The sequence below is a fragment of the Rattus rattus genome, chromosome 13, assembly GCF_011064425.1.
Source record: "Rattus rattus isolate New Zealand chromosome 13, Rrattus_CSIRO_v1, whole genome shotgun sequence".
Lineage (NCBI taxonomy): Eukaryota > Metazoa > Chordata > Mammalia > Rodentia > Muridae > Rattus > Rattus rattus.
In genome coordinates, this window is record NC_046166.1 from 63,156,314 (window position 1) to 63,297,242 (window position 140,929).

Below are 140,929 nucleotides of genomic sequence, written 5' to 3' on the forward strand. Positions count from 1 at the left end.
AAAAGGCAGCCAAGGCAGGCGGGCTGCTAAACTAGCTGCTGACTTGACAGCGCCAGCAAATGCCTAAAAACAAAAAGGCAGTGATTCTTGGAGTCTTGCCCACTGTGCACCCTAAAAATACCACAAATAAAAACTCGAAACTGGATCTTCTTGGCCACGTGGTTCTGTTGTGGTTCTCTCAGGGGAAACAAGCAGAGGCGATGCTAGATGAAGCGGAAGGTGGCTTTAGATAGCAACACAAGCCTGGCCGGGGGTGGCGGCCTAAAGCATCCTTAGAATGAGGACGTCTTTCAGCTTGACTTAAACCGTCATGAAAAATATGGGAGGAAGGGATTGGACATTAATAAGAGAAAATGTGGAGGAGAGGGTAGCTAGAGAGAAGGAAAAAAACCTGCAGAGTGGGAGGCTGAAAGAAAGGCCGAAAATAACCCACAGGGGGATAGCAGGACTTGAGGCTGTGCTAGCCTCGTTCTGGTGTGGAAACTCTGAGTTTCAGATGAAGGGACTGAAAGAATGCGACAGTAGCATTCCATGGGGCAATGCTCTCATCGGGGTAACTAGTTCGAAACACCAAACAGTTGTGAAACTCATGAAAACATTGAAGCTTTGGGGTCGTGAAACCGCATCCGTTCACCTTGAGACAGAGACGATATAGATGGGTTAGTACAATATCTACAACCATTTCTCTCCCCTGCTGAAGAGCCTTCCTACTGCAATCCCCACTCATCCCAGACACCCAGACTCAACCTACTTTGGAAAACTCATCAACCCCACTGAGAGTCTCTTCATAGGTTAGCCCTCCCTGATCCTCCTCCCAAGCTTCCGCACCCGTCCTGTCTCGTCTACCCTCCTAGTCACGTGAGGTTGGCTGTCATGCATGTGCTTGCCTTGGGCCTATCCTTTCAGCACCAGCTCCCAGGATTACTCAAAAGGGAACTCATTCTTCATTTTCAAAAGCTTTCATGGGGGGCTGGAGAGATGGCTCAGCGGTTAAGAGCTCCGACTGCTCTTCCAGAGGTCCTGAGTTCAATTCCCAGCAACCACATGGTGGCTCACAGCCATCTGTAATGAGGTCTGGTGTGTCTGAAGACAGCTACAGTGTATTCATATACATAAAATAAATAAATAAATAAATAAATAAATAAATAAATCTTTAAAAAAAAAGCTTTCGTGGGAATATTAGGGACAAGGCAACGTCACAGAGCCTAATTAGTGCTCAAAGAAACTAAACACATGCAAATGGTCACAGGCCAAGAGGAATGATGAAGTGGTAGTTTCCGGTTTCGTCGGAGACTCAGTCGTGTCATGCCAAGTCTGACTTGTGAGAGGATGTTTTGCTGAAGCAGACACCTGAGAGAGGACACGTGATGTTTGGAAAGAGTACAGATATCTTCCTCCTGCATTGGTTAGCCTTGCACCTCTTTGCTGACCTTTGCTAGGCCTTGCTGGGCCTGGTCTTCGCTGACAACACTCTTGCTTTGGTTCACCTTGCTTTCTTCCTTGACCTTTTCTTGTCATAACTTCATAGGGAGAAATGCTCTGTGATGGTTTGAATATGCTTGGCTCAGGGAATAGTCTTGTTGGAGTAGGTGTGGCCTTTCTGGAGTGGGTGTGTCACCATGGACATGGGCCTTAAAACCCTCATCCTAGCTGCCTGGAAGCCAGTCTTCTCCTAGCTCCCATGGAGCAAGAGGTAGAACCCTCAGATCCTGCAGACCCATGTCTGGCTGGATGCTGCCATGCTCCCACCTTGATTATAATGGACTGAATCTCTGAACCTGTAGGCCAGCCCCAATTAAATGTCTTTATAAGAGTTGCCTTGGTCATGGTGTCTGTTCACAGCAGTAAAAGCCTAACTAAAACATGCACCAAATAACTTCTGGTGGTATTCCAGCTACTTCTTGTTGTTTCCTCAGACTCATGTTGATCAGATCAGCAGGGCTTCACAGTTTCTTCTGGATTGAGCCACTGCTACTGGTTCGTGTTTGGTGTTTGGTAGTGGATTGTTGACAACAAAGATTGGAATAGCCCCAAAGACCTATTTCTAACAGGAACACACACACACACACACACACACACACACACACACACACACACACACCCGTTTCCTATTAGCCTTTCTTTTCCCCTACCTCATGTGTATGTTGGGCTAGATGGGAGGTTGAAGCATTAAAGAACCATAATTAAAGTAGGTTTTGAAAAATCTAAGCCTACAGAATGAAAAATTTATTTGCAACAATATAGACAAATATCTTAGCTTCATCCCTTAAATTATTAAAGGATGTTTGAACCATTAGAGAATCAGATGAAACTTTGAACCTTGCACAGGTAGATGGTTTGAGATCATATCAGAGTCATGTTATAATCTCTGCTTGCTGGAGTTACTAGCCGATGAGGTCAAGAAGGAGGTACGACAGGAGACGGCATCTGTAATTTACTTAGCCTCATTCCTAACGTAGTCAAATGAAGAGTGGGTGTGGATGGTTGAGTCTATCTCTAGTAGGAATCCAAACAATGACTACTGCTCTGGTTTGGCTCTTGACCATCCACTTGGTAAAGCCCCATCCTCAGCACAGCATCATTGAGATGCAGCTTTCAGAGGTGGAGTCTAGTGGGAGGCCTTTAAGTCTTAGGGGCGTGAGCTCAAACAAGGAGACACCACATTCATCCCCTTCCCATTTGTGGCTTCCTGGCCATGAGGTGATCAATTTTGCTCTGCAAGTACTTTCTACCACCGTCATTCAGTGCCACACCATGGACCTGAAGTCAATGATTTCTTGGACTATCTAACCTCTAAATAGTCAGCCAAACTAACCACTTTCTGCTTTTTATCCATGTGTGCCTATGTGTATATGTAGTGTATGTGTATACAATTATGTGTGTGTGTGTGTGTGTGTGTGTGTGTGTGTGTGTGTGAAATGCAGGTGTGTATGTGGTACGTCATACCTGTAGAGAGAAGACGACAACTTTTGGGAGTTGATTTTCATCTCCCACTTTGTTTTTGAGTCAGGATCTCTGTTTGTTGCCACAGGATGTGTTACCACATCCTCCAGACCAGCTGGCCGATGAACTTCCTGGTGATTCTCCTGTCTCAGCCTCCCAGCTCTACATAGGAGGCCTTGAATTTCAGATATGTACCACACATCTGGCTTTTCATATAGGTTCTGGAAATCTAAGTCTGGGGTTCGTTAGACTTGCATGGTAAATGCTTTTACCCACTGAACTATCTCTCCAGCCCCCTAAGTTAATGTTTCATGTATTCACTGTGTATCAAGTTCCTCACCCAACTGTACGGATTCACTAAACTGGAATTCCAGACTCCATAGAAGCCAAGAATGTTAGGCCTTCATTTGGAAACAGGATCTCTGCTGATATAATCAAGTTAAGTCAGGATTACTGTGTACCCAAAATCAAATGTTCACTGGGTTTTTTTTTCCAGGAAAGAGAAATCTGAAGACACAAAGGAGACATAGGAAAGAAATGTGTGTGAAGACAGAGCAGAAATAAGAATGGGACTGCCACAAACCAAGAAATTCCAAGGGTGGCTGTGGCAAGATAGACTTCCCACACTCTTAATCACTGCACATTATATAGAACAATGTTGTTGTTGCTGCTGCTGTTTCCAGACTCTACCTTGCCCTGAGAAACTCCATTTTATAAGCAGCTTTTGATTCTATTTTGAGTGCAGGATTTCTTGCACCTGTTGTGCACACACAAAACCTCTGTCTGGCACCACCCACGGGGCACAGACTTAGAAAGAACCTACTCCCACGGTAAAAAAGGAGTCTACCTTTCAAATGCCTATAAACTCATCAAATCGAAACTACCTTAGTCACTGTTCTATTTGCTGTGAAGAGACACTATGACCGAGACAACACTTATAAAAGAAAGCTTCGAATTGGGTGCCTGCTTACTGTTCCAGAGGCTTAGGAGCGTGGCAGCAGGCAGGAGGCCAGGTGCTGGAGAAGTAGCTGAGAGCTGCATCCTGATCTACAACCAGAGAGAGAAACCCCAAAGCCTACCCTGAGTAACGGGTCTTCCAACAAGGCCACACCCACTCCAACAAGGCCACACCCACTCCAACAAGGCCACACCCACTCCAACAAGGCCACACCCACTCCAACATGGCCACACCTCCTGATCTTTTCAAATAATGCCACTCCCCGATGATGACTAAGCATTCAATATATTATCCCATGGGGCCATTCTTATTCAAACTACAACAGGGACCATATGAGCACACAGACATATTAAAATACCAGGAAAACCAGGACTAAGGATGTATTGAATACATCAAACTAAGGAAAGGATGGAAACACCTGAACCCCTTAAACAGATGGACACCTAGCTCTGTGATTGCAATAACCTCCACTGGCCTGGTGTGTGTGTGTGTGTGTGTGTGTGTGTGTGTGTGTGTGTGTGTGTGTGTGTTGAGTCACCGTATGGGCAGAGAACTCCCAAATGTCCTGTCCTACATGCTTCATCCTAACTACAATCCCACTGCTGGCATGGCCGACTGCACTTGCTGTGTATATCTCTTTAGACACGCTCTTCCACATATTTGTCCAGTCCTACCCTTGCCCCCCATGCCCTTCATATCCTACACCTTGTTTCTCTGGCTCACCTCAAATCTGTGTTCCAGCAGTCTGACTTTACAGCAGCATCTCAGCAGATCTCCAACAGAGGTCATTTATCTAGACCCCCAAACTCCACACAGAGATGCTCTTCAGGTCTCTATAAAGCTTCTTTTGAACTCCTTAGATTATGCTACAGCTCCTTAGATTATGTCTCTTTTGTATGACATTCCATAACTTACAGAAGGATAGATAGATAGATAGATAGATAGATAGATAGATAGATAGATAGATAGATAGATAGATAGATAGATAGATAGAGATAGATAGGGATAGAGAGAGAGATAGGGATAGAGATAGATAGATAGATAGATAGATAGATAGATAGATAGATAGATAGATAGATAGATAGATAGAGATAGGGATAGAGAGAGAGATAGGGATAGAGATAGATAGATATAGAGATAGATAGATAGATAGATAGATAGATAGATAGATAGATAGATAGATAGATAGATATGAAGAGATATGTTTACTATGTGATATGTATGTAACAGGTGATCTGAGAGTATTAGCAGTTAAGACTGGAATGGTTTTTTTCAATACCTCGGACAATTTATAGGTAGTTGACTGTAACTGGGGACAGCGGGTCATATGGGATATCAGAACTGCTGAGAGAGCACTACGCTAAAAACACGGATGAACCCATCTGTGTCTTTTCATGATGTCAGAACTTATTGACTAGCAATTGATTGATAAGTTGCAGGACTTTGATTGGCAATAATTTGTCAGATAACCTTGCCTTACGTTGGTGATTGAGGAAGACAAGTAGGAGTTCTTTTACTTTAATCTTAATTATTAATATTAATTCTCTCACTGCATAGCACACAGTAAGTGTTATTACATACGTGGTCACAGAATAAACACTAAGTTGACAAGAATGCACTACAGTTTAAGAGGTTTTGGGTGCAGGTTGATAGAATCAGAACAGTCTCTCAGAGAAAAGAAGAGCATGAAAGACTTCAGTTCTACACAGTATAGAGTAATGTGATAGATATTCGTGGTTGTCAACTCTTTGACTACATCTGGAATCAACTAAAATTCAAGCAACTGGGTACACCTGTGAGGAACTTCTCTTAATTAAATCACTGATGTGGGAAGACTCAGCTTTAATATAGATCTTTTGAGGCAGGAAGGGCCACCTTGAATCTGGGCTATTGCTTCTGCTGGTAGCCTCTATAAAGGACATAGAAGGGGAAGCTCCTGTTCTTTATCTGCTTGCTCTCACTCTCACTGGCGGTTTTATTCCCTTGCTAGCACTAGACCCTATTTCTTTGGGATTAAGGTATATGCTGAAGACTAGCCGAGGCATCCAGCTTTGTGAACTGAACTGCATTCTGGGATTTTTCCATTAGTAGGCAGCCATTGTTAGACTATCTGGATCACAGCCTGTAAGCCATCTAATAAATTCCAGATGGATGGATAGGTAGGGGGAGAGAGAGAGAGAGAGAGAGAGAGAGAGAGAGAGAGAGAGAGAGAGAGAGGTTCATTAGAACAAACAGAATGAATATATTAGAACCAATAAAATCTCCTCGGATATAAAACTATCCATTGGAGCCTAGTAGGCTCACCAGTGGATACTCAACTGAAGTCAATGACTCATCCTCTTGAGCACCCATCAATAACCAATAGTTCTCCGGGGAGGGGTGGGGCCCCATGAGCCTGACGGCTGGCAGGTCCAGTCTTGTGCAATCCCAGTACCTACAATCTGCAGCTGGTGTGAATTTATTATTTCAATGGCTGTGTCATCCTCAGAAGATAGCCTTGTATAACCTTCCTCCCTGTCACCTGGCTCTTATACTCTTTCTTCTTCCTCTTCCGCAGTGTTACCCTGAGCCTTCTGGGAGTGGTATGAATGTTCTGTTTAGGGTTGAGCACTCGTAAGTCACTTATTCTCAGCATCTTGAACAGCCACGAGCCTCTGAATTCACTGCCATTCACTGCAAAGAGAAGCTTCTCTGATGGAGACCGAGAGGTGCATTTGTCTGTAGGTATAGACGTTTAGAAGGCAGTTTGAAGGTAAGCTAGCAAAACAACAGGAAATGAATCCAGATGCATATGGAAAGGTTATAGAGGGGGTTTCTGTATAGAATGGGAAGTTAGCAGGTAAACACTTTCAATCTTCATTTCTCTAGAAACCTAATGCTTCTGTAACAATATTCATCTCTGTGCTTACTATGTGCAATTTACAGCCTAAGAATGTCACTCAGTTACTTGAAAGCCTGTTTAGCAAACACAAGGCCTTGGGTTCAATCTCCAGCACCCCATAAACCCAGCAGTAACCTACACCTGTAATCCCAGCACTTGGGCGGTAGAGGCAGGAAAATCAAAAGTTCAAAGCCACCCTTAACTATATAAGTTGAGACCAGCGTCTAGGATACAGGAGACCCTGGCTCATTATAAGAAATAGATCTCTCAATACTTCTGGTAGGTTGGCAGATTAGAAGCCAGAACACAGAAACTCAGTAACAGAGGGGGAAAAATCATCAAGATAGTGCACAATAAGTTTTTGTTCAGTAGAGGCAAAGGAGATGGGAGGACTGAGAATTACAGCCCAGCAGCAACCCCACTCAAATACAAACCACATAACCAAATTAAGCTGCAATCTTACAAGACTAGAGACCTTCAATCCATACTTGTGGTGGGCGGGAAAATGCCCTCCTCAGGATGCATGCACACTATTGTCTCAAGCCTATAAACATGCTAAGACAGGAAAACGACAGTGTCTACACTCAAGGGGGTAAATGCTTGCAAACCACATGTCTGATGGAAGACTTTTTGTCAAAATACACAAATCCCCAAATTCAGTGAGAGAAAACCCACACTGCTATGGTTTTGGAATGAGCTGTGTTCCTGGAGGGCAGTGGGGGTCTAAGGTAAAGATTTGGTCCTCAAAACATGGGGAAGTGCTATGGGACACTGTGGGATATTCTTAGGTCAGTGGAGATGTGCTCTTAGAGTACACTGTAGGACCTTACCCATTCTCTTCATCTGCTTTCCAGATTAGGAGAGAGTCCCTTAGAACATTGCTTCTCAACCCGTGGATCACGAACCCTTTAGAGGTTGAGCAATCTTTTCACCATGGGGATCACCTAAGACCATCAGAAAACACAGATATTTACACTATGTTTCATAACCGTAGCAAAATTACAATTATCAAGTGGCTACAGAATTAATTTTATAGTTGAGGGTCACCACAACGTGGGGAGCTGTATTAAAGGGTTGTGGGATTAGGAAGGTTGAGGATCACCCACCGCCTTAGGGTGTGCCATCTATGCCAGAGGGGCTGAACCAATGGAGCTACCCAGTCTTGGACTCCAACTTCCAGAACCATGACTAAAATTAACAGCTCTTTCCTTTATAAGAAGTCTGTGTCACATATTTCGGTACACTGACAGAATTCTGACTACTATACGCACACACAACAAACAATGGAACTTATTGATATGTATTCCAACCTAAAGATTCATAAACAAATCTCCAATCTTCTGAGGGAAGGGGCTGGAGAGATAGTTCAGAGCCAACAAGTGCTTAATGTTTCTCCTTAGTCAGGGTGACTATTGCTGTGACACCAGGACCAAAAAGCAAGTTGTGAGGAAAGTGGCTTACACTACATGCAGTAGTCCATCACTGAAGGAAGTCAGGACAGGAACTGAAACAGGGCAGGAATCTGGAGGCAGGAGCTGATGCAGAGGCCATGGCGGGGTGCTGCTTATTGGCTTGCTCATCGTGGCTCGCTCGATCTGCTTCCTAATGCCGTGGCTTTTTAATCATGCTGTAGTGACCCCCCCATCATAAAATTATTTCATTGTTACTTCATATCTGATGTGCAAGATATGTGACCCCCCTGTGGGGGTCTTGGCCCACAGTTTGAGAACCGATGTTTGAGAACGATGTGACTAGCGTGTGTCACACTGACGTAAAACTAACCAGGACAATGATCTTGAAAAGGATCCAAGTTCAGCTCCTAGCACCCACATCAGGTGACTAATAGCCACCTGTAACTCCAGAAACAAGAAGACTTCACACCTCTGGCCATATGCATACATACCATACCGATACACATCATTTAAGATAAAACTAAATCTGAAAACAAACCCATCCAACAGAGCAGGAAGTGTGCCTGCAATCTTGACAGTTGGAAGGCAGAGATGGAGACTGGAGGCTAGCCTGGGCTAAATGAGAGCCTCCCTCCATAATGCAAAATAAAACATACACTGTAGCTTTTAAACATTTGATAGGTGTGCTGTAACCCATATTACCACAGGGGTTAGGTATCCAGTAAGGGACTAGAGGAGAGTGCTGTCCCCAAGGAAGAGAAAATAGTAGAGATACAGAGAGAGATGGGAGTGAGAGGATTAAATGGGGAGGAGGATGGATTAAAGGAGTCAGGAAGGAAACATGGAGGGGGATAATGACCACTAAGAGCTGTTCGCTGGGTCACTCAGACACTACTACTGTAGAAGCTCTTTAAAATACATACATACCTGAAAGAAGTCTAAATAGAGTCACCAAATACTGGGGGAGACAGAGCCCCAACTAGACATCTTTCCCCCACCAACTAAAATATCCAATGCCAGGAATGGGTTACATCTAGTTGGATTGTTGGCCAAAGAAGTCCCATGGAAACTTCCAAACATCTCAGACAAACTGATGGTTTGCTGAAAACAATATTCATAGATCTCATGGAACACAGAGACATGGAGAAACGCCTTTACCCCTACTGACTAATGTTGCTGGTACTGGAATATACCCTGTACACTACCAGAGGAGACAGGCAACACCAACCCAGCTGCAAACCCTGAAATCTACCGTAGTGACCTGAGTCTGTGATGTTTGGTGGTGTGATAGTGGCACAAACGTTGTGGAAGTACCAAACTACTCTCCGATTGGATTTAAGGCACAAGATGGAGCCCATGCCCGACACTGCTCTGGTCACTAAGAACCTGAGACTAGCTAGACCATGGGCTTATGGGGAAAACCAGATGCTAGTGTTCTCCTAAGGGAATGTAGCAATATTACTACATTCATAGGTTACTCCTAATGATCTTCTGCTAGACCCATCAGTGCTTTGATCAGCCATCATCGGAGAACTGACCTAGAAACCCACAACTGGCCAAATACACAGGCAGTGAGAAACTTTGGAACACTCAGTTCTAAATAGAGTGTCCTGATTAAACCCCTCCCCTCAGGGTTCAGGGAGCCATGCAGAAAAGGGGGCAGGAAGATCGTAATAGATGGATGACACCAAGGAAACAGTGTCTTCCAGACACAACAGGATGCACATAAAAAAATACATAGAAACTGTGACAGCATGAACAGGATCTGCACAGGTTCAAAAGAGATGGCTCTGAGTACTGAGAGGGGAAAGTGGACATGAGTTCCCACCCCTAACCAAGAAGCTATCTGCAGCTGATGCTCTCTAGCAAAGGAAAAATTCCGTTTTCACCAATAGAGGCTCATCGGATTTATTAACGCCACTGAAGGGCGGGTCCCATGCTTAGCAATGGATGGCTAACACTAAAACCAACTCAACAGTATTTTTGTAGACTTTTTGTATCATCTTGTTTTATTGATCTTTTGCTTGTATGTTATGGTTTCTGATCTGGTGGGTTTGTGGATTTTGTGTGTGTGTATATCTCTTCTGGATTTGGTGGTGGGTGATATTTGTTCGTTCTCTCACAAGAGATGGGTAGAGAGGTGGAGAAGATTTGGGAGGATTCAGGGGAAGGGAAACCATGATCGGAATATATTGTATGAGTTTTTTCAATAAAAACTATGAAAAGGGGGCCTCCTTTTTTGTCCCATTAGCAAGACAGCAGCAGCAGCAGCAGCAGCAACCTATCAAACTCCCTTTTCTCCTAATGCTGTTTTGTTCTTGTATACTGAATGCCAATCACTTCCCTCATTTTTCTTATTGCCCTGCTTGTATTCCCTTTTTCCTGATATAAAGCTTGTGGGCCAGGGTAAGAGGCGGCAGAAAAACTGGCTGATGTCCTCTCAGATAAGTCTATTAGTTTTCCGGAGACAGAATCAGTTGCTTCAACTGAAGTGTTTTGCAAACCAAACCAAGGTGCTGTGAAAAATGAATCTATGCTAAGTCTACCAAGGATGATGATGAGGAGGAGGATGACAAGGATGACGAGGATGACAATGATGAGGATGACGAGGATGAGGATGAGGATGAGGATGGTGATGATGATGATGAGGATGAGGATGATGCTGCTGATTAGGATGAGGATGATGATGAGGATGATGGTGATGATGATGATGAGGAGGAGGATGATGAGGATGATGGTGATGAGGATGAGGATGATGGTGATGAGGATGAGGATGATGGTGGTGAGGATGATGATGATGAGGATGATGATGGTGATGATGAGGATGATGATGGTGATTAGGATGAGGATGATGACAAGGATGAAGATGATGACAAGGATGAAGATGATGACAACGATGATGATGGTGATGATGATGAGGATGATGAGGATGGTGATAAGGATGGTGATGAGGATGAGGATGATGGTGACGATGATGAGGATGATGATGGTGATGATGAGGATGATGACAGTGATGAGTTGTGTTGAGTAGTCAGTAAGTGCATAAAACACATTAGATCCTAAAAGTGTAAACTGTAATGTGAAGCTCCACGGCTTCTGTCCTGAGTGTCAATTCTAACTGTATAGAAGTTCATTTGTATAGATTTGGGGTCTGGCTAATTTTGGTGTGTGTTGTCTTTATTTGCTAGCCTGTTAATAATAAAGTTTATAAAATTAAAAAGGAAAAACTGTCTTTATAGGATTCTCCCGTAGAAATTCTTTTTAAAAAGTCAACCTCTTTAAAAAAAAAATATATATATATATATATTTGTAGGTTAATGTCTATAGAAGCTTTATTTGCAATACTAAAACTGGAAATGTCCATGTCTATCAATAAATGTGGTGGTTTCAATATACTTCATCCAGGGAGTGGCACTCTTTGGAGGTGTGGCCTTGCTGGAATAGGTGTGGCCATCTTGGAGAAAATGTGTTATTTTGGGGGTGGCTTTCAGACCCTCCTCCTAACTGCTTGGAAGCCCGTCTCCTTCTGTTTGCCTTTGGAACAAGATGCAGAGCTCTCAGCTGCTTCTTCAGCACCATCCCTGCCTGGACACTGCCGTGCTTCCCAACATGATGATAATGAACTGAACCTCAAAACCTCTAAGCCACCCCCAATTTAATATTGTCCTTAATAAGAGCTGCCTTGCTCAAGGTGTCTCTTCACAACAATGGAAACCCTGAGACAGTAAGTGAATGAATAAATGGGGAATGTCAAACAAATGAAATTACAAATGGCACAACAGAGGAATCTCAAAATAATCTATATAATAAGAACGAGACCAAAAACTCTGATTCAATTTAAGGAAAAGTTAAGAAAAATGCAAATTTATTTCCAGTGACAGAAAGGTTAGTGCTGGGCAAAGAGGTCTGCTGAATGGCTAAAAAGGATGACTGTAAAGAATAAGGAAGGTTTTAGAGGCAGTGATAATTATCTTGATTGCACTGATGGTTTAAGGGCATAAACATGATAGAAGTTAGCAAACTGTGTCCACATTAAGTGACTGGGTTTACTATACACCCTTTTCTGGGACAAAGTTATCCACTTTTGAGACAGGGTCTCACTATGTCAACCCAGCTGGCCTGAAACTATTTAAGTAAACTGGGGTGGCCTTGAACTCAGAGATCACCAGGGAGTGGGCCAGCCTCTACCCAACCCCGATGCTGGGATTTTTAAATGCTATTTTTAAAACCCCGAGAAATCAATTGTCAGTGATAATTGATCAAGTATCCGTGATATTAAAAAGTTGTGTTAGAACATCACCACCAGGCGTGGATAGGGATTTTCTGGATGTCTCGCAAAGACAGGGTCAGTAAAGTAGGGAACCAATGAGAGAACTGTAGTAGATCCAGTCTGGTCACCTACGCGGGTATAGTTGATGTACATATGTCTCTGGGATGAAAAAAAGCCAACGGCTCAGAACAAGAATATTATTCTCCTCCCTCCCGCACAAGAGGGTACCAGGGGCCAGACGCATCCCCAGTAGCGCGCTTTGTAGTTGTAAATATAGGTGAACAGTCTGGGTCTAAGGGATTTGGAGAGTGGCGATTGTTTTTGTGGAGGGAGGTGCTGTAGCCCAAAGGAAAACTTGAACGCATAGTCAAGAAGGGAAACACTCCTGTGATCAGAAACCACTTCCCCACAGCTAACAGAATCCGAGTCTCTAACCCCGGAGTCTTTCCAGGAACTCCCGATACACCGATCATATCCATATCCACCTCTTATTCTTCTTCCGCCCGGAAGGGCTTCACCCGCCTACACTAGGAAGACTTCTGTCCCAGCTACCGCGCACCACTCCGCAGCGCGCAGCCGCGGAGGTGTCGCTTTACGGCAGGAGGGGGCGGGGTATAAATGTGTGGCGCAGAATGAGTTTAGGAGAGGCAAGGCTTTTTGCGACAGGACGTAAGTGACGACGAACGTGGTGCGACAGCTGCTGGAGGGCTGAGGAGGCGGGTTTGTGTTAACAGGGCCGAACCAGGATGTCGGGGGGCGCGGGTCCTGGGCTTGGGTAGCTGGAGGCTCTCAGCTACAGCCATGAGTGAAGGGGTTCGGCGAGGGGGAGGTCTTGGGCATCTTTGGGCGGTGGGTGGCTCCGAAGGGCTGGCGGGCTGGAGAGCCGGCTCTAGGCCGGCAATCTGACCTGTGTCTTGCCCGAACTCGCAGAGCGGCGGGTCCTGTCCTCGCCATGAGGCCGCAGCAGGCGCCGGTGTCCGGGAAGGTCTTCATTCAGCGAGACTACAGCAGTGGCACCCGCTGCCAGTTCCAGACCAAGTTCCCCGCGGAGCTGGAGAACAGGGTACGCAGCCTGGATCCCTGCCCCCGCCCCCGGGGAGGGTAGAGTCCCTGGAGCGGGAGGGAGTGTCTCACAGTTCTGGAGATCAGGAGGCCTTCAGATCCATAGCAGAAGATGTACGAAGAAGTTACAGTCTAGTATTTAGAGAAAGACTGCTAAGGCTAGTAATGCTCAGAGTGCAGTGGTCTTATAGAACTTTAGGATGCACGCTTCCCCTCAGTCCACCCAAGAGTGTCCTTAACAGGACACCGACACATAAACGTACACACACTCAAACATACAGACACGGTTATTGACACCTTATTGAGGTGCACACACATACTCAGTTATTGACATCTTGATGAGGTGCTAATTCCTGGAACTCCGGGCTGCCTCATAACCTCTTGTGGTAGCCTATATCCTCAAAAGACAGCGTCATCGTTCTCATGACTGATATTTGTGGTCACTGTGCTGATCATGATGTTCAACTGAAAGGGTTTATTAGTGACGTGCTTGGTAGTCCAGACAGGCCTTCTTGGAACCTGAAAAACGTACATTGGCCGGGACAGGTTGTAGCTGAACCAACTCTGCACTCAGTCATAATCACTGAGAGCTTCCTGTTTGCCTTGCATATCAAAACGGTCACGAGGCACAGGTCCTTTGGACAACCTTGTAAACAAAGACGGGATTTGTTTACCATTCCTTCGGATTTAACAACACCAGAAATCTACGTGTGTGCGTGTGTTCTTGTGCGTTCTTGTGCCTAGCCCGTGTGATTCTTTTGTTCTTTGGCCGTATTAGTCAGATTCTGTTTGCTGTTCATAAGTCAGTTTCTAGAAACTGAGCCAGGAGGATGAGGAATTTTGAGGTAATTAAGCGTGGTGTGGGTGTGGGGCTAAGAAATGCTGGTTGTGGAGTAGGTGGGTGGAGATGAGTGTGTACCAGAGAAATGTGTACCAGCCATTTAAAATCAGATTGGTGGTTTGTAGGCTGGGTGTGTAGCTTAACGCAGAGAGCCTGTTCTTTCCAGGTTGAAGGCCCAGGGATCTATCCCCAGCACTAAATATTTAGTCAAGACTACTCCCAGCTACTAGGGAGTCGAAGGCAGGAAGATTGAATGTTCAAGGCCAGCCTAGGCAGCTTGAAAATGGCACACTGTAAAGTGGCTTGGGAAGGGTGGGAATGCTGGACCTTATTTCAGTGGTAGACCACTTGTCCACCGCTTCCATCCCCAGCACTGACCGTTAGGGCTGAAAAATCACTGATTCATTACCTTGCCCTTAAGTTTGATTTATGCCATAGGCAAGTTAATGGCACAGTTGCCTTTCTCGAACTGCCAATTAAAGATCCAAGAAGCTTTGAAAAGATACTGTATAAATAGTGTGTGGTCGTGGACGCTTATAATCTGGAACCCGAGGGCCAGAGGGAGGAGGATTCTGAGTTGTAAGCCAGTGTGAACTGCATAGCAAGACCATTGTCTCTGGGGCTGCAGAGATGACTCAGGGGTGAGGAGCACTGGCTGCTCTTCCAGAGGTCCTGAGTTCAAGTCCCAGCAACCATATGGTAGCTCACAACCGTCTGTAATGGGATCCGATGCCCTCTTGCCTCAGGGAGAGTGAGGAGGGAGAGGATAGCAGGTTTTGGTTGCCTTGTTTGTGACTTGTCATTTAAAGGCCTCTAATGGTTTATAAGTCAGAGTTCTTTGTTGAGCCAGACACATATATGCGACATCAGGCATTAGCCTTTCATCCTGTGTGGTAGAACCTTTCCTTAATAATCTTAGCTTAAGAAAACCAGATGTAGTCACACATACCTTTACAGGAAATTGATGTTGCTAAATTCTGCCATCCAAAAGTGGTACTTCATTGACTTGATAAACCGCAGAATTGCTTGTGGTACTGACCACTGTGTGGCATGTGCCTTTAACTGTTTTAGTGTCGAGTTAAACACTTGCCGTAAACCACTTGGAAAAGTTTTATGTGTGTGTGTTGATTATACGTTTAAGTTTCCTTGATTTTGTGTGATGAAGTTGAAAGGCCTCTTTATTTCTCTGCTAACCTAGAAAGACTGGTGATTGTGCTGGCCTGCTGGTAGGCCTGGCTTTCATTCTGTGGGAATATCACACTCGCCAATGTGCTAGAGAAAGGAACTAATGCACAAGTGTCTCATATTACATTATACTTAAAAATCCATGCGAGCTGTTTGAGAGCCCCGAATTCTGTCAGCTGAGCAGTCACTCCCCTGCCTGTTAGAGTGTGATGCTTCAACGCCTGAGAGCCTAGCTGCCTCAGTAGTTCTTCAGGTGAACCTGTGTTGTCCTTTTAGCCAACATGTAAATGTTATAGTCACCCTTGGTGGTCTTCTGAGAGGAGAAACTACAAATGGACACAGTAAACACACATTCTACTTATCTGGTCAGCAGAAGTAACCTTTGACTTGGCATTGCACTTTCGATCACTGTGGGCTTCAGCAGTGTGTATTTCAACAACAACAAGACTTCTATCTAAAGACCTTTGGAGAGCTGATGACTGTCTTAATGTGCTTAGACATAGCAGATGTTAAAAACTCCTGAATTTGTTCTTTGGGGATTAAGGCCAGTTGTGTCACTTGGTAACATTAAAATATATATCACAAAGGCAGTTTGTTATGCTAATGCTGTATTTACACAAGTATGATGTGTGGGCCAGCAGGAGTGCAGTGCAGAAGGAGAGCGGTAGAGTAGACTGTAGAGAAGATCAGTAAGGTGGCCACTCCCTGATGCTACCAAGTATCGGTTGCATTTGTTGCACTTCTGCAAGGTGGATGCTTAGGGAGGGATGCATTGCTGCTGGTTATCATGTCATTAGGAATTACAGTCCTGTGGGGCTACTGTCTCTATGTATGTCATGAGCTCAGAACATTATGGAGCCCATAACTGTTAATGTTGTTTGCCCTAACTACTCCCATCTATGCCCCATCCTACATTCTTTTATATTAACTTTTTAAAATCGCATGGACTTCATATGTGCATGCACTAAGGTTGGAGCCCAGGGCTTAGCCCACGCTAAGTGAATGCTTGACCACTGAAAAACCCAGTTTTCTTATAATATGCTTTTAAAACAACTTTATTCCTTTCTTCATTCTTTAAAAGAAATTACTAGCTACAGATTTGTTTATTAACCTGCCCTAGATTTGCCTCCGTTTTGCAAACTGTTAGACTCTGATAACAGTATTTCTAGTCCAAAGGGCAATTTCTAGATCTAGAAGGGCAGTTCTAATCTGGAAGAAATAAGGTAATCCTGATTGGATCTCACTGTTTTGAATTATATTGTATATAAAGATATCTAACAGTGAAAGAGCTTATGAAATCATAACAGTGCAGGTTGTTGAAGTAATAGTAAAGTCAGACTATCAAATGCGCACTGGCTACCTGAGGGGTGAGTTCAGGCATCACTGGACTGTGCTTGTTCTCAGGGTAGGAGCACTATGGCTTCCGTCCTCAGTGACCTTTTTTCCCTTTAAAGGGGGGAAGGAGGGCTGTTTCCAGACAGGGTCTCACTCTGTAGCTCTCACTGTATTGGAATTCACTATGGAGACCTGCCTGGCCTCAAACTCACAAAGATTCCCCTGCCTCTGACTCCCAAGTGCTGGGTTAAAGGTATGCAACCCTGTGCCCAGCTCTCAGTGACCAGTCTTGACCCTATCCTGAAGTAGAGAAAGATGTGGGAAGCTGGCCCTCCTCTCAGTGTCTTGTCCACCTAGCCCTTGTCATGGTAACTAAGGGCAAAGCAATGACGACAACCACTTCTGACCCAAGAGCTTTTAAGAACTCACAGACAGGATCATAAAATACTCTCTACTTTCTGATTTATTTCTTGGATTGGAGATGCGGCTCTGTAGAATGCTTGCCTAGCATGTGTGATGCTCTGGGTCAGGAGGAAGGTGTCAGATGAAATGCTCTACTGTGACTGGGCTTTTAAAATTGTAGGATGAAAGAACTATGAAGTCTGCAAAACTTTGTTAGAAGAAGAAAGTAAAATCAAATTAGTGGGGGTAGAAATAGAACTCAGTTTTTTGTTTTTTATTATGTATGAGTACACTGTAGCTGTCTTCAGACACACCAGAAGAGGGCATTGGATCTCATTACAAATGGTTGTGAGCCACCATGTGGTTGCTGGGATTTGAACTCAGGACCTCTGGAAGAGCAGTCAGTGCTCTTAACCGCCGAACCATCTCTCCAGCCCTAGAACTCAGTTTTTAGAATCCTTGGCTAATGTGCAGGAAACTGTGGGTTCTGTCCCCTACTCCACATAGAATTAGGTGTGACAGTTTATGTCTTTAATCCTCAAAAGATGAAGAAGACAGAAGGATCAGAACATGAAAGTCATCCTGTCTAGCCATATCATGGGTTTGAAGTCAGCCTGGAGTACGTGAGACCCTGTCTCAAGAAAAGAAAAAGACAAAGGCATGGCTAGAGTAAGAAACAGGCTGGCGGCAGCAGAATTGTGCTGCTGTCACTGAGTGCACGAACGTGATCTGAGAGATGGTTGTGAGGCAGTTGCCTTCTCTGGGACGTACATAACCTGTCCTTAACTAAAATATCACCAAGACAAATAGCAAATGCTTTAGTATTAACGTAGAGTAATGGTGTCACAGAGGTCAGGAATGGCTTTACTGTGAAGCACTGTGTCAGTTTGAGATTTTTGCCCTTCCCTATAGTATGAGCATCTAGTAACAAAGTATCTGCTGCAAAAAAGAACCATTGACAGCTCAGCCTAAAATATTCTTTCCTCAGTATTCAAACATACTCTCAATCAGAAATGGTGATGCATACCTTAATCCCAGCATTTGGAAGGCCTAGACATGGAAATCACAAGTATGAGGCCATCCTGGGCTGTGTAGTGAGACCCTCTTTAGAAAAGTAAATGAATAAATATTTTTCCAGGGTCAAAGGAACCTCTTCTTATGTGCCCTTACAATTAAGGGTGTGTGTGTAAAAGCCTGGCTATAGCAGTCTAGGTGCTCAGAGTACAAGTATGTGTGACTAGGAAGAATGGCATTAGCATTGAGTGTAGAGAAGTAGTATTTTGAACCTTCCCAATATCCAGTACCCATAAGATGGGTAAAGTTAAAGTCTCAGCGTTTACATTAGTGACATAGCTCTGGACTTAGTCACAGGAAGAGTTGTTTGCCTTATCTCTTGGGCTTTGTTTGCTTTTTAGACAAGGTCTCATGAGCCCAGGCTGAACGCACACTTACTATATAGCTAATGCCTTAAGTACTTTTCTATTCTGTAAGGAGTCACCATGAAAGCAATTGATTAGGGGCCTTGCAGTTCAGAGGGTGAGTGGACTCCGTGACCAACATGGTAGGGAGCTGGCAGCCGGCAGGCAGGCAGGCAGGCACTGGAGCAATAGCTGAGGGTTTACATTTGATCTGCAAGTTAGAGACAGAAAAAAGCTAACATGAGTGGCCAGAAGCCCACCCCAGTGACACCTTCAATAAGGCTATGCCTTCTAATTGTTAGCAGACAGATCCACAACTGGTGACCAGCATTCAGACATGCTACTGACCCACCTCTGCTCGCACTACTGACCCCCTGCCTCGGCACCCGTGTGCTGGAATCACAGCATTTGTTTCTATGCCTGTTCTGTTGTTTTTTAAATTTGGAATTTTGTCAAGACCACAAGGTCTGTCTGGTAGCAAAGAATGATTTGACCGTCTTCATTTCTAGAACTTATTTTTAAAAATCTTCTCCCCTACAGATTGATAGACAGCAGTTTGAAGAAACAGTTCGAACTCTAAATAACCTTTACGCAGAAGCGGAGAAGCTTGGGGGCCAGTCATACCTTGAAGGCTGTCTGGCCTGTTTAACAGCATACACCATCTTCTTATGCATGGAGACTCATTACGAGAAGGTAAGGCCACATTGTGTTCAGAAAGATCTCTAGACATCATGAGAGAAGATACGTTTATATATTAACAGTTGCTTTAAACTTTAGAAATATTTGTAATAATAATTCAGATTTTGCTATTGCTCTTGTGTCCAGAGCACATAGGAGTAGGTCCTACATGTTTTTGAAATAGGTCAAAATGTGTGTGTCTGCTTGGGGTGACAGCCAGTGTTCCAACTCTACATGCAAAGTTAATGTAGAAAATCTGGATGTCTCCTTGTCTCCAGCTTTTTGAGAATGTTTTTCGCAAAATTTCCATTTTCAATCATAGCCTCCAACTTGAGTTCTTTTCTCCTCTTTCCAGCTGCCTACCAGATATAGAGTTGCTAGTTGTCAACTGGAAATGTTCAGAATGCAAACCCCCATCTCCCCGTCCTGTTCAATAGCCCTCTCTGGCTGAGACACGAAGTGTAAAGGCTGCACTGTTTTCTGTTCCCCTTTGTTACCGGGTCATGGTCTTCTCTGCTGTCGTCTCTGTTGATGCTCCCGTCTTGCTCCTAGACTGCTCAGCGCTGTCCTAACGCCTTTCTCCTTGCTCTTTGCTTTTCCAGCTCACTTTCCACTGTCTTTAGAAAACACAGCCTTACTTCCTCTGCTACTCCTAAGTCATGACCTCCTTCTTCCCCAGTTATGAATGGAACGAGTAAGATCCTCCTGAAGCCGATATCAGGTTGCCTTTCGAGCTCCATCTCCCACGCCTTCCTTCCCGTGTTTCAACAGACAGACTGGATTAGAAGTGTAGCCTTTATCTCTGTGGCAGGAGCCACTCAGAGAGAGCACAGATTCTAAGTAGGCTTGGGTGTGTGGGGAAAGAGCCCGAGAGTGGCAATGGACACGCAAGGTAGGGAGCTCCACAGAAGCCCACGCTGAGACTCCTTGGATTAGGAGTGTGGCAGTTTGGGTGGAAGGAAGGGAAGGACATGCTGATAGTAGAACCAGGATTCAGGGAGGAGTTAACTTTAAGGAGGAGGGGAAGTTGAATTCCCATAGATTGAAAACATAGTCATCCAGTGATGCTCTTAAGGAAGCGTTTCTGCCAGGGATGGTAGCGGTTTATCCTTTGGAGTGACAGCTGTAAGAGGGAATTAGTAATTAGGTACAGACAATTAGTAATTGGCTACAGGATCTTGGGTACATTCATTTCTTGGAGGTCTCTCAATTGTAAAGTAGATCTTGGAATTAATATGTTTCCTCATATATAGTAAATGTTTAATAAACACTTTCTTGAAGTAGTTTTTAAAAATAATCTTATGCATTTATATATTGTATTGCACACAAACATGCCAGGGCACCGGTGGAGCCCAGAGAAGAACCACAGGGACAGGACCTTGTCTTCCACTGTGTCTGACTGAGACAGGCTCTCTCTGTTGTTCACTGCTGCATCGTCCCCGCTAGCTGGCTCTCAAGCTTCCTGTCTCCTGTAAGGTGTGCTGAAGCTCAGCTTCTGTCCCTGCTTCTAAACGAGCTCTGGGCATCTGAGCTCAGGTCACGAGGCTTGCACAGCAAACCGTGTCCCCATCCCCTGTCCTCTAGTTCCTTATGAAAAGGCACGATTAATCAATTAAACACCAGTGTTTTAAACATTAAGATTTCTTATTCTACAAAGGGTAAACTAAATATAAAGTTTACACTTTATTGTGTGGGTTAAATTTCTTGAAATTGTCAATAATCCTTTTAAAACTTGCTTGGACAGTTATGTGCTTTGTTGCTTATAATATGCTATTTATTGTAAGACGATGGTGTTATTTCTCCATTGTTGCTATTAGAATTAGAGAACAATTGAGCTTCTAAGAGGTTTTCCTCACTGCCTGCTTTGTTTACCAACTAGAATGCATCTCTTCTGCCTGTGGGCTGTAATTAGAAGGACACTTGAGTATTTTCTGAAAATGCCAAGATCCTGTTCTCTGCTGAGCCTGGCTCATGCAGTTTTCTAGCAGCCTGTCTACAGAGTCACGTTCCTGTTGTCTATTCTGGAAGTTGGATAATGTTGGATTCTGTACATATTACACTAGTTGAGGTTGTACTGGGTGTTTGGAAATAAGGTGATTTTGTTAAATATTTTGGTTTGTTTGACGCTGATTTAAAGTGTAAGCGTCGGTGAGATGGCTCAGTGGATAGAGGAGCGTACGTGCAGGCCTGGTGACCCGAGTGTGAGCCGTGCATTCTCCAGGATGCAGGAGAGAAGTGACTCCTGTAGTTGTGCTCTGTCCTTCACATACATGCCCTGGCTCAGGCACAAAAATCACACACACATACACATAAAAATAATATAAGCATGAATAAATGTCATCTTAAATTCAGGTGCAGTTTGGAATGGCTGCCCCTATGAACATCTTCTGTTACTAGGAATGAAGCGTCCAGAAGCAACTTGTACTGCCTTCTCCAAAATAGTATACGATTTGGAATTTTCCTTTTAGAGAGGGAGGTAGTCAAGGGAGAGAAGAGAGAGAGAATGAGAATGGCTCACTTGTTTCTGAGCTAATAGCCAGATGCACATAAATGATACTAAAATTTAAACAGAATCTTTGTCCAATTAAGTTATGCTTGAATCACATAATAGGAATGCTCTTTCCTGGATAGTGGCCTGAGGCCAAGGAGGAAAGCTGGTTTAAAAGAACTCACTCTTAAACCAGCTTCCACGCACACACCTCTGTCCCTCTGCTGTTACTCTCTGGGGCTGAGGGAGGCCTGCTCTCCAGTTTCCCGTTCAGGTGATGAGGTAAGGAGATTGGAAAGATGATTGGAAGTCCAGAGCTGAGCCCGTTTGTGGGCCTTCCTCCCACTCATTCACTTAGGGTTATTGACGAACTGAAGACAATGCCCAAGGGGTTTGCTCATAATGACCAGCATAGTTCAGTTCTTAGAGCTGAAAATAACAGCGAACTCACATTGCTTCAGATGATAAGGCTCAAAAAGTTGCCATCTTTACAAATAGTGTTTTTAATTTACTGAAGAACCATGTAGATTGCTCTTTCAATGTCTCTCCTCACCTAAAAAGGAATAAGCCTGAGATTATGTTATCTGCAAAGACAGACTCTAAATCGCATGACACATAAATATTTATTTATGTATTTCCGTTCAGTAAGTAGTAAACTATTCAAACCTCATCGAGCTTTGTATTTTAAGATAGTTTACACTAAAATCTCTCAGTTGTAACGTCTCCCTCCTTTACTGCACTCCTGGTACATCAGCACTCTTAGCCCTGGCGAACGCTCGACCTGCAGCGCCGATTTGCTTGCATACGTTGCTTTCCCTCTCTGTTGTGAGCAAGTTTGTACCTCACCATGTTCTCACAGTGAAGATCTAAAGCTGTACTGGGTAACTTAAAGACTAAATCGCAGTCCTTTAGAGAGGGGCGGGGATGACTTTGAGCTGAGGTCGAGCGTGTAGCTCCTTGACTTTAGAGAGCCGCTCAGACGTATTTCTCACTTTCTCAGAATTGCCCTTATTGAAGCTGAGGATTTGGCTGTTTCTCAAGGTTCCTTTGTGTCCTATCTGGGTTTTGTCTACATTTGTTTTGACTTTTACAAGCTTAATACTACATTCATAATTTGAAGTTCTGTCTAGGAAGTAAGAGCAAACTACAGAGCATCAGTGTATGCAAACGCAGAAATGATTCGAGCCATCTGTGGTCAGAAACCCCACCAGCACTGACGTCTGTGTACTCTACAAAGAAAAGGGGCCTCCAGCAGAGGGACAGAGCTCCCTTTGTCATAGGCCAAGTCATTACTTGGAATGGCTGAAAACACACAAAAGGGAGGAAAGTAGTTCTTAGGCAGGAAGACCGAGAGCAAGCCTCGTATTAGAAGAGTCCATCTCAGCTGCTGGCAGCGTATGAGCAGTAGCAGGAAAACGTGTGTGTGTGTGTGTGTGTGTGTGTGTGTGTGTGTGTGTGTGTGTGTGTGTGTGTGTGTGTGTGTGTGTGTGTGTGTGTAAGTGACTTAGTCCCTGTACAGAACGGAGGTGAGAGGGAAGGGCTGCTGCTCACTGCATGTGTGTGCATTTGCACTGCAGTCTAGCACACACCCACTGTGTCTGCACAGCGGACAGCAGCCAGACAACCCAGACCGTTCTGCCGTGTAGAAACCAGTCTGACTTGCATTCAAAGACAACTCGCTGTCTGAATATTCTGAGATCTAGCTAACGCTTCCGAGAAATCTATAAAAAGCTGTGGTGTTTCCTTCTGACAGGTCTTGAAGAAAGTCTCCAAATATATTCAAGAACAGAATGAGAAGATATATGCTCCCCAAGGCCTCCTCCTAACAGACCCCATTGAGAGAGGACTTCGAGTTGTATCCTTTTAGTCCAGATCAGAAGGTCTTAAATATTTCTAAAAAGAAAACCATGGTGGTACTATTTAGCCTTGGCCTTGGACAAAGAGTATCTCACTTCTGCTCCTCTTATGTGTGCCTTCAGAACTTTCGTGTGGATTCTATACCATAGGCATCCCTTTCCAGCATGATCGTAGTCCGTGTCTTTCTGAACTTCGCATTGCACGGGGCTCTGAACTGTGTCCCTGGCTTCCTTGGTTCTGAGGGCATCTGGTAGAAGTGAAGCCTGAGAGAGTAATGCATCCGAGCTGAAGGAGCTGTGAACACGAAGCCCCTTTGAAGGGTGTGGTGAGGCGTCATCCAAACGAGTTGTGGTCCACAGGGTCACCTGGCAGTTGGTCTGTCACAGCTGCCAGTGTGTCATCTCATCTTGGCAGACTGTCCATAGTCTAGAGGCAGGAGGCCTTGGGAAATTACTAAGAGTGTTTAGTAAATAAAACTGCAAAAGCCACGTTTACTTATTAGTAAGTGAAGCCATGACTGAATGGTTTTAACCTAGTCACACAGTCCTGGCCCTGCGGGTGATAATTTTAGTTAGCAGGTATTTTACTCTGCAGCAGTGATTCTTTGAAGGGTCATGACCCTCTTCCACAAAAACATTTTCATATAATTGAGGGCATTTTTGAGTCCCTCAATCTCTATGAATTCTCAGTTGAATCTCCTACTAGTTACAAATACAAAATACTTCCCGGGGGCTGGAGAGGCGGCTCCTGGTGGGGAGCACTGGCTGCTCCTGCAGAGTTCTATTCCCAACACCTACGTGACACTCACAGCCACAACTCCAGCTCCAGGGGACCTGATGCCCTCCTCTGACCTCTGTGATGGACGACGCACACACTGTGTACGTCCATGCAGACAGAACAGACACAGAAAACAGCGTGCAGAGTTGTTGTAAACCTGGTGTTTTAGAAGCGGCTGTTCTCATCACTGCAGGCAATTTATTAAACTTTCCGCAAGCTGAAAAGGGAGTCTGCACAGACCAAACTGTACTATCTTCTGTATTGTCTGTCTCCTCCACGTGCTACATCCCGGTGTGTTTTCTTGACGGCCATGCTGTTTAGATTGAAATCACCATCTATGAAGACAGAGGTGTGAGCAGTGGGAGATAAACTGTAGACGTGAAGGTGAGTGTGCATCCCATGGTTTATATTACGGTCTTAAGGATCTTAGCACGATGTAAAGAGCGGGTTAAATCATGTCGCATGTTCTATTGATTGTGTAAGCTTGAGCTAATCCCGGGGTCACCTTGTATTTTAAATGTGTATGTAGCTCAAATCTACTTGGTTATAAATTTAATTTTTAGTTTCCCCTGTTATCTCCAGGCTGGTCGTTACTTTGATCCTTAGAGAGGAGTTGACTTGGCTTGCTTTAACACTTTAGATGTGCTCTAGCCCCTTAAATGTTGGGTCTTACATACAGCTGAACCAGCCTAGAGATTTTTGTCTTTGTACCTTGTTTTAAGGAAGCCCGGGGAATTTCAAGAGGTAAAGCTTTGGAAGGAGCGTTACCTGGAGGGTACAACATAAATTTCATTCTTTTGGTCAGAATGTTAATATTCTTGTACAGCCAGGTGATGCCCTTTAATAAATAGAAACAAACTAGTTACTAGTAATAAAAACCTGTAGTCAGATATTGTTCAGTCCATGCCTGTGTTTGTCCAGCTCTTAAAGGACAGAAATGGTACTTCCTGTTCCCATCCATTTCAGTTACACATTCCGTTGCACTTCACAGGTACTTCTGGTACTGATTAACAGGCAGCACAAGACAGACTGTACACAGCACACATATCTTCTAGGGTAAAACTAGCAACCACCGTGTCAGGGCTCCTCGTCTGCTGAGTGCTGTACTGATGGTGTTTGTGGGTCTCATAAGGTCTCCTCTCATGGATGAGCACACTGTGGTGAAAGTAGAGATCAAGGTCACACTGCTAACGAGTATTGAGGGGCTCAAGGCCCCTTGTAGGCCTCAGCGATTGCAGCAGAAGAATATACAGAAAGGACAGATGGTTCCTGTCCTAGTGTTAACCCCTTCCTTCTTTTCAGTGTCCTGTCTCCTGTTCATGTATTGGATCTGATCAATCTCTCAACATTCCAAACGGCAGTGTCTCAGCACTAGTTCTGTGTTGTCTATAGTTCTGAAGCCAGAGGGCTCAATAATGACTAGTATGTGGTTTATTTCCTTTACAACTTCATTTTGAACATGTAGCATGAGTTGTCCATACATTTCTCATGTACAGTTTCCAAACTGATATTTCTCACATGAGCCACTCCACTGAGACCTCTGGTTTTGTTGTGTGCCACTGGAATAAGTTTGTCATTTCTAGCTGCAGTGACACAGCACAGTCCATTTGTCATGACTCAACTTGAAATTTTGAAATGAGAAAGCTTTGTATTCAGAACTTGTAGATAGTTTCATGAATGTGAATATTTTTGTCCAATACAGCATAGTTTTCAGAGTTTTATGTTGCTCACTTCCAGGATCCGCTGTTGGGATGATTATAAACTAGAACTTACTCAGTTTGACCTTTTTAAAAAAGTCTATGAGGTGTCTGTAGGTTGAAGTATTATTAAAGGAAAATTAGCATGAAGTCAGAAACCATGGGGAGGCTGTTAGTAGAGCTTTAAGCAAAAACTGTGTTGCCCTTTTCTAATATTGTGCATCTGTATTAGACACATATGTGTTCTCTAAGGTTTTCTATATTAAAGATGAAATAGGGACTGGAGAGATGACCGCCTGCTCCTCCAGAGGGGGACATGGAGCGATCTCATGCCTGTAGCCCTCTCCTGGGCTCCACAGGCATTGCATACAGGTGGTACACAGATACAGGCAGGCCAAACACTGCTGTGCATAAAATAAAGGCTAAAAAAAGAGAGAGAGATGAAATATAACTGCCGTCACAGTAAATCAGCGGGTGGTAAGAGTAGCTGACATTTGTTAGCACTTGAGTGACAGCCCATTCTAAGTGATCGCAGATCTACCAAACAATCGGGCACCAGCAGAGCTCATCATCTGTAAGAAGTCTCAGAGGGTTGGGTTGGTTTTTAATTTACTTTTTAGCATTCCTTTCTAAAGTGTTTGCTTTTCCCGACTTACAGATCCCACCTCCAGCTGGGACCTTCGTCTATCTACTGGCTGATGGCAGAGTGTCCCTACCTCCTCTCCAGAGCGTTAATCTCTTGTCTCTGCTGCCAGAGCCACGGTGCCACACCTGGAGTGACCGCTCGTCACTCAGCATCCACTTTGTGTCTCCCAATTGTGTAGGACTCTGTGATCTTTGATTTGTTTCCAAGAAAACACAAGGAAGCAATTCACTTTTAAAAATTCAAAGCCATTTAAAAACCAGGCAGTTGGACAGCCCAAGACAAAGTCGTTTTCTTACCTGGCACCAGTCTCACTGGTTCTCCTCGTCCCGCGGGTCAGTTTCCTAGGTGGCTTTATAATTCCACGAGTCGTGTCTTAGCTCAGTTCTTCCCCAGATTAGCAACAGGCTTCGAGGGTGTGTTATGCCTGTGGTCCGGCTAACCTGCTGCCCGGATTCCCCACGCTACCAGCCTTGGTGCTTCAGCTCTAAGACTGACTCCTACCGTTCAGCGTCAGAAGCTCCTTGAGAGAATAATCCCTTACTTGTTCTAGCATTGCAGTCACCATTAGAGCAGTATTTAAAGCAGTTCAGGTTATTTCTTTGAAGGCATTTCTGTCAATGTGCATTACCTCGAAGTGTTGGGGGGGATAGTGTGTGTGTTGCTTGTTCAGTACACAGATCCGTAAGCACAATAAGCCAGACACTCGGCCACCAGATGCTGCCCCAGCTCCGCCCCCCAGCTCCGCCCCCCAGCTCCGCCCCCGTGTGGTGAGCAGGCACCCTAAGCACCTGACTCTAGTTTTGTTACAGATGTAACTTAGGAGAAAAAAGTGGTAGGAATAACACTGTATGTTGCTAATTTGTAACCTACTTATAAACTCTGATTCCTAGCCTCCTCACATACAGTATTCAGGGCACAGAAATCTTTTGATTGACTCAAGTAAGTTTTGGCTTCCATGTAACTTGCAAGTTCCAGTTAACTTTCCCAGCTCTTCTTTATCTCTGTCCTCTCCGTATTGGAATTTCGTGTGTCCTTTCTTTTAGGAGTTTGAGAGCACTGTTTGGAAGAAGTTAAGAGACATAAGGAATGAACAAAGCAGTTACAAGTTGAACTTTTAGAGATATTGTAGGTGCTAATACTGGATTTAATCTTTCAGATTTAATTTGTTTTTGGGCCGTGTAGTGATTCAGTAAACTCCTTAGCTCTGTGTAATAATTTAATTGTTCAACCCTCATTTGTTCCTTTAAAGCCTAGACTAGTCTGTCTGCCTTTTAAACTCCTTGCAATAATGTTGGCAAAATATTAACACATTAGTAAAACTTTTCTTAAATAAACCTCTCTGTGTCTTAGTTGATGTGATTTGATGAAGGAAATGGTCTGACATTTTACTTGGAAGGCAATATTGGAGTAACTGACAAAGTATCTGAGTATTTTATTTTTTACTTAGAGTACGTGTGTGTGTGTGTGTGTGTGTGTGTGTGTGTAAGTGTGTGTTGTACGTGGGTGTACTCATGCCATGGCATGCATGTGATGTCAGAGTCAGTCCTCCCACCACGAGGACACTAGGGATTGAACACAAATCCAACCCAAGGAGACTACCTGCTAGCCATGTTACCCACCCTTACTTAATATGAATAGATAGTTTTCATTAGGAAAGAGTTGTCAGAATTACTACTCTATCTGGAGTCATCTGATGACTTTTTAAAAATAAGGTAGATTTATGGAGAATACAGAATGGGACTGGTGAGGTAGCTCAGTGGATAAGCCTGAGCTGCACCACGCCTGGTCCCTCAGGTCATCCCCCAGACCCACTTGATGGGAGAACCAACTCCCACAAGTTGTAATTTGACCCCTACACATGCACTAGGCAGGTGCATGCACACAATTTTTCTTAAATGCAAAATACTGTGTATTCTGACATTTTACTGTGAGCCTATTCCTTGTAGGAGATTTTCAGAATCTTTCTCTTGAAATAGTCATATGTGTAGTCATACACTCTCCAATGTGCAAAACCTCGAAGAAATGTAAGAGGAACTGGGTGGTGGTGGCATATGCCTTTAATTGCAGTACTTGGGAGGCAGTGGCAGGCGGATTTTTGAGTTTGAAATCAGCCTGGTCTACAGAGTGAGTTCTAGGACAGTAAAGACTACACAGAGAAACCCTGACTTGAAAAACCAAAGAGGAGGAGGAAGAGGAAGAAGAAAGAAAAAGGGAAAAAGGCTTAGAAAGAAAAGAAAAAGAAAGGGAAAGGTAGAAAATATCCAATTCACACAGTGTTTGCCCTTAGCCAAGATGAGGTTTTGGGCTGCCCAGCTCCTGAGATAATCAAGATGGAGTTTTGTGGGCCTGACAAGATAGATGGCTGAGAGTAAAGGCCTTGGCCACCAAGCCTGAGAACATGAACCTGATCCCCAGGACTCACGGTAGAAGACAGCTAAGCTCCAGCAAGTAGTCCTCTGACCATCCCCACTCATGCCCAATAAACAGGCAGTGGTGGACTAGGTCACGGCTAGGTTCCATCTCGACCTCAGCTTCCTCAGTTGGAACCTTTGAAGTCTGCCGATGACCGAAGTGGCCTGTAGGGGACCGGGAGTATAGCTTAGTGCTTGTCTACCATATGTGAGGTCCTAGATTCAATGCCTCCCTGCAACAAAGCTCAGAACTTCATGGACTCGTGAGGTCCTTGTGCCTTAGCTGGGACCAGTGTACAGACACAAACTACCATGTCCAGAATTTAATTACTCACTTACGTGAGCCTGGCAACCTTCTCAGCTTTGTGCTATTACCTTCTGACACGATAGGGAATTCCTAAACCTTCAGATTCTAGCTGGGTATGACTCTAATAGAGCTCTTAACATGTATGAGGCCCAGCACAGAAAAATGATAAAACCTTCAGGTTCCTAAGTCACTTTGCTTTTTAAGAAATTTCTGAAATTGGGTGCGGCTAGGCACGCCTGGGATAGGACCGAGTCCAGTTTAAGAGCAGACTGAGTGAGACGTTGGTGGGGGGCTGTCACTTTAGAGTTGGTTTTGGCTTAAGAGAAAGAGGGGCCCTAAGAAATGATGCATCGACTGCTAGCCTGTGGTTCTTGGCCACACATGTGTTCTCTGACCTCATTTCAGATTAGTTTATAGGCAGGAAGTGAGCAAAGTTCACACGCAGAATGTCTTGGTAACTACTAATCTGGACCCCCAAATGAGCACTGTAAGGAACACTCTGACTGCAAACATGGCAGTCCCTTCCCAGTGAGGGATTAGCGTGTGCAGCTTATCCAATTTTATATAATCCAGTCCCGCTTTCAGGACCTTTGAAGAACCGTATTTGAAAACCACCCCTAGTGGATCCAGTGTGTCAGACAGGCTCTCTGTTCTGAGCTACACTCAAGTCCCCGCGTTTGTAATATGTCCTGGCCCGTGGGAACATCAACGGAGACCCTGGAGAGGGCAGTGGGATGGATGGGACAAGAGGCGCGAGAAATGGAGACAAGACAGTATTCTGATCAAGTCTCATTTAATCAAGCAAAAAGCACTTGCTTATAAGCAGAAAAATCACACAAACACAAACTGGTAGTCAGGGTAACGATAAGCATACGTCACATCAGAAACCAATAGCATAAGTTTTGATTTCCCAAAAACTTCTTACCTACAATAATAAGTTTTCCAATTTCCTGAAGTTTCTAATTAACAATAGAGTGAAACTCATTCTTGTGTAAAAGCAAGCTACCAGGAAGTCTCCAGTATTCTCGGCTGGTGGTAACCCCCACGTATGCTACTTGGACACAAGGGCCCATGAAGTGGAAAACACCGAGCTCAGACAGAGAAAGGCATAAGCAGGCCGGGTGGCCCTGGACAGTAATACGTGGTCTTTCTATTTTCTAGACACTTGAAAATGTCTAGAAAATGCTCCTAGGAAACAAGTTACATGTTGGGTATGATGGCTAATCCCAGTAGAAGCAGCGAATCTGTGTGAGTTCAAGGCCATCCAGGACAGCATAGTTAGACTAAGGGGGGTACAGAGGCTGTACAGCAGAGCACCTTGTATATGTCTATGGAATTGCCATGTCCACAGTGATCACTCCTAGAAATGTTAAAGAAGGAGAGGAAAAGGGAGGAAAGGAAGAGTGTGGGAAAGTAACTTCCCTGGCTTACATGGAAGTGTTCACGGTCAAGCTGAATTACTCACTTCCTGTAAATGCTAGAGACAGACAGACAGACAGACAGACAGACAGACAGACAGACAGACAGACACACACACACACACACACACACACACACACACACACACACACACACACACACACCCGCCCAGGCAAAAAACCCAGGGTGATTTCAGCATTCACAGGACTCCATAGGTCCTGTGAACTAGTAGGACCGGAAGCTCATGCCTGAGCAGTTTCTAGAATTGCAGCTGCTTACAGACGCTACTGTAATATCCCAGACAGCCAACGCTCCTGGCTCCTGTTTCAGAAAATATAACTTCATAACCAACTTCACCCCTCAAAGCTAAAATGACATTTTCATAACTAAAGATAAATACAGTAATTTTGTATCACCCTGGGCTATTCTACAAATGGAATATATCTTATCTGTGCCATGCTCATTTGATAGTAAAATACAAATCTAATGATATGTGGAACAAAATATAATCATCCTATTCTTCACATTTCAAAAGTCAGCCGATTAATTAAAATGTTGACACCATCGGGAGGCAGACGTGGGTGGTACATTATACGTCTGAGGCCAACCTGATCTACATAGCAAGTTTCATGTCAGCCAGAGTTGCATGATGAGATCCTGTATCAATTAAAAAAAATATTTTTTACATCAGTAATAAACTCTAGAAGAGATTTTGTTTAACTTAGTCACGAAGACTGGACCCAGGGTACCACCACCCTGCATCCCCCTCCAAATCTATACAGATTATTTTAATGAAAAAAAAATAGGTATAATGCCAAAAGTCTTCAAGCTACCTCAAGTTCAAATTTCCACAATTTTCCATTAGTCCTGTTATTTCATACTATTTCAAGTAGTAATATGTCAACATGCATACTTTATAGGTATATGAAACTATAAAATTTGCAATATGATTCCATCTCTGAAGCTAACTAGGAAGTTTGATACTTAAAAACGTTAGGGGCCTAGGGGCTGGAGAGATAGCCAATTGGTTTAGAGCACTGGCTCCAAACCAGGGGACTGGAGTTTGGTTGTTAGCACCCATTTGAACAGCTCACCATGTGTAACTCTAGCTCCATCTAGATCTGATGCCTTCTGGCCTCCGCAGGCACCCGCATTCATGTGCAAGCAAACATCCATACATGAAAATAAATAAATCTGTAAAAATAAACTTAAGGGGCTCGATGGGTAAGAGCACTTGTTATGCAATTGTGACCTGAATTCAATTTAAAAAGAAAAAGAAAGAAAGAAAGAAAGAAAGAAAGAAAGAAAGAAAGAAAGAAAGAAAGAAAGAAAGAAAGAAAGAAAAAAGAAAAAAAGCTCGATATTATAACCCCAGTCACGTGGGGAGCAGAGACCAAAAGATCACTGGGGCTTCCGGAGTCTTTTAAGCCTATCTCAAGGGACTAAGGATAGGCACATGTTCCTCACTCCCCCCATACTTGTGAGCATATAGTATATGTGTATATTGCGTTCACATACACTAAAAAGGTAGAATCCTAGATAGACAAGACACTTTCATCACCAAAAAGAACAACTCAAATAAGATTAGAGAACCTTTCTGCACAAAAGAATGTAAAGGAAGGACAATGGAGTGTGTCTCTTAAATATGGTTTCAACATACATTTATGAATCTACGAACTAATAGGGCAAACAGGCGTGGCGACGGAACCAACCCATAGTAAATGTTATAGGAAGGAAGGAACAGGGCCTGTACCGATCCGCCACAAGACGGCGCTGCCGGTTTCCTTGCTGTGTGAGGTGAGCGCCCCCACGTGGCAGTTCCGGGCCAGTGCCACCCGGGACTGCACTCCCAGCCTCCGTCACCGCCTTCCGGAAGTACGCTCTATAGCGTGGAGAGAGCCCGCCCCGCGGTGGGCGGGGCCAAGGGAGCGTGTCCGCTCTTCCCCAAGACTGATTGGTTAGTGCTCTCTCAGCGCGGGGATGTTTCCGGTTGACGCTGTGTTTCGGAAAGGAGCGCGGGAGCTGCTCAGGCAGAGGTCTGGTCGGTGGGTGCGGTCTCCGGAGTTATTTCAGAGAGAGTTCCCGCGCCTACCTCTCCTGTGGTGCGAGCGTGAGGGCTGAGAGAGAACGGAAGAGGAATTCCCGCGCCGTGTACCCGCTTTAAGTGCCTATTGCGAGGTGAGCGTTGGAGTGATCAGGCGACCCGGGTCAGTTATAGCAGCCGACTGGATGGGCCAAGCACTTAACACGATGCACGTTTCACATTTGAACCGAACGGGCACCTGTGCCACTAAGGCACAAAGCTGGTACTGGGGACGAAAAGGAACACTTGCGGTTTAGTATGGTATCTGCTCGGTTCCAGACCCATGCAGTGGGAACGGCTTAGGAGAGAAGCCGACAACTGACCTAATTAATCCTTGAGGGACTAAGCCCAACACTGGAAATTAGTCTTTGATTTTTTCCAGCCCTGGTCAGCGCTCCCCCTCCAGCCCCAATGAACTTTTCCCTAAAAGCCTTTTCTTGCAAGTAAGGGTGAGAAACTTTTCAGGGTGTTGGTTTATTTTCAGGTGTAGGTTCCTGGTTCAGAAACGATGACAGAGGTTCTGGATCTCCATGGACAGGACTCTGATGAGGGTAGTGAGGAGGTGGTCTTAACTCCTGCGGAACTCATTGAAAGGCTGGAGCAGGTAAGCACCCCAAATAAAGCCCATATGTCCCGTGTGTGCAATACCAGGGCTCAGAAAAGATGGGAACTGAAGATTTGTTTCTAAAGAGCAGTGCTTGTAACGTCTGCATAAAAATAGGAAACTAGGGAGCAAGGCATTGTCTAGAAGTCTCGTCTTGTCATTCTTCTAGGATGGCCAGTAAAAGACAACTCCGGGCATATGCAGTAGAATGTTTCACAGAGCAAGGCTCTGCTGTGGTATTTTCAGGACATAAAGATGTGTGTGGTGGAACCATGCACTTCTCTATTGCAGTCTCCTCCTCTGCCCCTCTCCCGCCACTGGAAAATGTCTGCTCTGACAAGAAAATGCCAGCGTCCCTTTTAGTCTTGATAGCAATGGTTATTTCTTACATTGTATTAACTCAGTTTTCTTCTTTCTTCCTCCTCTTCCTCCTCCTCCTTCAATAATGTCTTCTCGTGAACCTCTGGTAGTTTAGGAATTCTGAACATGCTTGAAAGTTTTTTAGTTTGCTTTTGAGACTGGGACTATGTATTGGTGGCCAACCTTGAACTCACAGAGAGTATCTGCCTCTGCGAGTACACTTTAGCTGTCTTCAGACACACCAGAAGAGGGCACTGGATCCCATTTTACAGATGGTTGTGAGCCACCGTGTGGTTGCTGGGATTTGAACTCAGGACCCCTGGAAGAGCAGTCGGTGCTCTTAACCACTGAGCCATCTCTCCAGCCCCTGGCATGTACTCGTGAGTGTTGTTTAGAGGACCGCTGACCATGGGTACCCAGCTACAGCACAGCCCTCTACAGCTAAGGCTCAGGGAGCACGGAAGAAGAGAGCAGAAGGAGCCAGAGGGCCAGGACATCTGCTGCAGGACTGTCTTCTAAGTCTGACAGGGACGCTCTGCCCATGAAAGGGCAGTAATGTGGCTATTTAAACAGGACCCGTAAAATGAATGTCGCGGCTGGAGAAATCTCACAGGGCCCCGCCCCAAAATGAGCTGCAGACAATTAGCTACTGCTGAGGGAAGGAAAATTTCGTCTTCCTCAGAGATGAGCTCCAATACCAAGTGGTCAGCCCTAAAAATGTACAGACGAGCAACACTAAATGAATCTAGCAGGTGTGTTTATGTATTTACATATATATGTAACAATAATTTAAAAGAGGCCATGAATTTGAGGAGTCAGGGGGTATGGTGGGGGGGGGTTAGAGGGAGGAGAGGAGAGGAAGGGGGAAGATGTAATTGTACTTTAGCTAAACTTTAAAAAATAAAAGGTTCATTAGGTATTTCCTACAGTGCAGAGTTTCTCATTTCAGTGACTGCATTTGTTTGGTGGGACTGTATAATCAAACGGATTAACCTCTAAAGGCCAAGGTTCGTGTACTTGCTGGATGGTTTCTTCTGGGGCATCTCTCCTTGGCCTTTGATAGCTGTCTCCAGTGTCTTCACTCGGTCTTCTCTCTTGGCCGCGTCTGTGATAACATTTTGTTTTCTGAAGAGGACGCCAGTCACACTGAATTAGGTCCCATCCTCATGAGCTTGTTTTAGCACCCTCACTTCTTCAAAACATTTGGAGTTGGGATGATGGCATGTGAATTCTGCTTAGATTTTGTGATTCTGGGGATAGAACCAAGGAACTTGCACATACTAGGCAACCACTTTGTTACTGAGTCAGAACCAGCAGTGTGCAGATTTTGCAGAACAAGATTCAGATGATAACAATGAAGAACATAGTAATTCTGTTGGAAGCTGGGAGTATGGCTCAGTGGTAGGGAATTGACCTACTCTGTGCTATGCCCCGAGTTCGTCCCCAGAACCACAAAAAATTATTTATATATTTGTGTCACTGTTAGAGGAGTTTGAAATAGAACTTACTTATATCAAAACTGTTTGTTGTGTCATGATGATTATAATTGGGTAAGCAGAGACTCAGGCAACTCAGGAAGGTTGAGCTTGATTGTTATCTAAGTCTGAAGTAAGCTAGAACTTGAGTCTCCTATAAAGGAAAGGTAAGTATGCTAGGCAGGCAAGGTGCTCACCTCCAAGCGTAACAAACGGAGTTTGATCAGTAGGACTTACATGTTGTCCTCTGACCTCCATGTGTGTGCTGTGTCTCTCTCTCACACACATGCACACTGAGTAGATACAATAGCAACAGCAAAAGAAATTACCTAGAAAGAGAACGTGTTAAGTCAGGTGAGGTAGCTTGTCTTTAGTGCTGGTACTCAGAAGGCAGAAGCGGGCCAGTGGGATCGAGGCCACTCTGGTCTGCGTAGCCAGTTCCAGGCCAGCCAGACTACTACACAGTGAGCCGTCTCACAAGAGGAAGAGGGAAAGAAGGAAGAAAGTTGACGGTGCCAGGATTGGTGAGGAAGTAGGAAGGTGTTCCAGTTGCTGCTCTTAGGTGACAGGTAAGGCTAGCGTGTCGGTGGCAGTACTCAGAACTTACCATAGTGATGAAAGACGTGAAGTAATTGAAATAATCTTCTTCAGCTGAGTGAAAGCCCCTTCCTAACAGGAGACGGAAAGGCTCCCTTACAGCATGAGCTCAGAACACGTGAGACATGTGTAACTGTCGGGGCCCCTGAACTGTCTCTAGTGTTTTTCTCCATTGCAAGTATCATATTTTTCCTGTGTTGCTTTTTAGGCCTGGATGAATGAAAAGTTTGCCCCTGAGCTCCTGGAAAGCAAGTCTGAGATTGTGGAATGTGTCATGGAACAGCTAGAGCACATGGTAAGAGTCTCTGGACTGCAGAGGAAGAAGGCTAGAAGCGTGTGGTCAGCGTGTGCAGAGGAAGAACGCTAGAAGCGTGGTCAGCGAGGTGAAGTGTGGTCTGATACCAAGACATTTTGCTTGGCTCAGCCCAACATTTCTTAAAAAGTAGTTTCCAGCTGTATTAGTCACGGTTCTCTAAAGAAACAACTGAAAGACTGAAGTCTGTGTTCATTACAGTGCTTATACGGTGTGGCCTGGCTAGTCCAACAATAGCTGACTCCCAGTAGAAAGGCCGAGAATCTTACAGTGAGGGGTTCAGTCCAGTAAGATAGACGTCTCGGCTCATGTTCAGTACATGTTGGAATCCCAAAGGTGTGCTCTACTGCTAGGGAAGTAATGCCTTAAGAGCAGGGTAGATGAACTTGCCATCGAGAGTGAGGGCAAGCAGGCAAAATCAAGAGCCTCCTTCTCAACTGTCCTTTTATGTAGGCGGCCCACAGAAGGTGTGGCCCAAATATGAAGGTCAATTTTTCCACTTCAAATGATCTAATCAGAAAAACCCTCACAGGTGTGCTCAGCTGCTTGGGTGTCAGTTGATTCCAGATGTGGGCAAGGTGGCAACCAAAATTGGCCATTGCATCTATGTTTATAAACTACAAGAGTTTCCATCACATTTTTTTACTTAATTTTTATTTTTTGTGTATGAATGTTTTGCCAGCATGGATGTTTCTGTGCTACATGCATGTCTGGTGCCCACAAAACCCAGAAGAGGGGATCAGATTCCCTGGAACTCAGGTTATTGTGTACTAGGCACCAAACCAGAGTCCTCTGCAAAAGCAGAAGCGCTCTCAAATGCCAAGCCTGCTCTCCAGCCCAAGAGTTGCTATAAACACCAGTATGCCAGCTTCCTGTGAACAGTCTGGCCTGTCACTGACTCTGCATGAGAGGGTTTGCCAGAGCAGCTAAGTATCATCCTGTTCACTATGCTGTCCTGTTTCCTACCATCCTTGACAGCTCTTTCTTACATCCCTAACCTGCCCGACCCTTGTTGATGTTAGCTTAGTGTGCTCTGGGCTTAGTTTATTACCTTCAGAGCAATACAGTGCGTGTTACAGCTCCTAGTGGACTGATTGTTGCTTTAGCTTTGTGTTATTCTCCAACACGTGTGTGTGGGTGTGAAGGTCACAACACAACTTTGGCAGTCAGTACTCCTCTTCCACATTGAGACAGGGTCCATTAATTGCTCACTGCAGGCCATGTCAGCCTAGCTGGCCCAGGAGCTTCCAGAATTTTTCCTGTCTCTGCCTTCCTTTGCTACTGCATTTGTGCTGGGGTTACAGACACGCACTACCACTCCTGGCCTTACTGAGGCTCTGGGAACACAAACTCAGGTCATCAGGCCTGCAGTAACAGGCACTGTACCCACGGAGCTATCTACCAAGTCCCCAAACGAGTGTTACGACACCGGTTTATGGACCCTTACACATTTCTGCTGTGTGCTTTATTATATCTCCTTTACAGTTGGAACCCTGGACCCTTGTGGCTGACCGTGTTCAGATTCTATTCAAATAGTTGCCTTTAAAATGGGTAGTTTTGAATTATATACCTGATAGTGTTCTTTATCTCTTAGATCTGCATAATCTTTGGGTTCTCTACTTTGCCAGTGCTTATGGTGTTTAGTATTGGAACATCATGATTTAAATTTCTCTCATAATAGGAAGAAAATCTCAGAAGAGCCAAGAAGGGGGATCTGAAGGTCAGTGTCCACCGAATGGAGATGGAGAGGATCCGCTATGTCCTTAGCAGCTATTTGCGGTGTCGACTCATGAAGGTTTGATGGCCATTGATGCAGTAAAGTCTGGGATACTGAAGAGCATGGGGAGAAATCGAGGGCCTGAAGATTATAGGAGCCCTCAGCGTTGTAGCCAGGGAGTGAGGAGAGAACGTTCTGGGATGTGTAGTGGAAACTATAGGTTAGATAAGCCCAGGAAAATGTAACATGTTTTATATCCAACTTATTTGATGCTCATGGTGCTTGCTGGGGGTAGAGTGAGTCGTGAAGTTGGAGCTCTGTATGAGAGCTGTCTGGCTGGTGAGAGCCAGTTGTAGTTACTTAGAATCTGTCAAGTGGACGATGAAAACTTGCTGCTGTATAGTGCTCTGGCCTCAGCACCCACACTAATAAACACTACAGAAAGAACGCCTGCTGAGCTGGGCATGGTCTCTCATGCCTCCCCTCCAGTATATCTGTGTCCAAGTGTTGTGCCTGCATGTCTGGGGCCCTGGGAATGCACAATACCTTCAGAGTCCAGAAGAGGGCATCGGTTCCCTGGAACTAAAGGTAGAGATGGTTCCAAGCTCTCATGTGGGTGCCGCGAACCAAACCTGGGTCTCCAAAAGAACAGCAAAGACTCAGCCTTTGAACTGTCTCTCCCACCCATTAAATGTGACCTTTAAGTTGGGCCATTATCCTGGACTCTGAATCCTGATCTTGTCACTGAAAATACTAGCTGCCTTGTCATCAGTTCTAACGCACATGCAATAAAAATTTATATCTTATATTAATGAGACTGAGGCAATAAGACTTTTATCAGAAAATTCTCAGATAGACATCTAACCACTGGACAATGTGTTTTTATTAGTTTTGTGGGGCTGTTCATTGGGGACAGGGAGTATCTTGGACAGGTCTTGTTATGTACCCTTGGCTAGTCTTGAACTCACAGCATAGACAGGGATGGCCTCAAACTCAAAAGATTTGCTTGCCTCAGATCATTCCCTGGTGCTGAGATTAAAGGTGTAAGTTACCATACCCGGCTGCTTTTGTGTTTTTATTTATTTTTTGTTGCTGTTGTTGTTTATGAGTTATTGGGATTTATTGTTTGAAGCTTAGTCTGGCTTCAGACTCACTCTGGAGCCAAGGAGGACCCTGAACTTCCCAAGCGTTGGGCTCATAGGCATGCACTCCCTACTGCTTTGCGTAAGGCTGGAGATCAAGCCCGGTGCCTGTGTATGGTAGGCAGGCGCTCTGCCAGCTACACTGGGTCCCCAGTCCACGTTTGTTTAAGACAAAGACAAGCGTTCGCTGTAGTCCACACTGCTGTACTCCACGCTGACCTGAACTCACGATCCTCTGCCCAAGCTTCAGTGGGCATTCTCCTTTTAACTTTTATCAGTGTGCTTGTTGAGCTCAGAGGACAACTGTAGGACTAAGTTCTCTGCATCCACCATGTTGGCTTCAGGGGATCAAATCCAGATCCTCAGGTTTCATGGCAAGAGCCTTAACCTACTGACCCAGCTCCTGAACCAGAGCTGAGATTTGAATTTAAGGCCTCACATATGCTAGGTGGCCTACCATGGATTCATTTCCATCCCTAGACCAATAGTCATCCATGAATAACCCTCCCTGTTCTTGCTATGATTACAGTTTGTCTACAAAGACAAACTGTAGCACAAAGATAGCAGACCTTGCTATTACTAAGACCAGGTCTCTGTGTAGCCAGTGCTGCCTCACACTTGAACTCTGCCTGTTTTCATCTAAGTGCTAGGATTATAGGCGTTTACCACTGTGCCTGACTGTTAGGTAGCTTTAGGAAACAGCATACAAGACAAAAACTTAAAAGAATAGATTTACAGTTTTAAAGGACGGTCAGTGTCCCCGTCCCCGTCCCCGTCCCCGTCCCCGTCCCGTGTCAGTCCGTCTGTGCCGCCCCTGTCCCCCCGTCCCCTTTGCCGGCCGTTGTCAGGTTCGCACTTCCGAAGACTGTTTCCTTTAGGAGGAAGAGCAGCGCTCCACACTGCAGGCCAGTCCTCCCAGGCTGCTGGTGCACGCCTTTCCTGTGTGTAGCATTTAGCATGTGGGTTGGCCTGTGAGTTCGCCTTGGACTTGATGCCGAGCTGCTTTAAGTCTTGCTACTGTTTTCCAAGCTACATGTGTCTCTCTGGAGATACTCTCACGATTTGGTGTCATTTTTGTATCTATATACACATTTTCAGCTTCTGTGTAGGTTTCAGCTCCTGGGAAGATACCCTATACATTAAATATTAAATGATGTCTCCTCTCTTCCTTAGCGTCAGTTACATTTCTGTTCTCTGAATTATTTTACCAAAGCTTTCGTCTTTGAATTGTCTTTCTTTTGGGGATCTTAGAATACATCTTTCTTTGAATTCTTAGAATCTTGCAGTTGGTGAGATTTTTTTTTTTAACCCCTTAGTGCTTGGGGAACTGGACCTTGCACATGCTAGACATGTGCTGTACCACAAAGCTATACTCCTGGCTTCTTGTCAGTTTTATTGTTGCTGTTGTTGTTAGTTTTATGTGTATGGGTGTTTCATTGGCATGGAAGTCTATTCACAGTGTCCGTGTCTGGTGCCCATGGAGATCACAGTGTCGCGTGGGACTCCATGGAAGTGAACTTAGATGGTTTTGTACTATCATGTGGGTACTGGAAATTGAACCCAGTTCCTTTGCAACTGTATAAAATACTCTTAACCACTGAGCGATTTCTGTAGCCCTTTCTTGTCATCCTTTAAACTAGCAACAACTTAATTCAGTAAGTTCCAGGCCAGTGAGAGACAGTGTCTCACAAGTCGGGGTCAGTGGTACCTGAGGAATGAAGTGCAAGGTTGTCTTCTGGCTCATTCACATGTATGTGTTCACATGTGCACATACATAACTGCACCCTACACACATATGCACACATGCACAGGCAAATACACAAAATGAAACTGCGTCTGGGATAGCTCAGTGGCAGAGAACTAGCATATGCAAGACACAGAGATCAGTCCTCAGCACTGCCAAAAGGGAAACAGTGCAAGCATGTGACCCCTGAATGGTAGATTTTCATGATTTTTATTTCCCTTCACAGATAGAGAAGTTTTTCCCTCACATCCTAGAAAAGGAGAAAACACGCCCTGCAGGGGAGCCTTCCAGCCTGTCTCCAGAGGAGTTTGTCTTTGCCAAAGAGTAAGTGATGAGAAAATGGCGAACTGCTTCTGTGCTTGCTTGCAAGCATGGGTCCGTCTACAGTTGTCAGCCACTGACCTTGCTGCTCCTACTTGTGCAGTGCAGCCATGCAGCCATCTAAATTCTTCCTTCCAGGTATATGGATCACACAGAGACCCATTTTAAAAACGTTGCCTTAAAGCACATGCCTCCCAACCTGCAGAAAGTGGACCTCATGAGGGCAGGTAAGCCTAGCTGCCTTTTCCAGATCAAGGTCAGGATCACAGTGTGCACCCCAGACATCTTCAGATACCTGGGAGTCCATTCTCTTCAGTATGGAAAATAGGGAGGCAGAGAAAGAAGTAGAAGAAGGTTCTGGTTAAAAACAAAGTAATCAGAAGTAGATGTCAGGGTTACTGTTTCAGCATTATTCTGTGTCCTGAGAATTGGATTGGACTCACAGCTCTTACTCAGATACAGACCCCTCCCTTTATTCAGTCACACACCATGGGAGGGGAAGGGGGATCGGTGGCATTTTTCTGCCTCAGGAAAGGGCTTTTCAGCTCTGATGTGACGATCAGCCAATTGAGTGTGTGTGAGCTGTCAGTGAAATCCATATCTGTCTGCCACAGCCTGATCTAGTTAAGTCTAATGAGACAAAATTGTCAGACCAAGTCAGACCCTTCTCTAAAGCAGACCCAGCTCGTGTACTGAACTCAGTGTTCCTAGACCACACATAGAGCAGGCCCTGAGAACTTATCCTTGCCCTAACATGGGTGCTATACCAGAGTCCTGTGGTCTGAACACTGACCTGTATTTGAATAGCTCACTGTTGGTAGCTGGAGTTCAAGATGAAGGCACCAGAAGATTTGGTGTCGAGGAAGAACTTGTCTCCCTCCAAGCTTCCTTCTATGTGTCCTACATGACAAAGGGAAGACTAAGCCTCTTTTTAAAGTCACTTATACCCTCTGTGTTTTGGCATCCCCTTATCAGAACACTGGTCAGATTGACAAAGGGCCACTCCTTAATGACCCTTAAACTTAAATACCTTCTTAAAAGCCTTCCTCCATAGTCTTACCCCAAATACTAGAAGGTGTAGCTTGCGTGTGTGAATTTCAAAGGAGTACACTTCAGCCTGTGATGTCTTGGAATAAACCAGACCCATACCCCTGTGGAGAATTCTAAATCAGCAAGTTCACTGAATCTGCCTTGAGAACTGCTGCTGGAGCAGAGCAGCCCTGGAGCCCTCCCCAGCTTGTGACACATAACTGACAGGAGGCAGTGGTATGGAAGGGTGGCGCATTTCTTGGGAAACTGCTTAGTTCCTGCCCCGTACTCCACACTCACCGTGTAACCCAAGCCTTTCTTTATGCAAGGCTGCAGGTATTCGTGCACATTTCTACCTCAGCCTCCAGGAGGCGTCCCAACCTCATTCCTCCTCTTTACACTCTGGCTTTTCTTTAAAGCTCGCATCTGTTGCTTGAGTGCCACAAGTGTGAGTCTTCACCAGCAGCTCCGTTAGGCACCTCATCTGGACAGACGTTAGACTTGCCCGAGTCTTCCCTACTGTGCAGTTGCCCCCACTCGTCTGGCTCACTTTTCAGTTTGGGACCTGTAGTCCTCTGTGCTCTAACACACAGTGACAGAGCCTAGAGACGACCTGCAAGTTTAAATCCTGCATTGCTGGGGCTAGAGAAGCGGCTCCATGATTAAGAGCGCGTTTGCTGCTCTTGTAAAATTCCTGGGTTCAGTTCTGGCAAGGTCAGAACTGTCTATAACCAGTTCAAGGGATCTAACACCCTCTTAAGGGCTCTCTGGACACTGCAAGCAGGCAGTGTACATCATACACGTGAATACCTAAAGAATACTTTCTAATCCTGCACTGTTGTGACCAGTATTATAAAATCTCACTTATCAGATAACAGACATGATACCTCAGAACCTGTGTTAAAGTGGTAGCCAAATTATTTCAGTTTCTAAGTAATTTACCTCCATTGTGTAGACATTGTATCCTCTCCTCATCAAAAGCATGAGGGTGGGTTGAGGACAGTAGCAGAAACCATCAACTTTATTAGTTAACTATTTATAATTTATTACAACTAATAATTGTTCCATTATATGATTAATGCTACCGAACTCTGTGTGTGTGTGTTTGTGTGTGTGTGTGTGTGTGTGTGTGTGTGTGGACAGTAACTGAAACCATTGACTGTTACAGGATAATTGCTCCATTATGTGATTAATGCTACTGAACTCTGTGTGTGTGTGTGTGTGTGTGTGTGTGTGTGTGTGTGTGTGTGTGTGTGTGTGTATGTGTGTGTGTGGACAGTAACTGAAATCATTGACTGTTACAGGATAATTGCTCCATTATGTGATTGATGCTACTGAACTGTGTGTGTGTGTGTGTGTGTGTGGACAGTAACTGAAATCATTGACTGTTACAGGATAATTGCTCCATTATGTGATTAATGCTACTGAACTGTGTGTGTGCGTGTCTGTGGACAGTTATTACAGAACAATTGCTTTATTCTATGATTGACGCTACTAAGCTGTGTGTGTATAAAGGATTCAGTGCTATTCACTGGAGTTCTTGAAATGGGCCCCTTTCATAGTAGGGAGCTGCTGCAGAAGAATCCCCTGGACAGTGTAAGTCTGTCATTTGTGGGATGAGTAGTTTCTGCATCTCAGCATCAAGGCTAGTGGCTTTCGTCAAGCTGAACATGTTAGCTGCTCATGGTTACGTTTTTGTTTTCCTGGCAGTTCCCAAACCAGACCTAGATTCATACGTGTTTCTGAGAGTGAAAGAACGGCAGGAAAACATACTAGTAGAACCAGAAGCTGACGAGCAGAGGTGAGTAGCATGTGTATCTTCCCCATGGAGAATCAGCTAGACGCCATACATCCAACTTTTCGTCCTTTTTCAGAGACTATGTTATTGACTTGGAGGAGGGCTCACAGCACTTGATTCGATACAAAACCATTGCACCTCTTGTTGCTTCTGGAGCAGTTCAGTTGATATAAAACAAAGCAAGCCTGAGAACGTGGACTCACAGACAATAGTGAAACTCCACCTCCTTTTGTGTGAAGTCATGCAACGTGTGGACTGCATGGACACGGAAAAGGAGTCAAGCCAGGACTCCTTTGTTGCCATGCCCTTCTCCTAGATATGTTTAACCAGCACCAACAGATGGGGCCCTGCTCTGTATACTCAGTAAATAAATCAACTGTCAGTGTGTGCCTTTTACTTTTCTGTATTTATGGAGCTCAGGAAAGGTCACGAAGAGGCTTCTCTGCCCTACCCATGATGGCAAGATGGATTGGGCATAACTCGGTAACAGGAGAATTCCATTAGCTTTTCTGGATCATAGGCAGATTAGAGCAACAGTTGTGGTCTTCTTTTATACAGCATTAATGTGTGACCTAATGATTTGGAACCTCGAATATTGAACTTAGATGTCTTTCATGTATAACTGAAAAAGCCACAGCTAAATAAGCCACGGTTAAATGTCGCGTTTCTGGTAGGAGGCTTTGGACAATTCTTAGCTTGGTGTCTAATGAAGGAGATTCTCCCTCTATCTTAGGCAGCTTTGCCCAGCAAGCCTCCAGGCCATCTGGCTTTTGCTGATCCAGCCTGTGATCAAGAGCATCATTATTATTAACTGACCTTGGCACTTTCCAGGAATATGGATAAAATCTGGTGAACAGCTTCACAGGGACACCTGAAGGGAGGATGACAGCTCATGAGTCAGCACTTGGCACTGATGAGAACAGCCTGTGTTTTGCACTCTTTCCTCCCTCCTGTTCTTTTAAAGCTTATTTTGAGACAGGGTCATTCTGCTATCCTGGAGAACTAGGCTGGGTTTGAATTAAAAGATCCATCTGCCTCTGCCTCCCTATAGCTACCATGGCCAGCCAGTCTTTTTGTGATAAGGTAGAGTTTCACTTAATATGATCAGAGAGTAAACCAGTGGAATTTCTTTCACTGCCAAGAGAACCAGTAGATAAAAGCAAGAACAGTTCTCTGATTAGAGCGTTTGACATTGCTCTAGTAAACTACACTCTCCAGAGTAGCTTCATCTCTGCAGTAAACGTGTGTGAGCAGACTGCTAGGCACAGCGGAGAAAGTGTGCCAAGTCCCTTGCAGAGAATTAGGGTGACTCACCAGAGTGGCCAGACTTGTGGTTGTTGCTAGGATTGAGGAACCTAGAGGGGATGGGGACTCCCCAGGAAGATCAATAGTCAACCAACCTGGAGTCTTGGGAGCTTCCAGAGACTGGACCATCAACCAAAATGCACCAGGGGCTGGACCTGGGCACACATGTAGCAGATGTGTAGCTTGGTCTCCATGTGGGTCCAACAACTGCAGCTGGGCTTTACCCTGACTGTTGCTTGCCTGTGGATCCTGTTCCCCTAACTGAGCCAGCTGCCTTGTCTGGCTTCAGTGGCCGAGGATGTACCTAGACCTGGAGTGACTTGGGTGGGTTGATGCCCAGGGAGTACCTGTCCTTTCTCAGAGATGAAGGGGCTGTGAGGGGGGCTTTATTCAGGATGTCAAGTGAATAAATTAATAGGAAATAAAACATGACCAAAATCGGCTTGGGGGTGTTGGGGGGGGGGAGTGTGTATTTCACCTTACACTTACACACCAAAGTTCTTGGTAGAAGTGAGGGCAGGATCTGAGATAGCCTGAAGGCAGGAGCTGAAGCAGAGACTATGGAGGAGTGGTGCTGACTGGCTTGCTCTTCATGGCTTGCTTCATCTTCCCTAAAAACAACCTAGGACCACCTCCCAAGGCTGGCACTGCCTACAGTTGGCTAGGCTCTCCTATATCCATCATTAATCAAGAAAATGCCCCTATAAAGTTGCTTACAGGGGCATATGCTCAACTGAGATTTCCTCTTCTCACAGTATTCTAACTTGTGTCAAGTTGACCCCTTTTCAATTTGATACACTATATACTGCTATTAAACTATAACCTTTATGTTCTTGTTTGTCTCCAAGATAATACCAATATCATAAAACACATCTAACTTTAAAAGTCCTCTAGTCTTAAAATTCAAACACAAGTTCATTCTCATTAAAATATCCAGGGTATCTAAAAATTAGGTTCCTGTAATATTAAAACTGGCTAGCATACTTTTCCCAAGAGGGAAGAACCAGGAACAGGCACAATCAAACCAAATTGAAGGGAAATCTGCGTGCAGTGTCTCACTCGATCTGGTCTCCACAGAGCTTAAGCAGCGCTCAGCCAGCTCCAGTCCACCCTTGCTGCCATCCTTGATAGTCTTCCCACAATCCTGGTGTTTCCAATATGTCTCCACTGCAACTGAAGCTTTATCTTCACCAATGGCCTTTGTGATGGCTATTCCTGCTTGTCGACTGCATCTGGAGCGAACTACAATCCAGAGGTGTGTCCTGTGATCCAGATATTGAGACTGCAGGATACAGGCTTTTGATCTGGATCTTAACATGGGATAACAAACGCTTTTGATCCAGATCTTGAGCCATAGACTGCATGAAACCTTAGGTCCAGGCGAGGTGGTATATGCCTTTAATATCAGGAGACAAGAGGCAAGCAGATCTCTGAGTTCAAGGCCGGCCTGGGACAGAGCAAGTTCCACGTAAAGAAAAGCTTAGGTCCAGGTATGGTGGTAACACCTTTAATCTGGGCCATATCTTCTGCTGGAAGCCTATATAAGGACAGTGGAAAAGGGAAGAAGGGTTTGTTCTTCTTCGCCTGCTTGCACTTACTTGCCAGCACATCTGTTGAAACCTCCTTCTTCAGGATTCCAGCTTCTACAGAAGATCTGCTGAAACAGCATCATGGGACTGAACAGCTTCTAGACTCTTGGACTTCCTATCACAGATTCCCATTGTTGGGTTAGTTGAACCACAGACTATAAGCCATTCCAGTAAATTCCCTTAATATACAGATTCCATAAATTCTGTGACTCTGGAGAACCCTGACTAATACAGCCTCTCGCAGAGCTGTTTCCATGACCTCTTAAATCCCGCAGCATCTGCCAAAGCCAGTACAAATGGAAGACTCTTACATGTACCAAGTTTGAAATAAGCCGCTGCTGTATCACAGCTTCTGTGGGCTAATCCTTAGGAAATACTTCACAGATTTTGTCTCAGTGTCACTAGTCTTGTTGGTAACAGCTGATTCTTCAGCTCCAGCTGATCAGAAACCACAGATGCTTAGTACAAATATTGTCTGAACTGCCCTAACAGATTCTTCAAAAGCTTTCCTCTGTAACTTCACAATTCAGGCTACCAGTCTGCTCCCCTCTCAGCTCTCATAGCTTCCAAGTTCCCACAGAACTGTCCATTAAACTTTGAGTGTATGACAGCTTTTCCAAACCATAGTTCCACACACTTCCCATTATCCTCCCCAGTAATGTGGCCAGACCTGTCACAGCAATAGCCCACTCCATCCTCTCCTAGTTTGCTTTCCACTGCCACAGTGTACATGACCAAAAGCAACTTGAGGAAGAAAGGGTTTAGACATCCTAGGCATACTCTGTTAAGAGGGGTCAGGGTGAAGTAGAGGTCTTGGAGGATTGTTGCTTACTGACTGGCTCTTCGTGGCTTGCTCAGCCTGCTTTCTTACACAAGCTAGGATTACTTTGTGGCACTGCTCCCAGTGGGCTGAGCCTTCCCACACTGGTCAAGAAAATGCCTCTACAGACTTGCCTACAGGCAATCTGATAGAGGGATCTTCTCCAATGAAGTTTCCTCCTCCCAGAAGACTCATTTCATGTTAAGTTGACAGAAATAAACAATCACTGAGTAGCACATAGTCTAGGGTGGTCTTACTGTAAAGATAATACTTGGGCTGAGGTCTGAGTAACTAGCTGGACATGCAGAGATCACATGGCAGGGAATTCCAGGTGGAGAAGGTCCTAAGGCAGAAATGCCCTGCTCCGTCTGCTTGGCATCGCTAGAGTGCAGTGTGCAAAGACAGAGAGTAGTGCTAAATAACGTCTGGGAGGTGTTTGTAGGCTGGGCCCAGATAACAAGAGCTTGCTAGATCCATTTGGTCCTCAGCAGTTCTGAAAGGTAGCTAGTGAGTGGTGGGTCTGAGATCCCTGCCCAAGCCTCCATCAGACTGCGTTGTAGCCTCCACGGGAGCAACCAGGGCTGTTGTCTAGAACAGTTGTATCCTTTTTCCTTTTATTTGTGTTTGTATGTGGGTGGACATGTACAAACCACAGCTCACATTAGAGATGTCAGAGGACAGTTGGGGAGAGGGAGTTCTGTCTTTCTACCGTGTAGGGCTTAAGGATGAAGATTAGACATCAGGCTGATTGGCAAGTGCCCTTACCTCTAAAGCCATCTTGCTAGCCCTAGAATAGTTCTTAAATCTTTGATGCACATCTCACTCACAGAGAGATCATGGTCAGATTTAGATGTCCAAACTAGGGGAACAGCTTAATGGTAGAAGTACTGGGTTCATAGTCCAAAACTATAATAGATACTTAGTCAAAGGATGTAGATTTTAGGAGTGCTGGGTAGGACCCAATTTGTGCAGCTGCTGCTCCAGGCACCGCACTGGACAGCAAGTTTCCCGCTTGTGCTGTGCATGCAGGCTGTTGGGAGGAGTTGGATTCTCTGCTAAAGGCACAGGGTCGATTGCTTCCTTTCTTTGAGGAAGACTGGTTGAAATTCGTCATCTCTAAATAAGGGGGAATTTATACTTCCAAACCAAATAAAAAGGCTTAGCTGCCATACTTTTTTGTTTCACAGTATTTTTCTTTAGGGTTAAAAACTAACCACTAGCGACTGGAGAGATGGCTCAGTGGTTAAGAGCACTGACTGCTCTTCCAGAGGTCCTGAGTTCAATTCCCAGCAACCACATGGTGGCTCACAACCATCTCTAAATGGAACTGATGCTCTCTTCTGGTGTGTCTGAAGACAGCTACCGTGTACTCATATACATAAAATAAACAAATCTTAAAAAATATAACCACTAAAATGATGACATTTTCATCCAACAGTGGTGCCATGATGGTGGTAGGGTGATGATGCCATGCCCTGGGTTCCATCACCAAGCCGCCGCCTTTTCTCTTTCCTCAGGTAATACAATGAGGCTCACCAAGTGCTCACAACTTAGGACTGCTGAAAGGAAGCTTCATGGGTCAGAAACTCAGATGTGAGTGGAAGTTTTAAGCCTCCTAGGGATATGCTTTGGTGCCCAAGTTGATCCTATCCAAATGATTTTTAACTAGTCGTGTTTTCTCTGAACCTATCATTTTCTTCAAAAATAATTTCAACTATCTTACTGCTTCTCAAAAATCTTTGTTGGTCATCAGTTGCTTCCAGAAGGAGGAGGAGTAAAGGGGTAAGTGCAGGTGTCCTCTGTCATGTGAAACAGGAGGTTAGAGACAGAGCTGGCTAAAAGGAATTACAAGGGACACAGCTGAGCTCTTAAAACACTTCAAGAGAGGAAGTGGGAGTTCTCTTGCAATAGTTAACGGGAGCTATTCTGCCTCAGGTCTTCCCTTGAGGACCATTTGTGGAAGGTTCTATTTGAATACATAGGTAGGCATCTCGGGATTTTGTTGAATAGGAGTAAGCTTTATATAGCAAGTTGTGTAAAATGCCATGCCATTGTCTCTCAGGTCCTGGTCAAGTTGGCCTCCTTTCCTTGAACAGTTTGCCTCCTTTGTGCCTACAGTTTTAGTATTTTATCCTTACTTAAAACCCCGAAATTCCTTAGGGAATTGGAGTACTCCAAATCTCACATAAGTAATTCTAGAGATCAAGCCTGTGTGTACACAACATGCTGTACCTGCCATCTGCCTTCTACAACAGGTCATGAGGACTCTGTAACAATAATGGTGTCAGTCATGTCTAGCTTCGTCTGTTAGATACAGCATATTGGAATATGTACACAACAATTCTCTCTGCAGGCAAGCCTGCCTTCCACTCCCCAGACAAGACCTCAGACTGGGGGGAGAGGGTGTTCAACCTCTCTGGTTTATAGTTGATCCTTACCTCTGAAGTCTCAATACTTTGTGATCTCCATCGGTGTCACAAATGCTCTTGGATGTTCTTCCCTAGTTGTGACAATAGTTTCATAAGTGAGAGAACTTACAGAAAGTTCTTCACTCTGCTTCTTAGTTCCCCAAGTTCGTTTTCTGGGTCAGATTTGATTCCAGAACGGTGTCTGTGGATTGATGTGGTGCCTTGCTCTTAGGAAAGAAGAATTCCATCTTCCTGTCTGGTAAAGGTGAAAGGAGCAACAACTTGTGCTCAAGAGCTGAGGACTGATCCCAGGGCCTATTCGTTGTACCGAAGCATCCATCCGTTCTTGTATACTATTCATCGTATTTCTCTGTTCTTGTACACTCCCCCAAGCAGTAGCAATCAGCAATCGGCAGGAAGGGGTTCAGGCCAGATACAGTCACCACTGGGGAAGGGATGGGAACCCGAGGCCATAGGGGTATCCAAGAGCACTGCTGACTGCTTAGTCTGGGAGTTAATGCAGCTCAGTGCATGCCAGTGTGTGCTAGTCTGCCTGTATCAGTGGATCAGACAGCTGCTGCCTTGCTCAGAGCACCGCCTCAAGTGGGGCTGGCCAGCAGCGCAGCGGGGCCCCATGTCTCCTGCCAGACACGGTTGCTTAGTTCCACGACAGTAACTGCCTTAAGGATAAGCACGGCAAATACTAGAACTCAGCTTGAATGGACTCTTGGGGAAAACAGACGATCCTTAGGTTTGAGGGGATAAAACAGTGGTAAAGTGCTTGCCTTGTGAGGATAACGGCCTGCATTAGATCCCCAGAATCTATATAAGGTTCTCTTTAAAAGCCGAGGTAGAGCATGAGAACAGAATCCCTGGAGTGCCAGTGTTGAGCTGAGAGACCCCGTCTCAGTATCTAAGGTGAAAAGGCTGTGGAGAAAGACATCCAGAGTCAACCTTGGGCCTCTGTATACACAAGTTCCCACATGCATTGGGCCATGCGTACACCCATACGTACCTCCCCCACCAAAACTGCTGGGGCTCCCTGAACAGCCAGACAACCTTCCAGACCTGTGAAAGATCCTGTCCCAAATAAAAGGTAGATGGCACCAGAGAACTAACACCAGAGGTTGTCCTCTGACCTCTGTGTGTATGTCACCTATGCATGCACATGAGGAGAATTGAAAGGCCCTATTTGTGAAGATGAACTCCTTGAACTCTTGGTGCAATTACAAGCAAAAGCCAGATCTGAAGATGATATTACAAGGTCCAAACTACTATTCAATGCTACAGCGCATTTGTGGTACTGAAGAACTTAGGATGGATCATTCAGTACACTCCATAGCAGCCGGAGGTGTCTCAGGTGCTGTACCATTGACTCATCTACGTGAGCATGTATGTGACATGCAGCATGAACATGGCCAATACCTCCCAACCGGATGAGGCCACTCAGCTGTACGGACGACACAACTGTGGCACAGGCTAAAGGTCCAGGCAACTCTGGGAAATCCAAACTGAACTACTTTGAGATTCCATCTCACCCCAGTCAGAATGACAGTAAGAAACAACAAATACTGGTGAGGCTGTGGACTGGGGAACCCTACTGGTGGGTTTCTTAAGCTAAAAGTAGGCCTACCATAGAACCCGGCTATACCACTCTGGCTGTTTGCATGCGAACAGCCCCTATAGGCTTACAAATTTGAACGTTTGGAAAGGAGTTGTGGCCTTGTTGGACAAGGCGTATCTCTGGTGTAGGCTCTTTGAGGGTTCAAAGCACACGCTGTTCCCAGCTGTGTGCATGCTTTCTCCTTCCCACACACCCCCATCTCTGCTGCGCCAGCTCCACGTCTGCCTACTTGGTCATGAAGTCTCCAATTTCTCAAGCCATAAGGACACTCCCCATCAAATACTTCATAATAAAAGTAATTTTGGTCATGGCGTCTTTTCCTGGCAATAGAAAAGTAACTAAGAGACACTCCTAGGTACTTACTTAAAGAGTTCCAGGGCAGCGTGACACAGAAATAATTCTACATCGATATTTATTGCAGCATCACTCCCAGTAGCTAATGGAACCAACTTATGTGCCTCTACAACAGAGAAAGGACAAGACTATGTGCCATCTGCACAAAATGACATTTTTTTCAACCATAAAGAACAAAGTTAGATCATTTGCAGGAAAGTGGAGATAATTATTAAGTGAATTAAATAAGTCAGTCTTAAAAACAAACATCACTTTTCTCTCACTTGTGGTTCCTAAATTTTAAGTAAGTACATAAAAGCATGTTTGTGTATATGATGTGGAAATAGAAGCAGAACTGTTAGGGAACAAAGAGAACAGGCAGGGGGACATGTGACTGAAGAGTGTAGGACAGAATATAGTCAAAGCATCTTTATAAAACCATCCTTACGAAAGTCAGTGCCATGTGCAATGAGAAGAGTGGAACAGAATAGTAAAAGAGAAAACATTGATACAGTTGCACAATGCACAACTTTAATCACAGTCCCAAGGCAGGAGAGCCATCCTGGGCTACATAGGAAGATCTACAGCCCACAAAATTCCCACAAAATTAGAATTAAATTTATTATCAACTTCCTATATATGGATCTGTATAATTATTTCCTAAGGCGAATACAAGTAAGGCTTATTTAAGATTTATAATTTGTTTTACCAGGCAAATACGTCCCATGAGTTCTCCCTTTGGCCTCAAGGACCCAGACTTTAAAGTGTTCACTGCCTTAGTCCACTTCCTCCTAACAGGGCCCTGCATTTTTCCTTATATCATTTCTGACCCTTTTTGTGTGTCTTTTGTGGTGTTAGAGAATGAACCCGAAGCCCCAAGCTTGCTAAATTATACCCTAGCCCTCACCCACCCACCCACCCACCCACACACACACACACACACACACACACACACATTTCAGAGGAGAATTAAATAATGCCCCGTAGGTTAGATGAACTCACTACTCTGAAGTTCTCACTTTTGGAAACAGTAATAAGCAATTTATGCTAGGTATTCTGTTTGACACCTTTAATTCCAGTACTCTGGAGACAGAGGCAGGTAGATGAATCTCTCTGAGTTCAAGGCCAGCGTGGTCTACATAGCAAGTTCCAGACTAACCAAGGTTACATAGTGAGGCTTGACTTTAAAACGACAACACCCCTCCAAAAAACAAACAAGCAAACAAAAGCAATTTATAGGCCATTTCATGAAATGTGTGGGGAGAGGACAAGATAGCTTAGCAGGTAAGGGGGAAACAGGGACTTGCTACTTCAGTCTGACAACAGTTCTGTCCTTGGATGAATTTCATGTAAAGTTGGAAGGAGAGAACTGAATCCACAGGATTGTCCTCTGCCTGCATTCGCATTCAAAACCATTAAAAATAAAAGGTTTTGGGGGCTGAACATGTGGCTCAGTAGGGAGAGCGCTTGCCTAGCAACCATGAGGACCTCGGCACTTCATAAAGTCACCCCTCGAGAGGTGGGGATGAGCTCAAGGCCAGCCTGGGCTACTTGAAATACTCTCATAGAAAAGAAATAGAAGTTTTACATGAGATGGAGTCTTCAAAAGTGAAAACCCAAATCCTTAGATGTTTAAATGTGACTCAGAATGGACAGCCACGTAGGCATGTGATCAGGAACACAGGGCTATGCTCCAGTGACAGACTAAGAGGGCCAGCAAAGTCTATTTGGTTTTTTGGTTTGGTTTGGTTTTGCCTTTACTGGGTAGGACATCTTCCTCTTGCATATGGGGCAGGACCACTCACTCGGGTCTTCAGAAAAGAAAGTGACCTTTCTAGATTGTATGCCTTGCTTTGAGAAACTAGTGATTTGTAGTGTCTGGGCCCCACCTTGAGAGACTAAGTCTATGAAGGCTTCAGGAGTGATAGGCAAAAGACAGGCCGGTGGCTGGTTGGGGAGGCTGCTTTTGAGGCTGTTTCCAAGGCCTTCCAACCTTTTAGTTCAACGTATTAGCCTATAATGAAGTTAATGAAGTGCTATTAAGGGATATCAGTGTCCAAACCTAGATAGGTACAGAGAAACGTCCCCTGGCTGAAAGCTTCGCGTCTCCTAGAGAAAACCAGCAGCCCCAGTCAAGGACTGCTGCACAGGTGAAGGAGCATGGTGAGAAGTGAAGGGACCTAGGAAGGATTCCAGGATGGTAAGAACCACAGAAATGTCCCCAACAATGTGTGTTAGTCCAAGGCTGAAACACTAGAGGAGTGGTCTGCTTGTCCGGGAAGCCACGGAATCCAGGAGGAGGCAACTGCAAGGAGCCGGGCTTGGTTAACATACGTGAGATTCGCATGTGGAAGCAGTTTCTATCGTCTAAAGGAGACGTAAGGAGCCCTAATCCTTTAAAGAGTGTCTTACCCAGCTGCAGAGTCCAGAATTTGTACTAACAGTTGGGAACTCTGAAAGGCTTTAAACCAAGAGCTGATAGAATCGACTTACATTACAGAATATCTCTAATGACTATAGGGAACAGAGGCCAGGCTCCTGTTCGAACACTCGATCCTACTTCAGTGTTCGGTTCAGGGTGGTGGGCGTTTCACTGGCTCCAGTCCAGAGCTCTCTGCTTCCAAACCCAACAAGATGTCACAAGCTCCCCTGTAGGCTCCAGTTTCCACAGACCACACCAAAGCATGTGTTCCCTACCATGATGGCCTGTACCCTCTGGGACTCTTGTCACTTTAATCCTGTCCTTTTCCTCTCGGTGTTGTATCCTCATTTCCTTACAGATGAGGCTCCTCAAGGCAGAGAGCAGCTGTAGACGGCTCACGTATCTCCTCCAGTTGGTCTGTCAGTTCCCAATTCCTGGAGTTCTTCTGTTTGTTTGTACAAGGTGGCTGCACAGTGTCACCAATATCGACTTCGAATTTTTGACTCTCCTGTAGGTGTGTGCCGACATACCAGCTCCAGCTTCCTGTTTTAAGGTTCCGGTGACTGCCCCACTTTGTGTCATGTGCCCATAGAATTATGCCTGTAATTAAGATCGAACGAACCAGAGTGGGCATCAGCTGTGTTACGGAAATGGAAAAATAAGACAAATGGCCACACAGCCTGAGGACTACTGCTTGCATGTTTTGATAAGGTTGGAGCCGATGGGAATGGGTGTTATTGTCAAAGCTTTAGTGGAACTATATTTCTCTGCACATTACTACTTACAGGAACCAGGCACCTCTACCTCCCAAGTGGTTCTGATATCCATGAGCAACTTGGAAGCCTTATGGGAAATAATCCTTTGTCCACTTCCTACATCATTGGTCATCATTGCTAGGCCCTGTCACTCTCTCTGGACGGACGTCACTAAGTGACTCTTTGACTCTGCAGACCACAGCAAATCAGTAACTCTTAACCATGTAACTTCATCTTCACTTGATTATAAAAAGTATAATTTTCCAAACACACTGAAAAGTACATAAAATGTAGCAGGTTTTAATTTTTTTCCCTTCTCATTTTTTCTAACTAATTGATCATCCTCTTCAAGATCCGACCGGTTGAGTACAAAGATAGGCTCAGGGATCTTTTTTTCAGCTACATGGAAGTTCATTACGGAACGGCTATAGTTTAATTGACTGGCCACTTGGGATTCTCCCCAAGCCTTTGCCACACTAATTGCCACTCCCCTGAACGCCCTAGGCACTTGTCACTCATTCACAGAGCAGCTGTGGACTGGATATATACCAGACATAGTCTTTGCGGGCCATGTGCACAGTAAATAGTTATCACTTCTTTTTGGTCACACAGAAGCAGTCAATTAAATGCAACCAGTTTTCTTTCACTCCTTTGGCGGGGCGGGGGGGATGGAGGCAAAGTCCATATGTAGCACAGGCTACCTGGAACCCTTGACCATCCTCCCCCAGCGCTGGACTCATCCTGTACTCAGCCAGCCGGGATGCTGTCTCTTTTCCCAGTCAGTACAAATTTGCAGATGTAAGAGCTTCAGCCTTCCCACTGCCAAGTAATGTGGCCAAGCTTGCAACCTAGCAGCTCCACCTTAGAAAATCAGTTCCCTTTCCATGAACTCCACTGTTTGCCAAGGGGGTGAAGGGGCTGGTACTGAGCTCTTCGGGTGGCCTTCACACAGGACCAATAAAATCCCCAAACCAGAAAAGTTAAAAAAACAAAAGCAACAAAAAACTAAAACCCAAGACAACATGTTTATCTTGCGATCGCCTTCTACTCCTGGGCACTAGACCTGCCCCTGAGGTGCCTGCCCAGCTGGCTGCTTCCAACTGAGTTAAGTAATATGATTGATTTGGTAGATCTTTTCCAGGTCTAAGTGGTTGAAATGTTACTCTAACTCAAGGTCTCTGTGGGTGAAAGGTTTTTGAATCTTTGAAACGTTCGCGTGTGTTCGAGCATGTGTTTATGTGCCTAGCAAGTTTTGTGGGGTATTTTAAGCTGTTACTGTGACGATCTTAGGCGTGACAAAGTTATTTCGAGCAGTTTATAAGTAGGAATGTCTCTTTAGGCTCACAGCTCTGGGGTTTTCAGTCTATATTCAACAGCATCCATTGCTTTGCTCTGTAGTGAAGCAAAACAGCATGGTGAGGAATGGAGAAAACATCAAGGCTGCTTAGCCTGTGATGACAGGAAAATGTTGGGGATTAACTTCCATCAGGATCCTCTTCCTAAAGATCCTGACATTTCACAATAGTCTAACAAGTTGGCAAACCATTTTTCTGACTTGATCTATTTTTTATTTCTATTTTGAGCTTGTTTTCCACTCCTCCAACTCCTCCAAGATCCCTCCCTCTCCCTCTCCACATAACTATAGTTTTTCTCTCAAAAGAAAAAAAAAAAAGACCTACGAAAACACAAAAGCAAACAAGCAAACAAGCAAATGACCAATAAAATGCCCAAACCAAAAAGTTGAAAACAAAACAAACACAACAGCAGCAAAACACTAAAACCCTAGACAACAAGTTTAGTTTGTGCTAGCCTACAGCTCCTGGGCCCTAGGCCTGTCCTGAAGTGTGGTTACCCTACCTAGTGAGACTCCTTTGGAAAAAACTGATTCTCCTTTTTACCAGAGATTTGTTTGCAGATGGCTTCTTGGTTAGGGGTGAAGCTTTGTGTCCAGTTCTCCGTGCTGGGACTTTTGTCTGGAGGTGTGTATGCTGTCACGGTCTCTATGAATTCCTATGGGTATCAGTCGTGTTGCATCTGAAAGACACTTTCTACGGAATCATCTATTATCTCAGGCTCTTGCAGTCTCCTGCCTTCTCTTCCACACAGCTCTCTGAGCCCTGAGAGGAGGGGTTTGATGATGACATTACACTTAGAACTGAGTGCTCTGAAACCTCTTGCTCTGCATATTGTCTAATCGTGGGTCTCTGATCATTCCCACCTCCAAAACAAGCTGCTTTTCTGATGTGGGCTGATGAAGGCATTGCTCTATGAGTCTAACAGCACGTCACTGGAATCAAGGCTAGGTAAGCCATGGGCCTAGAGGAAATCCTAACACTGTTGTTCTCTAAATAGAACATGGCCACTGTCGTGTAATAAGCAGTTTTTGAGGGACACTTAAAATCAAGCCTTATTAACAAGCAGTTTAAAACAAAACAAAATCCCATTGAGATGGAGAAATAGTTTGGTGACTCAAAACATTTACTCTTCTTTCAGAAGAGCAGGGTTTGGTCCCCAGCGCCCACATAAGGTGGTTCATATCCATTTATAATTCTTGTGGTACCTGACACCTCTGGTCTCCTTGGGCACCAGCACTTATATGCAATTACCCATTCATAGTTAAAAGTAATTAAAAAAATCCTTTTTAAAAATCCTCAGCCACTGGTATCATATATTCTGGACAGTCCTATCTATTCCTACAGTCTACAGTGTTGACCGTAATAGTAGGGTGTGCTGACAAGAGGCTTGGCTTGGTTGGTATCTGGTGAGCAGACAAAAAACCTCATGCAATGGCAGTCAGCATCCGTGACCAACTCCTGCCCCTGCAGATTGAAACATGACAGAAAGGGAAAACTGACAGGACATGGGAAGAGAAAGGGATTTCTCTTCCAGGAGTCTAGTTGAAGTCTGGCCATCTGAGAGACAAGAATTCCAAGATAATTAACAAAATTAGCCATGAAGCTTGCCTATATACAGAGAATATTCCTTTTATATAAAGAAATTTTAAATTGGCATATTCCTGACTCAAAGAGAAGACAGCAAATTTCCCCTTAGGGAAGATTCTAGAAATGGCATCCTTCCCATTTAAGAGCAGCTTTTAAATGGAGGATCAGAAGACATAAAATTTAAAAGACTATTATAGTGTCCACATAACCCAACTAATCTATAGGCCCCTGTGCTCATGTTTAAACGTTCTTTTCCCCCTTTTCTTCCCATAAGGGCTTGGAGAAAGTATGTGTCTGCCTAACATAGATGCATTTAAAATACTTCCCCATGCATTATCTTCAGCGGTTCGATGCATTTTTTAAAGTGTGATTTGTCAGCATTTTAGGGTACAGGCACAAGAGTCTCACCGCTCTCCACACTTCCCCCAGGTGAGGGATATCTTCCACTAAAGCCACATCGGCTTTAAAGCTGAACCACACTTCAGGACTAGCTACTTTATGAAGCAGAGTTAGAGATTTTATTACATAGTTGCTTCTGCTGCTGGGATACAATATCACCGTAATAGTTACTTTCTGTCGCTGGGATACAATATCACCATATAGTTACTTTGTCACTGATACATTATATACCTATTTTCTGTCACTGTGATACAATATCACCGTATAGGTACTTTCTGTGGCTGTGATATAACATCCCTGTCAAAGCAACGGACAGAAGAGTTTACTGTGGCTTAGGGTTCCAGAGGGATGAGAGGCCCTCATGATGGGGAGGCTTGGCTGCAGGAGCAAGAGTCTGAGATCATAGTCTTCATTTTTTTGAAAGATTTTTTTAATGTGTATAGTTGTTTTGCCTGCGTGTATGCATATGTGCCATGTGCTCATGGAAGTCAGAACTGGAGTTTCTGCTGCTTGTGAGTCACCAGGTGGATGCTGGGAATTGAACTTAGGTCCTCTGCAAGAGCAGCCAGGGCTCTCAACCACAGAACCACCTCCCCTCCCCCAGACTCCTAAGAGATGACATCTTCAACCACAGACACTAAACAGAGTGAACTGGAAGTGGAATAATGCCTGACCCCAGAGACATACTTCGTCCAACAAGGCTCAACCTCCAAACGGTTCCATAATCTCACAAAGTGCGACTGAGGAACAAGCATTTGAACATATAAGCTTATGAAGACATTCCACCACATCTTTATTTAATATTTGTGTGTATGTTGATGTTTGTGTTTATTTGTGCACCGTTGTCCATGTACCCCCCTTTGTGTGTAGAGGTCAAAGGACAACTCTGGGTGTCTACCCTTACCTTCTAGCTGAAGACAAATCTCATCATCACTTCATACGCCTGGCCCAGGAGCTTCCAGAGATTCCTGATTACAGACACACAAGCTGTGGGTCAAAACTCAGGTCTTCATGCTTGCACAGCAGGCGATTTATCCACTAAGCCCTCTCTCCAGTCCGTAGTAAAGATGTGTTCATATAGGCTTAAGTTCAGGGGTTAGGCGGAAAAGCACTCAGAAGGAAGACAAACGGAAAAGCATGGCGGTAAGCTCCTCAAAGAGCTCAAAGACCCATTGTTTTCTCAATGCTCCTAGACAGGATTTTGGGCGGGGGTTGAGGTTACATCATAGGGTGGTTTCTACTCTTCCAGAGGACCTGAGCTAGGTTCCCAGTGTTGGCTCCAACTGTCTAAAACTCTAGCAGGGAAGCCAGTCCTGCCCTCTTCAGGCACTTGCACAAATGTGAACACACACACACACACACACACACACACACACACACACTAATAAATCCTAAAGAGAACTACAAAATAAACAGTATTTTCTGTGAAGGCTGTTGACATGAAATTAATATTTTGTTCATATAGATATTTAGGTTAATCTAGCAGTGACCGGGCTGAAGACCTGAATGTATGTTGCTTTAGGTAGGTAGGGCCCTCTTTCTTGCTCCCAGAAATTGCCTGAGAATTTTTATACCTTAACTTTGTTCATAGTAAAGCTATCCTACATGGTTGGATGTTATCAGTTGTAAGCCTGTCATCTATCTTGTATGTGTTTCCAAGTGTGGAAGCCAGAAAGGTCAACTTCCGGTATCTGCCTATAGCCCTTTGCACATGCTTTTGAGACAGGGCCTCTCATTGAACATAGAGTCAATGTTTTGACTAGGCTGGCAGGATAGTGAACCTCTCACCCCAGGACCTGCCTGTCTGTGTTCCTCCAGTGTACTGGCCTTTTCCATGGCTGCTGGGGATCTGAACTCAAGTCCTCACACTTAGTAAGCACTTTATCCACTCAGCCATTTCCCTGGCCCAGAAAAGGACTTTTACAAAGATGTCACTCGATATTCAACTTTGAACTGCACACTTGCATCTTATCGCCAGGCACTACCTGGAGTACATTTTGAAAATTTTTATTTACTTATTTTAATTTTACCTAAAAATTGGTTATGGGCGTTTTGCCTACATGTATATCTGTGTGGGCCAGAAGCGGCCATTGGATGCCCTGGGACTGGAGGTAGTTATAAGGTACCACATGAGTGCTGGGGAAGGAACTGGTGTCCTTTGAAAGCAGCCAGAGCTGTCAATTGTTGAGCCATCTCTCTTCTCCCACCTGTATTGTTTATATTTCTAAGTGACTTTATATAACCCTGGCTGGCCTAGAACTTACTATGCAAACCAGGCTGGCCTCAAATTTACAGAAATTCACCGCCTCTGTTTTTTGAGTGCTTGATTAAAGGTGTTGACTACCATGCCTCCCCTGTATTATTTTTTAAAATGTTTTCATTACATTTATCCATTAATGTGTTGGTGCCGGTGTACACATTCCTGAGTATGTTTTTGCCCCAGTCCCCCTGTGGAGGTTAGAGGATAACTTGTCAGTCCCTGGGACTAAGATTAAATTCAGGTTATCAAGGTTGACAAGTGCCTTTTCCCACGGACTCATTCACTAGTTAGTTCTTTGGGGAGTTGTTTTTAAGACAGTGTCACAGAGCTAGCCTAGGCTGACCTGGACTTTCAGTGTAGCTGAAGGTGACGTTGAACTTCTGATCCTCCTGCCTCAACATCTGTGGAGTGTTTCAATAAGTATTAGCTACCACAGTTATTCAAAGAAACCATGACTTTAAAAAATATTTTCTTGTAGTCATTCCTCAGCAGCATCAAATCAGCATATTTGGGGTTTGCACTGTATTAGAATTCTTGAGTTTAAAAACTGCTTCAGTTAGCCTGCTCACAAAAATCTGTTAAATCAATTTTGTCGGCCGCCGCCATGTCCCTAGTGATCCCCGAGAAGTTTCAGCACATCCTGCGAGTACTCAACACCAACATCGATGGGCGGCGGAAAATAGCCTTCGCTATCACTGCCATTAAGGGTGTGGGGCGGAGATACGCTCATGTGGTGTTGAGGAAAGCAGACATTGACCTCACCAAGAGGGCTGGGGAGCTCACGGAGGACGAGGTGGAGCGTGTGATCACCATCATGCAGAACCCACGACAATACAAGATCCCCGACTGGTTCTTGAACAGACAGAAGGACGTGAAGGATGGGAAGTATAGCCAGGTTCTGGCCAACGGTCTAGACAACAAGCTGCGTGAGGACCTGGAGCGGCTGAAGAAAATCCGAGCCCATAGAGGGCTGCGCCACTTTTGGGGCCTTCGTGTCCGGGGTCAGCACACCAAGACCACTGGCCGCAGGGGCCGTACTGTGGGTGTGTCCAAGAAGAAATGAGTCTTTGGGCCTTTGCTGTTAATAAATAGTTTATATACCAAAAAAAAAAATCAATTTTGTCTTGGGATTAGGGCAGAATCTTTAATAATTTCTGAAATGTCCATAAACTTATTCATGCTATTTCATACAAGTATTTGTGAAAAAGTGTTCTTGGCGCTGACATTTATAAAATTTAAAACTTTGAGAAACTACGTTTTATATCCTTTGGTATCAAATATTTAGCTGACTTCTTTATATTAAAAATGGCAAACATGGGCTGGAGAGATGGCTCAGTGGTTAAGAGCACTGACTGCTCTTCCACAGGTCCTGAGTTCAATTCCCAGCACCCACATGGTGGCTCACAACCATCTGTAATGAGATCTGGTGCCTTCTTCTGGTGTGTCTGAAGACAACTACACTGTACTCATATATAATAAATAAATCTTTTTAAAAAATGGCAAACATATCCATCTCATTAATATGCAAATGTGATCTAATAGTTAATAATAGTAAGGCTAGCAATACATAGCAAAAATGCTTTTAAATAAATTTATGATTATCAGTAAATATTTCTGGTATACTTATACATACCTGGAGTTGTGTAAAGAAATAAGGAAGTTTAAGTCCTGAATTAAGAAAAAGGTTAGGTACTGTAGGAAGTAAATAAAAGCAGGAAACCCTGAAGCCCAGTTGGTCGAATGCTTTTAACATGCATGAGGCCCTGAGTTCCAGCCCCAGCACTTTATACAGCTTGGGTTGGTAGTTTAGTCCAGCACTTTGGGAGGTGGAAGCAGTAGGTGCAGAAATTGATGGTCATTGGGCAACTCACAGCTTTTGAGGCACGTCTGTTTTATAAGGAGGTTCTGTCTCAAAAGCGGTGTGGGATGGGCAAAAGAGGCGTGTCTCCCCCCCCATCCCTTCTTTTTCTTCTTCTTCTTTGGAGTTTCAAGTGGGACGAGAGATTAGTTAGAACTGTGGCTGAGTTGGAAAACTGCTGCTGGCCAACCAGCCAATTACGTCAAGAGGAGCTCCGGGATGCAGCTAACGTTTCGTGGCCAGCCGGAACCGAATCTCACGCAAAGTCCCACAAAGACTCGGTAAACGAACCTCGCTATGCCAGGCTAATCTCCCTCTCCCGCCCGGACTGATGCCTGTTCTGGAGGCGCAGCTCAGACACCCCGCGGGTCTTGAGAAAGCGACCTCAGCTCACTCCGAGAGCATCAGTGCTTAAGGGCGAGCATCGCCGGAGCCCCGCCCATCCCGGTCCTCCCAAAGACCGCGCAAGCGCAGTTGGGCGGGACGCGGGGGGTCCACGTCCAGCGGCGTAGACAAAGGCGGGCGTGCGCACGCTCTTACGTAGGCCTGGGCCGGCGGCGGGCAGGGCAGGGCGGGAGCGGCAGTCACCGAGGACTGGAGCCGAGCCTCACGGCCGGTGAGTTGGAAGGACCTGGTCCTGCTGGACGCCCCAGGCCGCGGCCGGGCGTGGGGCGCGGGGTCGGCAGCCGCGGGCCGGGGTCCGGCCCGTGGGGCAGCCGCTGCCGGGCGGTCCGAGCTCCTTCCCGCCCGCCCCACTCCTGTCCTTAGCCAGCCCCGCTCTGCTCTCCTCTCCTCTCCTCTCCAGCCGCCCCGCTCCTCTCCTTCCTCCTCACTAGCCCTGCTGTTCTCATCTTGTCTCCTCATCTCCTCTCCAGCCACGGGGCTCCTCTGCTCAGCCAGCCCTGCTCTCCTCATCCGGCCCTTCTCTCCCTTCCCTCCTCTTCTCACCCGCCCCGCTCCTCCCTCCTTAGCCGGCTTCTCTCCTCGTCAACCGACCACGCTCCTCTCCGCAGGCCGCTCGCCGCCTCGGCCTGGTGTGGCCCTGAGCTAAGGAGCGTGGCTGAGAACCGGGCGTTAGATCACGTGGAAACGCCTTCACCTGTGGTTCCCCTGGAATGCACCCATTCCTCCTGCTGTGCTCAGACTTTCTTTTTCGGATCCGCTTCCCTTTCCGCACTTGAGAGTCCCAATGCTTGCCTGGGATAGGGACAGCCCAGCTTCATGCTACTCGACTTTCCCGAGCCACCAGGATTGTCTCTTTTCCAGCCTTCTTCACACCCCAGACTCCCTTTCGCCTTGGTTCCATGCCCTCAGTGGCAGCATCCTACCTGAAAGTTTGACTTATTTACTCACTTTCCGTCTGTCTTGGATATAGCATTGGTGGCTCAGGTTATAGGAAAATCTATGTGAAATTGTCGGGCATCATAGACCTTAAGTTCCATGCCATACTCAACTCTTGCGTATTGCCGATAGGAAGCCTTTGAAGAACTTTGGTTTCGTTCGTTTTCCTTAATTGGAGCAGAACTTTGAAAAGTCTCTGCTGAGTAGGAGCATGTCTTCAAGATTGTATCGCAACCCCGTAGAGACGGGCATAAAAATCACTGCAGTCAAAGACCATGGTCAAAACTGTAATCCTGCCTGCTAAATATTCTTTCCTCTTTCTGAGAGTAAGTTCTTCAGGTCTGTATTTTGGAGAACTTCAGATATGACGAAGCAGCAACATATGCCCATTATTATATATGCTCAGTAATACCCAGGGTTAATCATGTGATATCTGCATCTTCATTTATTTTACTTTTTCTATCTCAGGAAGAAACAAAAATTGAGCACTGGAGCATGTGCGAGTGTGTGTCTGTCTCTGTCTCTGTGTGTGCGCGCGCTAAAGAGAGTGTGAGTGAGTGGTTTATTTAATTTTACCAATGAGCTGTATATCTCCAGTCTCAGTGTTTTTGATAGACAGTGAGGATTTTTTTATTTTAAAGATTTATTTGTTATAAATACACTGTAGCTGTCTTCAGATATCAGATCCCATTACAGATGGTTGTGAGCCACCATGTGATTGCTGGGAATTGAACTCAGGACCTCTGGAAGAGCAGTCAGTGCTCTTAACCACTGAGCCATCTCTCCAGCCTGACAGCCTTTAAAAGTCAAAAGTTAGCTTAAGTTTCAAACTAAAGATTGTAACATTGCATAAAGTCATAGCATATTTTTGTTGAGAGATACCCTGTTATTAAAAGTCCTTCCCTGAGCTGAGGAGCTGGCTCTGTGAGTGAAGTGATACACAAACATAAGGACCTGCATTCAGCATCCATGTAAAAAGCCATTTGTGGCACTCACCTGTAGTCTCACTGCTGGGAGGCAGAGACAAGGATCCTTCGGGTTCCGTGTTAGACCCCGTTCCAATAAAGTGGAAGGGCTAGAGAGATGACTCATCTGTTAAGAGCCTGAAACTCTTGCAGAGGATCTGGAGTGGATCCTGGCACCATGTGGTGGTTTACAGTTATCTATAACTCTAGTTCCAGGTGATCCCATAGCCTCAAATGTTCATGGCCACATATAAACTCATAGTTACACAATTAAAAATAAAAGGAGAGCTGGAGAAGATGCAGTGGACTTTCAGAGCACAGGCTGCTCTTCCGGAGGTCCTGGGTTTGATTCCTGGCATCCACCTAGTGGTTCACAACCGTCTATAGCTCACTTCCAGGGGAACTGGCACCCTCATCTAGCCTCAGACAACAGGCATGCACATACTTATGTGAAGGCAAAACACTCATAAAATAATAAAACAATTGAAAGTAGAAAATGACTGAGGAAGAGACCTAACTTCTGGTTTCAGTATGCACATGCATGAATGAGAACTTCAGATGATTTTGTCCAGTGTCTTCATTGTTTTTAAATGAGCCTTCATGTTCAGAGGAGTTCGCTGGCTTGTTCATAGGGGCCGATATTGAGGCTAAGGACATCCCATTTTCCCAGCTCTGCATTGGGTTTTTTTCTTCTCTGCCACAGCAAAGTGCCACTTTCAGGTTCCCTGGAAAACTTACAGTCGTGACGTTAAATGAGTGAACACGAGCTTTTCCAGTGGCATCCAGTGTAGTGCAGTGAAATGTGCTTACATTTATTTTAAAAATAAGTGTGGGACAAAGGACAAATTTTGATTGTAGCTTTTAGAAGACTTTGGAAAATACTGCCTTAAAGCTGGTTGGCAGTTAAACAGAAAGATTTAGATAACATTCACTGCTATTTAATGAAGTTACAGAGGGGGTCACACTAGGTGATAGGCTCAAGTGGTGGGGCACTGTTAGGAAGTTTGTTATTGGAACAAAATATATTCACAACAAAATAATGATGGCTACAGTGTATCAGTAGTAAAATCTTGGGCCTACTATCTTTCAGGTAGTCATTGACCAAAATGCCCTTATGCAGTGCTGTAAGTTTTTTTTCCCCTCCAGAAACAATGTTGCAACTAGGAAAGTACAAATATTACAGGGCAGCCTGCATTGTTTCAAGGCCCAACTAAAGGAATTTCTTCAAGTGTGTAGTTTGGTTTAGTTGTGGTTTGGTTTGGTTGTTGTTTGGTTTGGTTTGGTTGTGGTTTGCTTGTTTTTTAAAATAAATTAACTGAGGTGAGTACATGCAGAAATAACTTACCAAGATTTCTTGCTTGAGATAACCTGTCTTTAAAACCTAGGATGCTTTAAATGGGACAACTTCACTAAGTGAATCTGTATGTTGGTTGGATCAGGGCTGAAGTATTTTTACAAGAGGACTAATAATTGATTAATGAGATTCCCTATGCAAGTTAAACTGGCAAGCTGAACAAAATAATATAACTGAGATACTTGGAGCATATTCCGTTCATTGACAGCATATGGCAAAAGTACTGAGTATTGATTCTAATCCTCTTTGTACTAGGTATCTGTTTCTTTCCCATCTCCCTTTCATCGTGTGTGGTGGTTAACCTTAATTATTAACTTCATTGGATTGAGAAATGCTTAGGAGATTAGCAAAGCTCACTTGAGAGTGTCCGAACGTGTTTTCAGAAACAGATTGAGAAGACTCTGAGTTAGGGAATAGTTTAGTCCCGTGGTGTTCATATGATGGCGTTACTGAACAGTGGTAAAAGGTGAGAAGGGACTAGCTGTCAGATTTAAGTCACAGGGCCATGCCCTTCAGAACTGTCTTCTTTCTGTATTCCATCTCTGCTTCCTGTCTGCCACAAAGTGAACAGCTGGTTCCTTTTTTTTTTTAATGATTAATTTTATTTTATATGAGTGCACTGTTGCTGTCTTCAGACACACCAGAAGAGGGCATTGGGTCCCATTACGGATGGTTGTGAGCCACCATGTGGTTGCTGGGAATTGAACTCAGGACCTCTGGAAGAGCAGTCAGTGCTCTTAACCTCTAAGCCATCTCTCCAGCCCCAAACAGCTAGTTCTGTCACACACCCTGCTGTCATATTCTGCCCAGACCTGTGGAGTTTTTGAACCTTAGACTGAACCCTCTGGAACCAAGCCAAATAGACTTTTTTCCCTTGAGTTACTCTGTCATGTCCGTCACAGTGACAAAAAGTCTAGCACAGGTGGGTGGCTATAGTTTGTATCAGTTTTCTTATACTTAATGTGGGGATGTTCTCCAAGGAGTGTTATGAATAAGCAAATCCTAGACCTCAGAGTACGTTAGATTTAGGTATTTGTACTGGCTGGTTCTGTGTGTGTCAACTTGACTCAAGGTGGAGTTATCACAGAGAAAGGAGTCTCAGTTGAGGAAATGCCTCCATGAGACCCAGCTGTAAGGCGTTTGCTCAATTAGTGATCAAGGGGGCAGGCCCAGCCTGTTGTGAGTGGTGCTGTCCTTGGGCTGGTGGTCTTGGGTTCTATAAAAGAGCAAGCTGAGCAAGCCAGGGAGAAGCAAGCCAGTAAGTAACATCCCTCCATGGCCTCTGCATCAGCTCCTGCTTCCTGACCTGCTTGAGTTCCAGTCCTGACCTCTTTGGTAACGAACAGCAATGTGGAAGTGTAAGCTGATAAACTCTTTCCTACCCGACTTGCTTCTTGGTCATGATGTTTGTGTAGGAATAGGAACCCTGAGTAAGACAGTATTAGTATAGGCTATGTGCATATTGTACATGGTTGTAAATTTAATTTCAGGATGGCCATTTGTAAGTTTGCAACCAATACAGTTGTGATCACACAGATGGAGCTTAATGGGAAGCAGCTACCTCTAGTTGACATGGTATCCTAGTTTGCTTTCAGTTTGGAACCATGTGGTTGAGCCATCCATCCATCCATCCATCCATCCATCCATCCATCCATCCATCCATCCATATCCCATCCCCATCCCCTCTCCCCCAGTCTCTGGCATTTGAATGCTTGGTTTCTAGTTGGCGGCATTGTGGGGGTTTAGGAGGTGTGGCTTTGAGGTTTCAAAAGCCACACACCGTTCCCACTTCAGTTCCCACTCCTTGCTTGTGGTTCAAGTTATGAGCCTTCAGCATCCTGTGGCAGCTGTCATGCCTGCAGCCTCTGCTGTGTCCTCATGGGCTCTTTATCGTTCTATAAGCATAACTCCATGAACCCATCCTTCTGTAAGTTGCTCTGGTCATGCTGTTTTATCACAACAATAGAAAAGTAACTAATAGATAGTGTAACCAAGTGCAGCTTTGTGAAGAAAGGGTCTGTCTGTGTCATATATCCCAATCACTATTGATCGTTGAGGAAGATCAGGACAGGAACCATACAGTCAGATTTGTCTGCCTAGGGATGGTACCTCTCAGTGGACTGGGCCCTCCCACATCAGTTTAATAAAGTGTCTCACTTCCGTGCCCATGGGACATTCTGATGGAGATAACTCCTCAGGTGAGGTTCCTGTGCCTTAGGTAGCTGTTACTAAGACAGAGTTTCTCAGTGTAGCTCTGGCTATCTGGAATTCATTCTGTAGAAGTCTGCTCTCAAACTCGGGATTCCACCTGCCTCTGGGTGCTGGGATAAAAGGTCAACTTGGCACAGGTACATCACTGTTAAACCATAATCCCCCTTCTTATGATCCCAAGACCGCATGTCACTGTCACAGTGTAAAACACAACTAGAAATCCCACAGCCCTCAGCAGTTGCTGAGATAGGATCTCTCTGACAGTGGTTCTCAGTACTAATCTTCCCAATACTGCGGCCTGTTAATGCAGTTCCTCATGTTGTGGTGACCCCAAACCATGAGATTGTTCTTGTCGCTACTTCATAACTAACGGCTCAGCAGTTAAGAGCACTGACTGCTCTTCCAGAGGTCCTGAGTTCAATTCCCAGCAACCGCATGGTGGCTCACAACCATCTATAATGTGATCTGATGCCCTCTCTGGTGTGTCTGAGGACAGCTACAGTGCACTCATATAAATAAACATTTTTTTTAAAAAGTCATGTAAATATCTATGTTTTCTGATGGTCTTAGGCAACTCTTGTTAAAGGTTGTGACCCACAGGTTGAGAACTGCTTCTCTATTGTATAGTCCTGAAATTTGCTATACGTACCAGGCTGGCCTTAAACTCAGAGATCCACCTGCCTCTGCCTGCCAACTCCTGGAATTAAAGCTATGTGCCACCATGCCTGGCAAAAATTTCAGCACTTTAAAAAGTCCAGGGCTTCTTTAAAAATTCACATGCTCTTAAAAGTGTTCTTCTGTAATATATATATCCCCCCGCCCCTTATGTCAGGAGGAAAAATTCAGGGCACAGTTAAAATCTGATCAAAGTAAAAGCCATGACCCAGCCATGTAAATAGCTCAGTGTACGTAACTGGGGGCCCACTCAGAGCTTCTGGCCTTGCCCCGTGCTCCATCTCTAATGATAGGGAGAGAAACACCTTCTCTTTCATTGGTCGAAAATATATTATTTTCAGAGTTTCCCTTTAAAATTTTTAAGTCAGTACTATTTACTAAAAATATAAACATGTTTAGGTTTAATGTTTATGATAGCTGCTGTGAAAAGAATGTAAAAGCATATGCTAGTTAGTTTGCTTTAGACTCCACAGTGTGTATTGAAAGATCACCCTTTAATGCCAACTAAAAGTGTTAAAGACTGTGGGCTGACGAGATTGCTCGCTGGGTAAAGGTATTTGCCACCAAGCCTGGCAGCCCGGGTCTGTTCCTCAGGACTCGTCTTGAGAGAAGAGAATTGACTCCTGCAGGTTGTCCTCTGCACAGACGCAAACACACACAAAGTGCAGTAACATTTTTAGAATAATTTCTAGAAGTTAGCCGTACATGTTTCTTGGCTTTTAGTTTTGGAGATTGAGCCTCTGGCCTTGCATGTAGCCAGACAGTTGTCCCGCCATTGAGCCACATCCCCCACCTCTTGAGTGTTTGAGATAGAGTTTAATACAGTCTTGTTCAAAGCCGCCGTAGATCTCTAGCTATCGGTTCATTCTACCTCCTGAGTCTAGGGGTTGCAATGCTTATGCTGTCTCCTCTCCTAAGAGGGCAGTGATTCATGTACCCACTCCCTCAGTATATGTGTGTTTGTGTGAATGTTGGAGGTAGAACCTCAGGCCTATGTATTCTAGGCAGGCTTTCTACTACTGAGTTACATCCCTCATCCTTCAAGTCCATCTATGTAGTGAGACAGGATCTAAGTATGTAGCCCTGGCTGGCCTGGACCTCACTATGTAGACCAGGCTAGCCTCAGACTCAGAGATGTCTGTGCTTCAGCCTCCAGGGTCCTGGGCACTCCTAGACTCAACATGCTGTGTTAATTTTTGAAACAAAATCTCTATAGTTCCGGCTGTCCTGAGACTCACCAGGTTGACTTCAAACCCATGATCCCCTAGTCAACCTCTCAAGTGTTGAGATTACAGCTCTGAGCTACTGCTCCCAACTCTTTTTGGCCTTGAACGAAACATAAGCCATCCCAGTATGTTTGGACGGGCTGTATGTAGCAGACCTGCACATGGCAAACATGGGACTGATGGTCTTTGCCCTCCCCTTCTCCATTCCCTCCCGCCTGCTAATCCATTAGCTTACGTTCCTGAAGCTAACCACCAGGGTCTGTTTCCTTATTTGACTACTTCCCCTTCTGAGGCTGACCACCAAGGTCCAGCTCTCAAACTGTTGACGTCCAACGTCAAAACCATTCCCCTTTTGGCTGTCTTACCATGCCCAGTCAAAATCAACCAACCAATCCAGCACAAGGTTCCCCACTTTCCTTTATGAGCTGCCATTTGCCTGTGGGCCAGTCTGTCTCCTCTCTATCCAGTCCCCCTGGGACAAATGTCCCTCCCCCTCTCCCCTACTTCCTGTCTTTGTCTCTTACTCCCTGTCCTTTGTCCCTCAGGGGGAAATCTTTATGCCAAGAACTTTGAGGTCCTTCGTGTTTAGTCAGACACCTTTTCTAAATTATATCAAATTTTGTACTTCCTCTAGGGGTACTAGGAGTCGTAATTATCATGCACTCCATCCTTGCTAAAGCTGCCTCTAGTTTTACACGTGTGCATGCATGGCAGATGGGATCTGGTCATTTGAATTTGTATTTCCCTGACATAGCATGGAGCACCTTTTTAAGATTATTTGCCATTCCTATGTCCTCTCTAGGCTTCCAAATGTCATCACCACTAATTATGCTTTCATTGAGTTAGTTAGTGACATCTAAAACGTTTATTGAATCTGTGTGTGTCTGTGTACACACATGAGCTTCTTTCTCTGTGTTCTGTGGTGTGAGGGTGGAAGTTGGTACAACTTGTCAGTTCTCTCTCATCTTTCTTAAGACAGGGCCTCACTATGTAACTCTGATGTCCTGGAACTTACTATGTAGACCAGGCTGGCCTCCCAGTTATAGAGAGCTGTCTGCTTCTCCCTTGTGTCCTGGTATTAAAGATGTGCATCACCACTCCCATCTGGTTCTCTCTCTCATTAGTTCATTCCAGGGATTGAACTAAGGTCAACTTAGTGACAAGCATCTTCATGCCCTGTGCCATCTCAATGGCCCTGTTACTGGCCTTAAAACAACAAAACACCCTTTTGCATGAGGATTCAACAGCCTTACTTAAAATGTGGAATCACTGTTACTGAACTGCTTCCTTATATGTGTCGCTGATCTGGACTTAGGTGCTTAAGGGCTTTCACAGCAAGTGCCCTTAACAAGCCATCACACTAGGCCCACACTGACCCTTTTTAAATTTTAAGATTTTATGTGCACGTGAGTTTTGCTTGTGTGTATTTAAGCACCATATGCATCCAGTGTGCCACGTGAGACCTAAAGATATTGGACCACCTGGAACTGGAGTTAAAACAATGTATAAACATGTATAAATCATGTGGGTGCTGGGAACCAAATCTGGATCTTCTGCAAGAGGAGCCAGTGCTCTGGACAATTGAGAGCCCTTTCTGCCCACCCCACCTCCTTCTCCCTTCCTTTCTGACTTTTAAAAATGAGTGTATTACCCATAGTATGTGTACACAATGTGCATGCAGTACCTGCAAAAGCCAGAAAAGGGCATCTGTACCCGGTAGCTAGGGTTACAGATGTTTGTGAACAAGCATATGAATGCCACGAGCCATCTCTCCAGCCCGTATATACTGTCTTTTCTTAAGTGGGTGAAAAACAAGATTAAAATACTTGTTGTTCCTAGCTTCAAGAGACTTTTCTATTGTTTGGAGTAAACTTGGTGTACCATGTTACTTATTCTAACCTTGGTGAGTTCAGAGTGGGGGAGGGGTTGAGATGGGACTGGGATAGACAAGACAAACCTCTCAGCCCACCTTCACTCTCCTTCCTAGTGAGCTGAGGCATCCAGAGCTGACTTCAAATGTATGCATACTTGGGATTCCTGGGGTCACTTTACCTTGTCTTAGTGCTTCTCTGTATTTTGGCAAACCTAACTTCCTACCGAGCTGCAGCATCAGTTCAGACTGACACACACAGTCTGACAGATTGTTTCATACTGATCACACGTAAAACCAGCCTGGCCTTGCCTGGAGTCATGCTTGCTGTCACATCAAAATGAGCAATGGGTAGGTCTCAGGTTTAACCCACCCAAAAGCAAATGTGCAAGTTATCCCAGGAGCAGCAGGACCTCCAGACTTGAGCTCAGAGCTGATGTATTGTACAGTTTCTGTCCTGTGGTTTATCTTAGTTAATATTTAACTCTTAGCGTTGATGAAGTGCAGAGGCTGAACTGGATTCTCTGTAGTTAGCTCATAACTCTGTGGCTTGTCACTGGCTGTTGCCTCCAGCTTTGAATGATAATTGATATTTACACCTTTGATTTATCAAGCACTTGTTGATGAGAACTGATAGCTTGATCTGGTTGATTGGTATTGTTGGCAGATTTGAGGTGTATGTTTCACGATTTTAAATAGAGACCTGTAGACAAAAATGCCACAGTCCCGCTTACATCGCTTAATAGATTGACTCTGATTCCATCCGTGTTGCTGTAAATGAGAACTGCACTTTTTATGGCTAAATAAGATACAGTGTGTGTGTGTGTGTGTGTGTGTGTGTGTCTGTGTGTCTGTGTGTGAGTGTGTGTGTGTGTGGGTGTGTCTGTGTGTGTGTGTGTGTGTGTGTGTGTATGTGTGTGGTGTGTGTGTGTGTGTGTGTGTGTGTGTGTGTGTGTGTGTGAGTGTGGTGTGTGTATGTGTGGGTGTGTGTATGTGTGTGGGTGTGTGTGTGTGTGTTTGTGTATGTGTGTGTGTGTGTGTGTGTGAGTGTGTGTGTGTGTGTGTGTGTGTGTGTGTGTGTGTGTATGTGTGTGTGTGTGTCTGTGTATGTGTGTGTGTGAGTGTGTATGTGTGTGTGTCTGTGTGTGTACACACCATACATATACGTTGCTTGCCCACTCATCTACTGAAGGGCGCTGAGTTGATACTTATTTTATTATTGGGGTATATACTAGGATATATTGTAGCTATGGGAATAGTGCTGCAATTAACATGCCTCTCTGCATGTAATGGCTTCCTCTCAGGTAAGTAGTGGAGTTGCTGCATCATATTTTAGTTCCATTTTAGTGCTTCGAGCACTCTACTGATTTTCCGTACTGGTTAAGTAATAACATTTCCTAACAACTGCATTCTCACTCTCTTCTCACGCTGGCCTCAGCTTTTGTCTTTATAATGATAGCCAGGTTTACATTCTTTGAGCAGACTTTTCAGTCAGTAGGTATAGGCTGAAAGAGATTGAAATAATCGACCCAAATCTCATTCACACTAATCCGGAAGGAAGTAGGCCAAGAGTCAAACCTTAGAGCGTCTCTTGAGTGAACTGAAGCTTACCTACTGAAAACACTGAATGCAGTTAAAAGATTGTGAAAGGATGAACAGAGGCATCAATTCTGCAGGTAGTTACTCCTACAGCATGTAGCCTGTGTCTTATGCATATTTCCCTGGAGATACTCGATGCAAATGGCTGTAAGCATGTTGTACTTTTCATTTCCTTCCTCATAATTGGTATTTATTGTAGACATTATTTTGCTTCCAACTGGGAGGTTGTATTTTTGAGACAGGGTTGGGCTATGTATGACATAGCCCACACTGGTTCAAAATTGCAATCCTCCTGATTCGGCCTCCTTAGTGTTAGGTTGGAAAGCATGAGCCATCACATCCTGCTAAGACTTCCTTTCATCATTGTGTATGTACACCTGCTTCCCCTACCTTGCTGTTCTGTGTGCTGGGGAGTAGAACCCTGAGGCACAGCTAAGCAGGTGTTCTGCAATGAGGCGCTCTCTCTCTCTCTCTCTCTCTCTCTCTCTCTCTCTCTCTCTCTCTCTCTTTCTCTCTCTCTCTTTCTCTCTCTCTCTCTCTCTCTCTCTCTCTCTCTCACACACACACACACACACAGATTTATTTATTTATTTGCACATCTCTATGTGAGTCCATTTGTGCAAGCCCATAGAGCCAGAAGAGGGTACCAAGTCTCCTCTCACCCTCTTTATTATTTCCTTTGAGGCAGGGTCTCACCCTAACCCTGTTTTATTTGGGGGTGGTAGGGAGGTTAGCTTGTCTGGAAGGCAGCAATTCCTAGTGATCCACCTGCTTCCTGAGCTAGGGATACAGTTGAGCTCTGGACACAACGTTTGTGTTCTGGAAGGATGTGAACGCTGGTCCTCACACTTGTGCAGTGAGCTCTTTAACCACTGAGCCATTTTTACAGCTCATCTGGCTTTTAAAAAAGATAGTGTGCTATTGTGTCTTCTGCCGGTGGGACTTGGCTTTTTCTTTTTCTTTTGGATATTTAAAGTACAGCTGTTCCTAATTCCTTTTGTAGATGCATTAGTGTAAGGGTTTCAGCTTCAGCCGTGTGAGTATTTAGGCAAGGTGATTCCTTGTTGTGGGGAAGTCTTGCATCTGACACATTTAGTAGCGTCCCAGCTCCATTGCACCAGGTGCCAGCAGTGTACTGTTCTGAGGTTTGACAACCAAGCAGAGCTGCAGTGTTAAATGCTCCCAAGGGTGTGAAAACATCAGCCCTGGTTGAGAACTGTTGCTTTCATTTATTCTTAGCAGACATTTCTCTAAGTTCTGTTGCTGGAGTTAAGGCACCACATTTAAGCTTTATGACATTTGCTAAGCCATTCTTCAAAGAGATCATAACATAACATGTTAACTCGTTACCCAGTGGCATCTGAGGGTATTTTATAGTTTTCATCAACTCAGTGGTTTGGTAAAATTTGCCATGGCCTGTTGGTTGGTTGGACGGATGGCTGGATGGATGGATGGACGGATGGACGGATGGCTGGATAGACGGATGGACGGATGGCTGGATGGCTGGCTGCTGGTTGATTAGTTTGGTTTGGGTTTCTGAGACAGTGTCATGTTTTCTAGGTGTTCCTCAAACTTTAAACTGTATAAGCCTCAGCCTCCTGAGTGCTGGGCCACCACACTTAGCTTAATATAGAAGTTCAAATCACATTTTTTTGTTGTTGTTTTATACTTCTTTTTTCACTTTTAATTCAGTGCTTGCTGCTAACTGAGAATGCTTGCTTGCTTGCTTGCTTTCTTTCTTTCTCTCTTTCTTTATTGCTTGTGGATTTTGTGCCCTATGAAATCCTTTTACCTTTAAGACTACTTAAAATTTGGTGTTGACACTCAAAATAATCTTGAGTTTCCTTTTGGTCCTGCTCTGCTTTTATCAGTGTTGCTGTGGCGGATGGCAGTTGTAGGTGAGAAGAGGATGTATTTGACTTAAACTTCTAGGTACAGTTCAATCATGGAGGGAGGTCAGGTCAGGAACCAGAACAGGTAGACTGCCTGCTGACTCACTCGTTTATGTTAACACGCTTTCTTATACACCCAGGGGTGTTTAATCAGGGAATGGTGCCACCCATAGTGGACTGACCCTCGTGTGTCAAGTTACAACAGTCCTCAGCAGCATGCCCTCAAGTCGGTCCAGTCTGAGTGATGCTTTCTTTCACAGATGTCTGTGTGAAGGCTGTGTAAAGTTGACACATACAGCTGACTTGTACAGTTCTTTGCCAGTGGGGAGGTGGGGGATGAGATGGTATGAACCGTTAATTAACATTTAATGTGTGACAAGCATTGCACTTTATATGCTTAAAAAATCATCTATCTCTATGTGGCCCAAACAATTTAAATTTTAATTCGTGAGTATGTATGTTTACATACACACACATGCAGGCATGTATATGAACATGTAAAGATCAGAGGACAGCTTTTGGAGTCAGTTTTCTCCTTCCATCCCATACTTGAGTCATCGAGTTTGTACAGCCCACACTTCTACTAAGCCACACCACCAGCCTTAACCATTTATTTTTAAGGCACTTTTATTATTTTAGAGTAACCATATGATAACTCTGTTATCCTTATACTCTAATAGTGATGGGTCACCTGATGAAGATGTCACTTCTCAGAGTGCGTTCTGTGTTTAAGTGTGGTGATAGCTCCTGCCTGGTGTGAATGGAGCTGAACTGGCATAGAGTTTTAAATGATCTAAATAATTTACTTCCCACACTTTTCTGACTCCTGTCTTTTTCTGCTTAGCCATCATGAACGTTTGAAATGACTTTGTGCTTGCTTGTCACTTAACTCTTGTCTATAGGCTGTTTACTATTAACATAGTATCAGCACATACTCTCTGTCTAATGTGTATCTATTGAATTAATCACTCCAAGAATTGAGGACATTTGGAGCCCCAAGAGGCCCAGATTTGCCACTCAGGATTAAAAAGTTCAGCTGGATCAGTAATCTGCTATCTTTGACTAGAGTGAAACTCCCTTCCTTCCTGACAGATTCAGAACCAGTTGGTTCTTGTGTTTTTCTCTGAAACAGTTGAGTAGGGGCTTTGGGGAGGGGGCGATTCTCAGTGTTTGGCAGGAGTCTGGCTGCAGAAGCTAAGAGAGTGAGTGAATACTAATTAACGGCTTTCTTACCGCACACCCTTAAGAATTGTGTTCTGTGTTACTTGGGACAAAGTAATAGCTACTCCTAGGTGAACGACTTTCTGATATTTCAGGTTACTTCTGCCTTTAATATTTCTGCTGATCCTCCAGACTCTGAGGGAAGTTACTTTATAACTGCAGCTCGTATATTGTTTCCTTGACTTCTAAGAATTTACATGAATGTTGATGTTGGCCAGAGAACTTGTCAGACTAGTTGAGGGTTCTCTGGTTGTAAAGCCACACCAAGCTCCAAAGCCTTATAAAACAAACCACAGCCAGTTCTGTGTGATTGGTCAACTCCTGTCTAAGTGAGGAAATGAGTGTGTTGCTACATGTGTTTATTTTAATGTTTTAGGGACATGAACCCAGAATAACCTTGGGAATTCTCAGTTGATTGTGGTACAAAGAAAAATGTTCAAAACTTTGACATGTGGGGTCAAATCTGGTATGTGCCAGTCATGCTGGGCCTGTGGATCTGGAGGTAGCCTTGGCCAGTGGACAGAGGGCTCTCGCTGTATCTTCTCATGGGATTGCTGGCCAAGGGGAAAGGGGGTGGGGGTGGGGGGCAGGATAGAGGGTGGAGTGGAGGTGTGGCTTCTTGTATTAGGCTAGGCCCTGACAGGTGTAAGGAACACAGTGACGCAAATTCCTCAGTCACTTTGGGGATGTAGTTAGAAATCTGGCATGTATAATGAGTTTAGCCAGTTTATAAAAATGAAAAAACAAAACACACATGTACTTGGATTCTGAGAACAGCAAATTCTAATTCCAAATCTGCCCTGTGGTTTTCTTTCTTTATAGGAAGTCCTCTGGCACCTGGCATGAGTGAGGACCTGATTGGTTATTTGAGGAGAGTCTGGATGAAGGAAGCAGTAAATGTTGTTATAGAGCACGAGATGGGATTGACGGGCCCTTATCTGGGTCTCTGCTGTGCTAATGAGCTGTGTGACCCTGGGAGGCTTGCTTTACCATCTCATTGGGAAGCAGAGTTGTTAGGAGGGTAAACCAGAATAAACAGAATAAATGCGTTCTCCCTTCCTGCCCTTTGTTTGTAAGCATTCAGCAAATGTTGGCAATAATTTGAAAGTGAAGAAGTGGTGGAGCAGCTGTGTGTGACTGGTGACACTGAAGTGTTGTGTCTGTGTTGGCGTCTGACTGAGCTGGCTGGGGGTGGCTAGGAGATGCAGGGGAGCTGGGCCTGTCTGCCCCATCGCGTTACCCATTGGGTGCTGACAGGAAGGAGATAACCAGATGAAACGACACGTTCATTACAGTGTGTGTGTGTGTGTGTGTGTGTGTGTGTGTGTGTGTGTGTGCGCGTGCGCCCGCGCATGCATGTGCCATAGGGCATGTTTGGAAGTCAGAGGGCAGCATATGGGAATTAGTTCTTTCCATGTACCATGGGGGTCCTGGAGAACAAATCCAAGGTCTTCGCCTGATGGTAAGTGCCTTTAACCACTACGCTACTTTGTCAGCCCTGAGATAACACACATGGGTTCATAAAACCTTGACCAGAATTGGTGGTGAAGTCAGTACCTCTTTGGTTTCTTGAACTGTGTATTGGGGCAGAGCTAGAATGTGACTCCTGGAGAACCAGAGCCCTCCCAGTGGCTGGGGTGTAGCTCTGTTAGAGAGTAGAGAGTACTTGCCCAGCATAGTCAAGCAAGGCCCTGGGTTCTATACCCAGCACCACATGGTAAACATTTTTTTTTTAAGATTTATTTATTTATTACTTATAAGTACACTGTAGCTATCTTCAGACACACCAGAAGAGGGCATCAGATCTCAATACAGATGGTTGTGAGCCACCATGTGGGTGCTGGGATTTGAACTCAGGACCTCTGGAAGAGCAGTTAGTGCTCTTACCACTGAGCCATCTCTCCAGCCCCATGGTAAATCTTTTGCTAGAAAGATTTGATAGGATGCTCCCAAGTTCAGGGCCTGCACTGGTAACTGATAATTTGGAATGAGCATTATATACTGGATTGTGTTCATGAAATAGAATTTTTGTGACCAGTCAGAGTAGTGAAGTGCACTAGGAGGGCTTAGTTTCTATGGAAGAAATGTGATAAATATCTTGTAAACGTTTAAATGGATATTTCCTTTTCCTCTACAGTTCTATTTCTCGGAATTTTGCTTGTGCCAAGTCATGCATGGTAGTAGTGTACTGTCTCACTTTAGAAGACAGGTTACCTTAATCCTGATATATTCCTACAGTTGCAGACTGTGTACCTGCAAAGAGTTGGGGGAGCTCTGTTTTTACCAATAGAACTCCCTTCAAGTTAGTTAAAACAAAATAAAAGCAAATGAAGAAGAGTGTGCCTTGTTAACAGTGCCTTAACTTTGGTTGCCTGGTCCTGAGAGGGACAGAACCAATGATTTTCCTGTGGAAGTAAGAATTATACTGGGAAGAGTACAAAGCTAGTCCTGCAGTTGCATCTGTTATGAAGAACTCTGGGTAACTATGGGACAAGTCAGGGCATTGACATTTCATATTGTACCCTTACCTTTCAAAATGTCTTTCATCAGAAAGTTGGCATGGGTGGCCAGTTGCTCTCGTTGCAGTTGAAAATACTGGAAATCTCCATTTCTCTCCCATTACTGTAGCCTGTTCCCTTTTGACCTTGATGATGGAGAAGCAGGCAGTGTGTTCACCCTACCAGAGCTGTCCCTTGCCACACATATGGGAAGCATATTACTTGGCTTTGTGTGACTGATGGTGTTTCTGTTTCCACCCCCAGCTCTGGCAGCATGTAAACAACCTTTTGCCAAGAACCCAGGTCACCGCTAAGAAGGGTGCCTTAAGGGAGAAGAATATCAGAGGACACCAATGCCAGGAGTGTCTGGAACAGTGCTTGGTACAGGCAGCATGAGACGTTCTGTGCCAGCCTCTGTGTGCTACTGGCAAAGGCTGGGGCTCTCCGGGTAGGAGGGTCCTGGGTCAGCCAGCGTCAAGAGCCCCCCGAGGGAGCATGGGACCAGCTATGAACTCTTTGCAGTAAGCTCAGTTTTAGCTTATAAAGGAATTTTAAGTAAACGTTACTTAATCTCTACAGACGGACATTCGGAAGCCTTGGTGAGAAGTGCCAGCAGCTGCCCTTGTCTACTGGAATTTCAGGATTCTTCTGGAGCCAAGGCGAACTCTTCTTGGTACTTGTGACAATACAGATCTTTAGGACAAATTCACCTGCTGTGAATGCTTTGGGCAGGAGGAAAAGTAAAACCTTGGCAGCAGCCACGTAGCTGACCAGAAAGCTCTCCCGTGCTGCTTGCTTGCCCGGACACCCAGTCAGGACTCGGGCGCTGCTCCCGCCGCACTCACCACAGATTGTTTCCTGTGCCCGGGGGACCTGGCGTTTCTGGGGTGCTCCTGCGACCCTTTTCTTCTTCTCTGCGCCAGAGTTCTGTACTCAGGCAGTTGGATGACGTGAGTTTGAGATGGAGTTTGTCACCTGTGAGGGGCTGGCTGCCTTTCCAAGGCCTGTTCTGTCTGAAGGGACCATCTGAAGGACGTGTTTGTGTGTGGAAAAGAGGGCACCAGCCTGACCCGCATCCTCCACCATGTTCCTGTTGCTGCCTTTTGATAGCTTGATTGTCAACCTCCTGGGCATCTCCCTGACCGTCCTCTTCACCCTCCTACTTGTTTTCATCATCGTCCCTGCCGTCTTTGGAGTGTCCTTTGGTATCCGAAAGCTCTACATGAAAACACTGTTAAAGATCTTCGCGGTAAGTTGTGCTGCCATGATGTTTCCTCACAGGGAAAGGAGGGCATTCACAGAAAGAATGGTTTTTACCTTCTGTGTCACCAAGTGGGGCTCAGACATCGAACACTGCCGCATGCAGAACAGGCAGTCGGGCATAAGGCTTTTCTTCTCTCACTGCAATCTGAGAGAGATCCTTGCATTCTGAATGCACATCAAAAAGAGTATTTGAATTATTTTCAGAAAAATAGAGGCTTTGTCAGAATTAACATACTTCTGGACAGAACTGGTTGTGTTAAATGGAAGCAGTCTCCTAGAAGTTGATGTGGGCCACAAGACTGTAATATCTAGACAACGTTGCCAGCTACTTTAGTTGCAGGATCTTTTAAATGGTCACCGTATCCCCAGGAATTCTTTTCTGCAGCTGAGACTGTGTCCTCTGAGTAATGCACTGTGACAATATAACACACTTACTATGTGGTATCTCACAGACTGGTTCGGTTTGGTTTGGTGGTTCTGGGGTTCAAACCAAGGGTCATTGGCATGTTTTGCAAGCACTCCGCAGTCTACATATTTTTCCATTTTCTTTTAGTTCCTTTGAATTCTGTGGTATTCTCTGCCCTTACAAGAATAAGGTGGGGCTGGGGAGATGGTGCAGGGGTAAGAGCATGTACTGCTTCCTACAGAGGACCCACATGTGAATCCCAGCGCCCACATCCAGTGACTTATGACCCAGTAACTCCAGCTCCAGAGGAATCCAGCACATTTGGCCTCTGTGGGCCCTGCACTCATGTGCAGACTGTACACACATACACAGTTAAAAATGACTAAAAAAATTGAAATTGAGGCAAAATAAGCAGAACTTAAACCCAGCCTGTCTAAACGCAGCTGGATGGCGTTTGGTATGCTTGTGACGCACAGCCACCGCCTCTCCTAGTGCCACTGTTCCCACTCTAAGGAAGCACCTAATGTCCTACTGTTGGGAGGATATCTAGTGCAAAGCCAATCCGATCTAGTATTTTCTGTATGTGACATCTTTGACGTGGTGTTGTCAGAGCCCATCTGCATGGCAGCAGTTATCTGTCCCTGTGTGCTGTTATGTGCGGGGCCTGGTCTGAGATTTGCTTCTGCACGCATCCACTGACGAGCGGTTCCACCTCTGGGCTGCTCTGAGTGGTGCTGCTGTGAACTCATGTTGGGAGTTTATCTAGGGTGGGAGCTGGCGTCTGACTCCAGGATGCTTATGGTTTTGGCTGTGTGAGTCCTCAGGTGTGTGTGGGGCCTGAGGTTGGTGTCACCCGTCTTCCTCAGTTGCTGTTCCACCTTATTTATTGAAGCAGAGGCTCTCGGTTAAACCCAGAGCTTGATAGTCATCTAATCTAGTCTTTTTCCAGCCAGTATGTTGTGGAGATCTGTCTCTGACATCTGAGACTGAAGTCACAGATGGGCCACCGTGTCCACCAGGCATCCATGTGGGTTCTGGGGATCCAAATTCTGATCCTAGTGCATGCATGTCAGGTACTTTAAGCACTGGGTCATCTCTCCTGTCCCTAGAAATTGCCATTTTATAAACAGAAGTCAGAATTTCAAATCTAGGGCTCTTTTTAAGTGCTTAATTCATCTTGGATAACATTAGGTGAAGCAAAAAGCCTAGAAGACTTGTGTGTCCTTTCCTGGGTATGGACAGCCAGCAGATGGCTCAGTGGATAAAGGCTCTTGCTGATGAATTCTCTTCCCTCAGCCATTGGTGAATGAGGAGAGAATGCCTCCCTGAAAGTCGTCGTCCTCTGACCTCCACTCGTGTACTGTGACATATATATAGGTACTGTGTTAAACAGAGGAACAGAGGTGACTGAATACATCCATCCATCCATCCATACATACATACATACATACATACATGCATACGGAAGAGAGAGGGAGGGAGGATTAAACTGGGTTATCAGGCTGTGGCTCAGTGACTTAGTTAGGGTTGCCATTGCTGTGACAAACATCATGACTAAAACAGTGTGGGAAGAAAGAGTTATTGCACTGACAGTTACATTATAACAGACGATCGGTCATCAGAAGCAGTAGGGGCAGGCAGACATGCAGACCATGGAGGAGTGCTGCTTACGCCCCCTGGCTTGCTCAGTCCATTTCTGCTATCCTAGGGGTGACCCCACCCACAGTAGATTGAATCCTCTCATGTCAGTCACTAATTGAGAAAATGCCTTACAGGCTTGCCTGCAACCCTATCTTACAGAGACATTTTCTCAGTTGAGACTGTTTTCTCAGATGACTCTAGCTTATGTCAAGTTGACATCAAACTAGCCGGCACATCTGGCTAATCCAATAATGGCTGTCTCCCAAAGGCAAGTCCAAGAGTCTGATAGCTCAGTCCAATTGGCTGAATATCTCAGCTGGTCTTCAGTGTACGTTAGAATCCTGAAGACGTATGTTATGATGCCAGTGAGGGAATTCCTCAGCAGCAGGGAGATGAACTTGCCAGGGACAGAGCAAGCAGGCAGAAAGCAAGTGCTGTCTTCTTCAAGTCCTTTTATGTAGGCTGCCCCCAGAAGGTGTCACCCAGATTTTGGGTGGTTCTTCCAACTTCAAATAATCCAGATTTAGGCTGAGACTTTTCCACCTCAGTTATTTGAGGAGAACTCCAATCAAGAAGTGTCTCCTCACAGATGTGCTCAGATGCTCAGATTTTAGTTGATTTCAGATATTTTGAAGCTGATAGCCAAGTGAACAAACGCCTTGGTGGGTAGAGTGTTGGATGTTGAATCCCTATCCTATGCATGCCAAACTTGCGCTGCTACTGAGAGAGCAAACAAACTTTTGTTGTTAAAGGACACACTCAGGGGCTGGAGAGATGGCTCAGTGCTTGATCGATTGCTGCTTTCTCAGTAGACCTGAGCTTGGTTCCCACACCCATGTTGGGCAGCTTGCAGTTGCCTCAACTCCAGGTCCAGGGAAGTCCGATGCCCTCTTTTGGCCTCTGCAGCACTGTGCTCACTAGGCTGGCTTTGAATTCACAGACCTACCTCTTCCTGCCTCTGCTGGATCAAGAGTGCGTGTCACCATGCCTTCTTTCTCATTCTTTTTTATATCCCGCTGAGTTAATTAGCCCAGTCTGCATGCACATGGATGTGGGGCCATCCACTTAAGCAAGGCCTCCCAGCAACCACACCCCAAAGAAAATTAGTGCACTCTTCTCCAGCCGCCATCAATTTGCTCCTCAGCTAGGGTGGAGCGAGCCTTTCTCCATCTGCGCTAATCTTGTGACCACAGCCGCAGTGAAGGCATGAGTGCAGCAACAGCCGTGCCTCCCCAGCAGACAGTGCTGCACAGCTCTGGCCGTCCTCTCCACCTTGTGCAGTGCTCCCCTGAGGACATGGGGAGACACCCCACATAGGGCTGACAACCTGACAGTCGTTTAGTCTCAGCACATTGACCCGCCGTGTATCTCCTTAGCCGAAGGGAAGGGACACAGCTATAAAGGCAACAAGTATTCAGCGTTCTAGAGCTAAGAGAGCTCAGTGGAGGGTTACCCTTGCAGTGAACACAGGAACCCTCAGCCTCCCACTGGTTTCCTGGGCTGGAGCTGTTGATTTCATTGTCTCACTGTTGAAAGCAGAGAACAACAGGACTGAGAGACAGAAAGCAGGCCAGGGTTTATTGAAGAGTAGGGTAGCAGCTGTTACTCTACAGGAGAGGTCCCCAAATAACTTGTCCTCTAGATCGGATGTTTTTGATATCTTGGGAAGGGGTCAGTTCATTCCCACCAGTATATAAATTAAGCTTCAAGTTGGAATGAACTCATTTGAGTGTATTTGGGATTCTGTCTGGTCGAGGGATCCGGTAAAGAGTACAGACTCAGAGAAAGTCCGCCAGAGTCACAGGGAGGAAGAGCTCTGAAGTAAAAGAACAGCCTGGGGTGAGTCAAGGCCTTAGATTTTATCTCGGGCTCGTTGTCCCTTCGCTTGTCACCAGTTGCATCTACTTCTGTGTTCTCAGAGTTTGCTGGTTTCATCAGGACGTGCACAGATACTTTTATTCATTGGATCCCCAGAATCAACGTGGAAGAGAGAGAACCAACCATCCCCCTATGAGTTGTCCTCTGAGCTCTACATAGCCCCCCCACCCCCACCCCCGCCCCCACCAACCTCCCCCAAACAAATAAATGATGGTGGCGGGCATCCTTGTAGGGCGAGGAGGACTTGAGGAGACAGGTTTAACTACAGTTCTCAGCACTGCAGGCAGATCTGGGCAATGGGAAGAGCATCTTGTCTTGGTGTCTTGACTTGAGCCCTTCACTGAGGGGAACTTGGTATGTGTCCTGGTTATAAGTTGGAGCTTCGCAGGGGGATTCTTTGGAACGCGTGCTGCTTGGCTGCTACCTGGCGTCAAAAGCTAGAATTGAATCATTCACTGACTAAAGAAGTAGGGTGGGCTGCTGATGAAGACTCACTCTTGCTGTCACTTTACCATTTTCCTCCTCAGTGGGCTACCTTGAGAATGGAGAGAGGAGCCAAGGAGAAGAACCACCAGCTTTACAAGCCCTACACCAACGGTAGGACTGGGTTCCTCAGTCTAAAAGAGCGAGCCTCTGAAATGATATCCCTAAATGCCGTTGTTTGTGGCGTCTCCACACAGTCACTTTCCTATAGCGGAGGACCTGAAGGCACTGTGCAGACGTTTGATCTTCAGCAGGGCTGGGCAGACGACCTCGTGAATACAATGCTTGCTGTGCATTGCACGGGTTGGATCCCCAGACCCCTGAAAACCTGGTGCAGTGACGTACCCTGTACAGTCCCAGTGCTAGTGGGTGGAGACAGGCAGCCCCTCCAGAGCCTGCGGGCTAGCCAGGCTAGCGGTCACCTGGCTACAGCTTCAGTGGGACCCTAGGAAAGGTGGTATGGTGGAGAGTGATAGGGAAGGCACCTCTCATTGACTTCTGGCCTGTATACTCATCACACGCACGCGCACACACATATACACTCGGTGTCGTCGTTTCTCCCCCCACCCCCAGTCACTCTTGATTTCTCCCTCTCACAAACAAAGAGAAGAAAACCTGGGCAGAAGTAGAATCCCCTTGGTGAGGCCCCTGGCTACACTGCAGTCTGGCAGATGGCACCACTTGGCAAAGAGTGTATAAAAGGCAGGAGGGAGGGAAGAGCTGGTTCCGTGGCAAGGAGTGCCAGGAGAGTAGGAAGGTTTCTGACTTGCCTTTTCCAAACAACCTGATTTAAAGAGCTGGGCACAGTGGCACATGCCGTGATCCCAGGAGTTGGGAGAGAGTGGTGGAGGATAGGGAATTCAAAGGCATCCTTAGCTGCACACCAGCTCCTGCTACTGAGAGCTCGTCTCAACAAACAGAAGTCCACCAAAATCCCAGCCTGGTGTCGTGGGAGTGAGTGACCCCTGCAGAAGGCGCCCAGTCAGAGTAAGGACAGTGCCTCTCTACTGGGACACGGGTCTCATGACCCAATCCCATGAGCTAGTCTCTTACACTCTTGTCAAGAGTTGTTTTCTTGAAGACAGGGTCTGTGTAGCCCTGGCTGGCCTCAGACTCAGAGATTTGATTGCCTGTGGTGTCTGAGTATTGGGATCCAGGCATTTGCTACACATCTGTTGGTTTTTATTCCTTGATAGTTTCATACAAAAATATGGTGGATTTTAGTCCTTTCTTCCCTACTTCCCTGTCTTCTCTTCCTTTCTTCTGCTGAAATCCTTCTTTCCAGTGAATCTCCTTCCATGCCTTTCTTGTATGTAAGTGCCCCTCTTAGTTTAAATAGTGTTGCTAGCATGAGGCTACAGGGAAGATTCTGTACTGGAGCATGGCAGACCCCACCACTCAGCACTGTTGAATTGCCCCCTCCCCCTTTCTGCTCATGAACTCTGGAGAGTATAGTAAGCCACATCCCAACCATGGCTCCTGTATCCTTTGTACTGTGAAACACAGAGCACAGTCTTCATATTCATGTTCCCTATAGCCTGCCACTTGACTGCAGATATTGTTTGGGGGGGGTTGTTTGCTTGTTTGTTTTGGAGGTTTTCATTGTTGTTCATTTGTTTTGTTTGTTCTCAGGAATCATTGCAAAAGATCCCACTTCTCTGGAAGAAGAAATCAAAGAAATTCGTCGAAGTGGTAGTAACAAGGCTCTGGATAAGACACCAGAGTTTGAGCTCTCTGACATCTTCTACTTTTGCCGGAAAGGAATGGAGACTATTATGGATGACGAAGTGACAAAGAGATTCTCGGCAGAGGAGTTGGAGTCCTGGAATTTGCTGAGCAGAACCAATTACAACTTCCAGTATATAAGCCTGCGGCTGACCATCCTCTGGGGGTTAGGAGTGCTGATCCGGTATTGCTTCCTTCTGCCACTCAGGTGAGGTGGGCCTTGGAGGCCCACGCGAGCTGCCCTACCTGTTATGTGCATGGCTTATCCACTCAACCGCCGTGTATTCCATTTATAAATAAGGGTAGTGTGGTTTTCCCCATGGCGCGTCCATTTTACCCTAGGAAGGGTACCCTGGGGACTCTCCCTTCAAGCCCCTTACATTCTTTACTTGTCAGACAGAAATAGCTTTCTTTTCTTCTCTTTTCTTTTACTTTATTTTTGAGACAAGGTCTCACTGTGTAGCCCAGGCTGTCCTGGAACTCACAGAACTGTGCCTGCCTCTGCCTCCCGAGTCCTGGGATTAAAAGGTGTGTGCAGGCACCACCACCAGCTAGTGGTAGGATTTCTTAGAGACCATGTGCTGGTTGGGGCGCTGAACTGGACAGAGAACACTGTCTACTTCCTGGCCCCTCCTTCCTGGGCATAGCCTTTCCTGAAGCTTGCCTCTCTGGCATAGAAGCAGCATTGACCTCTGCTTCTCTGCTCCCTACTCAGTTTGTCTTGCCAGATGCTGGCACCTTCCACCTCACCTCCTTTCACAGAGAGGTTTACTTTTGCCAGTGTGTTCAGCCAAAGTGAGACCAGACGCACGCTGGATGTGGCACCTGCCTAATTCTGAAGAGACAGTGTCAGTCAGCCCCTCACTGTTCCCTGTCTGCTTAAAATGCAATCCACTCACAGCCCGGGGAAGCTCTTGTCAGGTTCACTCACGTGTGCTCTTCATGAGTCCTGCCTTCATCTTCACTGTGCACTGATAACTGTTGGCTTTGCTACGTTCTCTCTTGCAGGATTGCTCTGGCATTCACAGGGATTAGCCTCTTGGTAGCGGGCACTACCGTGGTTGGATACCTGCCAAGTGGGAGGTGAGTAAAGTGGGTCGGTGCATGCGTCACGGAGGCAGCTGCCATTCTGCGTCCAACTCAGCCCCAAGTGCAGTGGGGTCTGCAGTGGTGGCTTTTGTTCTCTAGTTGGTGAGAGAGCAGCTGTGCATGCTTACTTCTTGGGACTCAGCCCTCACAGCTTTCCCAGTTTAGTACTTTCTTTCCTCTACTTACCGTAAAAGACTCCAGGCTTAGGTATTAGCATTCTTAGAGCATGTTTGTTTTGCTGGGAATCAAAACCAGGCCTCTATGCTGGGCAGGTTCCCCGGCCTTTAAGATGTTAACTGCATGGTTCTGCCAGCTCCGTAAGTGGACAGATGACCTAGAGTGTCAGTGGGTTTTCTTTCTGCCACCTCCCTTAAAGAAACTTTACTCCCTTAGGGAAGTTGTGGGGCCTGTACCTCTGTTTTGCTGGGGCTAGTAAAGAGATTGGACCTGCTGTGGTGGTGGGTGAGGGACAGGAATCTGAGAAACCCTGGCCTGCCTATGCTGGGAATTCTAGGCCTTTAATTTTCAACCATCAACTGGTGAGTGTCCTCAAGTCTCATCCTGCTTCTTTGCCTGTGCGTAGCTATAAAGATCTAAATAACACATTTGCAAGTTTTGCCGTGCATGCTAATATTTCTACAATACTCTGCTCTGTTCAATAATTGGAGTCAGCGACTTGTCCTGTTAAATAGACATGAACTCACTCTTCAGCTGTTAAATTGTTTCAGATTTAAGGAGTTTTTGAGTAAACATGTTCACTTAATGTGCTACCGTATCTGCGTGCGAGCCCTCACGGCCATCATTACATACCACAACAGGTAAGGGAGCTTTATATTAACATGGAGGGAGACTTCGTTGACATTTGGCTAAAGCTGGGGGTACTTGTGAGGTGAGAAGTATATTCCAAATAAATGGATTCATGTTGGTCTTTATTGCTTCTCATATACTTTATATTCAGGAAAAACAGACCAAGAAATGGTGGCATCTGTGTTGCTAACCATACGTCGCCCATCGACGTGATCATCTTGGCCAGCGACGGCTACTACGCCATGGTATGCTGCTTCTTTCTGTGGTTCTCTGATCAGGACTCGGCAGTCTAGGCCCTCACAGGATGCTTCCTTGATTAAGGGCTCAGACCTGTGAACATGCTTTTGTGTGCAGGTTCCTGCTTAGAGTCACCCTGGGACTGGCCACCTGAAGCTGCTCCGAGTGGCTGAACATAGGGCTGAGCGTGGGTTGTGGCTTATTAGACTGACAGACACGGAAAGGGAGAGAGAGTCTTGAGAGCACTGAGGCGTGAGGTGCATTTCATACAGTTCCTCAGCTTTTTCTGTTTAACTGGAGTAGCCTCTGGTGTTGCTGCTCAAGGGGGGAACTCAGAACCAGGAGTCTGAATAGTGGTTTCTTGATAGTGAGAAAGTTAAAATTATAAAACATTAACAGAGACTGGGGTATGTGTTTTGTGGGATCAGGGTCCTCCTCAGAGTGGGGACATTTGTGTGAGTGTGGCTTCACTACTGATTTTTCCTCTCTGTCCGAGATTAGGTGGGACAGGTGCACGGGGGCCTTATGGGTGTGATTCAGAGAGCAATGGTGAAAGCCTGCCCCCATGTCTGGTTTGAGCGTTCTGAAGTGAAAGATCGCCACCTGGTGGCTAAGAGGTAAATGGGCAAAATGCTATTCAGTTGGTCTTAGGAAGTAAGCAGAAAATATTTTGGGAGTTGTTATTCCTTTATACTGAGCCTGTACAGTTCTCATAATAAATGATTTACCAAGTCTGTTAGGTTTTCATTATATCCTTCCTAATAAACAAATTAGGAACTGATTTTGTCAGGGAGTTTCTTACTTGTTTAGGGTGGTGCCCGGTGGGGTATTATATATACTAGGCAATGGTTCATCACTGACTGCAAGACAAAAAGACTTTTATTGCCATTTGCAACCGATGAGGTCACTGACTCTTCCTTTTAATTCTTTATCCTAAAGATTGACTGAGCATGTACAAGATAAAAGCAAGTTGCCCATCCTCATCTTCCCAGAAGGTACAAAGTGACTGGGGAAAGGGAAGTGGGGTGCCTGGGAGATGAAGCCCCAGAGCCCTGGACGACACTGGGTCCATGTTGGGTCCATGTGGGAGGGAGTTAGACCATGGCTGAGTTCAGAAGCCTGCTTAACTTCACCCAGGCCGAGTCCTTCCTGTGACCACTGCAGTGACACCAGCAGGTTTCCAGCTCTCGTAGAGCACTCCCTTAGTCTGCTTGGCATCCCTACTCCACCCTAGGCTGGGACAGTGGCCTGAGGCAGGAGCTCCCTTAAGTGTGTGCTCACGATTTGGGGTGATGATAGGTTTATGCAGTTTGAGGATTATTTTTAGTGCTACAGAAACATTGGGTAAAAGTCCAGAAAGGAAGTGTTTTCTCTTGCCTATGTTTCAGGAACCTGCATCAATAACACATCCGTGATGATGTTCAAAAAGGGGAGCTTTGAAATTGGAGCCACTGTTTATCCTGTTGCTATCAAGGTACCAGACCTCCGAGGCCAGCTGGAATGCCCAAGCGGGAGGTGGGCACTGGTGAACCAGTCGGGGCTACGCCCCTCTCCACCAGCACTGCAGGCCACGTGGAGGAGCAGCGGAAGGGCAGGATGGTGGCATCCACAGGGATGTGGGGTGATCAGAAGAGCTGCAGCCAGGCTCAGCACACAGGCTAAGCTCTGTGGCTGTCCCCACTATGTGATGCCAAAGAATAGTTTTTAGCAAGGTGTTCTGTGAAAGTACAATGGAGACTGCCTCTCACCACTGCTAGGAGGTTCTCTGGAGGAACAGAACTGATAGAATGAATGTGTGAGGTTTACGAGAGTAGCTCGAAGGCTGTGGTCCAGCAGACACTCAGAGATCCAGGAATCGTCAGTCCACAAAGCTGATGCCTCAGCTGGTCTTCAGCATATGCAGAATCATGGAGAAGTAGGCTCTAATGTCAGTGAAGGCATAGATTTGCCAGTGAGGATGACAGAAAGCATGCAAAGAGTAGGTTTCCTTCTTCCAAGTCCTTTACAGAGTCCGTCAGCCGAAGTATAGCTCAGTTTAAAGACAGATCTGCCCACTTCAGATGGTTCAGTCATGGGAAAAAAAATCCTCACAGCTTGGTTTTAGGTAACTGCAGGTGTGGTCAAGTTGGTAACCAGGAACAGCTGTCACTCCACCATGCCATCCTGCAGTCCAGTGCGGTGCAAGAGATGGGGCAGGGGCCAGGGACTTCGCTAACTGTGTTTAGTGGCCCGCCAGCCCTCCCTTCATCACTGTGCTTCTATAACATCACAGGGCGTGGGTAAAAGATCTGCTAGGGCTCAGCCAGATTCTTGTCATTTTATCATGGCCCTGGGCCACATGGGGTCACACTGGAGGTCCTCTGCTATGTAGCCTGCTCTCATCCATTGTAAAACATGGAATCTTGAGAGATCTACTATTCCTCTGCAGAATAAAATGGATGTAAATTTCATTCTGTTCAGGTATGACACTTCTGATCTACAGATAGTCTCTGGTTCTGTGAAGGCATGTGAACTTCAGTACCCTATCAGTGACAATCTCATTTCTACCCAAATTAAGTCACTATCTGATGATTTTGAGAAAGCCGCTATTTTGAACTTAGTTTTTTTTGGTCTTCTTTGCTGTGGTACCTGCCTGGCATGGAAAGAGAATCAGCCCTCAATAGAGGGGTTGATTTCTTATTCTTAACACAACTTCTACTCATGTATTTATAGCAAGAGTCAGTTTTGTGGTTTTGAAACAGGGTCTCCCTGTGTTTCTCAGGCTCATAATCATCCTTTTATGTGTTTCCAAGCAGCTAGGCTTACAGCTGTATTCCACTATGTTTGGCTAGCTGTTCTACCTTTGTAATCATATATCATAGGTTAGCTTTAAATATTTTATTCTCCCTTGTTTTTACTGGCATTAAAAAATTATTATTGCTGTCTCTTAATTATTTATTTTTTAATTTTATGAGCACTGAGGTTTTGCTTGTATGTATTTTTGTGTGAGGGTTTGATGCCCTGGAACTGGAGTTATAGATAGTTGTGAGCTGCCCTGTGGGTGCTAGGAATTGAACCTGTGTCCTCTGGTGAAGCAGCCAGTGCTCCTAACGTTGTGCCTGGTGCCCAAGGAAGCCAGAAGGAGGCATCAGAGCCCCTGGGACCAGTTACAGACGGCTGGAGCAGACCTGTAGGTGCTGGGAATTGAACCCGGTCTTCTGGAAGAACAGCCAGTGCTTTAACTGCTGAGCCATCCTCCAGCTCCTCTTAGTAGGATTTAAGGTGCATTCATTAAGATATTAAGTTTCTTGGCTTCTATTGTCTCCATTTCTAGGTTTTTATTCTGAAATCATAAACTTAGACCAGAAAAGCCTAAAAGATTGGACATTTGAAACGCCCATCTGCTAGTACACGAATCTCCATGACAGCACTCCACAGGGAAAGCAATGGTGTGCCTTGGTCCTGTGGATAGCTTTGAAATTCTCCCCCTTTGCTCTACGGCTCTGCAGTCAGTGCTCTTCCTTACCTCTCTCTTCAGACACAGGGTAGCAACCAACCACCGTGCTTATGCTCAGACGGCCTTCTCAAGGACCCAGCTCTTTCTGCCACTTCTCATATCCCATCCCCTCACCAGGCTTTCCTACCCTGAGATCACTGCAGTTTAATAATTGGATAGCTGCGATCACGTTTCTCACAAAACACGTTTGAAACAGCCTCTTCCCTTCATGGAAGTTGTTGGCAGACCCAAGTATCTAATGTGCTTGTCTTCATTGAGACCTCAGGAGACTAAAGGGCATGGACCCATTTGCTAGTATGTACTGGTGATTTAGTTAGCAGAGTTTTCTGCCCAGACTCACTTTGTTGAAAGTGTAAATATGTTAACCATATTTGTAATACTTAAAATTTAATAGTATGTTGTAAGTTTTCTAAGTGTTTCTTGATCTGAAGCATCACATTTTCTTTAGAATGTCCTCTGAAGTTTGTGATTAGTTGATGTATGTTTGTTTGGACATACAACATGTGTATAAGTAGGTAAGTTGAAACAGGGTTCATGGTGCAAGCACATGGTGGATAGGACATTGTTGAGCATTCTGTTTTTAGGGTGTCTGAGTCCTATGTGAGTGCAAGGCTGTCCAAGGCAGGAGATATTTGGGTGTGGTGGTCAAGAAAGACTTCCCTCATGGCCAAGTTAGTCTTGAAGCAGCCAGGAGTAGGGCTGGCGGCCAGAGCCCTGTGGCTCTGAGCCATGTCAGCAGTGTTTGTGCATCTGAGCTGGAGCCCTGCTCCTGTGGGCCGGTCACCAAGCATTGGCCAGAGGTGGCCTCCCTTATATCCGGCCTCCTCTCCTCTTGCAGTATGACCCTCAGTTTGGTGACGCCTTCTGGAATAGCAGCAAGTATGGCATGGTGACGTACCTGCTGAGGATGATGACCAGCTGGGCCATTGTCTGCAGTGTCTGGTACCTGCCTCCTATGACCAGAGAGGTAGGTGTCTCCGTCCTCCAGTGCAAGCCTTAGCGTGCGTTGTGACCAGGAGTCTGTCAGAGTGGTGTCACTCGTTCTCTGTTACAGAAAGAGGAAGATGCTGTGCAGTTTGCTAACAGAGTGAAGTCCGCCATTGCCCGGCAAGGAGGACTGGTGGACCTGCTGTGGTAAGTGGAGCCGATTCTAGAGTACATGCACCTCTGGGGCTTCCTCCCTGGCACAGAAAATGGAACCTGTTGGCTTTAAGGAAGGAATGGCCAGACTGCGTTTCCCTAGTTGTGGCCTGTAAGTGCTCTGTCCTCAGGAGCGTGGAGTTGTGGGCCTTTGCCTAGTCTGTTGGGGCTTCCAGACAGTTTATACTCTAGGTAGGGACAACCTGCCTGTCTGGGAACTTCAGAGTGAAGACTGTAGGCTGACCTCTGGTGTCTGTATACCATCCTTTGGAAGGTAGACATTTCTTCCACTGTTGTCTCGCCTGCCTCCTAGCACAGGAGGCAACAGCCGTTTCCTGTAGTTTATAGGTCTCTCGCCACCACTTATCTGTGTCACTGTAGTCTGAAAGCAGCCAAAGAGAATCGAGGCGTGAGCAAGCAGCCTTGGCTGTGTCCAGTGAACTTCTTTCCGAGAGCAGGGGTGTGGCAGCAGGTTGAGCTCTGGCTCCGTGGTCTCTGCTCCCCAGCATCTGCAGGATTTACACTCGGGACAGGACCCTACCTGTGTCCCGCCAGGGTCCCTGGAAGTTGAGCCACACAGTACCTCTGCCGGATGGCAGAGCTGACCCCGAGCTTCCCTGCTGCTGTACCAGCCTTTGTCTTTTCAGGGACGGTGGATTGAAGAGGGAGAAGGTGAAGGACACGTTCAAGGAGGAGCAGCAGAAGCTGTATAGCAAGATGATTGTGGGTAACCATGAGGACCGGAGTCGGTCCTGAACCTCCATCTTGCACTGGCTGAAGTGAGCCGGCTGCAGTTGTGGCTGCCACAGCCTCTGCCACCATCCCCGCCACCCACTGCTGCATCCTAACAGACTCTGGCCCTCAGGCTGTCCTGGACTGCTCCATGGGCTCCCTGCTGTCCTCTAACCAGAGTGCTGCTGGTGGGGCTCCTTGGGACAAAATGCCTCTTGTTCCTTTATAGTGAGCCTCTAAGAGGAGCCATTAAAGCAGTTCTAGCTGGTGAGAAGGCGGGCCCTGTTCTTGCCCCGAGAGGATGTCGGTGTTACCATGTAGGGACAGCCACCCTCTGGGGAAAGCTGGGAAAAACACAGCCGCAGTGGGTGCCTCTCAGCCTCCAGCTCAGAGCTTTGACACGGGACAAAAGAACTGTCTACAGGAGCGTTCATTTCATTCGGCAAGCGGAGTCCCAAGTTCTGTGTTCCTGCCTATGAAGATCATCAGAGTATGAGATAGGAAAAAGCCAGTGGGCCCTGGGCTAGCCCTGGAGCCTTTGATTCAGACTCCAGGCTGAGCCTGAATCCCCCACATGACTTGTCTGTCTAATATGTCTCAGCTTCCCTGTCTGTTACATGGAATTGCAGGGAGAGAAATGGTGGTGATGCCTACCTCACAGGGTTGTTGTGGGGACTCCAGTGCTAGTGTGTGTGAAGGGAATGTGTGCTGCTCTCCCAGGGACAGCGTCAGAGAGTGTGGCAGGACAAGGTCAGAGCTACAACTGCTGCCCAGGATTTTAAACTTGTTTGTGAGTAAATAAAACTGGATGGTAAATGAATTTAGGGGCTTTGCCTTCATTCCCAAGAAATGTGTTTCTTGCCAGTTAACTGTGGTACTTGAAGATGACTCCGGCCGGCAGCAGGGTCTCGACTGAACTCTGGAGTGAGGATTGCATTGCTCAGGGGAGGCAGCTCTCACTGGGTGTTTTACATCTCTGTATTGTCTCTAGCATAAGCAGTTTTCTCCCCGGATGAGAGCCATGGGAAACAGGCTGCATTGATGAGATTGGGGGAAGGGACCCTGCCAGTAGCATTCTGGGTTTGAGCATGATGGGAAAGAAACAGCAAATATGGGGATGAGGCTGGCACAGAAGTGCTGGGAAGAACCATGAGTCGGAAGGGGTGGGTGTACTGTGTGCACCATGGCTGCAGGGGAAAGGAAGGCCTGCGAGGCCCTCTGCAGATGCAGTCAGCGGTCTGCCGTTCCTTCTGAGGCCCACCAACTTTGAATTCCTCTAAAGATTACCTGCCTACCCATGTGCCACTGTTCCGTAATGGAACTTTTCAAAGATAGAGATATCCCACCTCCAAGTCCGAGATTTGAGGACACATCAGGAGAGCAGCCGGGCTCCCAAGACTGTGAACCGATGCCACTCTGATGTTTGAGGACCCTGTGGTGGCGCCCCTAACTTCCTGCCAGCTCCTCAGCCTCCCCTTTCCTCCTGCCTGCTCCGTTCCCAGTGGAAAACACTTCAAATAAAAACACCTATGACTCTAACAGCCGCCACCTGGGAGCTATTTTACAAAAGCTCAAAAATAAAGGGCAGGTTACTGCTTGTACAGAATGTCCGCAGTGTCTCAGTGCTGTCCCCTGAGAACGCCTAGGTCAGGCGTCCCTAAGGCTGGTGCTTGTTTATTGTTCTGACTCAGTCTGTAGTTTTGAGTCTTGTTCTGACTTGGCTCACCCCCCTCGCCCATGCTGCAGCAGACGACAGTGAGAGGCCACTCTCCAGTCTCCCCTCAGCACTTGTCCAGCCGATCTGCTGCTCACCATTTGCAACTGCGTCCTGCAGGCTCCTCTTTGGTATAGCGCTGCTCTCACATCTAAACTTTGCACCATGGTAGAAAGCAGGTCCCGAGGACAGCCTGGACACTAGAGAGTTTCCATCTGGCTTGTCAGCCTGCTGCTTCTCTCTCGCCATATTGTCTTCATCGCTCTGTTTTCTTAGATTAACAGGCTTCTGAGGCCTTATGCACCTCTGAAATTTCAGCATGTGCGTGTGCAATGTACGTGCATGTGTATGTGTGTATGTGTGCTTGTGGTGGGTGTGGAGGCCTGAGGACAGCCTCAGGCGTCCATTCCTCAGTCGGGCCCTGCCTTGGTTTTGAGACATGGTCTCTCATTCACCTAGGCTGCTTGGCCAGTGAGTCTACTGACTAAAAGTAGAAACCACCTTCCAAGGAGTTCAAACTCAGGTCCTCGTACTTGCAATGCAAGTGGTTTATTGACCGAGCTCCTACTCCAGCTCCAATTTCATTTAAAAACTCATTGCTCAGATGCGAGCTCTGAGCCCTAAAATCGTGTGGTTCTGAAATAGGAGTCCACTTTGAGCTGTTTGCTCCCTCTGATAAACCCAACTTGGGACACTAACCACTGTTCTGTCCCCAGGGGATCTGTGCTAGGCCCAAACCTGCTGGGTAGCTGGGGTTGCAGATCACAGCTTTAAATCCAACATGATGACTTCTTACCAGCTAGGTAAAGAGGTTGTTAATCAGGCTACTACAGTGCCCCCGATAGAGGAGAGAGGCTCACCAGAAGGTGTCAGCCTGGCCAGGGTCCCACCAAGCTTTGGTGGAGCTGATTTACATGTGAGAACCATTCCTCTCCCTTCAGAGAGCTTACGTGTGAGGGATGGTGGGTCAGGACAGCAACTTTTAGCTCTTGAACTGACCCGATTACCTTGTGGAGATCTGGGCTGTAAACTCTGCTGCCTCCTAGACTTGACCAATCTGGGTTGGTGTTCACTGCTGCCAGACTCAGTTTCTCCAGGTGCACCATCCCGTGTGGGCTGGGCTATCCCAGTCCACGCACAGACTCTCGGACAGGCTAAGAGATGACCATCTAGCCATCCATCTCTCATGGTGCTCACTCGTCTCTCCCCCAGTCAATATGTCTCTCTCCGATGGGAAAGTTAATAAATTTTCCTCTAGATTAAAAGTATTGATTATTTCATTTGTAAACAATAAATAAAAAGGAGGAACTTTTCACTGCACAGGGGCCAGCGCCTGGTGTATTTTGCTGGTGAAATTTTGCTCACTGTTGGGGGGTGGGCTTCTCATATGCATTCTGTCCGGCCAGGAGCATTGATTTCCTATTAGTCTCCCAGCACCACCCAGTAACACATCATTTCAGTACCCGCTATTAATGGTCTTTTGATAAATAATCACTTGTAAGTCAATAAATTTTTATTAAACACTGTAGCTCTTTGATTTATTAAAATCCGACCATGTTTGTCTGGGAGAAAAGGGATGCTGAATTGAAGTGGAGATTTTCATACATCTTCCTGACGCGGAGCAGTCACTGCACACTCCAGAGAAAAACAATTGCATTTTAACAGAAACAAAACAGCCGAGTTTGGAACTTGGGCCCAGGGAAACTTAATCTCAGTCAGTGTCGGTCGAGCTTACTCTGCCGGGAGCAATAGCAGGCCAGCAGAGTCAAGAACTTGTGTTGGCTTGTGAACAGTTGAGTCCCTCGCTTGACCTGCGTCTGGGTGGCACTGAGGGACCTGGGCAGGTCTCTGGGGACACATACTGAGCAACCTTTCCCAGGCTTAAGTGGACCCTGGACCAAAAACACCTGTTGGAGCAGATCCTTAAAATGGACTGAAGACAAGCTGTAGGACCTTTGAGCTGTTCCCTAAGCTGGGGGACGCCCGGAGACAGTGCATGCTAAGTACTTCTATAAGTGAGCCAACAGCCAGCACTGCAAGTCTGGGCTTTGTGTTGGCATCATTGCTTGCTAGGCAGTGTGGGGGTGTTTGACACCTTAAACTGGGCTGCAGGCCACAGTCCTCACCTAGGGGGATGTTAGAGAAAGGAAAACAGGCTGTGTTTGTCAGAACGGCTGGCATCTGGAAGTGTGGCTCAGTGGTTAAGATGATCACCGGTGGGAAATCCCAGGTGTTTTCCCAGCACCACAGAAAACAGCTTACAGCTGCCTTTAACGACAGTTCTAGGGGCCCTCACACACACACACACACACACTTTAAGAAACCAGCTGGAGACCCTTTGTTCTTGGCCCTACCTTGGCCGTCTGTCTGTCAGTACCTACTGTGATGGCCATGCCAAGAAGTCCCGAGCCAGGTATGCACACCTGGAGCCCCACGCTGGAGGGGGAGGCAGGCGGTTCTCTGAATTCAAAGCTACCTTGATCTACACGATGAGTTCTAGTCCTGCATGGAACACATAGCAAAAACCCTATCAGGAAACCAACCACCACTGGTGGCCTCTGATATTTCCTACCTTCTGTGGGTTTTCTTGGCTGTTAAAGCTGCTGCTTCTGTCCTGGTCTAGGGTAGACAGAGCCACCACCAGAGGACCTTGAAGGGTGAACAAGTGAGTATTATCATAGTACTGTCTCGGGGGAATGGCTTCTGGCCCTGGATACAGGACTTTGTTTGAGGAGCCTGACTCCTAGGGACTTCAGGCCAGTGCCCCACACCCAGTCCCACTATCATGGGGTGGTGCACCCCAGGCAGCCAAAGAAAACGTGAGTATAGCTTTTGAGAGCACAGGTGAGTTGGATTTTCATGTGCAAAATTCCAAGTCCATTTTTTTTTAACAGTCTTGTTTTGTAGCCTAGGTTGGCCTTGAACCTGCTCTGCTCCTACAAAGCACACCCAACTCCGGTCCCCTCTCTAGGTGGGACAGCCAACTTCCTAACGCTTGTCGACTCACCTTACTTCCCAGGTTCGTTCCATTCGGGGCAAAGAGCCGTTAACTTAGAGCCTGCTCTGCTCCAAGATGGCTTCCTGTGAGGCCAAAAGCCGTGGGAGAGGAGTGGTTTGCTTGGACTTCAGTTACCGTTCTAGCCGGAGTGGAGGTTCAGGGAAGTGAAGCTGGAACAAAGAATGTTTGGGCATCACCCAGCGGGTACGACCTGATGATGCCAGAGACAAGAGGAGACCAATAGCGGAGACTGGGGATCTATCTCCCTTGGAAGGGAGGGAGGAGACATTCTGGTAATCCTCAGGCATAGCTGTGACCCATTTATTTTCTTCCCTTAACTCCGTGGGCCTGCAACCACATTCGAAGTACATTTGAGCTACTTCCTGGTCAGACGGATGTGGGTCCGAATAGCTAGAATGAGCAACAGTGTAACTAGGGCCTTCCCACTGTGTCGCTTGAGTTTCAGATGCCCCGGGGCTGCCCAAGCTCGGCTTCCGGTCCCAGGGCCTAGACAAGCGCCTGGCTCTTTCTCAACAGAGCAGCAGGTGGCGCCTGGAGGCAACTGGAGGCAGGGGCTCTCTGGCTTGGCCCTGCTCCTCCTGCACGACGCTCTGTACTGGGCCCCTCCGAGAAGGGCTTGCTGCAGCAGATTGATCTGCCAGCTGTGATTTGTCATTTCTGAGACAGGAGCTGTTTTCTCTTGCTTCAGGAGGCCCCTTCGACACCTGCTTTATTTTTCTTCCTGCGCTGACGTGACGGAAGACAGGTGTTAAACTACTTAATCACTTTAAAATTGTTTTAATTTTCTGTTTTTTATTGATCGCTCCAGCACCAATTAATCAGCTCAGTGGACCAGGCAGTTAGTACATTAAAAATTGTCAGGGAGGCCGTGCATCTTGCAAAATGTCTAAAAAAATATTCGGCTAACAAATTTTGTTTTTCCTTGGCATGCAACAGTCCTTGGCCCATAGAACTCCCCCGCTCGGAAAGGACCCCTTCCTCTGCGCTTTCCACGGTGGAATATTTTGGGGTGTAGGAAGAACCCTGACCCCGGGCTCTCCATGGAAAGAAGCAGAAGCAGGAACCTTTTGACTGCCTGGTTGCACCTCCCCTCCACTTTCGTTTAAGGAGCTGCTCTGGGTTGGCTCTGCCAGGTTTACACACAGTAGTCAGGTTCCCCTGCCCTGGGACACCAGCACTTTTGACTGTCTCTCCGACAGGGCTAAAGCTCTCTCCCTGGGGCAGAGGCTGGCAGAACTTGGTCAACTGTCGTGGCAGGCAGCTGTGTGGAACTGCCTTATCCCCATCCCCCACCTTCATCCCCGCAGTGGGCCTGAAGCCCTTTCTAGGTGGCAATACTGTCACCATCACTGTGCCCTGTGCTGCTCACCCTTGACTCCTCTGTAATTACCCCACTTGAAAATGATCCAGTCGTTGCCCGATTGTTCTCTCCGAGTTACATAAACCACAGATGCCTTCTTTCTCTCCAGGAGCCCCCGCATCACTTCCAGAGTGTTTTTCCCCGTTTCCCCATTTGGGCCTGATTTCCTATCGCTTAGTTAGGGCGGTCCTTCATTATTTCCTGGAACATCTGTACTATTGTTAGCCTGCCTGCGTAATGTGGATTGTTGTGGCTTCCCCAGGGGGTGCCCTCACCCCAGAATGTCTTTCACCCACTTCCCTCCTCCAGGTACATCCATCTCACCCCCCACAAGACCAAGAGAGTCACTTTCACCCCACCCCAACCCCTGCCGTCCTCACAGGGGGCTCCGCCAAACCTCAGGCAGCTTTTTTTCAGAAGCAGAGACCCCAGATCCTTTCTGGAAGGGCCAGGCCGTGAGCCGTGGGTGCCTTGGAGATGTGAGGCTGCTGAGGGACAGGCCCAGTGTAGTACCCTGCATTCTGGTGGCTGCCCTCAGCCCTACCTGCTCTGTATTAATTGTTATGTGATTGGGTTAGGACATATAATCTAATATTGATTTTTCTCTCTGGATGCCACAGCGTTATTTGCTCACATCTGCCTTGTGTTTAATTGGTGCTTTCCTCGGGGAAACAAGAGATCGTATCAGCCTGTTGGGTTTCTTTTCCCTGGGCACACCAGCATGCACACACCGCCACCTCCCTCTCTCAGCCTCTCCCCGACCCTCCCACCTCCAGGCATTCCTAGGGTGTGAGGGGAGTGGGCAATAGCCCTGATGACCTTTTTTTTTTTAACACTTGACCTCATAAGTCTGGGCTGACTTTTTTTTTTCTTTTGGTGTGTGTGTGTGTGTGTGTGTGTGTGTGTGTGTGTGTGTGTACATGCAAGAGAGAGAGAGGGGGGAGAGGAAAAAGGAGAGAGAGGGAGATTTGGAGGGGAAGGAAAATTTATCTTTGGAAGCAGACCTGGGTTCATATCTACCTTCTCTACGTATGTTCCGAGGCTAACCCACTGCATTTTGCTGTAATTTAATGTGTCTTCCCTCACTGAAGTCCTGTCGTGTAGGTCTCTCAGAGATTTCCTGTGAGCCTATATAATGCTTGGTACATTGTAGGTGTTCAATAAACAGCCCCTCCTTTGTCAACGTTCTCTTCAGCCTTGGCAGTTAGTTACACGTTGCCAGTTACAGAGCAGCATTGACTTGGAGATCAGTCCAGGACACCCTGTCTGTGTGGATTGGCTGTGGCTGGTAGCCCCTCACCTTGTCTGAGGCTAGAACTTCCGTTTTATGTTTTTTTTTTTTTTTTTTTTTTCTCCTCTGCCTAGAACTGCCATTCCTACCACACCCAGGCTGGCGCCTGTGTTTTTGATTTTTTTTTCTGACTGGATTGGCTTCTGGCCCAGTTCACCTCACCATGGACTTTCTGTAGTGAAGGGAAGATGTTAAGAGCTGGAAGTAAACACCAGCTTCCTGTTGACACACACTAACTCTTTGGCTTGGACAGGTGAATGGACCACCCTTGCCTGAGTAAGATTAATGGTGCTTGCTTCCTGCTGGGAGAGGCCGCGTGAGGACTCTGTGCACTAGTGTTCTGGGCGGACCTTGGAGACCGACACTGCAAAGGGCCGACCGTGCAGTAGGAGCAGGCCTTCCATGCCCAGGGCTTTGATTCCTACCCAGGCCGAGGCGGGAGAAGGAATTGCACGTTAAGGAATGTTAGCTGCTGGGTCCCCGTCTGGGCAGAGGCGGGGCACGATGGTAAAAACCATGTGGTTGAGTAGAGCTGCTCCCTCATGAGGGCCAAGAGAGAGAAAAGACGATACCCTGAGGGAACATACCCCGAATGACCTAAAACTCCCGCTAGACCCCAAATGGAAATAAAGCTGTTTGCGCCACATGGGCGGTGGAGGGTGCACATCCAGATCACAGCTCCTCCGTAACACACCGCCGACTGTTCCATGAGGTGGTCAGAGCCACACAACGGCCACTGCTCTGACCTACCCTGTGACGTCACTTACTGGCCTGTGACGTCACCTACCGGCGGGGACTCTCCGGCTCCAGTCAGACACTCTTCCTCACTCTGATTCTCCTTTGCAAGATGCCACACAGAGATCGTAGCCTTTTCTGTGAACCCCTCCCGCAGTTCCTCGCTCTGCAGGACAATGAGCCTGCATTTAGCCATGCCTCCTGTCCCAGGTACAGAGGCCCGTGGACCCGGAAAGAGCAAACCAGCCCCTAGAGTCATTTGAAATCTGTTGAGGGTTCCATAGAAAAACTACTCCGCTGTCTTCAGACACACCAGAAGAGGGCGTCGGATCCCATTACAGATGGTTGTGAGCCACGGTGTGGTTGCTGGGAATTGAACAACTCGGGACCTCTGGAAGAGCAGTCAGTGCTCTTAACCACTGAGCCATCTCTCCAGCTCCCTGGCTTCTATAAGAAAGCAGGCTGAGCAAGCCAGGAGCAGCAAAGCAGTAAGCCACACTTGTCCATGGCCTCTGAGCTCCGTGCCTTCAGGTTCCTGCCTTGGTTTCCCTCAGTGGACTACGACTCAGGATACAGAAGCTAAATAAACCCTTTCCTCCTGAAATTGCTTTTGGTCATCACAGAAATAGTGACCCAAACAGAGACGCCAAGTAACGGTGGGCCCAGACCTCCAAAGCTAAGCCAAACGTGCCTTTCCTCTGTGTAGGTTGACCACGAATTGCAACAAATCACTATGAATTGCAAAAAACATACTACAGGAAGCTGCAGGATGAAGGAGTGTGGCGTTTCCAGATGTGTCCAGAGCTGCCATTACCACTGTTGAGGTCCCTTAAGCGTCTTCTACTCTCTCCTCAGCCATAATGCAGGCCTTCCCCAACCAGCCAACACAGCACCACAGTGAGAACCACAACACTCTTTTCAAGAGCACAGCTTCAGAAATTGAGCAACTTCTGAGAAAACAATGTATCGAGTATGAGAAAAGGGAGCTGGAGAGATGGCTGAACGTTTAAAAGCTCCGATTGCTCTTCCAGGACCTGGATTTAAGTCTCAGCAACCACATGGCGACTCAACCTTCATTTGCAGGGGTCCGAGTCCCCTCTTGTGGTACACAGATTCACATGTAGGGAAAATCGCCCATAGGCTTAAAATAATTTTCTTTAAAAGAAAGGAGAGCATTGACACCAAGGAGCCAGTGGGGGTTTTCTGACATGAGCTCCTCCCTTCAAGTCACAATGGAAGGTCGGTGCCAGTCTGTCTCTATTCTTCCTCAGAAGGAACATCAGCCTTCTCGCTGCCTTTCTCTGTCTTTCTCTGCCTTTCCGTAGTTGTCACCCGGCTACAACAACAGAATCCAATTCACCCACAAGGGTGCAGGGCTAGACAAACAACGTTTCAGTCAAGCTGGGCTTTGAAAGTCACCGTTGTCCCCTCTGTCCATTCTGTGTGTCTTGGGGCACTGGCTAGCTGGTTCATTCCGGCATGTTATCACCTGCACCCAAGGAGTCCTAGGAACCAGTGACCTCTGACCTGGTGCCCTTCTGCCCTTCACAGCTTTGGGGTTTAAAGTCTGTTCAGTCGAGGGTGGGCTCTGTGCTGCCTTACACCCAGAGAACATGTGAGGGGACTCTGGGCACTCCTCCACAGAGCTGCCAACCCCCGTGTCTCATCTCACGTCAGTATTAAACCCTGATTCATAGCCCACTGTGTTCACGCATGCCTATACCCACGGTGCCAAGGGTGAAGAGACACAAGAATTGACACCAGTTCCAGGCTACCTTGTCTACATTGCAAGTTCCAGGCCAGTCGGGGCTACATAGTGAGACCCTGTCTCAAACACAAAGCCAACAGACAAGCCTGCTGACGTGCAGGCAGCCCGAGAATCACACGTAACAACGCACAGGGGTGCAACTCCTTTCAAAATCCCAATGTCCCTTCTCACACGAGCAAAAAAAAAAAAAAAAAAAATCCTGAAATTTATATAATTTTTTTTTTAAAGCCAAAAATAGTAACGGCAAGCAAAATGAACTATGTCTGGGGCTTCAGACATCCCCTGACTTGCAGCTCTACTACATACGCTGCTGTGGTAATTAGGGCAGCGCTACAGAGAGATGAAATCAGGCACACTGAGTAATGGAACTGAATACGGGCCCCAAGATACCAAGGTGGGGAGGACAGCCTTCCTCCTCAGCTCTGAGAAAACACCAGGAATACATCATGGTTTCTATGGGGTCAGGCACTGTCTTAATCTTGTGATTAAGGGTGGCCTCTTTTTCTTTTATCTTTTTTAAATCCCCAAAGGAGATTTCTCCTGGAGCTGAGTAAGCGTTGCAGAAGCTGAAATGTGCGGGTTTCTAGTTTAGACAGTTTTGCCTTTAGCAAGCAGGACTTGGTTCCTAAGCTGATAGTGGCTGTGGCTGCTTCTCAAGAGAGAAGGGTCAGCGTCACACTCTTAGGAAAAGAGGGAGGCAAGCAGGTTCGCAGAGCGGAAGTCAGTAAAGAAGCGGAAGTCAGTGGAGAAGCAGAAGTCAGTAGAGAAGCGGAAGTCAGTAGAGAAGCGGAAGTCAGTGGAGAAGCGGAAGTCAGTGGAGAAGCGGAAGTCAGTGGAGAAGCGGAAGTCAGTAGAGAAGCGGAAGTCAGTAGAGAAGCGGAAGTCAGTGGAGAAGCGGAAGTCAGTGGAGAAGCGGAAGTCAGTGGAGAAGCGGAAGTCAGTAGAGAAGTGGAAGTCAGTGGAGCAGCATTAGCTCTGCTGTCTCAAGTCTGAGACGGCTTCTCATTTTCTTTTCTCATCCCTATATAAACGAATATTCCCTTGGTAAGCCCGTTAATCACCATGAACGCCGAAGCTGGCTACTTTCCTTCTCTCTGTCACGATGGGAAAATATGTTCACACTATACATTCAAAAAGGGATAGCACCCAGACAATCAAACGGACTCAACTCGAATAGCTAGGCAAAGAAGAACCCTGTTAACACTTAGGAGACTTGACCGGGGGGGGGGGGGTTGGCACACACCTTTAATCTAAGCACTTGGAGGCAGAGGCAGGCAGATCTCTGAGTTCAAAGCCACCCTGGTCTACGGAGTGAGTTTCAGGTCAGCCAGAGCTACATAAAGAAACCCTGTCTCAAGAAACCAAAACCCAACCCAAACCAAAATAACAACAATTAAAACAACAACGAAACCTTAGTGGACTTGGACAGAGGGTTCTCAAAACACAATAAATGACCGACGAACATATGAACACTGCGTAACATGGCTAACCATCGGGAAGCTACAAATTAAGACCAACTCCCTTCAGCGCAGGATCAAGTCCACAGCCTTGTACATCCTAGGCAAGCATTCTACCCCTGAGCCCCATCCCCAGTCCTGGGGAATGTGAATTAAAACCATGACATCATCTTGGAGAGGATGTGACAAAGCAGGAGTCTTGTTCACTATCAGGGAAGCAAATCAGCGTAGCCCGTATGCCACCTGTTACAGGAGTTCCTCAAACCAGAACTAGATCCAGCTAACCTGAATCTTTACTCAAAGAAATCTGTCTTCAGAAGAGAACTTGGTTTCCATGCCCGTCGCAGGGCTGTTCACAATAGTTGGGGTGTGGCAACATCAGCAGCAGAATCCTTAAAGACAGGGGATATACACAGGAAGGAATTTGACTCACCTATGGAAAGGAAAGGCTGGCCAGAGAGACCTACATTGGATCCCCAGGACCTAAATGGTGGAGGGAAAGAGTCAACTCCTGAAAGTTCTCCTCTGATCATCATGAACTGCCCCTGCCCCATAAACAAATGAACAAAATGAAATGTTTTAAATTAAAAGAGCATCCTCCATTTGGACAATGTGGGTAGAACTGAATAACATTCTGTGCATACAGAGAACATATATGTACATACACACACATGTACACACATATACATTACATGAGGAATTTAGGACCACCAAGCTCAGAAGCAGAAATTGGAATGGTGATCACAGAGGCAGGTGAGGAAAACAGGGTATCAACTCGCAGACCAGGATTGGGAGGTCTGTTTCCAGCTCTACTGTGCATGTGGTGAATATGGTTAACAACGGTGTGTGTACAGACCCAGCAGCTCTTCCTGATGGGCATGACAGTCTATGGACAGCGAGTGTTTTTCCTCAACATTAGCTTACTGAGCTCTTCTAATAAGCCTTGGTTTTGCAAGGATCAACTGTGAGCTTAGTCAGTACTTTATGCCCCTGATTCTAGCATCTGCTGGGTCCTTCTGTCACTCTAGGACAAGCCTCAGGGCACTGAGACCTGGAATTCCCTTCCATCCTCACAGCTTGTCTTCTTTGAGATTCAGAGCATCTTTGAGGCTGGGGAGGTTGTTCCTGGGTGATGTCAGCAGTTCCAGCTGCAGAGCCAGGCACATATATGCACACTTGTGCACACAAACACACATATATACACAAGTATGCACACACTCATGTATAAACACAAACATACACACATGCACACACATACACACAAATGTGTGCACACACATGTACACACACATGCACACAGATGTACACACATGTACACAATGCATACAAATATGCACACATGCACAACAAATATACACACATGCTCACACATACACAAATGCACACATATATACACAAATATGCACACACATGCACGCACACATGTACACACATGTACACGTGTGTATATATATGTTCAAGTGGTCCTCCATCCTGCAGTGTTGTTATTCTTTCAGTCTTGCTTTATTTACTTGGTTTTGGTACTGAGGATGGAACCCAGGGCACAATGCTAATCGTGTCCTCCAGCACTGAGCTGTGTCCCAGCCCTAGTTTTTCATCAACTGTTTTTTTTTTTTTTTTTAATTTATAATTTGCTTTGTCTTATACAAGTGTTCAACCTTGGTCAGTTTTTTCTTTTTTTAAACTTTAGATAGGATTTTATTACACAAAGGTTGTTCCATAATTGGTTTCTTCTTTACTTTGTAGACAATTAGTCTTACTCTCCACAGGAAAGCTGCTTCTGAATTTCTCATCCGGCAAAGGCAAGCACTCAGTCCTGACAGAGATGGAACCAGGCTCGAAATGTAGGCTGGTCTGGAGTGCATAGTCTCCTGCCTCAGCCTCTCAGGTGCCAGAATAATAGATGTCACTACCGTGCCGCTCTTAAATTGGAATCTATTTTCGTTATCTAAATTTTCTCTTTTTTCTTATTTTTTTTTTTATTATTGAGTTTTTATTGTAGTCAAAATTGGGAGCTCCGGAGTCAGCCTGGATTGAGCAGGAGGTCGCTCGGCGAACTGCATGGCTTCCCTGGTTCCTCACTACCAGTAAGTCAAAACAGAGCCATGAAAGAACACCGGTCCCTAAGGACTTCTGATCTTGAGCTGAGCTAAGGGAAGCACAGGGCACATCACAGATCTCTAACGAGTGCGCCGGGAGTGGGCCAGCCTGAGTTCTCCAGCAATACAGTGGGATGCGAGCCCGCCGTTCAGAGAACAGTTTGAACGTGAGCTCCTGTGCAGCCCACGGAATGGCAGCCCACGTTTCTGCAGCAGCGTTCGTCTGCAGGAGAACAGTGCCAGCCATCTGCAACAGCTGGAAGGTGGCTGGCCGGAGGGCACCAATCCGGTGCAAGCATCCTTTGCTGCGGGTCTGGGAGTCTTCACCCTAGACCACCACGGCATCTCAGGGAACAAGCAAGAACCCCGCTGCTGATGCAGAGTGAAGCCTGGAGGAACAGGCACAGACACAGAAGCCTGCGGTGGCCAGGCGAGTGGTATGACCCTGTGAACTCCAAATGTTGAGTGGGGAAGTGGTAAAGGGAGGGTCTCCTACTGGCACAAGCTTTCCTGCCACTGACCACTTACAGGTTGCCTGAAAGCACCCTGTCCAAGCTGGTGCCCCTACAAGCTGTAGTCCAGAGTTCCAAGAGAGTTTTTGGTGACATGAACCTGCCCCGCCCCCTTTTTGAGAGCCTCTCAGGACCCCCAGGCCAGCAGCTGGCCCATGGAGGTTGGGCACATAAGGAGCCAGTAGCTATGACTGTCAGTCCATGTGTCCCAGCCTTGGCCACTAGTGTGAACCGGAAGAGGAAGAGTAGGGTGTGTGGTATTAAGTGCCCATGCCCTTCTGGACTCAGAGCATGGTTCATGGGATCCATCCACCTCACAGACGTGGTCTTGCAGCCTCAAGCTATAGCCAGGGCACCAGCTTTAAAGAGAAATGAACTGATTTGGTCCCAACGCTCCGGTTACCCCTTGCCAAAGTGGGGAGCCACCCCTCCAGCCTGTGTCTTTCACACGCCATTCCGCTATACCCCCATGCCCAAGCCCGAGTGACTCCAGTACTTGGAAACTAGAAGTCTAAGGTCTTAGTACCACCAGGTTTGGTGACTCTTTTCTGCTTCTAAGATGGTGATGTGAACTGTGTCCTCACTTTGAAGAGACACTTTGATGGACCCAAAAGAAGGACCTTCTCTCAACTCCTTCTAAGGGTCGCCAATCTAGTGCATGAGGGGTAGAGTTTTCATCCCCAAAGGCTTCATTCCTTAGTACTGTGGGAATTGAGTTTCTACCCAGCCATGTTGCAGGAGACACGCAAGTTGGAAGCAAGGGTCTCATTGCTTGGGAATGGTATTTCCTGTTGGTAGCTGCCAGCTACACTCATTTTGTCTTTTCTTTATTTTTTCTTTTTTCTTTGACATGGTTTTGCTGTCTTCCAGCTGTGGCATCTCAGTGTCCATCTCTCTTTTTGATGGAGGCCTGGCTGGCCTAGAACTGGTAAGTAAACCAGGCTGGCTTTGACCTCACCCATGTCTTCCTCTTGAAGGCTGGGATTGAAAGCTCGTTCCTTCATGCCCTCCTCATTAATCTTACCCAACCCCCTACAACGTATGCACGCATAACTATCATCCCATCGACAGACGAGTAAACTGAGTCACAGAAGTTAAACAATTCGCCCAAGGGTGCAGAGAGAGGCACGGCTCAGTCCACTGGCCTCTCGGTCCTGTGTCACTTTGGAGAGTTATGGAATTCCAGGATCAACCCTAAGGATGGCTGGAACATGGATCCAGGTCCCAGAAATGGGAGCTTAGAACCTGTCCCTGGTTTTGACCATCGCTGTCTGGCTATGACCATTCTGAACCTGGCAAGACATTGGCAGCTACCTATCCTCACCTGGCCTCACCTGAGTATGAGGTTGGAGCTAAGACTGTTCAGCCATTTTTGCCCTCTTTGCCCTCCCAGCTGCAACAAAGAACATGGCTGGCACCCCGACAGAGTTGACCGTGTGTCTATACCCCATGTCTCCCCTAAGGACGATTATAAGCCCCCTCAGCTTTCAGAGCTACAAGTGGTATATTTGGTATGACAGACAGACATCAGCTAGAGACCTAAACCTCCCTCCACCCCCTGTTGCCCTGGAATCAGAGACAACCTGCCTATAAGCACAAAGTTATGGAATACTTATCAACGATGTGGCACTGGTTCTCAACCTTCCCAATGCTGTTCCCCTTAAATATAGTTCCTTATGTTGTGGTGATCCCCAACCCCAAAATCATTTCCATTGATACTTAACTGTAACTTTGCTACTGTTGCTAATTATCTTTTCAAATCTTTTCTGATAGTCTTAGTTTTCACCCCTGTGAAACGCTTGTTTGACCCTCAGAAAGAGTTGAGACCCACAGGTTGAGAACCACTAACATGGGCCCTCCATCTCCTGAAATCTACAAGACAGGATTTGCAGCTATTCTTGTGGGTCTGAAGTCTACTCAGGGCTCCCAGTGTACTGTTTTTCTATGGTATTAATAACTTGCTCAAAAGAACAGTCCACCTCAGTGTGCCTGAACTTTTAATCTGGGCACAGGACCCAGGTCCTTCTAGTACGAATGACACAGTTGAGAGCTGTGGCCAAAATCTGGGCTCACCCATTAGAGCCTGAGGTACCAGTTAGGGAAGAAACTGGTGGCGATGATCACAGGACTGTTCCCTTCCCCTTAATCCTGGAACACCTGTGATGTGGAAGAAAAGGAGGTAGATGAAGAAAACATTTGGCCTGTGGATGATGGTTTCTACTTCTTTTTTTAGATTGATTTATTTTATAAAAGGATTTATTTTTATTATTAACTGAGTGCGTGTGTTGTCTGTGAGCGTGCATGCAGTACCTGAGGAGGCCAGAAGAGGGCGTCGTATCCCCCTATAGCTGGAGTTACAGGCCGTTGTGAGCAGCCTGTAACTGGGAACCCAGCTCCAGTCTTCTAGAAGAGCAGCAGGTGATTTTAACCGCGGGGCCACTTTCCAGCCCAACCGATAATTTCAGGACGTGAGAGAACACTGCCACTATTTCCGTTAGAGAAGCGCAGGAGCCGCGGGGAGGTTTCTGGGATTTTCATCTTTATTCTAGTTTGGTTTTAAACGCCTGGGTGCCCAACAGCACTCCCAGCCCCCCTGTCCTGCCTGAAGTTCTCTCAGTCTGGTGCCCCTATTGGTGGAGTGTGGCGTTCAGAGACTTTCTCTCCATCCTGCTGAGGTGCTCCCAAACTCTGGTGTGCTTAGGTGCCCCGCGATGCCTTGGTGGGTACCTGTTTTCCCTCTGCCTGGCTTCCCCTCCGCCCTTTCCCAGAGTCTTCCTTGATACAGCGGGATCTGCGTTGACAGTAAAGTGCAGTTGGGGGTCCCAGGGTCCTGAAACTCGGGGTTTGAAGAGTTCCTGTTTTCAGGACCCGCTCCCCTCGCAGAGGTGGATTTCCTCCTGTCCGCAGCAGTGGGATCACTGGGAAGCACACCTGGACCTCGGCCTCCACCTTTTGCTTTGCAGTCCCAGCCTACGACTGGGCGCAGTGCCTTGTGTGACTCCCTAATCTGCTGGTCCTTAGGGGATCTGGAGAGTTCCATAGCCAGGTTCCCTGATGAGCAGGGCTGACTGGGCAAGGGGCCCAGAGGGAGGAATGGCAGAGGGATGCGCCATCTCCTCTCTCGGGGCACTCGCCATTCCTCTCCTCCTTCCCTTCCTTCTCTCTCTCTTCCTCCTCCTCTTTCCACTTCCTTCCTCTTTTCCACCCCCTCCCCCCGGAACTCCTCTTCTCTGGTCCCTGCCCACAGCGGGCTGCACGGAAAGGGGAGGGGAAGGCTGGTCCGCGCGGCTGGCCCGGGGTCACACGCTGTGCGCGCCCAGGCTGAGCACCGAGAAGGCGGCCCGGTGCTTGCGCAGCAGCAGGCGAATCTTCTCGTCGTCCGAGTCTGGGTCCAGGGGCTTGTTGTACTCATCATCCTCGTTCTCCGAGGCCGCGCGGTCCCCGCTCGCACCGCCCGGGGCCCGGGGCGTGGAGGACGAGGGCTCCAAAGCGCTCTTCTTCCTCCACTTGGTTCGGCGGTTCTGGAACCACACCTGCAAAAAGCAACCGCGGTGCTGGGGCGGGCTCCACTGCGACCGCCTCGAAGCTACCCCAGAGTCAAGTACCCACCATGCACCACCGTGCAGCGGCCTGAGACTTGCGTTACCCGCAGGGGGAAAATAAAATCAAGTGAAATAAAATAAAGGCGTGCCACAGTTCTTTCCTGAGCGGCAGCTTCCTCCTTGCCTCGGATGCAATCTAGGCATCTGGCCCAAAGCCCCTGAAACACCACTGGTTAGAAATGTCCCTGGACTCAGGGCAGTGTAAGGTAGAGCCCAGGGCCTAGCATGTCTTGGCCCTCCCAGCAAGCAACATAAAACGGGATGAATGAAGTCGCCCCTCTCTGAACTTTACACATCTCCAGGAACCTCATGAATAATTGGCCCCTAGAAAAATAACAGGTACACTAAGACGGCGGAAGACCGTGTTGCCCTAGAGAGGCACAGGAGTGTGCAGTAGGAGAACCGCAGCCTTCTCTCGTGGCTGTGACTACCTGCTGAGGTAGGTCCCATTCGCCCCAGAACCCCCCTAATCTGTTCACCCTTCTTCATTTCTTCACAGCGAGGTTGCAGTGCTGGCGAGGTTCGTGGGTTTTTTTTTTCTCCTGTGTCCCCACCCAAACCGTGGACAGGCCAGTGTGGCAGTGGGAACACTTATCATCCCTGGACCTTGAAGAGGAGCCTGTGGCTGATCTCTGCCACCCTCCTGTGCATGGGTGCGAACAGGGGGGTGTATTATCTTCATTCAACTGGAAAATGGGCCAGCTGGTCAGCGTCCCACAGATCTCGGTTCAAGTCTCAGCTCTCCACTTGCTGGCCAGACGACCACAAGCATCGGGTTTGATTAACTGACACTGTCTCTTTATTTGTAAAATGGAGCCACAAAGGTGAGAGTTAATGGTACTGCTTACAGGCTCTAAGACAGGACTAGGTAGAGATGGCTGTCACGGTGTGTGTGGGGGAGGGGGAGTTGGTAATTATTATAACCTCCACAGTAAGATGGGCAACCACACCCCCCTCTCACCCGGTGGCCTCCTGCCCTGGCAGACTCACCTTGACCTGTGACTCTGTCATGCCCAGTGAATAAGCCAGCCTCGCCCGCTCGGGGCCAGCCAAGTACTTGGTCTGCTCAAAGGTTTTCTCCAGAGCAAAGATCTGGTGGCCTGTGAAGGTAGGGCGGGTGTGCTTTTTCTTGTGGATAGTGTCACTCAGGGGGTCTGGGGCTGCCAGGAGGGAGGAAAGTACGGTTAGCAAGGTGAGTGGAGATCTGATGAGAACCTGCCCAGGGCGAGTGTGTGTGTGTGTGTGCCAGCTTGCCCTGATTCTTCCACAGGGATGTGTGCCCCTACTGAGAAGCCACTGAGGTCCAGGAATGCGGTGACACCTGTCAGTTGAGCAGCACTTCTGACACTGACAATAGCAGTTACTGTGACCGCTACCACACCCCGGGTGGACAGGGTCCCCAGAGGGCAGCTGCACCGGCTGCAGAGACAGTGAGGCTTTAGAACTGGGTCTTGTGCCTTTCCTAGTTTTCCCACAATCCACTGATGTTGTCTGACCCAGGGGATGCATGGGAATTTCTTTTCTGTGCTAAGACACCAAGACAAGGATGCCCTTCCTTTCACCAAAGCATGGTGCGCCTTCTACTTCTATCAGACCCCCAAAGGGGTCGAGACCCACAGGCTGAGAACCACTACCCTAAGAGATGAGCATCTTCAGTTCTCTCTCTTCTTGTGTTAAACTGACCGCTGGCTTTCCTGGCTATTATTCTGGTGTGTGCATGAATGCACCAAGGCATGGGTAATACCTGCCAGCTGCAACCAGACAGCCTCTGGGGCCTCTGAATTCCTCCCCACTTCCTTTCTACAAGCCCCCAACTTCCCAGGTCCATTGGAAAAGCACAGAAGTGAAGGCTTCCGGCTCCAATTCCTCCTCCATGGGCTGCATTGCCTAGCAGCCAGCCTGGAAGCCCAGCCTCTCTCAGACCCCTTGGAATCTATCGCACAGCCTGGTTTTGGAGGGTCAGAGTCATGTGGAGAGACCGGAGAGCCCCAACTCAGTCAGGACCGGTTGTTCAGGAAGGAGCTTGACGCTCAAAGTAAGCAAAGTGCCCATCTGCTTGGCCTTAGTGTAGTCCAGCAACTCGTGTCCTCTGCCCTCTCGTTACAGGAAGGGGACTTCAGCCCAGCAGATGAAAAGGACCTCCTAATTCAGCGGCTCTAGACCTTCCTCATGCTGAAACCCTTCAACACAGTTCCTTGTGTTATGGTGACTCCCCAAACCATAAAGTTATTTTGTTGCCACTTTGTAACTGTCAATTTGCTACTGTTATGAACTGGGACTATCTGACATGCATGCTATTTGACATGTGACCCCCGTGAAAGAGTCGTTCAATCCCCAAAGGGGTCACGACCCACAGGTTGAGAAACACTGCCCTAAAAGACCAGCGTCTTCGGTTCTCTCTCCTCTCCCGTTAAAACGTCCACTGGCTTTCCGGGCTATTTTCTAGTGAGTGTATGCGTTCGAGATCAAGGGCTGGGTCAGGATGGGGGAGTGTGGGGCGGAGGTGCGGGAGAAACAGCTTGAGTTGATAGCACCCCCAAACAAGATGGTAGGCTAGGTCCCAAGAGATGAGTGGGGAGGGAGGTGGCTGTCATTCAGGCACAGCACATGGGAGACAAGAGTTGTTAGGGTTCCCATCTTTGGTTCCAAATCTCTCATGCAGCGTGGGAGACAGAGATTAAACAGAAGTAGAGGGGGCTTTGCCTCTGTCCCTGCCATATGTTTATCCCCCTTTAGTGTCCTGAGGACCCTGGAAACCACTGCCACTCTCTCCCAGTGTGCCTCACTTCCTGGATCCCTGATTGGCATAATACCCACCCCTCCACTCCAGTTCTTAGAAACCCGAGTCTCAGGGATGGGCAACCCTCCCACCCCCTGCCCCTAGCAGTCAGGGCCAAGGTCAGCTTAGCACTCTTGTTCCGTTGCTGACCTAAACAGGGAGCAGGAAGGTGGGTGGTGGGCCTTGGCTTCAGGATGGGACCCCAGTGGGTTTTGGAACAACGCTGTGCAAAATTGGGCCCTTGGGGATACAATACTAAATCCAGTAAGTTTTCTTCACTGTGCCCCCCGTGTGAAGGGGCAGCATGACTCCGGGCAGAAACAAACTGAGCTGCCAGCCCAGCATGCACAGAGTGGGGTGGGCTGTGTTCGTGGGGCCTGGAGTACCCAAGGTCCCTTGAAGGGCAAGGAGGGATGGCGGGTTCAGATACCTGTGGGAGCGAGGAGGGTGGGATTCAGTTCTGCTGTGAGCCAAGGAAAGGGAGCAGGGCTATGTAACTGCGGCTGAGGTGGGGTAGAACCCCTACCTCCTCCTTCCTCCCCGGGACAGGCTGGGCTGGGGGTGAAGGCCCTGTACTCACTGTTGCTGCATGGCCGAGTGCTACCTCTCCAGTCCTGGCCTGTGTCTGCCCAGCAGTTCCGGGTCCGGGTGGGGTACTCGTTCCCAGTCTTGGAAAAACTCCCCACCTGGGGGCCGTAGTAGACGCCCTGGGAGCTGAGTCCACCAAAGCCTGCCACGTGGGGGTAGCCGGAGAGAAGGCTGCTGTTCGGAGTGGCCACCGGCCTGCTCAGGATGTCAGTGATTCCGTGGGGTGTCCCAGCCGCTAGCTGGGGGCCAAGTCCCGGAGGGCTGAGCTTGTAGAAGGAGTTCTGCACCGAGTACTGGCACATGGGAGCCTTCATTTCGGAGAACTGGGCCAGCTGTGTGTTGTTCAGGAGGAAGGTCCCCTGCAGGTTGGACTCCATGGTCTTCAGGTCAGTGAATCGGAGGTCGAGGAGCCCTTAAAGGCCAGCACTTCAAATGGTGGCCCAGAATCTCATGGCAGATTTGGAGAATCAGAACCCCCCATCCCACCCCGAGCCTCCGACTGCCCTCTGGCTAGGCCCTTCCTTAGAGATGGGGCACCTACGTCAGCCTTCTGGAAAGTCAGGTGTCCAGAGAAGGTGGGAGGCCTTCCGCTCGATCCCTCTCTGCCCGCTGGGCCTAAGGAGGGGTGCTCTCCATAATCAGAGCACCCGGTTTCTCTGCCTCTGAGTCTGGGGGCCCTCCATCAGAAGTTTTAAGTTCAGAGAAGGGACATTTCCTTGATAAAGATATGGCCCATTAGAATACAGACCTGAGACTGGCTGAGCTGCAAGCGCTGTGTCGCCATTGGTTGGAGCCCACATGGGCCTCACATTGGCTTCTCCTAGACAAATTGCACTTTGAAAGATTGACTGTAAATCAGCCAGTCCGTGTGTGTGTGCGTGTGTGCGCTCGTGTGCATGTGCGTGTGTGGAAGAATTAGCCGTAGGCGCCCTGTGCATGGTCAGAGTTTCCACTTGCTCACCCAAGTCCAGTATCTAAGAAAAGGTGGGTGCTTGGAGGTAGGGACTGGAGGCCCCTGCGGAAGTCTTCATTTGTTTCCTTGAGAGAGAGAGAGGGAGAAGTCTGGCTCAGAGGTCACAGCCCCAAGCTACCCCTGTATGAATCAATGTGAAGCTTCCCCTTCTTCCTTCAGGACAGGGTAAGTGGGGAGACCGGGCATTCTCTGTTCTCTGGGGGAATGCAAATCTCTGGGGGTAGGAAACGCTTGCTTAGGGAGTGGGCTACGGAGCAGCTCCCAGAGTTGCAGGGGTGTGGAGGTAAGAGGACTCTCCACCGAGGCTGAAGAATGTTAGTTCCTGTTTCTTCCAGCTTTTTTTGGTCTCTTCACTAGCCCATCTGGCTGTGTCCTGGGTGAAATCTCTCTCTCTTGTGAGAGGCCCTGTGCTCCTGAGGCAGAGTCCTAAGCAGTGCAGTTGGGTTGAGGCTTGGGACGACACTGACTGTAACACCACCACCATGCGCTTTGTTTCTGAGGAATTTTCCCCATCTGCTGGTTCTTGGGGGCACAACCTCTCATTTGACAAGCGGGAAGCAGAGGAGCAGAGGGGAATCAGGGCTTGCCTGCCAGGATGGTCTCTAGATTCTTTCCTGAAGTCACCTTCCAAAAGTGCAAAATGGCAGGCACAAGGTGATTGGCTGTCTAGATGACTTCTTCCTGACCAGGCCACTTGGGCTTATGTTTGGAGGGGGTCTGTGTTTTCTTCACGAGTGAGGGACTAGAGCCTTTTCTTCATTAGCTTTGTTTGGGGCAGAGGACTGAGGTAGAAAAAACCTGCTCGCCATGGAGAATTTGACTGTAATGTAACTGTGCCATAGAGATTTAGGCGAGGGGCTAAAAAGGATTTTATGAAGGGGAGATGACCTTTCTCTAAGTTTGGATTAAAAAAAGAAAAACACGAGAAAGAGTTCTTTTATTTTTTAAAGACCTTTAAAAGTCTCTTTCTGTCCCTCTCTGTCTCTGTCTGTCTCTCTCTCTCTGTCTCTGTCTCTCTCTGTGGTGTGTGTGTGTGTGTGTGTGTGTGTGTGTGTGTGTGTGTGTGTCCATCAAAGAAGTCCAGAAAAGGATGTTGACCTCCTTAGGGCTGGCGTTACAGGCCATAGTGAGCCCCTCAGCTTGGGTGACAGGAACCCAACTCTGATTTCTTGGTGCCATCTCTTCAGCCTGAGAAAAAGTCAGTGTTTTTGTTTCGTTTTTATTTTGTTCCCACCATACAAAAGAGGGCTGTATTTTCGGAAATCAACTTCTAATTTATAACAAGTTTTACTTTCAAAACCACATCAACAGACCAACACATTGTAATTCGCCCTGGAGGACTGAGGTACGCCATGTGGCTGACCAAGGAATGCTCCATTCTCCACATCCACAGGAATTCCTTCTTACCCCAGCGGGACGGGCTTTGCTCTTTGGAGTGGTTTCAGTCACTACATCAACAGGAATGGGTTCCATTTTCTTTAATACTTCTTTACGGTGTGCCTTAAACTGATCTTAGCTCCCAGTAACTCTTTGAGATGTTCTCTGACTCCATTTTCTATTAACTTTTGGTTAATAGCCCCTCTCTAATATGTATCTCTGTTCATTTTTGGCTGTCTGGACTTAGACCTCCAGGAAAAAGTTTTAACGGCTTATGTTAGGTTTATGTTAGACTAGGCCAGTTGTCAACTATTCCAGATTCTCAGACATGCCACCCAATCAAGGCAGTGGTAGTTCTGAAAGTGTTTAAAAAACCCTCTGGAGAATACAAACGCAGGGGCTGGAGTTGCTGGGATTTCAGTGCCTGAGGGTGGAGTGGGGCTGAGGAGCGCCAGCAGTTTTAGGGACAAAGATTTGGTCACTCCGCAATAATAAGTTAGGGAAGGTCGTTTTCTGCAAATGACTTGACTCTTATTTAATGCTGAAGCTGATAAAGGGGTGTTGTCTGGTAACCTCTAGTGACAAATGCAAGAGACGTTAGAAACTGTTTGCTCTGTTCTTTATCTGACAGAGGCGGAAACGCCACTGATGGGGAGCCCCAGCTTTGCAGAGTGTTGGAAACTAATTTTGAACAGGGACCACTTGCTAGCTCAGCAAGGGCAGACTCTGACACCTCCCCCTAGTGAATGTCACCAGCCTGCTGGACAGGGACCTGCCCGGACCCCTTCTCGTGATAGCTAGGTTGTCAGCTCCTTCTGGGCACTTGTAGGGAAGATGATACTGATTTCCAGGATCTGGGGGTTGGTGGACCCCCTTCTTGGGGCAGAGGTGTTTCCTGATGCCACTCAGCAGACCCCATCACACCCCAAACCAGGTTATACTCCTGCCCAGCACCTCAAACTCCCAAAGACGAACCAAGAAGAGATGGAGACCAGTGCCATGAGTCCATTTCTTTATTAATTTGACATTTGGTTAGCTGGTGTAGGGAGAATGGTCTATACATCAGAGTAGGGTGGGCTGGTCTCTCTCAGTAACAGAGCATGTGAGAGAGAGCCAAGACATAGTTCATTTTTTCATAACAATTAAAAAAATCATTTCAAAACTTCTAAAAAGCGTCTAAGGTGCAGACTGCAGCATTCTCTAGGCATCAAGTGGAGACCCCAAACTCCTCCTAAAACAGCTCCTACTAGCAACGGGAGCGCGCAGCCATGCCGCCGTGGGCGGGGGCGGCGTGCCAAGCAGCCAAGCCAGACCGAGCGGAGGGTGCCAAAGCGGAGTCGGGCCGCGCAGGGCGCTAGGAGCCGCTACTGGGCGGAGGGGGCGGGGCGAGGCGGGGCGACCCCGCGCCAATCCTCGCCCGCCCTCCCGGGGCCGCCGCCCCCTCCCCCCCAGGAAAGCCAGCCACGCCCGCGGACCACAGCATCCCCCCCCCCAACCCGCGCACCGGCCCGGGGCTAGAGCGCGCGCGGGCTGGAGTCCCCGGGAGGGCCTCCAGGGCGTGGGGGTACGGGCATGGAGGGGCGTCTGTGCTACTTGGAAGGTTTTTATTGTGTCCCGACGACACCCCGAAGAGCGGCAGGCGAGGAAGGTGACCGCTGTCCACCAGTGGCTCCGGGAGAGCGAGAAGAGCCTGCCAGTCTCTCTCCTGGCCCTAGGGGGCGCCGCCCGGGCATGGCGGAGCCGGATTGTGCTGATTCGGGCCTCCCTCTGCAGGAGACTCTAGTGTGACGTTAAGGCTCTTCCCTGAGGGCTCCAAGGCAAGACCAGCCAGTTGAGGGTTCCCTTCCTGGCCTGGCCCTGAGTCTAGATAGAAGAGGGTCTCTCCTCAGCCTCCTGGTCAGCAGTTCTATCCTGCTCCGGCTCTCCTTGCGCTGGGCCCGTGGTCAGAGCCAGGCACTTGGCCGACCAGCCTGAGCCCAGCTGTCTGTGTCAGGACCTCCAGACTGCGGCCACTTGCACTGCACTTCAAGCACCAAGTTGGCTCTGGGAGACCTCAGGGTGGTCTGACCTAGGAACTGGCAGGTACATTCACAGCCCTACTCCCTTCCTCATTCAGTGAAAGACAGCCTTTAGCTCCTCCCACAGCCTGGAGAAGTCCTCTGGAGCTGAGCTCTTTAGGGCTCTGTACATACTGCTAACGTGTTTCTATTGGTTTGCATAGTATTTATTGTTTTCATATACACAAGGCTGATTACTGTAACAGTTTACACTTTGAACACAGACTATTATAGAAGTACTTGACGGTTTAGAAAACCCCTTCCTCTATCGGACATGCTGGTGCGATCCTCGGACAGCCACAGGTCCTTCCCCAGCAGAGAACTTCGAGATGGGACCCTGGCTCCCCTTTGAGCCCTACAGCAAAGCCTAGGGGCTCCTTGCCTCAGTTCTTAAATTTCTAACACAAGGAACCCCGAGTGCACTCTCAGGGTGATGATCTCCCACTGGAAGGTGAGTTAATACTGAAACTGAGAGACAACATAAAAAAATAATAATAAATCCAGTTTATCCATACGGCTTCAGAGGTCACAGTAAAATCAGTGTAGACTGAGTGAAGGGAAGACCTGCGTGTGTGCACCTGTGTCATGTCATTCTGGGAAGAGCAGTCCCTCCACGGGGGTGGGGGTGGGGCGGGGACGAGTGGCATGTGGTGTGTGGGGGGGTATAGGAGACTGGTACACGAGGACAAGGGGCTAAACTGATTTCACGCCGTTTCCCGCGCCCTCGGTCCAGAAAGATCGTGTGAATTTCTTACAAATGAGGTTGAAGTCAAAAATCAAAACAAAACGCAAACAAACGGATCAACCATCCCAGCCACGGTAAGCCCTTATTCGTGTCTGCACCCGTGTGCTCTTTGGGGCTCCTTATCGGCTCCCTTCTCTCGCCGCCTTTGTCCTGATTCCCACAGAGATCCATAGTCGCTAGAGGCAGGACTGAAGACTGTAGGTCATGCGTCTACAGCCAGTCATTCATGCGAATAGGAGACTAAAGGAAACTCCTTACAGAGGTCATGCCGGGGAGCTCAGAACGCGTGCGACCCTTCAGTAGCCCTCTGGTCCAGGTCTCCTCCCGTGTGCATGACAAGAGTGTGTGGAGTTCAGGGTTTGGGTGTTGAGGTGTGATCCTGCAGGACACAGAAAAAGGAGTCACTTGGGAGCTCTGTGCTTCCTTCCAGGGCAAGCCACCAGGAGAAGCAGTGTCCCCAAGCAAAGCGGCAAGCTGAGACTGTAGTAGCACAGGCTGAATACGTCCCACCCTTCCCTGATGTCTACCCAGATGTTCCAGCTCACTAGCTACCCGGCCTCGCTGTTTAATGCAGAGTAGATGAGCTCTGGGACAGGGAAGGCCCCTGCTGCCAGGAGGCTGGGGGGGAATTTCTTCAGAGTAGATTCTTGGGCTTAGAAAGCGGCCATTCTTTTCCTGCGACAGGCCCTATGCTGAGAAAAAGGCGAGGCTAGGCAGACATCCCTGATGCTCTCAGTTGAGGTGGGCCTACAACATACAACACCGATGTCTGCTCTGTGTTTGCCCTGGACAAGATCGCTGGCTCAGGAAGTCATGACTTTGAAATTCCTCTGGGCTCTGGTCCATAGACTCTGTCAACTCTCCCTGGCTCCTGGTTTTGCATGCTTGTGGTGGACTAACTCTGTAACGAAGAGAGCCCTTGAGGCATCGTCTCTAGAATAGTACATCTCAAGCCGGGAAGCAACAGCTTTGCTTGTGAGGTCCAAAACTGACAGCCTGGGATTCACAGCAAGACATCATTCCTGCCTCTAGGACTGTCTGCTGTGAGGCTAGCCTCCTTCTTTCCTTAAAAAATCTCTGTCTCTCTCTGTCTGTCTCTCTGTCTCTGTCTCTTGTGTCTCTGTGCATGTCTGTCTCTGTCTCTGTTTCTCTGTCTCTTGTGTCTCTGTGCATGTCTGTCTCTCTGTCTCTGTCTCTCTGTCTTTCTCTGTCTCTGTCTCTTTTGTGTCTCTGTGCATGTCTGTCTCCGTCTGTCTCTGTTTGTCTCTCTGTCTCTGTCTCTCTGTCTCTGTCTCTGTCTGTCTCTGTGTGTGTGTGTGTGTGTGTGTGTGTGTGTGTATGTGTGACAGAGTCTTCTGTAGTTCAGGCTAGCTTGAAACTTCCAGCCTCCTGCCTCCGCATCCCAGGTGCTGGGATTTTGGGCATGCACCATCACACACAAATAACTTCACATCTTCCAGCAAACACCGAAGACTCTATCAGTGGGCATCTGGGAGCTGGTGAGGAAGAAAAGGGCATTTATTTTGGTGGTTTTGGGGTTTTGTTTTGTTTTGAGATAGGGACTCATCTTTAATCCAATCTGGCCCAGAACTCATTGTTTATCACAGTTTTGACTTCATGGCAATCCTCCAGTCTCAGCATCCCGAGTGACAGGGGGACCCGTGTGGTCTACCGTGCCCGGCTGGGAAGGCCGTTAAGGTGAAGAGAGTTGATGGTGTTCTGAGAAGTGGCATAAATGTTGGAAGTCATTCTGAGGAGGAGCTGTTCCCAGGCATAGAGCTGTCCTAGGCTCTATGGGTGACAGAGCCTCGAGTGGGTATATTGGGCATGACCAACGTGACTCACCTCTCCCAGGGGGGAGGGAGAGCCAAATGTTTTGCTTACAGCTGCAAAGACTAAAAGCCAGGCAGGCATTCTTGCTAGGGAGAGCTGTGCTGGGCTTGAAAGGTGAGATTCTGCCCCTCCTGGGCTACCTTCTCCTTTTATCCCACTGAGAGGCAGTATGTTCATATGGCCCCCTCCCATCAATGCTGTCATCCTCCCTGCTCAACTTCTGTTCCTGCCCCAGACTTGTCCTCCAGCACTTCAGGCTGCCCCTTTACCCATTGGTTAACAGACACTGTAGAGAGCCAAGGGTCAGGAGCAGGAATTCTGAAGCCAAACTGTCCCGGGTTTGAACCCTGCTTCTGTCCTTACTCAGCTGCTCTGCAACTCAGTTTCCTCTGCCGTGACATGGGGCAGCAGCAGGACCCATCAGCGTGATGATGTGTGCATGTGCTGATGACAGGGCCATGGAGGACTGGAGTGGGGTTTGGGGGGTGTGAGGAGGACCCACAGAGGGGTCAGGGAGCCTCAAGGGAGCAGGGAGCATGCTGGGCTTCTGAGTCTCTGGCTCTTGGAAAGCGCTGCCCCATGCTGTTTCTTTCCTAACCAGCTTTGCAATTGCTTTGGCAGGATTATGAGAATGGGAGGGTGGGGGGGGGTGTCCCTTCTCCGCATCCCCTACAATGCCCACCCCGGAGCTAAGCATTCCTCAGAGATACAATGAGGGAGAGGTTCTAGGCACACAGGCTGGTTTCCCACTTACTTCACTGCCTCGTCCTAAGGGAGGGGAGGGCTCAGCCTCAGAGATCAGTAGGCCCCTTTCTCTGGGAGGTGGGTGGTAAACTAAGACTTCAGTGGAACAGAACCAGGTCCAGCTGGAGCCTGGCAGAGCAGGGGTGGAGTAACAGGAGCCTTCAGGTTATGGCCAGGCCTCCTCCCCAGGTCACGCTCTGAAAAAGGTCTCCTCTCAAGGCTTAGGAGGCGGCCCCTCCAATGTGCTCAGAGCGCCTGCGCAGACAGGATCTCAGATTTTTCTCGCCACGCTGTGGCACCTGCCCCCACATCGGTGACGGTTTCTCTTACCAGTCTCCCTTTGCTTCTTACTCTGAGGTCCTGGGAATGATGACAGATTCTAGCTCGAAACGAAGCAAGACAAAACATGCCTTCCTACTTCTGCCCATTGAAACATTAGCTTTTTTTTTTTCTCCCAAAATACTCTATCGTCAGAAAGGATGGAAATCTTAAAGCCACACTGTTTGTGAGGAAAGTATCCCCTAAAAGGAAAATGGAGAGAGGCACTGGGCTTCCCTTCCTCAGCTCCTTGGAGAGTCCTGGAGGGAACAGCCCAGCACATGCAGAGGGTATCGAGAACTAGTACCCATCCTGGGGCCGCCCCATGGCCTATGCTCCAGTACTCTCAGCTTCTCGCTGCATATTCTTTTCCCAGCTGCCCTGGCATCTCAACGCTTAGGTGCAGTACAAGACCAGTGCTGCCGTGCGCCAATGAGCCTTGACCGCTCAAACAGGAAATGCAATTTTCTGGCTTCTTCACTCTTTGGGCCTAAGACACAAGGGTCTTTCCAATGCAGGGGAGAGTGGCAGGATCAGAGCAAGGCTTAGCAATGCCTTACTCACCAGAGTGTAGAGTCCTGCTGGTGGGTGCCCCTCCTCTACTCGTCCCTCACTTCAGCCTGCTTTTAGATATATGTATTCTATAAGGCTTGAGAGAAGTTTGAGAAGGGTCAAACTCTGGCACAGCAACTCGCCTTTCAAGACGCACGTAATCATAGCAACAGTATAATGATGTAATCATAGCAACAGTAAAATGAAGGATGCTGAGATCCTGAATTTTAGTTGAGCAGGGCTGTAGCGGAGAGCAGCAACTCAGTCTCTCGCAGGCTCAAGCTTCTACTCCTGAACTATGCCCCGGCCCCTGGAGTCTGCATCTTAAGACCCCAGATGACTTAACCGACATGGACTACGCTCAGAAAAAGATCACTGTTGACCCTCGCGCTCTGTAAAAGCCCTTCCTCAAAAGTAAGAGCGTCTGTCGCTCCACAGCAGCTCTACAAGAAAAGTGTTGCCATATTGCGCGGACAGAAGTGCTGAGAGGCTCAGGAAGGTCAACTGACTCGCCCTGAGTCACACTACAAACAAAGCCTGTCACTGATGGAAGGCCAGAGTGCATACACCCTTATTTCCTCCTCACAACACAACACTTCTCATAGTTACTATCTGTGCCTCCCTCCCCTGCCACACCTACTGTGGCTGGAACCTGGGGTTTCGGGCAGGCTGAGCATGCGCTCTACGGCTGAGCCACACCCTGTTCTGCACACATTTCTAATTGACAAGTAACAGATATCAACTGTTACTGTTTCCATCTTTCCTTGAGGAGTATGAAGCTGGGGTAGTTGAGTGACTTAACGTCATGCAATTTGGGGATGGGGGTGGGGAGGAGTCTTGAATCTGGATTCCAAGGCTAGTTTTTAACTCTGGGAAGCATCGAAAATGCTTCTCAGGATTCACAGTAGTTCTGGTCCACGAAGTGTGGGCCTGGGATTAGCAAAGACTGAGTCACTGCTCCCTAGGGAAATACAAGGCTACTTTCAGGTCAGTCTCTGGTCATGCATTCCTCAGCCAGCGACTCCATCAGCTGCCTGTGTATTTCCGTGGGAGGGTGGCACATGCATGTATGTGGCTCCTTCACTCACGTCCACACCATTGCCATTAACACCAGAGCCCTCAGAACTCATCTCCCCTGGACAGACAGAACTTCAGTGCAAACAGCGAAATAACACGGAACCACACTGTCATTAAAAATAAAGGACAGCATGAGACCCAAGACAGGGTGGATCTGGTGGATCCAGGGTCACTCAGTGGTCACCCTTGTCTTTGTGTCTGGGAGTGGGTGGGCACAGAAGCACCCGGTGCTCAGTTTGGATTTCGAGTAACATTTAGCAAGTAGGAGAGGAATGACGAGGTTCAACGGGATGGCCTGCAGGGTGAGGGTGGGGGGCAACCGTGATGGGAATGGAGCCTGAAGCACCTTCTTGCTGAGGATGGGACTCTGCGGCTCTACAACCCTCTGGTCAGACCTGGGCAGGAGTCTGCCACTCTACGTTCCTCTGCACACTACCCTGGGGAGTCACCTACCCTCTGCCTTTTGTTGGCAGAGGGCTCAGACCAGGCTGCTCGGAATTCCTGACTCCTAAGCTCAGGGGGTCTCTCTCTCTCTCTCTCTCTCTCTCTCTCTCTCTCTCTCTCTCTCTCTCTCTCTCTCTCTCTCTCTCTGGTGTGTGTGTGTGGTGTATGTGTGTGTATGGTATGTGTGTGTGGTGGTGTATGTGTGTGGTGTGTGTGTGGTGTATGTGGTATGGTGTGTGTGTGTGTTGGTACATGTGTGGTGTGTGTGTGTGGTATGTATGTGTGGTGTGTGTGGTGTGTGTTTGTGTGGTATATATATGTGTGTATGTGTCTGTGGTGTGGTGTGTGGTATGTGTGTGTGGCATGTGTTGTGTTTGTGGTGTGTGGTTTGTGTGTGTGGTGGTGGTGGTGTGTATGTTTGTGTGGTGTGTGTGTTGATATGTGTATGTGGTGTATATGGTGTGTGTGGTGTGATGTGGTGTGTATGTGTGGTATGTGTATATGTATGTGGCATGTGTATATATGTGTGTGTTGTGTGTGTGTTGTGTGTGTGTGTGGTTTGTGTGTGGTATATGTGTGTGTTGTGTGTGTGTATGTGTGTGTGTGTGGTGTGTGTGTGTGGTGTGTGTGTGTTGTGTTGTGTGTGTTGTATGTGTGTTGTGTGTGTTGTGTGTGTGTGTGGTATGTGTATATATGTGTGTGTTGTGTGTGTGTTGTGTATGTGTGTGGTATGGTGTGTGGTGTGTGCATATGTGTGTGTGTTGTGTATGTGTGTTGTGTGTGTTGTGTGTGTGTGCAGTATGTGTATATGTGTGTGGTATGTGCATATGTATGTGTATGTTGTATGTGTGTTGTGTGTGTGTGTGGGGGTATGTGTATATGTGTGTGTACGTGTCATGGGGAGGGACATGTCGACGTCCTTGCAGATCAGCTACAGCGAGTTAATGAAACATTCTACTTCTGCTCTGTCCTTCAGCTGCCTTCCTGCTGCCACCTTCTGTTGAGGGCATAGGTAAAACCTCAGCCAACAGAGTGGCCCCGCCGGCCACCATAAGACAGGGTAGAAGAAGACATTTTCCCTCCCTTCCTCCTTTAAAAATGATTCGAACCTTTGGGTCATTTCCAGGCCACGATCAAGAGCTAATCTTTAAATCAGCAGATAGGCAGGACCCTCCTGGCAGTGCCAGGGTTAACACTGTGACCTCCTTAAAGCTGCTGAGAAGTCAGGGCTAATTTTACTCTCCTATCAGCTCTGCCAATCCTCATATTGTCCAAGCGCTGAGATATGTTGAGAAGCATCAAGTCAGCACTTCTGCTGGCCCAGGAGGCTGTGCGGGCCCTGGTTTTTTTTTTTCCCCCAGAACACAGAAAACCAGTGACTGCCTGCTGTTTGGCTTTGGGCCCTGAGAGTTCTGGGGGCGGGGGAGGGGCAATAACCCAGTTAGTGCTGTGCATGGGGCAGAGTGTGAAGCTTGCTTGTTTCCTGCTGTCTCCCACCCCGACGCATCCTGTACTGAGCTGCCCCGAGCTGAGCACAATGAAGGACCTCGGGGCAGCTCAGTACAGGACCCCTCAGGGAGGGCAAGATCAGAGCTGGCTGCCAAGGCTCTCGGGTACTGCAGCCTGCAGATCTTCACTGCATAGCCTGGCCCACCCCTCCTTGGCCCTCTGCCCTGATGCACACCTGTCGCACACTAGTACAGCCCTTAGCCATGAAGACCCTTCTCACTTTCAGAGAAGATACTACTTATGCCTTGGATCTGCTGACTTAGTTCCTTCTCAGACATCGAGCGAGCAGACTTGTTCTCAGAACAGCAAGAGAATTAAAGCTATGGCAGGTTAGGACTCCAGCGAGCCTTCAGGTTTAGGCCTAGCGTGCTTTCTGACCGTCACAGGCTCAACGGTCTCAGCTTGTTCTGCGGCATCCCAGCCACCGACCTCAGAGTCCTGTGCTGGGTTTCTAAGAAGGAATACCAAGACCCACAGAGTATTTTTCATACTTCAAAGCACTATTTTAACATTATACTGAGACAGCTAGACGTGGTGGCACATGCCTTAAATTCCAGCACGGAGGCAGTTGGATCTCTGTGGGTTAGAGGCCAGCCTGGTCTCAGGACAACTAAGGCTATATAGAGAGACCCTGTTTATAACTAAATTGCATAGGGATTGAAGGTGTGGCTCAGAGGCAGAATGCATACTTAGAATCCATGAGGCTTTGGCCCCACCCCCTAACACGGCCAAAAGAGATAAAGGAAAACATAAACAAAATAAACCCAAGCCCCTGATTCTGTGTATTCTCCAGCAGACCTGCGTCAGAGGAGAGGGACCCGCCTCTCCTGAAGAGGAAGTGGAGGGGCAGAGACAGGCTGGTTTGAGGAGTGGGACACTATGGGTCTGGTTGTATCTCTGAATTACAGTAGTGCAAGGATGGGGTGGGTGGGGAGCAGCAAGCAGCTACCTCATCGAGGACCATGCCAGCAAGGACGAGAAGGCCACTGTTACCTCCCAAGGGGCTACTTGAGGAGAGGTCACTGTTTGCCCCTTTTCAGGCTGGCCCGCTTCACTATTTGAGCCCCCTTCCTGCCCTCTATCAGGTCCGGCTGGAGTCCACTCCCTCTTAGCTCCACCTGGAGACAGCATTAAAGACAGAAAGTAGGAATCAAATAGGCAGAGGAGCAAGCACTCGCTGGAAGTGACAAGGGACAGGACATCGAGGAGGAGGAGAAGGAGGAGGAAGAAGAGGAGGGAACACCGTCTGCCAGAAAGGTAGCCGAGAGGCAGCATTGCAAAGTAGAGGTGAGGCAGAGGTGAACTTGCTGCGGCCTCCAGGGGCCTGCAGCGCCTCGGTACCTTAGTAAGTTTCATAAAGGACTCAATGTCTGCTTCCAGATCCCCAGGGTCTGCCAGGGGTCCCTCAACAATCACCTCCTCGTGCTGCTGGGTGTCGATGGCACCAGAGGAGTCCACCTGTCGGACGACTTTTCGAATGATCTGGAAAAAGAGAGGGAGAGAAGGAGGGCTGGTCAAACTGTCAGGGCAAAGTCTGAGAAGAACAAGTCTCCAGCAATGGCCTCAGGAGGAGGGGCAATGTCCTCCTGTCCCTTGGAGCCGAGAAGAAGCCTTTCTCTGCTGCCATTCATGGGAATGACAGTGGAGCTTGAACTGGGGAGCACTGCTGCTGGCAGGCATCGGCAACCATCGGCTTGGCCATGCACAGTGCTGCCTCAGCCTCCCGCATCCCATTCTGCACCCCAGAATGGATAGAGGCTCGTGTTGACTATCATGCCTCTCCAGTGCCCGAGGACAGAGGCGACCCTTTTAATCTAGATGCATCTGCGCCACTCCTCTGCTCTGTGTTCATTTACCCAAATGGTAGATGAACGTGAACCATGGCTTAGGCCCTTAGGAAGCGGGGGGGAGGGGGGAGTGGGGGTGGGGGAACAGACAGGGGCCTTCACTCCCTATGTGAACCCTAGTGAAACACACACGGGCCATATCCTGCTCTCTCCCTTCGCTTTACGGGGCAGTGCCTGCCAGGCTATGCAAGCTTATCACGCTGAGATATGCTGCCGTTTTAACGAGTTCCTGCAGCCAGTCTATTACGGGAGCTCCACAGGACAGTTCCCCATTCTCTCACAGCACATTTCAGGGCCAGCTTTCACAGGACTAGGGCTATGTGTTTCATGGGAGCTGATCCCTCTGATTCATGCTGAGGTAGGCTTTGCGTTTATAAGGCCCTCAGTGTTCCGATTGCAAGGGACCCAGAGGTCTCGCTTCTCCCGAGTTACCCCGAATCCCTGAGGTGGTGGGCCACAGCCCGCCTACCCTGTTAGGGCAGCAGTGAGAAGCCGGTCTAAGCTGAGCTCCTCTGCCTTTCTGCTTTTGGTCTCACCTCAGCGTCTCCTCAACTCAGAGGCTCTGCCCTTACCTTCTTGGTGACAATGTTGCCCTGTTCGTCTGTGAACTGTTCCTCTGTCACCTGCTCTCCTGGAATATTCTGAAGCTCATCCCCCTGGAATTAGAAGAAGGGACAGACCCAGTCCGGTAAGTGGGATTGTCCTAATAAGAGCAGAAGGCGAGGACATACAAGGGAGTGGCAGCAACAGCCGTGTCCGGTCGAGTCTGAAGCTCAGCGAATAGTCCCAGCCAAACAAAGGCTCTCATGCTGTCCCAGCACCATGTTGGGTCATGAGCCCTGAGGCAGGCGGGAGCCAGAACCCGCAGGGGCTTTGCGTGTCTGATCATTGCGATGGCAACAACATGGCGTGACCGTACAAGTTCCTGAAGGCCCCCCAAGAGGAGTAAGGGAGGGAATACCGTGGACATCATAGCCCCAGAGGTGTCTTGTGTTCCTAGAACAGACATCCTAAGTCCCAGAGCTGAGCTTCTTTCATTACCCACTGCTGGGTATTGGGTATTCTGAGCCAGGTACCACAAGTGGCCGTGGCTCCCAGCACAGACCGCAACCAAAGAGGCCCTTCCTGCCCTTACGCGCTTGTCATATCTCCTGACTCGAGTTGGTCTTCTCTCAGCATCACCACGCACACATGCACCCACGCACGCATGCACCCACGCACGCATGCACCCACGCACGCACGCACGCATGCACGCACACACCGTAGGGTCCCCTCAGACTGTCCTCCGGCCCCTGAGGTCCGGGCCCCCTACCCTGCCGCTTGCCTGGTGTTACCTTCAGGAAGACCCGTCGGCGGACCACCCTGGTGGAGATGGTCTCCTCGTCGTCACTCAGGCCCTCGCTCTCCCCCAGCTCTTTGTCCAGTTCCTGGTGGATGTGCTTTAGGACAAAGCACAGGGAACCCTTGACAATATGCATCACATTCTGACAGCTGACCAGGAAGAAGCCTAGCAACACCAGAGTGACCAGGAGCTGCGTGATAAAGGTCCACATCGTCCTCCCTTCCCTCTCCTCACCAGCCTGGCCCTCCGGGGACCAGGGACACCAGGGGATCAGCTGCTGTGGAAGTCCAGTTTCTCATTCTCCTCTCGGACTCCCAAATCCCATAGAAGCCCCTTCCAGTCTGTCTCTTTATCCTCTTGCCTCCGTATCTCCTGTTTATTCTAAACGGGAGACCGAGCGATCTCCCCCGAGAGCGACTCTCTCAGCTGGGACGGCGCGACCCAAATGTCCTTCCTGCCAAACGGCCTGGGATCTCTCCTCACACCCCAGAGGACGTCAGCCTTCTATAATTTTAGTAATTTTAGCTCTCAAGCCAGCTGCTGGAGCTGTCCAACTGGGAGGAAGGGAGACAGCAGGTGGTGTGACTCGGGCTCAGGAAGCACATGTCAAAGTCACTGTGGAGAGGGACACCAGGCTTGTCTACAGGAGCCAGAGGGAACGCTTCTCATGCAGGGACTCCATAGGACAAGATGTCCCGAGAATGCAGCTATGTTCTGTGTTTGTGGGCCGCTGTTGCCGTGATGAGAATGGCGTTGGCCAGGTCTGGACCCCATAATAACCAGGAAAGTTAGGGCTTATTTAAAAAAACAAAACAAAAAACCTGAGGGTGGATGAGCAGTTTGTTCGGACACAGTCAAGTGAAGAAGTGCTAGGCCATTGCGATTCCTGTCAGCGTAGAACTGGGGTTTAATTTTAGGCCTAACTCAAAGGCTCTCCTCAGGTTGGGGTGAAGAGGCTCACGGAACAGGACTCTCTCACATCGCACATGTGTTCAAAGGGTGGATTCACAAAGGCAAGCACGGTAGCAGCTGAGGATTTCATAGTGTGGATCAGGCTGTTCCCCTCCGAGTGTTCGTTAGCCCATGCCAGCATGGAGAACGCAGCCTAGGGACACAGTAAACTAACGCTACAAATCACCACTATGGGGGCTCAGGAAAGTCAGGCATCTGTTCCCAGGCCTCATGAGATAGGGGTCACTGTGCTTTCCTGGGTGCTCTTTAGAATGCTGTGTGGCTCCCACAGCGTTGGTGAACACAGCCACTGTGCGAGACAAGGGCAAGCACCATCCAATGTGCTCCGCCCTGCAGGCATCCGCCTGTTACACAGGTCAACACGTCCGCCATCCTACCATGTTAGGGTCTTCAGTTTTTTTCCATTTTAGCTGAAGGTCAAAGGTTATGGAGTCATGGTAGGATGTCTACATAAGAAGATGACGTAAGGGAAAGAGATTTCATACCTCTATCACTTCATATCAGTGGGAAAAGGCTTAGAGATAAAAAATCCCCATAATATCCAAAACCCACAGGTCGCAAGGGAATCTTTCGTTCTAGCGGAGCTAAGAAGTATCGAGGGTTGTGGAATTAACAGAGATGGAATGATTTGCAGAACATGTCCAAAGCACTGTGCTTGATCCTAGCATGTACACTCACGTGTACACACACGTGCACACAAGCACATACACACAGTTCAACTTGGGACATTTCCTATCTCCACCCATTTCCTAGAAGAATTAGGTAGGTTATAGTCATTTAGGATCCACACTACGAATCCCAATGACAAAGAGGTTTAATGAAAGTGGAACTTAGAAAACCATTTCCCTCAAAGGGTGCATTATCTTCCCTGGGGGGCTTGTCAAAACCATTGGGCGGGTCTCAGGACACTGAGGCAGTGGGATTTCCATTTCTAAGTTGGTTATGTGACTCTCTGGCCACAAGAGTGTGGGTCTAGAAACCAAGAAATCCGGACACTCCCAGCTCTCGTTCGTCCTGTGACCCTTAACCTCTTCCTTATGCTTTCTTCCTGTATAAATTCAGGGGTCAAACACACGATCTACATCTGGAATGTATTTCTATGCTCAGCCTCTCTCCTCCACCAGGCAGAGGAAGCAGGGGGAATGACTGCCTGGCTTTGTCTCCGGGGATTCAGAGCTGTCCTAGTGACTGTCACCTGTGTTTGGACAGAGCTTGGGAGGACAGGGTCTGTGGTTAAAAAAAAAAAAATGACAGGCTGCTTAACTCGTGCCAGCACACACACTTGGCCGAAGGCTTTCTGAACCAAACACCCGGTGTGATTCCTAGCAGTGATTCAGAGCGGCGTCTCAGGAACCCTGGAGTCTTTGGAGTTACCAAAGGTGTTCCACCAGGGAGAAGAACAGAGAGAAAGGATAGGGGAAGGGAGGGTGAGGTGGGGACAGGTGGCGCTGGCAGAGGAAGCTGCACTGGGTGAGGGGCTCAGGTCACGTGTACCTTAAGCACACCCATTACAGAATGGTAAGAACGCACACTCAGCAAGAACTCACAGGAGATCTGTGTTCACAAGGTTATGTGGGGAGAGAAGATGAGGGTCCCCGTGCAGATGAAGCAAGATTGGTCACGACGGTGGGACTGGAGAGTGGAGAGGGAGGGTGGGAGGGAAAGCAACAAAAGGCAAAACCAAAGAGAAAGGGGGGCGGGGTCAAGGGAGGGAGAGGAGGGGCCAGGATGGCTAGAGGGAGAGGCCCAGAATGACATTCTGGAGGGAAGGGAGTAATGGGGGTCCTCTGCTCACTCTATCACCAATGGGGACATGGGGGTTCACAAAACACAGCACTGGAACGTGGTCACACAGAGAAAGTGGTCCCTACGTGGCCACCGGAGTCCTAGCACACGCTTCTCTCAGCCCCAGGCTCTTTCTAGAGTGTGATGGACGCAGCCAGGAGTCGTGGTGTACATCTGCCATCTCAACACCCCAGAGGGTGAGGCACCCCCATGCTACATCGTGTTTCAAACCCAAAGACCGGAGCCACAAGGCAAGACAGGAGCCAGGACGGAAGGAGCAAGCACGACTGCACGAGCGAGCCCGGTGACACGCTGGGACGTCAGCAGTCCAGTGTTAGTGTGGGACACCCCACAGCTGTAGGGAGCGATGCCGACCACTGTGGTACGAGCCCTTCCCTTCCAAAGGAGAAGTCAGGACGGCTAAAGGGTAGAGAGTGACATCACCACCAGTAAACACACCTGGCTCGGGACTCGGGTCCTGAGCTTCTGAAAGGAGAAAGAACAAGAGGTATGGCACGATAGCTCAGCAGGTGACAGCATGTGGCGACTTGAGTCTGACCGCCAGAACCCATGGAGAGGTGGAAAGAAAGGAATGAGTCCTCCAAAACGTTGTCTTCTGACCTCTACACACACGATGCCTACCCCTACATCATGGGCACGCACACACACATATCTCCACACTAAATAAAGAGCAAACACATAAAAGAACAAGCGAAGTGTCCCCCCCACCCCCGGAGGCTCTCACCTGCACCTCTTGAGAGAAGGCGCTCTCCGATGCCCACAGACTTGGGTCCTTGCCGGCCTTGGGGCTGTCGCTCTCAGGTGGCCCCCTCTGCACATGCTCCCTGGTGGACACCACCACCTGCTCATATTCCTGAAGCGTGCCGGGCTCCGGCCCTTGGATGGTGGTGATCCTTCTCTGGAATGAGTGTGGGCCTTGCGTGACCTCCTCTTGCCAGGAACTTTGTGCGGCCTCTTGTGGATATGCTGCTGCTGAACCCTGTTTATACCAGTCCACTGTTCTGGGGTCCGGGACAGGTGACAGGTAGCCAGGGAGAGAGAAAGGACAGCTGTTCAACTTCAGCCTCGGCTCTGAGGTATTGTCCCCCGCCCCCTTCCCCCATTGGCCTTGGCTTATCGAGGATGCGGCCTGTAGTGTCCTCTAATCCTCAGGGCTGGGAGACTGTGACCAGCCCGTGAAGATGCGTACGTGGCCCAGCTGCACTTCTAGGTGGAGAGGCCACGGACAGTAGAATCCCTCCCTTTATGTGACTGTTTCCCTTCTCCAGCTCCCAGAGCATTTTCCTCACAGTAATGACCACGTCGCTGGGCTCTCCGTGCCCGTTACCTCCTATCCTCCAGACCTTTTTCCTCTCTACCTTCCAGCTCACCCACACAGGACAGTCCTCATCTGGAAAAGCAACCACTCTCTTCCCCTCCAGAGGTGCTCTTTGGTGGGTTCTGGAGAGCCATGTGCCTCAGGAGACCCTGTTAGCGCTTCCTAGCTTCCAGGACTTCTACACCTCGGAACATCCCAGGGTTCAGAGCCACGTGTATGGTCTGTTCACAACACGTACTCTACCCCACAGTTTGTCCAGAGCACACATGTGCCTGTGCCACTCATCAGCGAGTGACACCTGGCCCTCGGTGTCCCTCTGCTTTTTTCTCTTTACATGGAGACATATCAGCCAATGAACCAATCTGGTTAGACTTTCAAAATACATCTGGAGCCCAACCATTCTCAATGCTGTCTCCTGAACTCTGATGTTCCTGGTCACCATCAGGCTGCCCTCTGGGCAAAGCCCTCCACCAGTGGCCCTCTGCCTCACCCAGAGGCAACCACAGACTTTGGGGGACCCCACGGACTAACATGTCAAGCCCAGTTCTCTTCCTGCTCTCATCTTTGCTCTGCCCCAGAAGCACTGACCTTCTCTCTCATCGTCACTGGTGTAAGTCAAGGTACAGTCTACCTGACAGCCTACGACCCGGGAGTCGCTTTCCTCTACTCCCGTGGTTCACCCTTTCGGTATCTGCAGTCTTGTGGGACTGCCACCCACTCAGGGCCTTCTCTCTCCCCTCACCTGTAATTCTGATCACAGTCCCTTCCACAGAGAGCCCCGCCTCACGCCCCACTTCCCTGCTTTGCCTCTCTACCCATCGCTGGGCGCTACCCAGCTAATTTTCTGTTTGTAGTTTATCTCTACCTTCTTATTTGAAATTTCCTATTTTTCCATTCTCATGCTAATGTGTTATGCACGTGTGCATGCGTTTGTGTGCATGTGTGCGGGCACACGTGTGTATGGGTGCCCGTGCGTGTGTGTGCACATTGAGAACCACCCTCTCGTGCTCTTTCTCTGCACTCACCGAGGCAGGTTCTTTCTATCACACGATTTGCTGACATAGCCGGTTTGGCTACAGCTGGTTATGGGGTCCCCGTGCCTCCACCTTCTAGGCACACCCACCCGAGATACGTGTGGGTCCTGGGGAGTCCGACCCTGTTCCTCACCTTCGTGCTCTTAGCTACCATCCCCCAAGCCAACAAATTTTCCACTTTAGTTACAGTTCTCCCTTAATATCCAAGAGAAACTGGTTCTGTGACCCTCATGGGTGTCGGACCGCATGGATGCTCAAGTCGCTTCTGCGAAATGGCACGGCATTTCTCAGAACCCGCACACACCCTCTTGCGTATTTTCTGTCATCTGGGACTCTACTTGCTGTTCCCAACAGGACAGAAATGCTATACGAAGGGGCATTTACTGCACTGTTTAAGGCACAGCAAGGAACGTCTGTATCTGTTCGGTGCGGCTGCCTTATGTAGTTGAAGCCGTGACTTTGGAAATCATGATTACGAGGCCCTGGTGACTTCAAAGGGCAGCTATAAATCTGATGATGTTTCCGTTATCTTGTTGTCTGTCAGTTTCCCCACTAGAACATCCTTGCAGGCAGAGATTCCTCTGATTTCCTCGCTGCCTTTTTACAGGAGCCTGACGCATAGTAGCTCGTAAACGTGGTTAATGAGTGAGAGAAGGGACTATACCCATCCACACTGGATGCTGACCAACCTCGCCGCACAGCCAGGAAATGGTTGGACCAGGTCTGAACCTGCCTTCAGTGAGCCCGCTGCTCTGGCAGAGAGGTGCCCAGCGGACAGGAAGTGTTGCATGAGTGAGTGGCCATACAGGGGCCCCAGGCATTTCGCTATGACCCTCGCAACTCGGTCTGTCCGTGTCTTCCCACAGATCAAAGCCTGGTTTTAGGAAGCGACACAAATTCTTTGCCATCTCCTTACGCAAACACGTCCTCCCGCAGTGGCTCATTCCGAGGACCCCAGGGATGGCCCTGATGGGTCTGAGGTGTGTACCGCCTGCTCCAACCACAGGCGCCATGCTTTACAGAGAACTCACAAAGCTAAAGGACGAGATCAGGGAAAGGGTCCCTACACCAGCGCGGGGACACACTCAACTCATGCCTGCACTCCTCTCTGCCAGCCCGGAGCCTTTGTCTATACTCAGCACAGTGCTGGGGTCAGTGTCTGCAGAGATACAAGACTGTGGTGTCAAGAACCCAAAAGCGTTAAGCCCCAGTACCAGGGTACAGCCACAACTCCATCAGGGCATCTCCCCGGATCCTCTCTGCATCCCCCCCCCCCCGCTAGCCACGAATGGCAGGAAACTGGCCTTTGCAGCTCGTAGTTCCTTTCTGATGGCTGGTGGCCGCAGAAGCCTTCATGTTTAGAATACAGGATGAGCGGCATCCAGACCTTCAGCCTGCACCCCAGGAAGTGCCAGGATAGTTGACCCCAGAGCCCAGGAAGACAGAAGAGGCCCACAGACCATCCTTACCTGGCCTGGCTTCTGTCCAGCACCTGCCTCACTGAGGGTGAGTCTGTGATTCGGGCGTGAACTCGCTGCTGGCCTGAAACAAGAGACACTTCAGTCTCTGTGTCCTGCTCTGTGCCTGAGACTTCCTGACTCTTCTTTTCTGACCTCTGACCTTCCTCCTGACCTAGCAAATCTGCCAGGCCATTTGTGGCATCTGAATCCACTGTGTCGTCCTCCACCAGGTCCTGAGAGCCCAGCTCCGGGCCCTGCGTGTCCTCTGAGAGTGCCCCCTCCAACTTCCACTCTGGTATGGCGTCAGAGTCCTCGGCCTTGCTGCACTCCAGAGAGGAGTCCTCAGCAGTGACCAGGGAGGGTGTGAGGCCCGAAGACCACACCTGCATGTCAGACATCTCCAGCATGGTGTCATGCTCCGTGGCCACCAGGGGGATGGCGTCTATGACGGCCACTTCGTTCCAGTACTGGTCTGCACACAGTGGAGAGGGAAGTGCGTAGTGCAGGGAGGCGGGGGACAGCAGCTCGTCCTGCAGCGAGGAGTAACCTGGAAAGGCAGACAGAGGGCAACATGCTCCAGAAGCGATTCCCGTCACACGCGCTCACGTGCAGGACCACACGCACTTACACACGGGCACGGCCACAGAGAGGCATGCACATTCAGGGCAGGGGGGCTTTCCAAGCTCCAAGTCCAAAGCTCAGACCTTGTGGCTAATGCCGGGACACCCTGGCAAGAGAAACAAGGCTCTGACCTGGATGGGGGCAGCCAAGGGGTGAGGGTAGAGAAGGGGGCTCCTTTGCTGGAGGGCAAAGAAACACGATTGAAATTTATTCTTATCCAGCCCGGAGCACTAGATAAAGAAGGCTTTATCCAAAGGACTTGTGCTCCGATCTGTCCTGATCGATCAGATGAAAGCCCCAGTCTCCGTGGCTGGCGGAGGAAAGGATGCTCTTTGTTTGCTCAGTCTTTCGAGTCCTGTTGGGAATGTACCTTGTGGGGAGAGCGCAGCCCACCCAGGATCAGGGTCAGTAACAAGGCTGCCCTGGAGGGGTCTGACAGGGGACACTGAACATCCACAGACCTCAGTGCGGTGGTCAAGTGGGAAACAGGCTTCTGGTTTGGCATTGAAGTGACTTTTCCTCAAGGTGCATATTGGTTCCACAAACTCTGAATGATCTACAGTGGCACAGGTGAGGGTTCTAAGGGGTCAAAAATGGCGCAAGGTCAGAGGGCACCATGGGTTCCAGCACACCTGCCCACAGCGCTTCATCCACAGGCCCTGAGCTACCAACCCAGCTCTGCTTCAGCGGGGACCCAGCACAGCCTGAGGCCAGCAGCCCCTATGCTGTTCTTTGCTTTGGAAGTGAGTCCTTGACCTTGGCTCCCTGGTGTTCAGACGTGACTATGAGTAGGCATGCCTGTACATGGGGAGTTTGCGTGTTGGGTGGTCGTCAGTGTCCCCTCAGAGGTGCTCCAACCCTCCTGCATCCAGGAGTCAAAAAGAGGTCCGTTCGTTTTCAGGAGAGGGTGCCAATCTAGAGACGGACTTTTCTAACTGGCATAATGTGTCTGAGGACCTGGCATGTGCCCACAATTGTTAAAGACCCAGAAAAAGCGAAGGGTTTGCGTGCGTCTGTCTGTGTGTGTGTGTGTGTGTGTGTGTGTGTGTGTGTGTGTGTGTGTGTCTCACTTGGATGCAGGTGTACAGTGAGGTAGGGCTACAGTGTTTAGGAGCCTTCCATTGTCTACTCCCCAAGCCTAATGTTCGAACCTCTCAGTCAGCCAGCCCCTTCCCAGTACCCACGGTCTCTAGACCTTAATTCTTATCCTTTATGGCCTAGCTTGCTGAGTGGCTCTCAGCTCTGGACATTGGCTCTCCCATGCTCTGTGTCTAGCAGCACCGTCTCCACTCAATCCCTACTCCTCCATGTGCTCTGCCAAAACACATTCACCAGTGTCTGATTCTTCCACAGGTGCTGTGCTGGAGGGCCGGGAGATGTATGCACGCACGCATGCACGCATGTTCTCTTTTTAAACACTGCTTGTTGTGGGTCTCCCGGCAAATGCTTTTGGCTTTTGCATGTCTGGAAGAATCTTATTTTTGTTCTAATTTCGTTTCTAACTTTTTTTTTTTGAGACAGGGTCTCATTATGTACATGGATGACCAGGAATTTGCTTTATAAATCAAGCTGTGCTGAAACCTGAGGCCAACTTTCTGCCTCTCCCTTCTGACTGCTGACATTACAGGCATGCTCACTAAACTTGTTTTTTCTCTCTCCTTACGATGTACTCCACGTTGGCTTCCAACTTACTATGAAACTCGTGTTGGCTTGGAAGTTTCCTCTCCTCCTCCTCCTCCTCCCCTCCTGAGGTGGAGTCTCAGCCATGTACCATGAAGCCCTGACTGGCCTGGAACTTGCTACACCAGGCTGGACTTAAATACACAGAGATCTGCCTGTCACCTTGTTTCTTGAGCAGTGAGATTGAGAGCATTGATATATATGTATATTATATATTATATATATTATACATTTTTTCCTCCTCCCCATTTCCCCATTCCCCCTTGTTTTTCAATCTTCTTCCTGTCCTCTCTGCCACCACTGGGGAATGACCCTAAGTCTCACATATTCTAGGTAAACTCTCTACTGCTGAGCATGCTCCGAGCCTTGCCTGTCTTGCTTCTTTGACAGCGTGTTTTACTTTAAACCCATTGGTTGCGTGCTCATACTGTGTTCTAGGAGACATCTTCTACCAGTTTGCTTATGGTATGCCTCAGTAGAGTTCCTGTGTGTGGGGAGTTCATTATACTATATCAATGCATTTATCATTTTCACATTAGAATCCTTTCAGCACATATGTGTAAACATGTACACATATACGCACATATATGTACACATGCATATATGTGCACACACAGACGCACATACGCTTTCGGAATTGTCCCATAGCTCACTGATGCACTCTACGTCCTTCCTCTCCTCCCTGTGTTTCAGTTTGGAGAGGGCCTGGTGATACTTTGCGCACACTGGGCAAATGCTCTACCACTGTTCCAAGTGGAGTTGTGGTTTGAATATAAAATCACAGTTGCTTGGACTGGCCTGCCATCCTCGTCTGCGCATCTGTGTCAGTCTGTCTCTCCCCACCCCCCATTACTGATTCAGTTTTCCTGCTTCTGGTTTCTGGTCATCTTTGGCTGCCAGGCATCATGCGTTTTACCTCTTTGGGTGCTGGGTATTTTTTTGTAGCGTTGTACGTCCTTGGCTGCTGTTCTGTTACAGCAGTTTGTTTGGGGAGCAGTTTGGTCTTGTCGCGTTTTCTTCTCAGGGGTTCTGGGCAGATCTTACGCATTGCTCCAGCTTGGGTTGATTATTTCCATTTTCTGAAGCATGACCCTTCTTTGACCTTAGCTCGAGTCTGAATGGTCAGGCTAGCCTTGGGGAATAGTCAGCTGAAGTTTGCAGGAGACCTTCCAAGGGACTCTAGTGTTCTCCCCCCCTCTCTTTCTCTTGTTTTTGTTTATTTGTTTGTTTTTCAAGACAGGGTTTCTCTGTCCTGGAACTCCCTCTGTAGACCAGGCTGGCCTCAAACTCAGAGGCCTGTCTGCCTCTGCCTGGGATTAAAGGTGTGCTCCACTGCCATCCGCCTCCATTCTGACTCTTGTCAGATGTCTCCTTCCTTGCCTGATACCTTCTGAAGCTGCTTAGTTTTATGGGAACTCGGCATCTTCCCCTTAACCCGGGGAGATCACCTGGGCTTCCCTTGAGGCAAATCTAGTCATCAAAGGACTCACTTCACACGTGACTCATGGACACACTGACTCTCACATTCCCATGTCATTTCTCACAAAGTGCTGTTCATAGATGAGTCTCCAGCTTTGGGCAGCACCATTGAAAAGCGTGGCATGTCTAACCCCCAGACCTTGGCAAGAATTGGTGTACATCATAACCATGTCATCAGATACA

General features: G+C 47.5%; 6 protein-coding genes across 10 annotated transcripts in view; 4 read left to right on the top strand and 2 right to left on the bottom strand.

The window, feature by feature from the left end:
• Positions 1 to 13,111: 13,111 nt before the first annotated feature.
• On the top strand, positions 13,112 to 28,199 carry Golga7 (golgin A7). Of its 2 annotated transcripts, none has more exons than XM_032918827.1 (6): positions 13,112 to 13,184; positions 13,395 to 13,527; positions 19,248 to 19,400; positions 23,627 to 23,728; positions 24,824 to 24,891; positions 26,863 to 28,199. In XM_032918827.1, the coding sequence occupies exons 2-5, from the start codon at positions 13,417 to 13,419 to the stop codon at positions 24,860 to 24,862; spliced, it is 405 nt and encodes a 134-aa protein (XP_032774718.1). In that variant the 5' UTR covers positions 13,112 to 13,184; positions 13,395 to 13,416; the 3' UTR covers positions 24,863 to 24,891; positions 26,863 to 28,199. The 2 variants fall into 2 exon arrangements, with proteins under 2 accessions (XP_032774718.1, XP_032774717.1); XM_032918826.1 differs by having other exon boundaries at positions 13,113 to 13,184; positions 24,829 to 24,891.
• A 4,770-nt stretch (positions 28,200 to 32,969) lies between these two features.
• Positions 32,970 to 44,557, top strand: Gins4 (GINS complex subunit 4). Its single transcript, XM_032919296.1, has 8 exons — positions 32,970 to 33,165; positions 33,555 to 33,674; positions 36,315 to 36,401; positions 38,101 to 38,214; positions 41,249 to 41,346; positions 41,482 to 41,570; positions 44,083 to 44,173; positions 44,247 to 44,557. Exons 2-8 carry the CDS (start codon positions 33,579 to 33,581, stop codon positions 44,341 to 44,343), a joined length of 672 nt encoding a protein of 223 aa, XP_032775187.1. The 5' UTR covers positions 32,970 to 33,165; positions 33,555 to 33,578; the 3' UTR covers positions 44,344 to 44,557.
• A 17,065-nt stretch (positions 44,558 to 61,622) lies between these two features.
• Positions 61,623 to 62,140, top strand: LOC116914812 (40S ribosomal protein S18). The gene has a single exon (XM_032919268.1). The coding sequence runs from the start codon at positions 61,632 to 61,634 to the stop codon at positions 62,088 to 62,090; it is 459 nt and encodes a 152-aa protein (XP_032775159.1). The 5' UTR covers positions 61,623 to 61,631; the 3' UTR covers positions 62,091 to 62,140.
• A 1,258-nt stretch (positions 62,141 to 63,398) lies between these two features.
• Positions 63,399 to 97,876, top strand: Gpat4 (glycerol-3-phosphate acyltransferase 4). Its single transcript, XM_032918584.1, has 13 exons — positions 63,399 to 63,501; positions 80,002 to 80,986; positions 85,453 to 85,522; positions 87,041 to 87,341; positions 88,142 to 88,216; positions 88,951 to 89,040; positions 89,181 to 89,274; positions 89,768 to 89,883; positions 90,206 to 90,261; positions 90,655 to 90,740; positions 93,601 to 93,729; positions 93,817 to 93,896; positions 94,550 to 97,876. Exons 2-13 carry the CDS (start codon positions 80,822 to 80,824, stop codon positions 94,656 to 94,658), a joined length of 1,371 nt encoding a protein of 456 aa, XP_032774475.1. The 5' UTR covers positions 63,399 to 63,501; positions 80,002 to 80,821; the 3' UTR covers positions 94,659 to 97,876.
• A 13,235-nt stretch (positions 97,877 to 111,111) lies between these two features.
• On the bottom strand, positions 111,112 to 116,252 carry Nkx6-3 (NK6 homeobox 3). The gene is made up of 3 exons (XM_032919174.1): positions 115,551 to 116,252; positions 113,182 to 113,351; positions 111,112 to 112,122 (listed from the first exon to the last, which is right to left on the bottom strand). Exons 1-3 carry the CDS (start codon positions 115,933 to 115,935, stop codon positions 111,889 to 111,891), a joined length of 789 nt encoding a protein of 262 aa, XP_032775065.1. The 5' UTR covers positions 115,936 to 116,252; the 3' UTR covers positions 111,112 to 111,888.
• Positions 116,253 to 120,110: 3,858 nt separating this feature from the next.
• Positions 120,111 to 140,929, bottom strand: part of Ank1 (ankyrin 1) — a 176,086-nt gene continuing 155,267 nt past the window's right edge. Inside the window, exons 39-45 of one of the 4 annotated variants that reach the window (XM_032919514.1) lie at positions 137,127 to 137,513; positions 136,976 to 137,048; positions 133,879 to 134,155; positions 129,607 to 129,690; positions 128,604 to 128,669; positions 128,181 to 128,305; positions 120,111 to 121,089 (exon numbers count right to left, since the gene is read on the bottom strand). In XM_032919514.1, the coding sequence (XP_032775405.1) occupies positions 128,207 to 128,305; positions 128,604 to 128,669; positions 129,607 to 129,690; positions 133,879 to 134,155; positions 136,976 to 137,048; positions 137,127 to 137,513 (986 nt within the window). In that variant the 3' untranslated portion in view covers positions 120,111 to 121,089; positions 128,181 to 128,206. Of the gene's footprint in view, positions 121,090 to 128,180; positions 128,306 to 128,528; positions 128,670 to 129,606; positions 129,691 to 130,368; positions 131,060 to 133,878; positions 134,156 to 136,975; positions 137,049 to 137,126; positions 137,514 to 140,929 lie in introns of those variants that run through there. The other 3 variants (XM_032919511.1, XM_032919513.1, XM_032919512.1) reach the window with 3 other exon arrangements.

Excerpts from the sequence above, each read along its gene's own strand:
- Golga7 (XM_032918826.1), top strand. The coding sequence starts at position 13,417 with ATGAGGCCGCAGCAGGCGCCGGTGTCCGGGAAGGTCTTCATTCAGCGA. Across the intron at positions 19,401-23,626 it reads TGGAGACTCATTACGAGAAG|GTCTTGAAGAAAGTCTCCAA; the intron begins GTAAGGCCACAT and ends TCCTTCTGACAG. Across the intron at positions 23,729-24,828 it reads TTGAGAGAGGACTTCGAGTT|ATTGAAATCACCATCTATGA; the intron begins GTATCCTTTTAG and ends CATGCTGTTTAG.
- Nkx6-3 (XM_032919174.1), bottom strand. The coding sequence starts at position 115,935 with ATGGAGTCCAACCTGCAGGGGACCTTCCTCCTGAACAACACACAGCTG. Across the intron at positions 113,352-115,550 it reads CACTCGGCCATGCAGCAACA|CCCCAGACCCCCTGAGTGAC; the intron begins GTGAGTACAGGG and ends CCCTCCTGGCAG. Across the intron at positions 112,123-113,181 it reads TGACAGAGTCACAGGTCAAG|GTGTGGTTCCAGAACCGCCG; the intron begins GTGAGTCTGCCA and ends TGCTTTTTGCAG.
- LOC116914812 (XM_032919268.1), top strand. The coding sequence starts at position 61,632 with ATGTCCCTAGTGATCCCCGAGAAGTTTCAGCACATCCTGCGAGTACTC.
- Gpat4 (XM_032918584.1), top strand. The coding sequence starts at position 80,822 with ATGTTCCTGTTGCTGCCTTTTGATAGCTTGATTGTCAACCTCCTGGGC. Across the intron at positions 85,523-87,040 it reads TTACAAGCCCTACACCAACG|GAATCATTGCAAAAGATCCC; the intron begins GTAGGACTGGGT and ends GTTTGTTCTCAG. Across the intron at positions 89,275-89,767 it reads GCGACGGCTACTACGCCATG|GTGGGACAGGTGCACGGGGG; the intron begins GTATGCTGCTTC and ends GTCCGAGATTAG.
- Gins4 (XM_032919296.1), top strand. The coding sequence starts at position 33,579 with ATGACAGAGGTTCTGGATCTCCATGGACAGGACTCTGATGAGGGTAGT. Across the intron at positions 33,675-36,314 it reads TCATTGAAAGGCTGGAGCAG|GCCTGGATGAATGAAAAGTT; the intron begins GTAAGCACCCCA and ends GTTGCTTTTTAG. Across the intron at positions 41,571-44,082 it reads AGTGGACCTCATGAGGGCAG|TTCCCAAACCAGACCTAGAT; the intron begins GTAAGCCTAGCT and ends TTTTCCTGGCAG.